Raw genomic sequence first — 142,679 nt, 5'->3', positions numbered from 1 at the left:
CGCAGCTGTCTGCCAGTCCTTGATAGGCTCTGAGCTAGAACCATGAAGCGATATGCTCCTGCCCAGTTCCCGGCCCAAGCAAACTATGAGAGATCAGTGTGTGTTGTTGCACAAGGCTGTGAAATCGGGGGATGGGGTGGGGGGTCACTTGTCATGCAGCAAGACATAACTAACCCAGAACTTCAAAATGCAAATGATACTAACAATGGCCGTTAGCATTACTGAGTGCTTGAGAAGTACCAGGCCTGGCTTAGCACTTCATATACGATATCTCATTTAACAGTAGAGCCAATGGTAATAATCACATCAATGAACACCAACCAAGTGGCAGAAACTGCCCTCAGAGCTTCACACGTGCCCCGTCCCAGGCTTGGCAGCAGCCCTACGAAGTAGTCAGTAGGATGAGGAGTATCATTCCCATTTTCTACTTCAAGAGAATGAGACGGGACGAGGTTGGGGAACGGGTCCAGCACACCTGGAGCCGAGCCTGGGAGCCGGCCTGGCTCTAAAGCCCGTGACCTCTCCCCATTCTTCCCAATGCTGTTTACGCTCTTCTGGGTGGCTCTCGGATCCCCCGTACAAGCAGGATCTTTCCCTGGTGACTGTGTCCTTTGCCCTGGATTCTCCACTGCCATGTGCACATCGTAAGTGCCCGACAAAGGCTTGCACATGTACGTAACCCTTAGCTCAGCACTCAGCCTTCAGCCGCTGGATTGGGGCACTAATCCCACGGAAATACGGTAAAGCTTTTCCAGAGCAAAGCCACCACCGCACGAGATGACATCGCGGCAGGAAGAAATGCACTTTTGTAGACAGACTCCTGCAGGAGTTGGACCTGTGGCCACCCACGCGTCTTCTTCCTCTCAGGCTTCTCTCCTGTCCATTCCAGGGTGCTTAGCTCCCACCAGGGGCCTGGGGGATGTTAGAAGTACCTTCATCAGTGAGACGAAGCGCTGGCGTCAATTTCGTTCGAAAGCACAATCACTCAGGTTCCACGCAAAAGTCAGCCCAAGTCAGCTCCTGTCTTTTGGTCTGGGGGTCCAGGCTGGGAGGGCCTGGGGAAAAAAGAAGGTGTGAAATCTGCGCAACTGAGCCCTTGTTGAAGACGGTCACCATACTGAGTGCCAGAGGGAGCCTGATTGAAGGGGTGTCCCGCAAACCTCCTCCAAGTGGGTCCTTTGTGTCACTTTTCTCCAACATTGACCTGCCTTTCAATAATTGTTTTAAAAATTCAATGTAAAGGATGGCCTGGGGGCTTAGTTGGCTAAGCATCCAACTCTTGATTTTGGCTCAAGTCATGGTCTCAGGTTCGTGAGATCAAGCCCCTCGTCAGGCTCTGAGCTCAGTGGAGGGAGTGTGCTTGGGATTCTCTCCCTCTCCTTCTGCCTTTCTCCCCCAATAAATAAATAAATCTCTAAAAAAAAAAACAAAACCCTCAAAAGTGGAGATGCAATGTGGGGGGTTTGGGGGGTAGGAAATAGTAAATGAAACAAGATGGGATCGGGAGGGAGACAAACCATAAGAGACTCTTAATTTCACGAAACAAACTGAGGGCTGCTGGGGGGTAGGGGGTTAGGGAGAGGGTGGTGGAGTTATGGACATTGGGGAAGGTATGTGCTATGGGGAGTGCTGTGAAGTGTGTAAACCTGGCGATTCAGAGATCTGTACCCCTGGGGCTAATAATACATTATAGGTTTATTAAAAAATAAAAAAATTATTTTAAAAAAACACAAAAAGCCCCCCAAAACACCTCATTTACGACACATTTGTTGAGGTCCTGCTAAGAGCCGAACCCCAGCCCATAAAGATTCATATGACATATGCCCCTGCTTCTGAGGGTCACGTCTAGCAAGGAAGACTGATTAAAAGCGGAATGTATTATCAGACCACATTAAAGGTCTGGACAGGGGAGAAGGAGGGCCGTTGCTGGTCTCCTGTTTTCAAATAGGAACATCATGGTCATGGTCACTCGAATGTCATCTCTGTGGCCTGCTTGGCCTCTTGCCTTTGGAAGCAGGATGCCTGGCTCCATGAGGAGAGTTGCTTTTACATCCTGTTCCAAGATCTTCTTGTCTTTCCTGGAAAGACAGAAGGAGAAGAAAGCCCAGGCTCTTGTCCTGACCTGCTACTCTCCATGGAGCTGTGAGTGGCCCCTGGGAAGCAGTCTGTAGAACCCAAGCTATGTCAGGCCCGTGGACACCCCTTGCCACCCCGAACCCTCCACAGACTCCTGTTCCCTCAGCTGGCCGGAATTGACTGACTCTGTATGCCTGGCCTCAGAAGCCTGTGGGTGTTAGGTCTGGGCTGGGAGCTGGGGATTTGAATGTACTTAGGATATGTCCTGGGGTGGGCGGTTCGGGACTCAGGTTTATAAATTACCCCATGGTGCAGAATCTGAGGTCACTAGAGCCAGCTGTGAGCACAATTTTAACTCCCTAGGGAGGCACTCAGTAGTCTAGAAGGTTCTCAGGGAGCCTCCACATTCAGCTGTGCGTCCAATGCAGGCCTCACAGCAAGGACGTGCTGAAGTCCTTCTTAGGGTCAGCACCCCCACCTGCAAGAGCTCCCCAGGGCTGCCCTAACAAAGTAGCCGAACTGCAGCAACAGAAATGCATCATTTCGGTTGTGGACGCTCAAGTTCTAAATCAAGGTGTGGGCAGGGCTGCACTCTCTCCCACAGCTCTGGGGGAGAATCCCCTTTTGCTGCTCCTGCCTCTGGTGTCTGTCTGCATTTCTTGGCCCCCCTCAGATGAGGACACCGAGCATCGCAGATTAACCTGGCCTCATTTTAACTGGATCTCCCCTGTGGAGACCCTATTTCCAGATAAGGTCACATTCTGAAGTACTGGGTGTGAGGACTTAGGTATATCTTTTTGAGGGGGACACAACTCAATTCCTATCAGACCAGACCATTCTTGGCAAGGCCCGTAGCCAAGGGAGGAGACAGAGTCAGAGACAGAGACAGAGAGTACTAGAATAGAGCAAGGTCACGGAGGAGAGAGTAAGAAAAAGACTCAAGTGCAAACACAGCTGGACAGGGTGGCCTTGAACAGGAGAAATGACACCTTATGCTCTTGAGGAGGCGTTTGTGGCGGTGGGGAGGGCTCAAGGCTGCCAGGTGGTGGGGGAGGGGAGGGCTCAAGGCTGCCAGCTGCTTAGCCAAACTCATATGGGGTGGCCTGTGGAGAATGAGAGGTTTGGGGGTTTGCTCAAGCCTGAGAAGAGGGCCGATTTGTGGGAGACCTGCAGAGGGAGCTGCCAAGGTCAGTGAGGGGCTGACCCAAATCTGACAGTAGCCTGGCACTGTACAGGCCAGGTTTCGCCACTGGGGATTTCCTCAGTTTCTCTTCAGCAACTGCACATGGAATTGCCCTGCCTGGGGGCTGTGAGGGTCCACCTGCTGGGTGGCGGGGATGGGGGGTGCTCAAAGAAGCTGTGGAGAAGTTCGTTCATTCCAACGACCCGCAGTCCAGGCCCAATGTGGGCAGGGAGGACCCGGAGGCCTGGCCCCTGGCCGTGAGGGGCATCTGAGGGGGCACGAGGGAAACAGCTGGACGGGCTCGAAGCAGCTCGCACGGCGAGGAGTGGAAACCCAGGTTTTGAAGGAGGCCTATTTCTGGGTGAAGAAAGGTCCAGGGGGTGGCCTCGAGCATGGGTGTCTGACGTGAAGAGGCAGCAGAGATCCTTGGGAATTTATCAGATTGGGACATTGGATGGGTCACCTGGGGGTGGGGGATGGGCTCTGAAGTCACCCAACATGAAGACTGAACACCGGGGAGAAATCTGGAGACGGTATCTGGCAGAACGAGCCCCAGAGGAGGAGGGCTTGTGGCATCTGAGTGGGGGAGTGTGGGAGGAAGCAGGAAGCCACTGCTCTGGGCGTGAGGGAGGGGGCAGGGGAGACCGGAGGGAGGTGGTGCCCTCGGGCTGGCTGCGGAGTTCCCCAGGCAGGCTGAGTTCTGCAGGGAGAGGAACTGAGGGAGGAGGACAGAGGGGTTTGTTCTGGAAGGGGGGCTCCTGGAGCATGGCCGAGATGGGGAGGGAGGTGGGTGGTGGACCAGGGTGGGAGGCAGGGGCAGGATGAGGGGTGTGAGGAGCTTTGTTGGAGCCCCTCGCTATGCCCCTGGGGACGTCTGCGGTCTGGAGGGGTTGTGGTGTTCCCGCTCCGGCTCCCAGAGCAGCCAGGGTGACAAGCGGGCACCGCACCAGGGTCACAAGCGGGCACCGCACCAGGGCCAAAGAAGAGGAAGGAAACGCGACTCTGCTGGGGGTGCAGGGAGCTGTTCCCAAAGCGGGGCTTTGCGACTGCGGCAACGGCACAGGATGTGGAGGAGAGGATTCAGGTAGAGGGAGAGGCCAGAGCCAAATGCAGGTTCATCGTGTGCCCAGGAGAAAGCAAGTCACCTGAACTGACCATAGAACACGGTCTTGGGGAGCATCCTTGGAATGCCAGGACGAGGGCTCTGGTCCTTATGTGCGAGGCAACTGGGAGTCACAGAAGGTTTTGGAAGAAGGGATGCTAGCACGCTAGCCATCCTTGAGGAAGATAAATTCTCAGGCTTTGAATTAAAAAAAAAAATTTAAAAAAAAGTTTGTCTGTAGAGCAGCCTTGGCTTTGAACCTAGCAGAGCTGCCTGGCCACGGAAGAGAGACAGGGGATGCAGAAGGACAGAGCTACTGTTTCCAAGGCAGGGGTGACGACTCGTGTTACTGGGGAAGGAGAAAGCCAGCAAGGAGGTAGAAAAGCAGAGGATGGGGAGGGGTGTAGAGAAGCTGAGTTTAGACCTGTGGGAGCAGGGAGAAATCAGATGGCGGGGAGTGGGATTTGGAACAGCCTGTCTAAATTCAGAAAGGGAAAACTTTGGATGTCAAAATCCTCACAGGTGTCCCCGCTTTCATTTCCTTTGCTTATCCAAGATCAGTCATCTTCCTGCGCCCTTCTAGAAGGAGGCTTCCCTGGGAAAGCCAGAGGCAGAAGGCAGCTGGGCGGAACTCTGGAAAGCCCCTTGCTTTGGAAAGTCACGGTAGGACAGACACACTGTCTGGGTCTCCCCCATCTGTTCCTCCCCATCTGTTGTCTTCTAGAAGCAGAAGGAAGGGCTGAAGGTCCAGAAGACTGAGTCTGTGCCTGTCATGGGAACACTAGGGACACTGAAACCCCAGAGGCAGGGAGATGTTGGTAACCTGTGTCCCCTAGGGTCATCAAGCTGGTGTTCACCTGGGCCGAAGCAGCCCAGGGCAGCCTGTGGAGGGTTCCCTCTAGAACCATCCTGCCTGGGGGGGAATATCTCAGCTCTGCTACTTACTGTTCAAGGCTACCTGACTGAGCTAGTTATTCAAAGTATCTTTGACTTAGTTTTCTCACCTGTAAAATGGGGATCATAACTGTAGCTTTCTCACAGGGCCACAGTGGAGGAAGAAAACTTCAGGCAGCGAGAAGAAACCTTTCCTACCGTTGAGCTGCTGCACGTCTCTTGTGTCTTCACTCCACAGACATTTATACCAAGCTTACAGGGGGATTTGCAATGTAGTAGGAGTTATGTACTGGGATGCCTGGGAGGGTCAGTTGGTTAAGCGTCTGCCTTCGGCGTGGGTCATGATCTCAGGGTCCTGGGATCGAGCCCCACATTGGGCTCCCTGCTCAGCGGGAAGCCTGCTTCTCCCTCTCCCACTCACCCTGCTTGTGTTCCCTCTCTCACTGTGTCAAATAAATAAATAAAATCTTAAAAAAGAAGAAGACAACGAAGAAGAAGAAGAAGAAGCAACAGCAGCAAGCCCTGTCCCCAGGGGGGTTGACAGTCCAGTTAGGAAGACAGACAGACAGAGACAGACAGCATGGAGGGAAGCACATAATTACTGACTGTACTGTAGTATGGGTCAGAATTTTCTTCCCTCCAAAAGCCGAATAATATGGGGCTGTGTGCGTAGATCACATTTTATTCATCTGTTCATCCCTGGACGGACACATGGGCTTCCTCCACCTCTGGGCTATTGTGACCAAAGCTGCTATGAATGTGGGTATAAAAATCCTATCTTTTCCTTGAATGAGTAAAAAAAAAAAAATTGCATTTAATGAAAATGGACCCAGAAGAGGCACAATGGAAGGATCTACCCCAGTCTTGGGGGGAGGAGTCAGGGGAGATTTTTGCCTGAGGAAGTCACATATTGGCTAGAACCTCAAAGATGAGAAGCTGGCCAGGTAAGTGAGGAAGAATGTTGGCTCCATGTGACAGCCCTGTGGCAGAGAGAGGCTTGGGTTTTCCAGCAATGGAAAGGGGTCCAGTGTGGCAGGGGCATAAAGACGAGAGAGAGGGACATGGAATGGGTCTCAGGGTCATGTAGCAGTCATTACAAATAGGCTGTGTCCTAAGAGCTACGGTGCCCAACTGATGCCCTCAAAGTAGAAAGGTGAAATGCCCAACATTAAAAATAATTTCTCTGGTCACCATGAGCAGAAAGAATTGGAAGCTAGAAGTAGGTGTGGGAGCAGGAATGAATGGGACCCAATTAGGCCCCATTGTCGTTGCCCAAGTAAGAGATGCTGGTAACTTGGAGTTAGCTGGTGGCAGGGGAAATGGTAGAAGTTGATGTTAAAAGAAACACCAAGGAGACAGTCAACATAACTTGATTGATCAGATCTCGAGAGTAAGGGACCAAGCGCTATCTGGTGGACCCCCAGCTTGGAGGATGAGCAAGTGGGTGGGCGTTTGTCGTATTTGCTGAGACAGGGAGCAGTCAAGGAGGCTCAGGTTTGAGATGCATGGGGATTATTCACTTACTTTGGGACATCACAAAACTGAGGTTTCCAAATAACATGGTGGTGGGGGGGTGGTTAAGGTAAAATCAACATAGGGCATGTGTCTCTCAGAAGAGAGGGCTTGTGTGACATTAGCTATGGCTGGACAGGCAGACTGGATCATGTTGAAGGTAACAACAGAAGCCAGAGTTCACTGAACCATCAGGACATGAGACCTGTTACCGTGGTCTTCATTTATAGTTGGTGACAATGAAACACAGGCTATGAAATTTGCCTTGGCTCAAACAATTTGTATAGGATAAGCCTGGGAGCCTAAACCCAGATAGTCAGGCCATAGCATCTGCCTGATTTGTTCTGTGACCTGGGAGTGTAGGACGGTGGGTGTGCCTGGCCCAAATTTTTCCTTTTATGAATGAAAAAAATCAAGAATTAAGTCACTTGCCGCAGGGCCAACCCAGCTAACTCTTGCAGCCTTGGGACCAGAATCCACGTTTCCTGCCTCCTGGTACGTCCCTTTTCATTTCAAGACATGCTCACCTCTTTTCCCATATTAGACAGTATTAAATGTTTAAAAAATTTGCTTTTTTCTCTTTCTAAACTTTCGGTAGTGAGTGTGCCTATTGAGAGCGGGGAAAAAAAGAGATGCGTAAAAGCGAGGACACTGATATTATTTCGCAGAACCCTGCTAAACCTGTCTCTGGTTTAAGGGAGACACACTGTGGTGTTTCATGGGGAGGAGGTTCAGAAGATGAGACAGTATTGTCATATTTGCCTTTGACAATTTCGAGCAAGTGTGTCCGGGAAATTTTCTCCCTGGACCCACTGTGGGAACTCCACTCCTTAAGAGTGGAGTTTTTGGATCAAATCATATGTTTTTCCTATGGAAGGGAGACTTTCCTAGTTCTAGGATGGCAGACTGGGAATGACTCGGAGGTCTCACTAGGTCCGGTTATTCTGAAGTCCCTTAAGCTCCATCCACATCCCTCTTTCCTTCCTGTCTCTCTTCCTCACCCATCTCACCTGGAGGTGACGGAGGTGCTGGGAGGAGAGAGGAGGTCCAGGCTTGCAGAATGAGACGTCCTTCTACTTTCACGCTAAGCTGACCCATTCAGATGGACAGAAGGACTCCGATCAATGGTCTTAGAAGGACGCCAAGATGTTTATCAAAGTCAAATACATTTCACCGCCCTGTTCTCCCTCTAGCAGGTATCATGCACTAAAAGGAGACAATGTGGGTTTGATTTCGATAGTTACTTATCTTGACGGATGTTCAGAGAGCTCATTTTTTCCTTTCTCCCCCGCCTGGTGCTGTTCATCAAGCCGCCCCCCACTCATTCTTTCACAGATAATTTATTTATACCCCAAGTTACTTCAAAAAAGTGGTTGTGGTTGACCAAAAGAAAAAAAGCCCACACAAGAAAACCAATAGGATATGAACTCAAATGGGAAAACAGAATGGAGAAAAAAATGAAACGTTAATTCCTGTTGCTTAGAGAGATTCCTGTTGCTAATGCCGGACTGGGAGGGTGCTGCTGGGCAGGATGTGAAAGGAAACAGGATACACATCTCTCTCGATCAGGGAAAAGGAAACATTGTGGGTGTTTGTTTGTTTGTTTGTTAGGGAAGACTAAATTTTCGTTGGTACGACACTTTGAAAGAAATCTCTCCTAGGGTAACATAGTAGGCAAACAGAATGGACAATATATTGACAATAGTTTTTGGATCAAATCACAATTTTTTCAAAAAGAAATTCATGTGGCTAGTTCTTATGATGACTTCTTTTTTTAAAGATTTTATTTATTTATTTGACAGACAGAGATCACAAGTAGGCAGAAAGAGGAGGAAGCAGGCCCCCTGCAGAGCAGAGAGCCTGATGTGGGACTCCATCCCAGGACCCTGAGATCGTGACCTGAGCTGAAGGCAGAGGCTTAACCCATTGAGTCACCCAGGTACCCCCAGTCACTCTGATTTTTAATAGGATGCATTTTGGGTGAACCTTACGACATGCAACTAGACATTCGACCTCTGTGCCTACACTGATAATTAAGGGGGAATAGGGGACCCAGTCATTCAGACATGAAGCCACTTAAGTTATTCGATCTCTTTATTTATACCCCATCTCTTTTCACAATTAAGTCAGTGCAGCGTACAGAAGATGCATAATATGGGACGCCTGGGTGGCTCAGTTGGTTAAGCAGCTGCCTTCGGCTCAGGTCATGATCCCAGCGTCCTGGGATCGAGTCCCACATCGGGCTCCTTGCTCCGCAGGGAGCCTGCTTCTCCCTCTGACTCTGCCTGCCACTCTGTTTACCTATGCTCGCTCTCGCTCGCTCTCTCTCTGACAAATAAATAAATAAAATCTTTAAAAAAAAAAAAAAAAGAAGATGCATAATATAAAATGGTGAATTATAAATTTAAAATCGGGACAAGGAAAACAAAGTAAATATGGAGTCAAGACCAGGGTGGGTATAGGGTGAGGTTGGCCAGAAGGAAGATAGGATGGCAATAAAGTCCTATTGTTACAGCTTGACTGCGTATTTGCTCAAGGCTTCCTGGAGGAGAAAAAGCAAAGTTCACTTCTTCCCCGCTCCGGTCCACAAAGGTCTGGCTGAAGCACAACCGTAGCACATCTCTATCACTCTCGTAATCCGTAGCCATCACCTCCACCCAGAACTTAGGATGATATCATTTGCTCTTTGTGACCCAACAATAGCCACCCAAGTCCTCCACTTCCAAGTTCTAGGAGCTCTGGGGGTTTTTCTCTGCATTGCACTGGGCTGTTTCTGTTCTCAGATCTACCCCAGGCTCCCACTGCCTGCTTCAAGTTTGTCTCCTTCGTAACTTCAGCTCAACTATAGCTTTACCTCTTCTTCATGGTCCTGACTCCTCCCGGGGGCATCTCTTCAGATCTGGCCACATCTCCTAGTCTGCTCGCTGGCTCATGGGGCTCTGTCCAAGAGCGCTAATCTGGTTCCCAAGGTCATCCTTTTATATGCGGTCATGGTCTAGTTTGCTGGCCAGTCGACGGACTGGTGGCCTGGGTCGGGTACTGTCTCAGATCACTTAACCATGATGGGTCAAGTAACATGGTCCAAAATACCAGCCGGAGAGGGGTGGATGGGGGACCCGCGGGGATATGGAATGAGCCATGGGTGAAAGCGTTTTCCCTGCAATGAGATGCAAGTGTGGCAGATGATCCTTCTTCTATTCATCTGGGACTGTGACTATTCATCTGGGACAGTGACTGAATATAAGCCTGGGAACACTGGTCACCCTCCTGGCTCTGTTACATCAGTTTACAATCTGTCTTTATGAAAAAAAATCTCTTCTTCTGAGTGGCTAACATCATTCTCTTTGGAAGGATGTTAAAGGCCCTGCATTGAACAAGCCTCTTATTTTTTGTTCTTTTTAAGATTTATTTACTTATTTGAGGGGGGGTGAGCTGGGACCCCGACACAGGGTTTGATCTCAAGACCCTGAGATCACGACGCTGAGACCACCACCAGAGCTGAAACCAAGAATCTACTACCTGACCATCTTTGTCACCCAGGCACCCCAGTAATCCTTTAAAATACACTAGGCATATAGATTTCTGAATGTGTTTCACGATAGTCCCTTCCTTGCATTTTAAAAAAAATGTCATATTGATTTAGAGTCTGTGGAACAAGTCTTTTTGGACTCTTCCTTCTCAGATGGATCAACTGGAAGGAAACCCATTAGAAATGCCGGGTCTCAGCCTCACACTGACTTGCTGAATAAGATTCTGTATTTCAACAAGATACCCAGGGGACATTACCCTCTGAGAAGCATTTTGTAGAGCAAGCTTGGGGAAGCAATGAGGACTTTGACCAGGAACTGAGGCTTGGAGAGGTGATGTGTCTTACCTGCGGTCGCCTGATGGGTCAGGAATAGATTTGTGCTGAGAATCCAGTTCTTGGGTCCTGGTCCTATTCTCTCTCTCTGATGCCCCCTAATATCTCCCACAGCTAGGAAATGAGGGGGCTTGATTAGATTAGTGTTAGAGTAGTAAATTAACACACAATTAGGGTGATCATGTAATTTATCACCCAAACATGGTCACTTTGAGACCACAAGTGGAACTATTTCAGGAGAAGAGATGCCAAGTGACACAGGTGGTCATTCTACAGATGTAAAGATTCTTCTAGTTTGCAGTTCTGATCTGCTAACTAAACTAAACATCATAAATATCCATAAACTGGATGATCTTAAAGTTCTAACTTTTAAATAAAACCCAGTTCTCAAGTAAACACACACACACACACACACACACACACACACACACACAATCTCACTATAATAGATAAATCATAGATAAATCATGATCTAACCTAATCAAGAAAAAAAAGGGAGCCCAAATCAACAAAATAGAGTGGAGAAACATTGAAAAGGATTCTGTAATTACTTCGCTAAAACCCATTCCAATAAATTTGAAAACCTGGATGAAATGAGTGCTTTCCTGGCTGTCTGTTGTGCACCCATGCAGTGGCCTCGCTGGGGCTGAGAGCTATAGCTCATGGCTTTTTGTTAAGTCATTTCCCTGTGAGTCAACCGGACTTCAGAATTTGGTTTCTGAAACCGTTTAATTCAGAACTAAGATATCTGGATAGCGGTGGAGGAACTTGGTTCTTCCACCAGGATGGGAATGAGATTATCTGCAGAGATGGTCTCTGATTGTGGCTTTTATGGCAAATGCCTGCCTGTCCTCTGTGACAGCAGCTTCATGGGCCACTCTCCTGCTTCCGGGCTCTAGAAATGAAACATAGACATGTTGTCCTTGACCCTGAGAATCCTGAGTCTTGGACCTGGGAGGTCTCATCTTGTCAGAAATTGGTTAGTTCTAGCCCCTCCCTTTACAGATGAAGAAAGTGACAAGGGAAAGGAAGTAACTGCCAAGTTGAGCCTAATTTCAAGTTTTGTGTTTACTATTACACTCTGTAATATTGTTAATATTAATAATAGTAACAAGTGATGTCTACTCATTTGTTTACTCCTTCATCTCCCTTTAATAGCTGTATGAGGCAGCCAGTCTTACACCGTCCCCATTTTGCAGAAACTGAAACACAGAGGGGTTAAGTGTTTTACCCAGAGACACACAGCCAGAGTAGAGACTAGAGCCCAAGTGATCGGATTCCAGAGTCTGTATATACCCTTACCTCCATTTTCTACAACAAGAGTTCTCACACTATACTGAGATGACCTATATCTCTGACTATGTATACAAGGGAGCCACTAGGTATGGTAATTTTAAAAAATATTTATTTATTTATTTGAGAGGGAGATAGAGAGAGATAATGAGTGAAGAAAGGTCAGTGGGAGAAGCAGACTCCCTGCCAAGCAGGGACCCCGATGCAAGACTCAATCCTGGGACCCCAGGATCATGACCTGAGCTGAAGGCAGTTACTTAACCAACTGAGCCACCCAGGTGCCCCAGGCATGGTAATTTTTACGAAAGTGTCCCAAGAGACAGGAGAGAAACTATGGTTTAACTGATACTCACCACCTGTCAGTCACTATTCTAAGTGCTTTTACATGCGTCAGCTCAGTTATCTTAAAACCCAGTGCCCCCTCCCCCACAAAAGAAACACAAAGAGGAGGATGCCCTAGCCTCACTGATCAGATGGAGAAAACGAAGCCCCCCCAAATTTCCATAACTTGCTTGAGATGCTACAGCTGGGGGAAATCCAGGGTTCATGGCCAGCCGACCGGCAGGTGAGCATCACACTTCATTGCCAATTAACTCGGCTCTTCCGTCTGACCTCAAAGCCCTTGACAGACAGGTGTCACTTCTCACGGCTCAGTCGCTTTTCTCCGATTAGATAAGGAACTGATGCTCAGAAAGATGAAGCAACTTGCTAAGGGCCACGCAGTGACTCGGTGGCAGCCTAGCCAGGGATCCAGACTCTGCGGTATACTGTCTTCACTTCCCCACGTTTCTGGGACGCGTTCCAAGGCTCGCTCTCTGCGACAGAGGCTCCCACTCGCGGCGCCCCGAACACGCGGGTGTCACCACCCGAAGCTCCGCGGGGTCCCTCCCGGACCAGACACCGCCCCCTGGCGGCAGGTGGGCGCCAGCGCAGGGTATGCTAATGAGGCCGCGGCGCGGCGCGCTGATTGGCTGGCGCAGATTCCAGCGGCTTTCCCGGGGCGGGGGCCAAGGCGGAGTAAAGGGGTGCCGCGGGCAGCAGCCGCCCCCGCCCCCCGTCCACCTGGACGCTAGTGCCAGTGCCCGGCACGCGGGCGCCTTGGCCGGGGGCTTCTCCTGCGCTCCGCTCGGCTTCTGATGGTGCCTTCATCCAGGGTCCAGCATGACGATCCGACACCAAGGCCAACAGTACAGGCCGAGGATGGCATTTCTGCAGAAGGTGAGCGCTGTCCGGTGCCCTGGGCCCCGGGAGGTGCGCGGGGGTCCCAACTCTGGGAAGTGTCCGCGGAGATGCTGGCGAGGCGCGGGGCGTGTGGCCGGAGTGGAGGGCATCCCTGTGGTCTTCAAACTGGCGTGTGTTGTAATAACATTATCTGTTCAGGTTTGCAAGCTGCCCGCTGGTCTTGAAGAGTCAGCCGTGCTTGGGCGGAAAGTCAGAGGGTGAAGAGCTTCCCATGAGCCCAGGCCGGACTGTTCCGAGGGTGTTCTACGCCCTTTCCCCCAGCGGTTCCCACCAACTCCGGTGATCCACAGGCTGGTCTGCACGTGAATGCCCGCTGTGTTGCCTTCCTTCCCCTGGCTCCCTTCCCCAGCTACCTACCGCTGCTTCCTGAGATCAGCCCTCTCACCAACCCTATGAGATCCCATTATTTCCCCCAATTTTACAGGTAAGAGAAGAGGTTTTTGAGGACCAGGACTGGAAAAACTGGTGCAATTTGGTCAAACTGGTCTCACTAGGACAGCAAAAACTTGAAGTGTGCTGCTGGCAGAAGGGAAGCCGCAGGGGGTGGGGGTGGCATGTCCCAGAGCAGAGGCAGGAGCGAGTCTGGTGTTGGAGGCAGGTTGCTTGCTATTGCTGAATTTATTATACCAGGGGAGTGTGAAGCTGGACAGGGAGGCCACAACGGATCATAGCCATCTCCTGTGCCTTTCAGAGGCGGCCTGATTTCCCCCAGAAGAAGCTACTGAGGAATTTGGAGCAGGTGAGTGATGGGGTCAGATTCAAGCTCAAAATCAAGGTCAAAAGACCAGCCTGATGTGAAGGAGAGGAAAGATGGCATGTCTTCTTTTCCCGGAGCTTACAGAGTTCACCCAAGTCCTCCTGTGTTCACCACAACTCTAGCTGCCTAGAAAGTGACAGGCTTATCCAGGACGGGGAGAAAGGTTACTGGTCAGAGGTTGTTTCTTTCTCCTCGGACTGCCGTGTCCCCATCTCAGGCCCAGTGCACCTATCGGGTAGACAGGCCCGCCAGCCCCTGCTGCTGCCCACTTCTGATTTCTGTTGCAGGATGTGGGGACTGGCACCCCAGCAGGGAGGGCTAATGGGCTTGCTTAAGATGTGGCAGAAAGAGGGGTGCCTGGGTGGCTCAGTTAGTTAAGCTGCTGACTCTTGGTTTCAGCTCAGGTCATGATCTCAGGGTCGTGAGAGCGAGTTCTGCATTGGGCTCTGTGCTGGGTGTGGAGCCTGCTGAAGATTCTCCCTCTCCCTCTGCCCCTCTCCACCTCTGTCTCTGTCTCTCTCTCTCAAAAAAAAAAAAAAAAAAAAAAAAAGGAAAAAGAAAGATGTGGCAGAAAGAAAGAGGTAGAAATTCTACAGTCCAGGAATTTTGCCTGGGGGCAGTGAGCCAATGACACACAGTGGACAGAAGAGTGTGGCTAGGCAGGCTGGTGTGGCCCCCGACACCCACAGGGCTCTGTTCTGATTCCAGCCTATCTCCTGTGTCCTGGCAGCTCTGGCCAGCTAGGGGTGAGGTGGACAAAATGTTCCTCCAGGCCTCTAAAGTGTTTTTCTGTTCAACTTAGGGAGGCTTTTGGGCCTGGGCAAGGACTACAAGGAGTAGGGATCTTAAGAAGGCTTGGATGGATTTAGACATGCTTGGGGAGGGGCATCTGGGTGGCTCAGTTGGTTGGGCTTTTGGCTTGAGTCATGATCCGGGAGTCCTGGGATCAAGCCGGGCTTTGGGCTCCCTGCTCAGCTGGGGGGGCCTGCTTCTCCCTTTTTATCTGCCAGCCTCTCTCCTTTGTTTGTGTGCTTCCTCTCTCTCTCTCTCTGTCAAATAAGTGAATTTTAAAAAAATCTAGAATTGCTTGGAAAGCAAAAATATATATATGCCTCCACATAGCACATGTACACGGAGGATCTCCTGTGTTTCAGACATCGTTAGATGCTGGGATGGCAGAGACATTTGAGACCTGATCCCTGCCTGCAAGTGGCTTCTAGTCTAGTAGGGGGAGACGGCCACATACGCCAATCCCGTGGCTCATCACAGGTGCCACGACAGACACTTGGAGGTAGAGGAAGTGCCTATGCGGGCACATTCTGTATCCTGGGTGCAGTATTGTGAAAGGATTCTGGAAGGTTCTGTGGTGGTTTAGCTGGCTTTCGAAGGGTGCAAGGGTGTTCTTGAGGCAGACGGGGTGTCAGAAGAGGGGCGGGACACGGGAGCAGGAGGACTCGCATTTAGCTGGGGATCTGTTGTGTGTCTGTTGTTGACTGGAGTCAGATGGTGTTGGCCATCCAGCAGTTCTCTTTCCAGAGGGAGGTTCTGCAATACTTGGGAAAGGTTCTCAGTGGTTGTTGAGAATGTAACAGAAGTGAGGACTTTTGGGGGCTGGACACAGCTAGCAAGGCATGTGGGACTCGAGCCTGCAGACTGTGCTTGGTGGCAGTGGACAGGACGGGACGGGACAGGACAGGAGCCCTGCTGGAGAAGAGAGTAGGGTGGTTGGTACCCTGTTACGTCTTTGCACAACAAAGGATATGATTAGGTTGGTCGCCAGGAAGCCCTCTCTGGTTTTTAGGAACACTTTGCTCTCTGACACCTTATGGAGAGTGACTGCCACTTCACATGAGGGGAAACCGTGACCGTGGGTGGACGGGCTCTAGACACTCTTGCTTCCGATGGGCTTGTAGTGACCGTCTGGATTCTCAGAGGTGCCTGATGTCCTACCTCAGCCAGCGGGACTCTGCGAAGGGCAACGCTAGGCTCGTTGTGGGGTCAGAGAAGCCAAGGACGACCGCTTTCTTGCAGCTTTTATTTGTGGCCTCAGGAGTTAGTCGTGGAGAAGTCAGGACTCTACGGAGCCAGGAAGCTGTGGTCTGGACAGCAGTGTGTGTGTGTGTATGTGCGTGTGCACTTTCTTTTATTGGTGGATAAGGAGATGGCCAAGATCACCTCTCTGAGACGTTGGGAGTTGGTCCCACACTGTACATGTTAGATTTATGATGACTCTTTTTTAAGGAACCACTTAAGTGAATTTACATTGGAAAAGGTCAGAGGAAAATTATTCTGGACCCAAATGGAAAGATTCTTGTCTTAGACAGCTTACAGTGCTCGAACAAAATACCACAGCCTGGCTAGCTTATAAACAACAGAAATTTATTTCTCCCAGTTCAGGAGGCTGGAAGTCTGAGACGCCAGCGTGGTCGGGTCTGGTGAGAACCCTCTTCCCAGCCCCATACTGCGTGCGGTGTCCTCACATGGTGGAAAGGGCCAGAGAGCTCACTGGGGTCTCTTCGATTCTCAGGGCGCTAATCTCATTGACGAAGACTTTACAGAAATAATACTAATGAATCACCGAGATAGTAATTAGTAAAAGCTGATGGTAAAAGACAGTTTGCAAAACAGGAGCACTCAGACCAAAGCATGGAATGAGGCTCAGGGACATATTGTCCAAAAACAACTTAGAACGCGTGAAGGCAGTGAGTCAATTTTTTATAGGGATTGGTTTTAATATTAGAATTTTCCTAAATGATAAGGAAATCGGCCGTGCTTACCTCACATCAACCACGGGCAACAGTTCACATTTGCTTATAATTCCAGAGGTGTAAGCAAGAAACGACCCAGGTCAAGTTAGCCTTGCAAAATAAGCTAAATCAATCTTTGTACAACTACACTGGCTTTTGGTTGTTGTTTTTTTCTTTCCTGCTTAGGGAATTTTCAAGGCTGTTCTTCATTCGTTTTGGATTTTAAGTTTCCACTTGTGACTATTAGGGTCACACAAATATTCAGACCATAGCAACTCCGGAAAGATATATGTGGGACACACACACTCCCTTCTCCCTGGCGAAACCTCCCTTCATACACAGTGGGACCTCCTTGCTGGCAAGAAATCTGCCTCTTTTTTCCTGGGTGTTTTAAAATAGTTCTTATTGATCTTTGGAGGTTAGTTTCAAATTTTTCATAGACTGATTTTTTTTTTTTTAAACACAAAGGGAAAGAAAGGAACCTGCTGGATATTTTTTTCAGAGAAGTCTCAATTTCTAAGTGGCCCCATGAGTAAAAGCTCCTCCGTCTGCTGCCTAGGATCCCCCACCACAACCCTCCACCCTGACCCTCTACCAAGAAGATGGCCATTTCATCCAGTGAAATGTAGTATTTTTGGTAAAAGTTATTTATAACCTGAGAAGTTATGAGTAAAGGAGGAAGTATTCAGCCGTGTCATTAGAAACTAACTCTAGCTTGACAGAGTGTGTATGTGTGTGTGTGTGTGTGTGTGTGTCTGTATGTGTTGGGGAAGAAGGCACCTCTGGCTGCTGCCACAAGGAGGGGACCCCCACAGCCGGTGGCTCCCCCAGCCCCCCGATGTCCAGGAGATGCAGCCTCCTCCCAGCCCCTCTGCTCCCTTGCTGCTGCGGGCCCCTGGCTGGTCTAGTGGCCAAGTTGCTGTCACGGTTCCGGAGCCATCTGCGAGCCTGTAAAGTGTCACTGCAGATGAAGTGTGCAGTCTGCTTTGCACGAGGAGCCCTGGGTGCCACGTGGGCCCCCACGGGCTGGCAGCGTGGTGGGCACTGCGTCTGGAATGGTTTCAATGGACAATGCACCTGATTCTAGCCCCTTTCTAAGGATGGTGGTTCAGCAGCAAATACTGGTTTAGCAGTAGAAGGAAAGAGGAATCCCAGCCCCTGCCCCCCATGTTGACTTCTGAGTAGGGGTGGCAGGTAGACTTTCTCCAGTTCAGGCTCTCCTGCTCAACTCTTCTTTCTAATGTAGCGGGTCTGTGTATACCTCCTTCCTCTCTACCTGGCCGCATCACGGGCTTCCTTCCAAGGCCACTTCCTCCAGGAAGCATTCCCTGACCATCCTGATCATCTTCGCTCCCTTTGAGGTCCACATGAGGCACACTTTCTTCCGTGCTTTGTGTTGACCTCTGGCTGTCCTGCTACCCCAGCTCCCGGAAGACAAAGATTATGTTGTATCTTTTTAGCAATCATGGAATTGGATTCATAAGAAGAATTCAATTACATTTCTCTCTCTGGATAAGGTTGTCCGGCTATGTTTTTCTTCGGTAGCTTTACTGACTGGTCTCTGAAGGGCAGATTGTGACAATAACTTCTGTCACCGGCACCCCCCACCCCCAGCTGTCACTATTTCTGTGTTGCCTTAGAGAGTATCTGTTTCATAGTCAATGTTTTCATTTGCTCTTCACAGCTACCCTTTTAAATAGATGGGACAGGAATTACATTTTTCCCCCTCAGTGGATAAAATTGCAGAGATTCAGAGAGGTTCAATGATGGGCGCAGAGTCACACAGCTGAACCTGAATGCTTCCCTGATACAGAGAAGACCAGTGGTCCCACTGGAACCTCGGGTACATTCAGGCACTGAGAGGCACTCGGGTACATTCCGGAGAGGGCTTTGTAAACTCAGGGCTCGTACAGTGTTGCACAGAGTTGGGATGAATAGCAGAAAAATCACTGTGGCAGAGGAGCACCTCGGTGGCTCAGTTGGGGAAGCGTGTGCCTGGGGTCCTGGGATTGAGCCCCGTGTTGGGCTCCCTGCTTGGGGGTGGGGGTGGGGGGGTCTACTTCTCTCTGCTGTTGCTCAGGCTCTCTTGCTCTCTCAAATGAGTAAACACGTTAAAAATATAAAAGCTACTGCAGGATTGAAAGAGTTCAATCAAGAGGGAGCCATGGTTGGCAGGGGTCCTCCAGATGAAGATGTGGCAGGCCAGACCTGGCGGCTATGGGAATGGTGAGGAAAGACCTTCGGTCTCACTGTGGTTATCTGCACCAACCCGGATACTTCCTGCGTCCCTCCCTCTGCTTGGGCTGTGCTTGCACCCTGGGATGCCCTCTCCCCTCCCTCCCTGGAGCTGGAGGCCGAGGCTGGAGGTCCGACATCTCCTGGATGCTTCTGGGCGTCTGTTCCGGCAGACCAGCACCCACCCAAAGTCTTGCTTTTCCCAAACAGGCTGCTGTGTTTGGGTTTCCTAGCTTGGACCCAGATACCTCCATTTGCCTGGCAGGGAGGCTGGAAAGCCTCGGATCCTATTCTCTTTCCCTCACCAAGTTGTTCCCGGTGTCCAAGGACAAGGGATCACACCTGCAGGTGCTTCCGACCTGCACCCTGTCTTGTCCCTGCTGCAACAGCCCAGACCGCGGCTTGCACCAGTTCTTGAGGCCCCTGCCGCTGCACGTCCCCTTTCTCGTTACCGTCTACAAACCAAGGCAGACGATGATGCTCCTTCCTGAGAGCCCCCAGTGGCCCGGGGCTGCGGGCTGAATCGAGTCCCCCCCGCCCCCACAACCACAGAGTCCCGTGTTCAAGTTCTCACCACCAGGACCTCAGAATGTGACTATATTCGGATGTTATCTTAGTCTGCTCTGGCAGCCAAAATAAAATCCCACCGACTGGGGGAGCTTCCACAGCAAAAATGTCCTGTCTCCCTGTCCTGGAGGCCAGAGAGCAAGGTGCTGGCAAGGTGGGTTTTATTCTGACAACTCTGTTTTTGGCTTGTAGGCAGCGACCTCCTGGCTGGGTCCGCAGGAGACCCCAGAGAGAGTTGGGGCGGGGGGCGGGGGCCCTCAGGTCTCTTCTTACAAGCACGAATCCTATCTGAGCATGGCCCCATCTTTCTGACCTCATTTAACCTTAATGACTTCCGGAAAGGCCCCATCTCTAAATACAGTCTTCCTGGTGGTTGAGAGCTTCACCGTCCAAATGGGGAGGGGGAGGGTCACAAACATTGAGTTCCTGGCAGACAGAACCTTCAAAGAGGTGATTAAGTTCAAATGAGGCCAGTAGGGTAGGGTCTCATCCAGTGTGACTGGTGTTCCTATAAGAGGAGATTAAGACAGAGAGACACACGGGACACTAGGCGGAGGGATGGCCACCTGCCAGCCAAGGAGAGAGGCTTGGAAGAAACCCACTTTGCTGACACCCTGATCTCAGACTTCCCAGCCTCCACCCCCAGGAGAAAAAGAGTTTCTGTTGTTTAAGCCACCCAGCCCATGCCCGTTGATGGTAATTTGCTCTAGGGCAGGGACCGATACACGTATGAAATGACATTGGCGGTCTTCTGGGTCCTGCATCCCTCTGTTTCTCCCCCACGCACACCATGCCTTTCGGTGCTCTCAGGCCTTTGCACACATCTGCTCCCCCGGTCTGGGATGCCCCCTTTCCCTGGGGCGAGGCAAGGCGTTCTCACCCTGTGCTCTCCCGTTAGAACCAGGGGGCCACAAGCAGACGGGATGTGTGTGGCTCCCGGGCTGAAAGCAGTGAAATGTAGGTGTGTACACCCCTCAGTGTTGTCTCTGTCCCTGCATCAGGATCAGGAAAGCGACTGCTGGAAGGCAGGACCAGCGGTGGCGGCAGCCTGGATCTCAGAGTCAGGACCCTGACAGAATGCCCCGGACCATGGCCCACTGGATTTTGCATTTGCGTAAGAGAAATCGATTTTTGTTGTGTTAAGTTTTTGATTCCACAGTGCGGTCCAGTCTGTCCTAATACAGCCTTATCTTCTGCCCAAATCTTCACCTTCTAAGTCTCCATTTAAATGCTACCTTTTTTTTTTTTTTAAGATTTTATTATCTGAGAGAGAGAGAGCAAGCCCAAGTGACAGGAGAGGTGGGAGGAGGGGCAGAGGGAGACGCAGACTCCACGGTGAGCTAAGCAGGGAGCCCGACCTCAGACTTGATCCCCAAACCCCAGGATCATGACCTGAGCCGAAGGCAGACACTTAACCGGCTGAGCTCCCCGGGAGTTCTGCTGCCTCTTTCTTTAAAATCTTTCCAGGGCACCTGGGTAGCTCAGTCAGTTGAGCGTCTGCCTTAGGCTTGGGTCATGGTCCCAGGGTCCTGGGATTGAGACCCGTGTCGGGCTCCCTGCTTGGTGGGGAGCCTGCTTCTCCCTTTCCCACTCCCCTCTGCTTGTGTTCCTTTCTCGCTATGTCTATCTCTGTCAAATAAATAAATAAAATCTTTAAAAAAAAAAACAACTTTCCAGAATCAACCCACGCCCATTCAGAACTAATCACTTTCCTTTGTACTTTGATGGTATTGGGTACCTTATGTCTGTCTGACAGCGCTTAGCATCCTGGCTGGTTTACGTGCCTGTAGATTTAGAGACATGGAATGATTAAGAGGATGAATATTGGAACGAGACTGATTGGGTTCACATCTCACATTTCAGCCCTGCCGTTTATCTGCACTGGGACCTTTGGTGAGGACCTCGGTTCCTCTCTGTCCATCTGGTACCCACCGGAGTACTTACTACAGCGATAAGTCACTCAGTAGTACCTGCTTGTCAGCCTCCATCTGTTTTGTCTTGCAGACTGAAGAATCAGTAAAAGACGCAGAGCCAGAGATGGGGAGCAATGTGTCAAGCCATGGGGTGCCGTGATTAGAGAATCAAGGGCCCTTGTAACATGACAAGTGGTATAGTCGATGGCACAGGCAAGGGCCAGCAGAGACTACAGCTCCCTACAAATTAATCCAAACTGGAGGGACAAAACTCAGGGGGAGGGAGGAAGACGAGATGAATTCAGTGTCACTTTTTTGAAATCACTTTCCCCAAAGTCATCCTTTTATGTGTGTATCGAGAGATGTGCCTACCTTGGAGATATTTTGAGGTTGGTTCCTGACCACTGTAATAAGGCAAACATGGCAATAAGGCGAGTCAAGTGAATTTTTTGGTTTCCCGGTGTCTGTAAAAGTTATGTTTGCCCTATACTGTGTTCTAGTAAATGTGCAAGAGCGTTATGCTTGCATATACAATGTATGTATCTTTAATTAAAAATACTTTATTTTAAAAAGACTTTATGGCTAAAACATGCTAACTTCATCTGAGTTTCCAGTGAGTGGTAATCACTGATCACAGATCCACTCTAACAAATGTAATAATAATGTAAAAGTTTGAGGGGAGACTGCGTGGCTGTCGATTAAGTGGCTGCCTTCAGCTTGGGTCGTGATTCCAGGGTCCTGGGGTCGAACCCCATGTCGGGCTCCCTGCTCAGTGGGGGAGTCTGCTTCTCTCTCTCCTTTTCCTTCTGTGCTCTCTCTTTCAAATAAGTAAATAAAATCTTAGAAAAAAAAGAAAAAGTCTGAAATTTTGTGGGAATTACAGAATGTGACCCAGAGACATGAAGTGACCAAATGCTGCTGGGAAAACAGAGCCAAAAGATTTGCTTGACTCAGGGTTGCCACCAACCTTCAATTTGTGAAAAAGACAGGATCTGTGATGTGAATAAAATGCAGCACAACAAAACAAGGCGTCTCTGAAGTTTAATGAATTTTTTTCTACTGTGATGATTACCTTGATTGATTTTTAGAATATTGAATCATCCTTGCAACCCTAGTTGGATGCTTGATTTTTTCTATCTACTTTATCTATTTACTTTTAAAGATTTAATTTATTTGAGAGAGAGAGAGAGAGAGAGCGAGCGCACACTTGCACGCATGCACGAGGTAGGGGGAGGGGCAGAGGGAGAAGCAGGCTCCCCACTGAGCAGGGAACCTGACATGGGGCTCCATCCCAGGACCCTGAGATCACGACCTGAGTTGAAGTCAGATGCTCCATGGACTGAGCCACCCAGACACCCCTGGATGCTTGATTTTATTTACTAATATTTTATTGAAGTTTTGCATCTGTATTCAAGAATGGGGCTTTTGTTTTTTGTTTTCTTTCCTGATACCAATCAGTTTTTCAACACCGACTGGGTGTCTCACAGTTCAGTTCAGTTCTGACACTACCTGGGGTTGGCATCAGACTCCACAGGTTTACGATCTCAGTCCTACAAGACTATCCCCATGTTAGATGCCCGTCCAAGTCCCAGGTCACCAGTACTTCCGATGACTGGCTATCAATCCACAGCATCCCCAAGCACATGGTTGGATAACTCACTAGACCAACTCCTAGAACTCACAAATCGTTTTACTTACTATTAGCAGTTGATTATAATGGATACGATTTAGGAACAAGCAAACGGCAGAGATGCACAGGGCAAAGTACAGGAGGGTGGTGGGATGTTTGGAACTTCCAAGCACTCTCAGGGTGAGCCACTGAACCTAGATGTGTTCACCAACCCTGAAACTCCCTGAGCCCATCATTTTGAGGTTTTTAGGGAGGTTTCATTATATAGGCATGATTGATTACATCACTAGACATTAGTGATGGACTCCAGCCCCTCTTCTCCCTCTAGAAGTCAGGGGATGGGGCTGAAACTTCCAACCTTCTAGTCAAGCCTTGGTCTTTCTGGAGATCAGCCCTGAGGGCTTCCAGCCACCAGCCATCTCTTCAGCATCCAAAAGACACTCTTAACACTGCTGAGATGCCAAGGGTTTAGGAGCTGTGTGCAAGATTTGCAACAAGACCAAATCTTCACTCATTTCCAAGGACAGTAAGCTGTAGGGCAAGCTCTGAGGGAGTCAGATTGAAGAGACCAAGATTTTCAGTCCAGCCTGGTAGAGACCATCTTAGGATCCCGTCTACCGCTGCTGGGACTACGCAGCTGGCTTGGTGGTCCCAGCCCTCTGTGCCCGCCTTCTCCAACTCTCCACATGCTCAAACCTCTTGCATTTTACCCATTATCCTGAATCTCCCCAAGAGCTTCTAAAACAATGGCAGTTCCTTCTGCACTTGGTAGGTGCTGTTCCCACTGGAGTCTGGCATCCTCTTGCAGAATAACAGGAACTACTGTGGTGTGAGCAGCTCTGGTACCTGCTCTTCTGTGTGAATGTCTGGACTCAGTTCACGACACAGCTCTTGGAGCAGCCCAAAATCTCATGGGTTGTTGACATCACTTGGTATGATAATTTTCTTTATTTTTTTAAAAAATATTTTATTTATTTATTTGACACAGAGAGAGAGCTCACAAGTAGGCAGAGAGGCAGGCAGAGAGAGAGGAGGAAGCAGGTTCACTGCGGAGCAGAGAACCCGATGCAGGGCTCGATCCCAGGACCCTGGGATCATGACCAGAGCCGAAGGCAGAGGCTTTAACCCACTGAGCCACCCAGGTGCCCCTGTATGAGAATTTCCTAAAGCACTTACGTAAGATCTCTTGCCTGGCCTGGTGCTATTTTCCTGGCTGCATTTCTGCCCCCAGTAGTCTTCTTTTTCTACCCTCCTCTTGTGTAGGTGGAGCATGGGACCTTAAGTTCTTCAAACCCTTAATTATTAATTTGTCGCAGATAGGTGCTGTTGAGCTCAAACCCCAAGAGCTAGCTCTTCAAATTCCTGGAAATTCCTCTTTCAGGCCACTCTTCAAGTATACTAAATTAAGACCTAATGTAGATAAATGACAGCTGCTGTTGGGAGCATATGTAAAATATACACAAAGTCGGTCACTACTGGAATTTATAATTAGAAGTGGAGAAAATACCTAAGAGCTATCTAGATAATTATAGCTCTAATATCTCAATAAGGGACAAATTTTGACTATGTACCCAATGGAATTGAAGGGTCCTATTTGATTAGAAAATTATCTGCAGTTAGTCTTAACATCAAGTACAGTGTCATAGAGGAATGAAGATTATTAAATACACGAATACAGGTTTTGGTTCTTGGATGGGTTAAATGGGTGTTGGAGGAAGTCATCAAGTGGACGTCGGTCACCAGTTGACCCTTAGGCTGGACCTGGGCAATTGGAGGCTCCTCACCCCTCCCATCCTTGAAGTTTATATTCTGTCTGCTGCTCCCATGGTGAGAGTCATTTTCAAGGACATAGCTTTGAGAGAGCAATTTGTGTTGAGTTCATGTGGACAGTACACAGGACTGAACCCCATTAAGGCTCCTAAATAAACTTTTAACATTCTGGTGGGTGAATGAGATTTACTCATCTTATAGTCACCCAAGACAAGCCTTGCATATTAGACCCATTACCTACTAATCTGGGGTTGGCCTTTTACTTTGGTCTCTCCTTGTGCTCTGTGCATGGCGAACAGTTCCAGATTTCACCGAGAGCTCCTAAGGTTTTGAACCAACAAGAGGGCCAATAAGTACTTCAATTTCAGAAAGAGATCAAATATATAGAATGAAATCAATCATCAATGGAAAGGACAAAGAGACTATCTACACAGACCCCAAATCCAAACTTGGTGAGCTGGGAGCAACTTCAGGGAGGCACAGCTGGATAGAGGCTGTAAACAGAAAAGCTTAAACCAAGTGAAATGCATTGTACTCTAGCTTGAGAAAGAATATGGGGAGAGGATTTCTGAAAGGGATGTTCAAAAAGCAAGTTTTTATTTTGCCTCTAGCACCACAGGAGAGAGTGCCTTTTAGTCGTGAACATAAATATCCAGCCAAGCTGACAGGTGTATCTGTAGAGTGAAGACACCAGATGCTATTAAATTTGGATATCATTCTCCTTGTTGATTTGTCTTCAATACAACATACGGTACTGTAACAATCGGGTCTCCCATGTAGACCTTCCTTCAAGAAGGAACACACTGTTCGCAAATAAAATTATCCAGATGACTGAAGATTGTATTTTTCACTAGAAAGGAATTAACTCCCACTCTAGGTTTATACATCAATCTCTTTTGAGTTTGGTTAGTATTAGCGTGTCTTCTGGAGCCTTCTTACCTCTGTGCAAAGTAATAAAACTAGGTTTCTGGCACTACACAATGGAACAAGGACTGTCCAACCTATTCTCACCCTCATCTTTAGGCGGGTCTTGCTCCAAACCGCAGATTTAGTAACATACTAAGAAGTTACTTCAAAGCTCTCCCTGACAGAGGTTTGTGCCAAACATGAAACTACCTCATTAAGAGCTTCTGTTGTTACTTCAGTAACTAAGCAATCCTGAGCAAAGTTCAAGACGATACTTGTATGGCATTTTATTCTATGTGAGGGCAAGTTTGCAGTGAATGTCACTGAATGTCATAGGTACAACTCACTTACATGGTTTTTTAGCTACATTCTATTTAAAGTAGGTCCTTCTAGGACATTCTATTTAAAGTAGGTCCTTCTAGGAGTCCATGAATAGATTTCCTTGGTTTGTCATCAAGAAGGCTTAACTGTAGAATTTTCGCTGGGAACAATTCATGTTTTTTTCTCCCCAGATTATTATTTCCATTGTTTTAAATTATATTTTGATAGTATTTGCTCAATAATATTGAGATACTATCTACTGTCCACGACATGTAGGAGAGGCAAGGAGGGTTTCCTTCCTATTCCAAAGGTTACATGGGTTGTAGTACTTTGTTAATTATGGACCATTCTCTCAAGCAACTGTCTTTACTGAAATCCAGATGATTTTCAAAAAAAGTCCATCTGAAATGGCTTTTGAGAAGTGAGAGTGACTTCTGAGCTGGTCAGCACCCAGGTGAATGGTTTCTCTGTCAGTATTTCCCAAAATTTGTTCTGGGAAAAACCGCACTGGAGAGACATTAATAGGGTGTTACTCAAAAGTTTCTGTGGTCAGATGCTTGAGAAACACCACGCTAAACAAAGTTAGACAAGTTCCATTACTACAGGGCTTCTCAGAACAATTCTGTGTTCTCTCATTAACCGTGCCAAGAGGGCACAGTTCAGATCCCAAGCTTCTTCATCCATTATGCCGAACCCATGATGTGAAGTATTCCACGATCTAGTAAAACAAGTTTCACCAAAGAACCCAGGCCACCGTACAATCACCCACAGCAGGAGAGATGGCAGACATCATCTTCACTTATTACTTATCTTCAATTATTACTTTTTATCCTCACTTTAAAATGGAGGACAGGGGCGCCTGGGTGGCTCAGCGGGTTCAAGGCTCTGCCTTCCGCTCAGGTCATGGTCTCAGGGTCCCAGGATCAGATCCCACATCAAGCTCTCTGCTCAGCGGGGAGTCTGCTTCCCCCTCTCTCTGCCTACTTGTGATCTCTGTCTGTTAAATTAAAAAAAAAAAAAGAAAGAAAGAAAGAAAGAAAAAAGCCTCTGCCTTGGCTCAGGTCATGATCCCAGGGTCCTGGGATGGAGCCCCGCATCTGGCCCTCTGCTCAGCGGGGAGCCTGCTTCCTCCTCTCTGCTTGCTTCTCTGCCTACTTGTCATCTCTGTCAAATAAATAAATAAAATATTTTAAAAATAAAAAAGAATACACTTCACTTAAAAAAATAATAAAATAATAAAATAAATAAATAAATAAATAAAATCAAGGACAATCGAGTTCCAATATTCAGGCAGTCGGCCTGTCCGAAGAAGAGAAAGAACCAGGCCTGCATCCCGCAAACAAGCTGCAATGGAGAGTGTCCCATTTCCCCTCGGGAAATAGATCTTTTTTTATTTCAAACCTGCACCCTCCTCTCCCACAGGGAGGGTGTCCCCACCTCCTTCCAAACTGCCCTCTGGGGGCTCCTTTGCTCCCGGCCCCCCCCCCCCTTCTTCCTGGGCCACAGTTCATCATGATTCCACCCGACTCCGTTTCCCTTTTCAGGCCACAATGAAATACTAAGGCCCTTATTTCAGTTTTAGTTATTGGACTGTTTTAAATGGACGAGGAGGCCGTTCTCTCTGGTACGCGGGAACGCGCCCTAAACGGCGTTTTGTTTTGTTTTGTTTTGTTTTTTTCAGCTGGGGTGTCGCCATCACTTTCTACAAGCCAGACGGCCCCGAGAAGTCATCGAAAGGAAACAAGTCCACGGGTCTGGGTATCCGAGGGGCCGAACGCGAGGCATCACTTCGGGGACAAAGGGGCCGACCCCACGGCTTCAGGGGTGGCCCCTCCGGGAAGCCCTTCTCCCCGCCCTCCCACCCTGCGGCGTCTTGGTCCCTCGGAGCTGGCGGCCTGCGGGGACCCCGGACCCGCCTTCTGGGACCCGCGCCCAGTTCTCCCGCCTCCCATAGTCCGGAGCCTGAGGCAGGAACTTAGGACGAACCCCCCATCCCCGCCTCCAACCCGTCCCACAGCAGGGCTGGGGCGGAGCCGGAAGAGGCCCTCGACGGAAGTCCGCCTTTCGAGCGTCGCGTTTCCTCTCTAGGACTTTGGAGGGCTCCTGACCTCTATGGTCTGGACGCCGGCGGCTGTACGGCGGGAAAGAAAGGGGGCGCCGGCCCGCGGGGTAGAGCAGAGATCTGTGTCTTTGGGACACCCTACTGGCCTTTTTCACGTGTGCATCTGGCAGCATTACTGGAAGACAGATGAGAATTGCCATCTTCATGATTTAGAAAAATGGAGATTTTTCACAATGGGGCACCCTGGAATGTCGCAACAGTTTTCTAGCTTTTAAAAAACAAACAAACAAACAAACAAAAAACAGTACTTGCTATCTCCCTATTAATCATCTATCTATCTATCTAATCTATCTCTATCTTAGTTATATTTTTAGTTTTATTTATTGAGTTAGGTAGTTATATTTTTAAAGGTAAGCTCCATGCCCAGGGTGGGGCTTGAACTCAGAACCCAGAGATCGAGAGTGGCATGTTCTACTGACTGAGCCAGCTAGGCGCCCCTCTCACTGTTTTTTGTTTTTTTTTTTTTTAATTTTTAAATTTTTATTAGCAGCGGTGCACATACCTTTTTTACTGGCATGAGGTCTAACTTTAAAACAGTAACAGGGGTGAAGGGACCCTGAATAAGTACCTTTGAACTTGAACCCCAGGTGGGGGCTGGACCTGCTGCTCCTTTCTTTTCAAAGACCCAGTCCTTTTGTCCACTAACACTGCAGGGATAAGTGGGCACACCTGTCCTTCCCCTGGTCTCCAGGGCCCCAAGTGGCCCTTCTGTTGGTTAAAAGCTTCGTGTTAACCAACATATATAATCTTCTTACTTGGATTTTCTGCCCTAAAAGGAGAAAGGGAAGACAATGCAAATATAAATACAGAATCTAGTAAAATTAGAGTTGTCTGGGTTTATTCATTTTTTCAATAATTTTATTTATTTAACTGAGAGAGAATGCGAGAGAGAGAGAGAGAGAGAGAGAGAGCATGCATGAGCATGGGAGCAGGGGGAAAGGAGGAAAGCAGACTCCCCGCTGAGCCTGGAGCCCAAGGCGGGGCTTGATCCTAGGACATCTGATCAGGACACCCCGGGGAAGGCAGAAGCCTAACCGATTGAGCCACCCAGGTACCCCAGCATTGTCTAGGTTTAAGCCCAATAGCATCTGACAAAGATAAGGGTGTGGTAAAAATAAGTTCATTCTGGGCAAACAGGATGAAAAGAGCCAATCCTGTTGAAAAACTACTTAACATTCTATATCAAGAGTCATTTAATGTGTTTTAGGTTCTGATCATTGAGATCCCATCTGTGGAAAATTCATCCCAAGCAGATAATCCAGGAGAAAAGAAGAGGAGTAGTCCTGAAGTGATTCTGCAGTAGACAGCTGTTGATTTTGGTTGCCGAAGAATCAGCCTTTTGTTGTTATTGTTGTTGTTGTTTTCTGATTCTAACGCCATGATTTTTCTGAACCTCAATCTACTTCCGGGGTGGGCACGTGACCCAGGTTTGGCCAATCAGGATATCCTAGCATGGCCAGGTAGATGATGAGGCACAGTCAGAAAACCTGACTGCCAGGTTCCCAGCTCTGGTTTTGCTGCTTAGTAGGATCACGGATTTCAGCTTGTTATTTATCTTCTGTGAGTCTCATTTTCTCATTTGTTGAATGGGGATATGAAGGCTAGAGGTCGGCTTCATAGGGTTGTGGTGGGGACTGATGTGGTGTAGTGATGCTTGTTAGGTACCGCTGTTACCACTGTCTACCCTCAAGCATGCTCTTACCACCCTTCCTTTTTTTCACTTTTCCTTCTGCCTCCCGTATATTGCAATATCATCCACTGCATGGTGCCAGAATTATATTTTATACCTTTCTTTCCCACTGGAAATCTCCTGAAGGCAGGACTGTGTCTTACTCAGTGCTTAAGGAGTACCCACCCCAGAAACAGTGCTCAAAAAAGGCTTAGTTGGACAAAACTGAGTATTCTCCAACACAGAGCAGAGAAAGGAGGAACAGCTAATGAAAATGTAATAAATGCTAGATGATAAAAAGGAAGTAGAGAAAAATCACATGATGTCACAAAAATTTTCTTACAAAACATGGTCTGATTCCTGGGGATTATAGATTCCATTTTTTCTTGGTCACGGACTTGTTCTCATAGAATGGGCAGTTGAGTTTCAGCAACAGAGTGGTACCTAAGGCGGACTTGGTGAATTATTACTTCCTTTCCCTAATTTTGAACGTGTCTCTTGCCTTGGAGATTGTTGGGAGAAATGGCTGTTGCCTTTGGAGGGATCAAATCTGCCCTCAGGATATCAGATACTGCCCGGCAAACCCAATGCTCATATGCAAAATTCACACAGATAATGCAAAGTGGACAGGGAGCCTAAGGGAGGAAGGCTTCATTAGGGGGACAGAGCGGGTAAATCAGGCCAGCCAGGAAACCTTTCTCACAGGTGATTCCCTAAACCTCTGACTGTGACACTGAGTGAGTCATAACAACATCCATTTCTCTGCCATATGGCCTTGGAGTCATGCCCATCTGAGACTCAAAAATTCTTAGAGTTGGAAGAGATGGACTGGGTTATATAGTTTACCACTGAGTGTGGTGTAGTTCTCATCTTCACCATGGCACTCCAATGACACCCAGTTTCCTGGGCCAAGAGATAACCTATATAGTTTATAGGACGGTTCTAGTTGCTAGGGAGTTTTCCCACTGAGTCCTAATGTTGTTGAAAACTGACCTCTGTATTCTGGAGCTGAAATATAACACGAAGACAGAGTTTTGGGGTAAAAGGGAACGAAAGTTTTATTGCTTTGCCAGGCAAAAGAGAATGTAGCAGGCTAATGCCTTCCAAACTGCAGACCCAGCAGGGTTAAAAGACCGAGTGGGTTATTATTGGAATATACAGGATCTGGGCAGTTTGGATTGGAATCTGGTCCATGCTGCCAGCCGGATTGGTCACATCTTCAAGGTGGTCTCATCACCAGCAGGGGCACTGGTCAGGGAAGTCTCGTTACTAAGTATATATTGAGGTCAGTGGGATGTCAATATCGACACTGATTTCGGAATAAAGGATTCTACCAAAAAACAAGTGAAGGGGAGCAGGAGGCTTTAAGAATGAGGAAGAGAAAACATTGTTCAGTTTAAAGTCAAGCCTTACTGAAACATCACTGTGCCCATCTTTTTCTTTTCTTTTTAAGATTTATTTATTTATTTGACAGAGAGAGAGAGAGAGAGAGATCACAAGTAGGCAGAGAGGCAGGCAGAGGGAGAGAGAGAGGAAGAAGCAGGCTCCCCGCCGCGCAGAGAGCCCAATGAGGGACTCGATCCCAGGACCCTGAGATCATGATCTGAGCAGAAGGCAGCGGCTTAACCCACTGAGCCACCCAGGCACCCCACTGTGCCCATCTTAACTTCCATCCATCTCTATGTTCCTATAGTGGCTGCACTAATTGCTTTTCATGTAACCATGTCCCAATTCAGGTTTTGCTAATCCTTTGCAATCTTTTGGTGCTGCACCACGAACTAACAGAGAAGTCCCATCCAGTATCTCTGTGGTCACCGATGTCACATTAATAGGAGTATTTATTCCACAGCAATGGGCAATGCCGCAAATCAGATGGACCTGTCAAAAAACCAAACCCAAACCCAAACCCAGAAACCGCTATTTTCAAGCCAGCGGCTGCCCTTATCCCTGGTGAAACTCACTAATGCGGAGGGGATGTAAGATATGCAGCAAGTAGCTGCAAACCCAAAGTTGTGAGCGGAAAACGCGAGGCACAGACTCCATGTGGAAGGAGCAGGGTGGGGTGGGGTGGCGGGAGAAGCATCCCCTTGGGCGGTGGGGGGACGACTTGATCTGGATTCTGACTGAGGGCAGCAGAGAGCATCTCACTTGTCAAATACAGGCAGCAGGGGATTATCAGCAGAACACTCAGCAAGAGAAAAGGCATAATGGTGAAAACACATAATGGAAAAAAAAATTCCTCCATGGGCTGGAGAAAAAGAACATTTCAGGTCTGGTTAGAAAAGGCCGCTTGTGTTGATGAGCAGGGAAACCGTGCCCGAAAAATCACATTGATTTTTGAACGAATGAACGAATGAACTTTATTAGGGAGGAGAATGGGGGGTACTATCTCTTTTGGAAAGGGAAGGACAGCCTAATAATAACAATAGCTAGGGACAATTAATTCTCTGGGTTTGCACTTTTAAGAATTGAGGTGTAATTCACAGACCATAAGTGTGCCCCTTCTAGAGTGTATAGTTCAACCTGTTTAGTATATTCATAAGATCATTCCCAGAATTACCCGCTGTCTCATTTCAGATCATTTTCATCACCCAAGAAGAAGCCCCATACTCACTAGAAGCCAGTCTCTGGGATTCCTTCTTGTCCTAAGGGTTTGTACTCTTTAATTTTTTATAAAGATTTTATTTATTCATTTGAGACAGAGAGAGAGAGAGAACATGAGCAGAGGGAGAGGGAGAAGCAGGCTCCTCACTGAGCCAGGAGCTGATGCAGGATTCCATCCCAGGACCCTGGGATCAGGACCTGAGCTGAAGGCAGATGCTTAACCATCTGAGCCACCCAGGTGCTCCAGGATAGTTTGCACTTTTTACAAAACACCAAATCTGGTGTCTGTAAGGTGGCCTGAGGCTTGAACCCAGAGGGACTGACTACCAAAGATAAACAGAGAAAGGAAAAGCAAAACTGGCTTTTCCAAGGTTCAGGTGATGTATCTGAACATCCCTCTTTCTCCAACGAGCGAAAAGGAGAAAAAAGAAAGAAGAGAGAGAAAGCATTATTAGATCTGGACATGGGAGCAAAGAGGAAGGAGCAGAGGTGAAGTAGGTCTTCAAATGCAACTTCTGAAGAAAATGACTTATTGGAGTGCCTGGGTGGCTCAGTGGGTTAAGCCTCTGCCTTCAGTTTGGGTCATGATCTCTGGGTCCTGGGATCGAGCCCCACGTTGGGCTCGTTGCTCAGCGGGGAGCCTGCTTCCTTCTCTCTGCCTGCCTCTCTGCCTACTTGTGATCTCTGTCTGTCAAAATAAAATAAAATAAGATCTTTTATAAAAAGGACTTATAGATGTTAGAAGATAGTCTAGCAGGGGCTAATGTTTTTATTTTATTTGCATTTCCTTTATGGGCTGTCTTGCTATAGCCCTTCAGACATTGCCTTTCCTGGGGAAACCAAGAGAAAAGCAGAAGGGGCTGAGATTTTGAAAAATCGCCTGTTTTGGAAAGCCTTAAGAAAGACATTTGCTCTCTGCTGCCCTCTCTGGTCTCTTCACGAAAGGCAGGGATGGCTGCTGGCAGCAGGGAGAGGGGCTGGGGACCCGGGCAGTGGTGCCTGAGCCACCCACACAGGCAGGGGGAGAGTCCGAGGGTCAGCAGAGGACCCCAGGCTGCGTGCACTTGGTTTCAGCATCCTTGAAGGATGGGCATGGCAGGTCTGACATCAGAAGGGGACTTCAGTGAGACTCAGACTCCGGGGGTGAACCGAGTGATACATTTTCCTGGGGTCTCTTCTCCTAAAGTGGGTCTTTCTCACCTCCCAACCCCCACTCCTCTTGCTCACGTGTGGCAGGAATGGTTGGCATATGTACATGGTAGCACTGAGCCCTTTTAAAAATTTATTATTTTTTAATTTAAGTTCAATTTTGTGAACATCTAGTGTATTATTCATTTCAGAGGGAGAATTTAGTGATTCATCAGCAGCATAGAACACTCCGTCTCATTCCATCACACGCGCTCCTTAATGTCCATCACCCGGTTACCCCATCCTCCCTCCCCCCCACCTCCAGCAACCCTCAGTTTATTTCCTAGAGTTAAAAGTCTCTTAGGGGGACGCCTGGGTGGCTCAGTGGGTTAAGCCTCTGCCTTCAGCTCAGGTCAGGATCTCAGTGTCCTGGGATCGAGCCCCACATCTTTCGGGCTTTCTGCTCAGCAGGGAGCCTGCTTCCCCACCTCTGCCCCCGCCTGCCTCTCTGACTACTTGTGATCTCTCTCTCTCTGTGTCAAATAAGTAATATCTTTACAAAAAAAAAAAAAAAAGTCTCTTATGGTGTACCTCCCTCTCTGTTTTTACCTCATTTTATTTTTCCTTTCCTTCCCCTAAGGTCATCTATTTTGTTTCTTAAATTCCACATATGAGTGAAATCATTTGGGGACTCAGCACTTTGGAATGTCTGTTCCACGGAATCCCATTTTTTGGGGTGGCTGGTTGAAGTTCAGAGGGGGCGTCGCAGGGAGCACTAGTTCCCATTCTGCCAGCCTTGGGGCCGATGGAGTTTTTCATTCTACTTTCAATATTAAAATCATATGATTTTAAAATAGGAGAGGACTTCTAGATTCATCAAATTTGATATTTCCTTATTACTAATAAGAAACTAGTGAATTGGAGAGATTAGTGAACTAGAGACTTGATTAGAGATTAGGCAGCTTGATCCAACTAATTCATAGTGACAGAAAAAGGACGGGTGGTTGCCTAGGGACAGGAGGGGGAGGCATCACAAAGGACACTTCTGGGGGTTATGAACATGTTCCTTCCCTTGATCACGGATGTGGTATATCAAAACTTATAAAATTGTACACTTCTAATATGGTGCTTTTTGGTGCATGTCAATTACACTTCAATAAAGCGATCTAAAAAAAGTCACACATCCTGTGAGAAACAGAGCAGGGCCCAGAACACACATCTTGTGCCTTGAGGCCTTCATACCTCCCCTCAGCCCCAACGCTATCTTGAAAACCAAAGCCCACGTCAAGTTGTGAAAAATGCCTTTTCTCTTAATGTCATTTTAAAAAACCCCACAGTTCCAAATTTTCTATAGATATAAATATGAAATAATAACACCCTTCACCAGAAGGTAGCAGACGTCATTCATTAGAGGAAATTCCAGTGGGAGCAGCAGGTCCATAGACAGACAGCAGGGTACCCCACAGAGTGGGGGGACAGTGGGGACACAGCAAGGCATGGTTTTATTCCATTTACCTGTTCATGTCTGGTGCTTCCTTGTGAAAGGTATGCTCTCTGAATACAGCCAGACAACGCAATTCAGGATTTAAAAAAAAGATAGAGGAGGGAGTTTTCATAAGATTGTGCTGTGTGGGGCGCCTGGGTGGCTCAGTGGGTTAAAGCCTCTGCCTTCAGCTCAGGTCATGATCCCAGGGTCCTGGGATGGAGCCCTGAATCGGGTTCTTTGCTCGGCAGGGAGCCTGTTTCCCTTCCTCTCTCTCTGCCTGCCTCTCTTTCTACTTGTGATCTCTGTCAAAAAAACAAACAAACAAACAAATAAATAAATAAATAAGACACCCCCCCCCCAAAACCCTGTGCTTTGTGATGTACTGTACTTTTGATGACCCCCTAATGGGCCAAGATAATTTCTGAGCAATCTTTGCATGAGGAGGAGGCAGGGAACCTTCCACAAAGGTTCTAAGTCTTTTTTTCTTTCATACCCCCAGATCGAACAGCCAGGGTCACCAGGTGTGGCCAGCTTCCGGAGGTCTAAAATAGCTTCTTTGTAGAGAAGGTGAAAGTTTGGTGAGAAAGGGAGTGTGGGTCTCACCCACATGTCACTTTATTACTCAACCAGAGCTGACCCGTGGGCGCACAGAGAGATTCTGTCCGGTGGCCTGGTATGCTCACTATTGGGAGGAGACCCTCCTCTGGTTTCCCTCCAAAATACGTTTTCATGAGCTATTGCCTCTCTAGCAGGTGCTAGGAAGAAACATTCATGCATGGAAGGCGTGTGTTTTGTTTTTTTTTTCCCTCTAAATGATTCGGTAGGATTGCATATGTAATATACACTTGTAACAAATTCAAACAAGACACAATTATATAAAATGCAAACAAGGGGCAGAGAAGAGCAGTGGCCCGGGAAGTCAAATGAGTTCGTCGTGATTTCTGTCTGAGTCAGGGAGACATCTGTGCAGGTAGGGGAGGTGCTGTTACTGTTCAAAGTGCTTGGGGACACAAGATGAACTCGGAGAACGATCCTCTGAGCTTCTGAGTTATCAAAGACATTTAACACGTCACGTTGCTTCTTCATGGTGTACCTACCCTGTGTCCCTCCTACCTCTTGAATCCTCTGCCCTCCCCTGTGTGCTCCAGGAGCCTGACCCTAACAGGTGCCTGACCCTTACAGGTGCCTCACCCAGATTCCAGTGCCCCCTTGGCTCCTGGTCACAACTAAGCAATGGGAGGCCCCAGGAGGAGAGCAGGTCAGCGTGTTTATTCCCCTGGCATCCTATCTAGCCATGGCTGTGTCTCTCCAACATGACAGCCCTGTAAGGCAGCTCCTCCACCCAGGCTCTGCCCACCGCCCCCCCACCAAGCCCTTATATCTGGATAATAGCAGTGGCTTCCATTATTAGTTGATCTCTGGGTGCCTTGACTTCTTTTAGGGTTTCCCTTAACCCTGTGTCCCCTCAAAGGAGACCCTTCGGGAAGTCTCTGCCTGGAAGTGGTCTGCTACATCCATCATGCAGGAATGAGCTGTTGAAGATTCTGTCTCTCTTCCCAGTCTGGGACCTGCGAGCGTGGCTTTCTAAAGCCTGACTTCCTCAGCACTGAGCGAGGTGAGCTGAACTGAGCTGTTGAGCTGGTCAGGGACATTTTACTGGGAGGTGACCTTAGACCTGGGTTTTAAAGGACACTGCCATATGGTTGACCACGTCATTGTGCCTGGATGAAGTTTATCTTACAGGGGACAAGGTTCAGGCCCATGTCAATGACATGGAATTCTAGCCAGGGCAACATGACCCGTTTAGGGTCTGAATGACACCAAGAAGGAAGTCTTTGATGACAATAGAGACGATGATGATGGAATGCTCACCCACCTGAGTCATGGGAGGATTTCAGCTTTGTACCATGTCCCTCTACCGTGTTGGAAGATAATCCTTACTTTTGGGAGTCAATCTTTTTCTGGAGGTATGGTTTATAGACTGTCATGCTCCAATTCTAAGAGTACAGTTGGATGAGTTTCGACAACCTTACTGTGTTACCACCATACTTATTAAGATATAGAACATTTCTGTCACTTCAGAAAGTTCCTTTACACCCCTCTCCATTTAACCCTTGACCCAAAGTCAACCGTTGTCTGGTTCCTGCCCGTGTCCCTCTAATCTATCTCCCAAGACATTGTGTCCAAAGCATTCCTTGCCACCCCCCTCAAACGATGCTAATTTTTGCCTCTGCGCCTTTCTTTTGCTGTTGTCTGATGGACCTGTGGCGATCCTTTTTTCCTTTAGGACTCCTCTTCCAGGACGTCTCCCTGATTTTTTCTTCCACTCATGGATAAGGTACTCTTCTACAAAGTTCTGTGTTCTATTGATGGGATCTCCATGATATATACATTCAGTTTATAACACAGTTTTGTTCAAGTATTCTTCTCCTCCATGGAGCTGTGAGCTCCTCAAGACAGGAACTGGGTCATATTCTGCCCTAGCACAATGCGTGGCATGCAATAGTCTGTTGTTTAAATGAGTAGGTGAATTAAATCAGTTCTATTTTTCAGGACGCTGTCACTAAAGTCTTGACACTACATTATGCTTTAAGCCCCTTCGGTCGCAAGAAACAAAGACTCAAGGATCCTTGGGAGGATTTGTGGAGATGGCACGTGCTCTTGGAAAGGCAGGGAGCCAGGTGAGCTCTGGGGACTTCTTGGTCGGCCTCACAGCCCCTTCTCTGCATTCAGCCTATTTAGTTTCTTTGCTTCTTTTTCCAATGGGCTTCCTCGGCTCAACTTTCATTTCTGTTTTCCTTGTAACGTCACCTTGCACTTGGCCTCAACTTCCTCTGGTTGTGTCTTTACCTCTGTCTGGCTCAAGCTGACATTTGTGAAGGTAATAATCTAGCAAGCTCCTTTAAGCTTTTCAGATCCATAGCATGGCCACAGCCTGAACAGGGAGTGGCTGGCGGTTCTCGTCCTCAGCATCCCTGGTCCAGTGAGCTACGGGAGGGTGAGTCCCACTAAAGTAAGGTTGCTTGGTGAGCAGGGTCTGATAGAAGTGAAGGAGAGGACACCGGCACACATTACGGGGTTTCGGCTATCGGATTACTGAGCAAGAGCTCATGTGTTTTTCCTGTTTTTGTTCCTGAAAAATTTAAGTTTTCTCCTCCTTGATTGTGGGAAAGCCACTTTTCTCCTTTCTGTTTTGGGTTTATAGAATCAAGGAACGTTGAAGGTGGAAGGAAACTCATAGTTCCTCTGCTCCAGCATATCCCAGTGTGTGTTCTGTGCAAGTCCAAGCCCCAAAGACACTCCATTAAAAAAAAAAAGTCCTATTTGGATACGGATATTGGTTTGTAGTTCACACTAGGAACATAGTTCCCAGTGGTCTGGTTTGCCTTGTAAGATCTCTGGTCTTCTGCATGAATGGACACCTGTTGGGTCCTGGATTTTCTAAAGCAAAAGGAAGTTGTGGACCCCTCTCAGAGGGGACCAGCCATGAAGTCCTTGAAATTGTTTGCAACCTTGAGTCAGTGTTGTGTTCCTTCCTTTCCTTCCCCCCTTCCCCTCTTTCTTCAACCAACACCTCACCAAGCCACTTACAATTTGCTTCCGTAAACACTGCTAAACATTTGTTGAGGACCAAGCACTGTGTTACACATTTCCCCCATTATATGATATAGCAGCCCGTCCGTTGGATAGGACCATCCCGTGTTTCATTTTTACCTTTCAGGTAAGGAAACCGAGGCTTAGAATTTAAGAAACTTGCCCAAGGTTGTCCAGCTAGCTAGTGGCAGAGCTAGGATGGGAAAGGCCATTTCCCCCCCACGCTCATTAGTAAGGCCTCTTTGTCTCATTTCTGCATATAACTCACTTCTGGCCCAGGTGAAAAGGCTGCTCTTTGCGACAGATCCTCCCACTCTCCCGGCCAGACCCACGCGGATCTCACCTGAGGCTCCGCGGGGTCTCGCTGGGACCAGACACCGCCCCCTGGCGGCAGGTGGGCGCCAGCGCAGGGTATGCTAATGAGCCCGCGGCGCGGCGCGCTGATTGGCTGGCGCGGATTCCAGCGGCTTTCCCGGGGCGGGGGCCAAGGCAGAGTAAAGGGGCGCCGCCGGCAGCAGCCGCCCCCGCCCCGCGCTCCCGGCCGCCCTCCTCCCCCCCGACGCCAGGGCGTGTGCGGGGCACGCGGGCGCCTTGGCCGGGGGCTTCCTCTCCTGCGCTCCGCTCGGCTTCTGGTGGTGCCTTCATCCAGGGTCCAGGATGACGATCCGACACCAAGGCCAACAGTACAGGCCGAGGATGGCATTTCTGCAGAAGGTGAGCGCGGTCCGGTGCCATGGGCCCTGGGAGGTGCGCGGGGTCCCAACTCTGGGAAGTGTCCGCGGAGATGCTGGCGAGGCGCGGGGCTTGTGGCCGGAGTGGAGGGCATCCCTGTGGTCCGTCGGTGCTGCTTGGTGTTATTAAATGACTTAGTTGCCGTGTGTGTGTGTGTGTGTGTGTGTGTGTGTGTCTGTGTTAAAGACTGTAATGATTAGGTTTCCACGTAACCTGTTTGTAGCGGAGAATCTGAAGCCAGGGGCGATGGTCCACTGGAAGCTGGAAAACAACCTGTTACTCTAGAGAGGAAGGTGCCACAAGGCAGTTCAGCCAAGGCTGTGTCAGATTACAGACAGAATCCTGATATTATCATAAGGTTCCCAGATGTTGCATTGACATTTTTGCTATTTTTCTTATCCCCAGTTGCAGTATTTTTAAGTCGGAGTGTGTGTGGTGTGTACACACGGACCACAAAAATGGTGCGATTTGTAGGATAAAGGGACATCCCGCTCCCAGAGCCCCTAGAGTCCTCATTCAAGTGTGTGTATTTGTGTATCTCGGGTCTGTCTGTGTTGGCAGCAGAAGTCAGAGCCTTTCCCTTCCATTGCAAAGGTTTTCTCAGACCAAGTGGCCAGGCACAGGGTATCTAGCCCGTGGACACTTGGGATGTGGCATGTACCTTGTGGGGTGATGTGTTGGGTTCCGACTGGCTCTTTTTTTTGTTCTGGGCTTTTGAGGTAACCAGCGTCAGAGGAGATGGACAAAGGATTAGGCCCCAGGTCACTTGCCCAGCCTTCACCCCATCTGCAGCCATTTCTTACAGTGCGGTGTCCCCTTTCCGGCTTATCTTGTTGAGTAGAATTAGCTGAATGCTTTGTGACAATTAAGAGCCCTGTCTTGAGTCCTTGAAGCTCAGCAGACTGGTGTAGTTGGGGACCAAGTGTCCTGATTTGACCAGGACTTTCAGTGCTAACACCTAGACAGCCCCAGGCACGATGGAGATAGTTGGTTTCACGTGGACCACCTACTTCTAGAAGCTCGTGAACATTCCAGGTGGCTGAGGTGTGAGGGTCATTCAGGAAAAGAATCCTTAGAGCCTGTATTGCAAACTTCTTCCTAAAAGCAGAAAAAACCCCTTAAGGCTGATAGCTGAAAGCCATAAATCATCTTCTAGGATCCCCCGGGACTGCCTTTGTCTCCCAGACAGGGCAGCTCTGGCGTGGAGGCTCAGAGAGCAACGGTCTGGAGACATTCTGTTTTCTGAACCTTGACACTCTTTTCCATCATGACTGTTATCTGGTAGATTTTCCTCTCTTTGCTGGGTTTTCTGGCTGGTGTCTTGGTTTCCAGCCTCTCTCCGCAGCCCCCAGCCTGCCTATCTCCACAGTATGCCTCATAAACACATTGGTTTTTCTTTCTTAAGCTAACGGTGATCTCCTCAGCCTAAAACCCTCCGCTGGCTTCCCATGGTCCCAGGATCAAGTACAACCCACTCAGCCCAGGCATTCGGGATCCTGCTTTGACCTGTCTCTCTTTCCCTCCCACCGACCTGCCCTACCCTCCAGGGAAACAAAATCAAGCAGCCACAGTCCTCAAGGTCCTCCCTATCTTTCTAGGAACTCTGCGCCCTTTCGTACCTCAGGCTCCTCTCCTGGGAAAGCTCATTCCTCCTTCTCACCTGCCAACTTCCCCCTCCTCCGCTGTGAAGGCTGGTTCTGGTTCTCCCCTGTCCCTGGAGCCGAGCCGCTTCCTTCGCTGCCCACAGACTCTGCCCACACCCCCAGGACTGCTCTTTCCCTTTGCCTTGTGGGGAGGGACCTGCCTGTCTGTGCACTCTCAGGTCCCCAGTCAGGTCCCAGAGCTCCCCAGAGCCAGTCTCAAGAGCCCTGCCAGGGGGGGTCCTGCACGCGGAGCCCGCTGACCTAGATGCCTGGGCTTCTGGAGAAGGATCCAGACCAAAGGAACGTGAACATGGGTGCAGTGTCATTGGCCACTCACTCAAGGAATATTCGACGAAATACTCAGTGAATGTTTATAAAGTGGGGGCGGGCACGCATGACTATCCCAGTCGGTCCACAAAGACGGACATGATCATCACCATTGACAGAGAAGGAAACTGAAGGTCCGAAAGGGGACTTGCCCCAATCACGTAGCCACTAAGGGGTGGAACGGGGAAAAACAGGACTGACCGTCATCTGTCGCCAAAGGCAATGCTATGCTATGAGCTTGGGTGGCTGTGGGAAGGCCTGACTTGGAAGCTTGGGGGCCGTGCAGCTGAGAGCAAAGGATAAGTGGGTGTTATCCGCAGAGAGAAAGAAGGATGTTCCAGGCAGAGGAAATGGCATGTGCTCCGTGTGTGGGGGACACGCGGTGGGCCGCTCCCTGTGGCTGCTGTATGTGTGGCCTCCTGTTCCAGGGCTGGCCTGTCCCCTCTGTGATGACCAGATCACCATCCCCGCCAGTACCAGTCACTGCTGTCCTTGAGAAGCACCGTGGCATGGACTCTCATGGTGCCACATGGAGAAGCCTTCTGTTGGATGCTGTGCTTTCTGGTGCCGCTTCTGGCGTCTGCTTTGGCTTGGGAAGAGAGTGCAGAAACAGAACGATTAGGAGGTGTGGGCCGAACAGGGCATCTTTTGCTTGTGTCCCTCTTTCATTCACCATGATACATAACTGTGCCCTTATCTGCCTGGGGTGAGGGAATCAGGACGGGTGTCACAAGGGGGGCTTGCAACTGAGTTGAGGTACAAGAAATTCGTTTTCTTTGCCAGGAGGATGGGAAGGTGAGTGGCTGTTGGGGCAGATACACAACAGACATGTCGAACCCCACGCTGGTGTGGGAGAGCTATCCGGGGCTGGGAGAGTGGGTGATTGTTGGGTGCTAAGGCTGCTAGTTCAGAAGGGCCCAGACCTGGGGGCTTTGGATGTCGTGCTGAGGAGTTGGAGCCTTTCTGTGTTCAGTGAGAAGCCTTTGGATATTTTAAAATGAGTCGGTTTCTGTGCTAGAGGGATGATTCTGGTTCGAGGGTCTGAGTGCTTCTCTGCACTGGCTGCTCTTACAACACATTGACACCGAGTCCCCATCCTTTGAGTTTCTGATTTACTTACGAGGTATTTAACTTATTAAGTGCTGTAGAGTCCAAGTATTGGTGATTAAAAAAAAAAAAAAAAAAGCTTCCAGGGGATTTGACTGTACAGCCGAGCTGAAGGATCCTGGGGCCGTTTGCCAACACCTGGAGACATTTCGGGTTGTCATACCTGGAGATGAGGGTGCAGCTGGTATCCACTGGGGAAAGGCAGGGGTCCTGCTAGCTGTCCCTCAATGCACAGGGCAGCTGGTCCCCCAATGAAGAATGGTCTGGACCCAGATGTCAGTAGTGCTGCCGTGGGGGACCCTGGGTACACGGGGCTGGCGTCGTGCCAGTAGAAAGGCATGTGGCAGGAAGGCAGAGCCTGATGGTCCAGAGGGGAGGGAGGAAGGTCCCATGAGGCAGGATTTAGTGGGCAGGTAAGACACACCTCAGAAGCAAAAGCAGAGTCAGCGGACGTTGGCTGCTGTTGTCGGGGGCCATCTAGAATGCTTCCTGGGCCTCTGACCAAGTGGGAAGGGCAGGCCTTGGGGAAAGACCCCTGAGTACCAGTGAGGGTATGCAGCTCACCAGGGTGTGTGAGATGGCGGGGTGAGGTGGCGGGGGCGTCACCTGGCCTCTGTGTGGCCGGGTGGGTTAACGGGGACACCTTCCTGTCTGTTAGCAAAACAGCCTGGTGGTTCTGGGCCACTCTGCCCCTCTTTGTACAAAGAAGGCCTGATTAGTTTCATCCCCCTGGGAACCTTCTCCGGCTTGAAGGAAAATTCCAGCCCCAGAGATCTTGCACAGTGACTGACAGCTCCTTAATGTGAGGAGCGGCGTGGGCGTGGACGGTGGGATGTTGGGGCGTCAAAGCCACCGTGTCTGCTCCTCTGGGATGTCGGGGTTCCCTGGCATGCCCTGCAGTCACACCGCAGCACGTTGGCTTCTGAGAGCAGAAATGTGGGGCCCGCACCCCCCATCCTCGCCGCTGTCCCCCAACACGGGGTCCCAGGCGGCCCGGCGCGGCCTGGCTGTGCGGCGTGTGTTTGTGCCTGGAACGAGGTTTGGCTGAATCTGGTCGGGAGTGGGCCTTGACATTTGATGGTGGGGAAGGCCGGCCTCGGCCTCAGCTCCCGGGGACGCCCACGGGACACCAGGGGGAGGTGTGAGAGTTGGCAGCCTTTTGGAGTGGAAAGGCCAGGGCTTCTCGCTGGCTCTCTGGAGAACTTGGAAATGGTTGGGATTCTCTCCTCTCTGCGATGGGTGAGGGGTTTTTCTCTTGGGGTGGATGATAGGACGTGGTCTACTCTTTTTTTGATGGGCGCCGCCATGACAAAGTACCATGGGCTCTGTGGCTTAAACAACAGAAAGTGATTTCCTCACAGCTCTGGAGCCTAGAAATCCGAGACCAGGGGTCGGTAGGGCTGGTTTCCTCAGAGGCCTCTCTCCTTGGCTCCCGACGGCTGCCTTTTCCTTGTGTCCTCACATGGCCTTGCCTGTGTCCTACTCTCCTGTTCTCAGGAGGACACAGTCATATTAGATCGGGGCCCACCTCATGACCTCATTTTACTTAAATGGCCAGTTAGAGACCCTCTCCCCAAATACACTCACGCTCTGAGGTACTGGGGGTTAAGTCTTCAGCATACACATTTGGGGGTGGGGGACACAGTTCAGCCCATACCAGAGTCTCTCAGTATCTCCTGGTGTGACCGGGGAGGCCCCTCAGAGGAATTTATGTGAGGAAAGTTCTAAGGAAAATTGATCGGAACCGCACCAGGCTGAACGCCCTCGAAATGTTCCCGAGGGTCATGTGATGCTCTCTCCTCCCACCGGCCCTTCTTTTCTGTGAACGGTGACACACCTGCTGGAGAGAAATGTGACTCCCCTCATTGTGTTTTTAAAATAACTCTCATTATTCCTCCCCTGAAGATGATTTTCAAACTCTTTATAACTAGATTTTTTTCCCCCCTTAACATGAAGAGAAGGGATCCAATCCGCTGACTTTCTCTTGAAGGAACTCCGATTTCTCACTCTTAAGGCAATTTCTTTTTCTTCTCCAATATCGGGGCCCCCTGTTTCTAGGAAACATGGCTGTTTCATCCAAAAATTTCTTGAACAAATAGGGAATTTCATCTAGCAGCAAAGGGGGAGGGGGAAGGAGAGACCTAAGCCCGCACCTTAGAAAATCAGGCATTTCTTGGAGTAGCCTGTACATCTGCAGAAGGAGTGACCCTCACCACCTGTGGCCCCTCGGTCCTCCGTGTCCGGGAGAAGTGCTGGGCTTGCCCCTTTGCTCCCCCCCTCACTGCTGCAGTCTCTAGGCTGACGCAGTGGCCAAGATGCTGCCAGGCCCTGACCTTGCAGAAGGCCAAGAAGGGCAGCTCTGAATGGAGCCGAAAGGGATAGTTTCTGTTCCGGAACAATCTGTGAGCCAAGAATGCGTCTGGGCAGGTGCAACAGGCCCTCAGCCTTGCTCCCCTGCGTGACCCCTTTCCTCCAGTGCAGCTGGGTCAGTCTTTGTCTATCATTCTCTTTAAAATTGTATTTTATTGAGTTAAGAACACTTACTCTGAGTATCTACCCTCTTAAATTTTGGAGTGCACAAACCATACGGCAGAACTGGTCTCTCCAGCGGCTTTACCTTGCTTAGCTGAAACCTGATGCTTGTTGGTTGGCCACGCCCCATTTCCCTTCCCCCAACCCCTGGCACCACCTTCCCACTCTTGGATTCTGTGAATTTAGAGACCCCACATAAGTGGGATCCTGCAGATTGTCTGTGACTGGCTTGTCACACTTGGCAAGCTAATATCTCTTCGAGATCCCAATTTCAAGTCTTTTCAGTACACACCCAGGAGTGGGATTGCCGGTCATTCTGTTTTTAATTTTTGGAGGAACCTTCGTACCATTTTCCATAGCAGCTGCACCGTCTGGCTTTCCCACCAACAATGCACAAGGGTTCCAAGTTCAAGCTCTTCACTTTTCTGCATAGAGAAGCCTGGGCCGTCTCAGACCATCGCTCCCTTGGAGTACAGCTCCATCCTCACCCTGTGGGAAGATCCCATCCACCCTCTAGACACAGTTTTTGGAGATCTTCTCAGCCATCCTTGTCATCTCTTGAGTCATTTGGGGTTAGCACTTTCCCCTTTATTTGGTGCCTAATTCAGCCCGCCCTCGCGGTCTACTGAGTCGTCTGTGCGTAGCACTGTACTAAGTGCTCTACACGCTTAATCTTGGATAATCTCCGCGACATCCCTCTGATGATAGAGGTACTATTGTCATCTCTGTTTTACAGAGAAACGAGTCTTAGTGACATTTAGGAATTTACCTAACTTCTACATTGAGCAGGGATTTGAACTGGGCTTTTTCTGCACCCAGATCTCTAGCATTTATCTTAGTTAACTTTTTATTTTCATACAAACATCTTCCCAGTCCTCTGTGGACTTGGAGTATGTCTTCTGCCTTGTTGTACTACACCCTCCCTCTACAAAATGCAGTGTACTTAAGGATGCTCAGTAAGTAGGTGTTTAATATTTGAACAGTGAGGAGAGCAGATTTTTATTCACACAGGCCTCTAAACACAGCCCCGCATGCAAAGTTCCAAAGATGCATTAATTATACAAAAGCTACTAATATGAATGATTCTAAGCCTAACTACTAACACGAATCTCTCCTGATAAAGTATGTATCTTTTTTTATTATAAAAGATTTTACTGGAGAGAGAGAGTAGGGTGTGGGGAGAAAGGCCGATGGAGAGGGAGAAGCAGACTCCCTGTGGAGCGGGGAACCCAACAACTGGGCTCGATTCCTGGACCCCAGGAGCATGACCCAAGCTGAAGGCAGATGCTTAACTGACTGAGCCACCCAGGTGCCCTGATGAAGTCTGTATCTTTATGAGTCTATAACATATCTGTCCCTGTAAAGCATTTTTACACAAATGCTTAATGAGATTCTAAGAAATTACCAAAGTATGTCAATTACCTGGGCACAGACTATCACCGTCCCCAGTAGAGAAAGGACGTTCGGAGAGGTTCAGTGAAATCCCACCGTGGGCTGAGAAAGGAAGCCCCATGGAGCTGTGAGATTTGTTTTCTCTGTGGGTTTCTTTTCTTTGTACCACAGCCACGGAGCAACGTCCAAAAGGACTGGTAATTGTAAAGTGTTGCATAGAGCAAGGGGGTGTTATTTTATTTAAAAGCCGGAGAATAATGGTTAGGAAATTGAGGGGAAGTGGGTGAATCACTGACCTGTTTCAGTTCGGGTAGCAGCCGGAACGTGGACGGGTCGGGCTGGACGTGCGGCCCTGCACTGGATCTGGCCAGCTGTAGGCAGGAGAGGGTTTCCGAGAGGGACGAGAAACGTTTCCCTCCTATTTGGCCATTTGTGTTCTGTTTCTGCTCCTGCTGTCCCCGGAACCTGGAATGCTCTGGCCCACCATTTCCCCCCCTTTCTGGTGCCCGATTCCTATTCTTTTTTTTTTTTTTTTTTTTTAAGATTTTTACATGTATTTATTTGACAGACAGAGACCACAAGTAGGCAGAGAGGCAGGCAGAGAGAGGGAAGCAGGCTCCCTGCTGAGCAGAGAGCCCGATGCGGGGCTCGATCCCAGGACCCTGGGATCATGACTTGAGCCAAAGGCAGAGGCTTTCACCCACTGAAGCACCCAGGTGCCCCCCCCCCCCAATTCATTCTTTTAAGATTCATTCCAGGAGTCACCACTCCTGACCCTCTCCTGGCGCTGTTGTGTTCTCATGATACCCTGAACTCACCTTCGTCACTGGACCTCCCATGTTGTCCCATAATATCCTAGCACCAGTAAGCTCCTTGGGCTCGGGGACCACATCACCTTATCTTTGGTTTTCCAGAGTAACTGCCTGGTTGTTGAATGACTGACTAACCATGGCAAGCGCACAGCAGGCAGGGAGATGCGTGGTTTCTTCAGGAGTGAGGGGTCCCCTGGGGGAACCGGAAGCTGGAAACCTCGGATATGTGAGGCTTTGTCAGTGCCCGTGATAAACGTTGACAAGAGACACACCTGGGTTGTCTTTTTTTTTTTTTTTTTTTCAACTGTGCCCACTCATCCAGCTTGTTTGAAAATACCCTTCAGTTGATTTTACTTCCCTTTGATTTTTTTTTTCAAGCGGAAAACTATTTTTTATTAATAAAATTCAAAAAAATAAAGAGCATGAGGGCCATCCTTGTGGCTGTCATCCCGCAGTCTCTTTCCCTTGAGAGAGAGACTTCTGGCTCTCTTGGCTTCTCCTCTCTCTCCGAGGCTCATGACTAAGTCGTATCTCTGACCCTTATCTCTTTCACACTTGGGATGTTCATTTCCCGTCGCCTGCCAGATGCCGTGGCGAGCTTGGCCAGCATTCCAAAGCAGAATCCTTTGCTTTCAGAAGGTGCTCCTTCTTTGGCACATCTGCCTTTTCTATTCTGGGAACCGGCAGCTCTGATCATGGGAGTGAGAAACTTTGCCACCCTCACTGAACAAGTCAGTCATTTATAAGTACAGTTCACTCGAGTTAACTAGGGCTCTGAAGCGGCACCTTCCTCTCGCCCCTGCCATTGCCTTCATTTGCATATTAACTCACGCACCAGCTGCTTATGAAGTACCAGCTCTGTGGCCCTGGCAGTGTCCAGCACCGTGCCCGTGCATGGGATAATGGCATCGGACCGTGATAGACAGACGACCTGCCCTTGAAGAGCTTACTGTCTAGGAAAAAGGAGACACATAATGTAATGTAAACACTACATATAAAGACACATAAGACCCATCAAGCAATGTAATCCAGAGGCAGATAATTTCCTATGTTAGAGGGTGAGTACTCTTGAAAAAGCAGATCGGGGATCAGGAATGCCACGAGTGGAGTTCTAGGTTGTTAAGTAGATGGTCAGGGCTGGCCTCCTGAGCATGTTAGCAGAAGAAGGTGGTGAGCGAGTTAGTTACATAGGGAAGGGCAGTCCAGGCCCAGGGAATTGTCAGAGTAAAGGCCCTGGAGCAGGAGGCTGGGCATGGTCAGGGAGCAGCAAGGTGGCCAGGGTGGCCAGATCGGAGGGAGCCAGGTGGGTGGTGGTAGGAAGAGAGTCAGGGAGGAAGGGGTCCCAACCATGTAGACCAGTTGGGGAACTTGGCCATTGCCTCGGAGTGGAATGGCTGCTGCAGGGTTTTGAGCAGAGGAATGACATCTTCTAAAATAATTGAAAGAGTCTTTCTGGCTGCTCTCCTGAGAAGGGGGAGAAGTGGCAAGGGGGGGAGACAGACCCACCATTGCTTGCTGGGACCGTTGCAGTATCTTCAAATGGACCTCCCCTCTTTTATTCTTCTTGGCAAACTTCCTCATACCTCAGCGTCTTTTCTGTCATGGGCCACTTTTCCCAAGCCTGGGCTGAATCACGCCACTGCCCAACGGTCACTGCGGGAGCCAGATGCCTGCTCCGGGAATGGCATCCGAGGCCTGTTGTGATCTGGCCCCGAGCTGCTTTTCTTGCTTCGTCGTCCGTCCCTCTCTCGCCCTGGGCACTTGCTCCCGTGTCTTCTCACTTTCTGTCCAGCAAAATCCTCGTTTCCCGTGTCTCCCCTTTTCCTCTGAGCTTGTGCAGAATCTCCAAATTGGAGCACACTTCTCCAAGCTCCCACTTCCGGTTGGGGGTTTGTGTCTGTGAGCCTCACGCCGAACCTGGTTGTGTTGCGATCTCTCAGGGTCCACCCGGGTCACAAGCTCCTGATGGTAAGCTCCCTGCATTCCTCTCAGCATCTCTTGCTCCCTCCGCAGTGCAGAAAGGGGCCTTGCCTGGCTTTTGGAGCAGCTCTGATGAGCTAAAGTTTTCGGTTCCGTTTTGCAGATCGAAGCCCTGGTGAAGGACATGCAGAACCCGGAGACGGGGGTCAGGATGCAGAACCAGAAGGTTCTGGTTACCAGTGTCCCTCACGCCATGACAGGTAATGTATCTGTCCACACGCAGGAGCTGACGATCTATATAGCCCAAGGTCCAAGTGCGGCCCACGGCCAGTGCTTGCGCATAAAGCTTTATTGGAGCACATTCACATCCCTAAATTTTCTAAAAAATATTTTATTTATTTATTTTTGAGAGAGAGCATGAAAGTGAGCATAAGCAGGGGAGAGGGGCAGAGCGGAGGGACAAGCAGGCTCCCTGTTCAGCAGGGAGCCCAATGCGGGCTCGAGCCCAGGACCCTGGGGGTCATGACCTGAGCTGAAGACAGATGCTTAACTGACTGAGTGACCAAGGTGCCCCATGTCCCTCTTTACATATTGTCTTTGGCTGTTTTTATGCTACAGTGACAGAGTTAAGTACTTGTACAGAGACTGAATTATGGCCCACAAAACTGAGAATATTTACAGCCTTTTACAGAGGAAATTTGCTGATCCCTGGACCACAGACTCCTTCTGAGGAAGGGTTCAAAAAGGGAAGGAGAAAAGGAATCCATAGATCACTTTGTGACGCCATCCCTCCCAGGAGGTCATTTAAAAAGCTTTTGCTGTCACTTTCTGTTTGCCCTGTTTTCATGAAATCAGGTAGTATTAAAAAAAAAAAAAACACTCTTTGGCAGAAAAAAATGTGGTCTTTGTGTCTTTGCTCTACCCTTTCCTGATTCTTTTTGACACCCTTCATAACCACGCCACGGGGACGGCGCCAGTGTCTCTTTCCTCTGGATGTGGGATAAAGGAGCGTCATTTGAGGCTATCGGCAGAAGGGACTGACCGCAGAATAAGAATGACTTTGGACAAATGTGTTGCATGTGTTTGATGACTTTGGTTTTTCAGTAGAGAGTATGTTTCCTACTGAGACCTATTGTCTGCAGAAACAGCTTCTCAAAGCACGAGCTGGGGACTCGCCACCCTGCCCCACTCTTGGTGAACCCTCTCTCTCCCCCTCACCACAGCCTGACTGCCTTTCGCTCAAGGTGCTCTGGTCTTGGCAGAGGCAAGCTGGCTAACTGTATTCCCCTGTTTCCCTTTCTGTCAGCTTGGAAGAAGGCGTGTCTCCACCTTTTTTCCCTCAGGTGTAAGCAACAGAAAACCATCCTGGCTGTTGGGAGCAAAACAGCGGTTGATGGGAACGGGACAGAATAGCTCAGAGAAGGAAAGGAAACTCTGACCAGCTGCCCTGGGGAAAGGCTAGGAACCTGAGTCACACAGGTGCCCAAAGAGTGGGGATTGACGGGCAGACTTCTCAGGGTGGCTCTGCGTTCCCCCGACATTTAAGATGTACCTGAGGCGTCCCTGTCCCCACCCCTCTCCACTTCTGGTTGTCATTACTTCCAGCCTGAATTCTCCATGGGATCGGAAAGCCCTCAGGGGGAGATATGTTGTCCTGCTCACCTGGGTGACTCCCTTGCTCAGCCTAGCTGTTAGGGTGGCGGTTTAATAGAAGGTTCTTGAATGCGTGAGTGTGTGCTGGTCTAGCACCATGCGAGGAGTACTGGCCTTGGAGTCAGTTACCCTGGGGTTGACTCCTTCGGGCGCCTCTTTCAAGCTGTGTAGCCCTTGTCTTAATCATCTCATTTTAAAAGCAGGAATAGTAATCCCTGGGGAAGAGAATGATTGTGGGAATTCTGTGGGATGGTACTGAGCACGTGGTCAGCAGGCATGGAAGCTTGACCTGTGGTGAGAGCTGGTGACTTCCTACACTGTGTCACTTAACGCTCACGATCAAGTTCAGGGTTGATGGGACCATCTGCTTTTTTGCAGACAGAGTTTCAGCCACGGGTATCCCTCTCACTAAACTAGCACATGGCTGAGCTTGGATGTGACCCCAGCAATGTGACCCCAGTGTCCATCCTTGACCCACTGTCTGTGCATAAGCTACTTTTTCTCCTTGCACATAGGGCGCATTTGGCTCCTGGGTTCGGATGAGGCTGCCCACCCGCCATGTTTTCTCTTGTTCCTCCTGTGGGTGAATTTCAGGTGCCTTCGCAACAGGGCTCAGGTTGAAGGCTTGGACCCTGCGTCAGCACTGGTACAAGCAAATTGGGTAATCAGCTCCCAGCTCCTCGGATGGCAGGTGACCCAGGACTTCTGGGGAGGAAGGTAGCTGACGTGGGAGCCTGCCGCACTGTTACACAGAAGACCACGTGATGAGAAGCTGGTGGCCCTGTAATCTTATTTGGTCTATTTTAGGAAGCAGTCAAGTGGATGAGAAAACCCTCAGCTCCTTGGTGGAGAGCACAGATCCATCTGCTGCCTGCCTGGGTCTCTCTGTCTCTCGGTCTGTGTACCTCTGAGCAGCGTTCAAAAAGACCCCGGGGAGAAAGTCTAAGACCCCCAGTCCTAGCTAGGAGTTGATGTAGGATTTTAGATGAAGAATTTTGCTTTAGAACAGCCAACCAGGGTTAAATAAAACTAAGAGCGACAGATGAGAACCCACTGGAAGCAGTAACGGTGGGCATGTGGGCATAGACAGAGGTCATGTTTGGACACTTGTGCCCCAGGACATGGCGGGGGGAGGTAAGAATTGTGGGTTGTCCATCTTTAGCCATGCCCTGGGCAGGTAATTAAACCCAGAGGGTGTATGAGTGGGTTGTAAGGGCTTTCCCCGGAGGGGCCTGGAAGAAATGCCTCTTTACTACCGCTGAGGAAGGAAGTATTTGAAACAGTCGAGCCACAAGGACACAGGCTGTGGCATGTCAGACCCAGATCCTTCCTCTCTGTATGTTCAGTGGGCCAGTTCCCATGCAATCAGGGCCAAGCTTGGCCTTTGTAAAGCAGGCTGAAATTGCTGGAAAATGTGGTCATTGGTGTCTGCAAGATGGCGTCTGAATGGGGGTGCATTGTTCCGAGGGCGTCTTGTCTTTCCTCGGGGCTGCTGTTGCCCTCCTCTTCCAAGGAGCCTGTTCTGCTTACGGGGCTGCAGGGCCCAGGGTGAGACAGAAGCATAAAGTTTCCTTGGGGTCCAGCGGCAGTTCTGGATTGTTGGTGGAGCTTGGCTTGCTTGGGTCCTTAGATAAATCTGAATCCTTGATGGACGTTGGGAAAGGTATGTGCTGTGCTGAGTGCTGTGAAGTGTGTAAACCTGGCGATTCACAGACCTGTACCCCTGGGGCTAATAATACATTATATGTTAATAAAAAAAAAATTAAAAACAAAAAAATCGGAATCCTTGGGGGACGGGGTGAGGGGTGCTCGTTCTCTCCTGACCTCTCCTGGTCTTATCCCTGTCTGCCCCTTCTCCTTTTTCTCCCACATCAGTCTTTACTCTGCATTGTCCCCAGGCCAGCCCGTAAGACTTGTAGAACCCAAGACTACAAGTGGAGTCCACACCCCCTTGTCTGAAGTTATAAATCAGCCCACAGAGTGTTACCAAATACGTCCCATTCTCCTGCTTTGATCAGAGTACCTTTACAATGATCTGAGAGACCAGGTCTAAATTTAGAATTTTTGGACTCTTTGGGAGTCTGCCTATGGAATTTGGGAGCCTGGGCAAACCATCCCCTCACCCTTAGCTCGTTCCCACTTTCCCTCCCATCTTTTGCTCCGATTTACCTTCACGTGGCCAGGCTCCACCTGGGTCCCCACAGACAGCATGCCCTGGGTCCGGTTTTTTCCCAGTGTTAAGATGTGGGCTGTTTGCTTCCTATCTGATGACAGTTAGTCCATGCACAAATTGCTGTAAAGTAAGAAAATAAGTACTACCAGAGAGGTAAATGTCGCAGGTGTATGGGAGACGTTCAACAGGAAATCTGGCTGGAGTCAGATCCTGGATGACCCTGAATCATGGGCTGCAGGATTTGGAGTCAACGTCGTGGGAGGGGTCGGGGAGGGGAGCCCCTGAAAGTTTGGAGCAGAAGAGGGACGAGATCCCAGCTGAGCCCAGTGGAGACCAGTCAGGCAACAGCATGGAGGAGGGAGTGGAGGTCGATGATTTGCTTGGAAGCTCTGACAGTGGCCAAATACTTCTGGCTTGCAGGAAGTGACGTTCTTCAATGGATAGCCCAGCGGCTTTGGATCTCCAATCTGGGTGAGTGATTGTCCAGCACCCCGGCAACAAGGAAGCTATGTGTGCCCAAAGAATCCATGGAGGGTAGAGACTAAAGGGAGGCTTAACCTTTGTCTCTGAGGAATTGACATCAGAAGACAAGGCATTTACATGCAAAACAGCCCAAATCAAAAGTGAAGGCGTGATTAATAGGGGGAAAATAATTGTTTCGTACAAAATATTGAGCGCACATGAATAATGGATAATTGGGGAAGCATCAGCCAAGACAGAATTCTTGGAGGGGGTGATGCCCACAGACAGCTGGTTTTGAAAGAAGGGGTGCTTGTGAATTGTGGAGGGGAGCCCCGAGCAGTGGCGTAGAAATGGAATAAATGAGACAGGGAGTGGGAATGAGAACTTGGGAGAAATGGCTTCAGCTAGGTGTGGAGAGCCGCGGAGGGATAGGGATCTAGTAGGCATGTCTACAGATTCCAGGCTTTTTAAAAAAGATTTATTTATTTGAGGGAAAGAGAGAGAGAGAAAGAAAGAGCTTGTGCAGGGAGAGGCCAGATGGAGAGGGAGAATCCCAAGCAGTTTCAGTGCTGAGCCTGACTCAGGCTCGATCCCAGGACCCCCAGATCACAACCTGAGCCAAAAGAAAGATTCGGATGCTTAGCCAATGGAGCCATCCAGGCACCCCTGAAAATTCCAAGTTTTATCTGGGAGACAAGTAATAGGAAGCCATGGGGGAGTTTTGAGCATAGCAGTATGCATTATAACCCTGATGCAAATCCAGAAGCAAAACTTTTCCAAGCATAGTGGAGGTTGTTGGGAATTAAAGTAAGATGTGGAAGAGTGGGATCTGGACCCGGGATGCAAGCAGGATTGAGCTTGGGGTAGAAGTTGACAATAAACATGGCCTTCTCTTTCCTTTCCTCTTTGAGTGAGGAACTTTTGGTCGGTCAGAGACATTCTCTCCCTGCTGCTGGGGACTTCTCCAGACCCAGAGGCCCAAGCAAGCTTCTCTAACATCTGCAGGGAACCACCTGTGGTACCCATTAACATTTGGGTTCATTGGTTCTCCCTGGACCTGGGAGTTGTCATTCTTAGGCATCGGGTTGTGGAATCTTACTATTACCATGCTCCCCAGCTTGGCCATAGCCAAGTTCAGGAACTGCTGCCCTCACTTCTTGGATGAAGTGCTGTTAGCATGGGGGCACCTCTCCTGGAGTGTGGGTTGCTTTGTGGAGTCGGGAAATGAGCTGTTTCTGCTTTCGGTGTCCGCTGTTGACTTCCATGTCTTACTGTTTCTTCTCAGAGGCACAGAACTTGGGCAACTTTATTGTCAAGTATGGCTACATTTACCCCCTGCAAGATCCCAGGAATCTCGTTCTCAAGCCTGACAACAGCCTCTACCGATTTCAGGTAGGTCTTGGCCTTGACCTTGGTGTTCATATGGGATTAATCTTATCTGAGAAGGTAATTATGTGGCTTCATATCCTCCCCAGAGCAGAACTTTCAGTACTTTAGAAATGGTGGGGGAGGGGTCTAAGGTAGTTACCTCTTGAGCCACAGGTCTGGGGGCCCAGGAGGACAGTCACAGCCCAGTGTTTAAGCATGATTTCCTGGTTTCTTTTGTAGACGCCGTATTTCTGGCCCACCCAGCAGTGGCCGGCTGAAGATACAGACTATGGTAACACCCCCCACCTTGCTTTTGGTAGTGCTTAACACACTGCTTATTTACTTGCCACATTTTGGTGACATTTGTCTTGCTGTCGTCATGAACTTTATGTCAGTTCACATCTGTTTTGGGAGTGTTCCCAGAGAAGGGAGCCAGGGTCTGCTGAGACCTCCTCCCACCAAGCCAAGCACAGCAGCCTCACGCATGGAAAGGCTGCAGAGGCAGTTTTAAAACATGATGATGATGGAAAATACCTTTGCTTTTTTCCCCAGCCATCTATCTAGCCAAGCGAAATATAAAGAAGAAAGGGATTTTAGAAGAATATGAAAAGGTACAGAGATGCTTTCAAGTGCAAGTTATTATAATTGGAATAAAGTCTTGAGCTGTTTTATTTCTGCTTCTCCCTTTGCTACATCATATGTACCTCATCATCCATCCCTCCATCCATTATCTAGCCATCTGTCCATCCATCCATGCATCCATCCGTGAATCCATCCATCCATCCATCCATCCAACCATCCATCCATCCATGCATGCATCCATCCAACCATCCATCCAACCATCCATCCATCCATTCAACCATCCATCCATCCATCCATCCAACCATCCATCCATCCATCCATCCATCCATCCATCCATGCATCCATCCATCCAACCATCCATCCATCCATCCATCCATACAACCATCCATCCATCCATCTATCCAACCATCCAACCATCCATCCGTGCATCCATCCATCCATCCACGATCTACCCAACCATCCATCCACCACCCATCCACCCTTCATCCGTCATCTGTCCATCCATCCACTATCTATCTATCCACCATCCATCCATCCACTTTTTACCCAACCATCATCCACCATCCACCCATCCATCCATCTACCCTTCATCCATCATCCTTCCATCCACCAACCAACCATCCATCCATCCATCCATCCATGCATGCATGCATCCATCCAACCATCCATCCAACTATCCATCCATCCATTCAACCATCCAACCATCCATCCATCCATCCAACCATCCATCTACCCATCCATCCATCCATCCATCCATCCATCCATCCATCCAACCATCCATCCAACCATCCATCCATCCATCCATGCATCCATCCATCCATCCAACCATCCATCCATCATCCATCCATACAACCATCCATCCATCCATCTATCCAACCATCCAACCATCCATCCATCCTTCCATCCATCCATCCGTGCATCCATCCATCCATCCACGATCTACCCAACCATCCATCCACCACCCATCCACCCTTCATCCGTCATCTGTCCATCCATCCACTATCTATCTATCCACCATCCATCCATCCACTTTTTACCCAACCATCATCCACCATCCACCCATCCATCCATCCACCCTTCATCCATCATCCTTCCATCCACCAACCATCCATCCATCCATCCATCCATCCATCCATCATGCATCCACCATTCATCCATCCGTTTAGAAGTAAATTCCTCCCCCTTCAAACTTCAGTTTCTCCTGCTGTGATTTAAGCTCTTGCCTCAGTGGCTACTGGACACACAATAGCTATTATCTACTTTTTGCTGTTCTACAACAATGAGACAATTAATATGCTTGATAATAGATATTATGTGATGAACAGATTTGAACTAGAGTTTGTGATGGGAAAACAATACTGTAGTTTTGTTTTAGGCCAGATGAGTCAGATTTCTCAAAGAACACACCCTCACCCTCAAAAGGCTAGACTTCCAGGCAGACAGCAACAATCTTGCTGTGTTTTTATTCTTTACAAACATATTTTTGGAAAAGCCAGCATCAAGCCAATGTTACGACTTGTCTTTGTGCATCTTTGTGATGCTCTGTCATTGAATATTGAGTTTCTGCATTTTCTCCCACTCTCTCCTCCTCTTCCTAATCATATTTGGGATATTGTTATTTTTTTAAAAAAATCAAAGCCAGGTTGTGGCTTTTGTTGTAAAGGTTTTTTGAGAATTTGGTGCTACCCTTTGAATGAATGTCTTTGCAAAGCTGGGATGAGAGATCATGTGGTTGAGGCTAGGTAGCTGCAGGGCCAGAGGCATGCCCTCATTGACTTAGAGCTTTCTGCCTTCTGCACACCGGTATGTCACGGGGCTTAGTGTTCTTTTTGTTTTCCATTTCTAGGAAAATTACAATTTCTTGAACAAAAAAATTAACTACAAATGGGACTTTGTCATTATGCAGGCCAAAGAGCAGTACAGGTAAGTGGAAGAAAACGTTTGTCCACTGGCTGTCCTTCCTTCCTCCCTTCTTTCTTTGTTTCTTTTTATTAAAACAAACCTTTCTTGGGCACTTACGTGTCCGGCAGTGGGCTGGGCCTGGGGAATATAAAGGCACAGTCTGGGGTCAGGTGGATGGGCAAATAGGCTGTGGCACTACACAGAGGTGAGGGCCTCGCACAGGAGTGTCCAAAAGGAGCTTCAGGAAGGATATTGAACCTGGAAGCTGCATAGATGTTTTCCAAGAATGGTGGTGGTGGAGGGAGAGGAAGGTGAGGTGTGAGGAGGATCTTCTAAGCAGACAGAACCAGAGTCTGGAGTCAGAAGATCACCTGCTTGATGCAGTTGAATAGTGTAGCTAAAGCAGAGAGCAGGGAGCCTGGGACTGAAGGAGTGAGACCCGAGATGTCAACCGGAGCAGGTCGTTAGCGGGTTTTGTGCTAAGGGCCCTGAGGAGCCATAAAAAGCTTAAGTGGGTTCGTGTGGAAGAACCACCCACTGCTGCTCTCATTTGCCTGCTGTCCACTTCAGAACTAGAGCCAGAAGTCCCTGGACGGCTCTGCCTTGTCTCTGAGAGCCATGTGTACATGTTGGAGAGAATGAATCAGTCAGAACGAGGTCAGACTGTTGTAACAAACAGCCCCGAGGTCCTGGGAGCACGAAACCACGGGTTCATTTCTTGCTTGCGTTACATGTCCACTAGGGTTAGCGGGGGCCCCGACGTGCCTTGTGCCCACTCCAGAAGCCATGCTGAAGGAACAGCACCATCCAGGCTTTGCCTTTTGTTGGAACAGAGGGAAACAAAGCCTGTGCCGGTCACAAGTGATGCATGTCACTTCTGTTCACAATGCATTAGCCAGAGCAGCTCCTCATATGATTGTGACAAACTTCAAAGGTATTTGGGTAGGGATGTATGATCCTACTGTGTGCCTGTCACATAGGGGAGTGAGAATACCAGGAGACCGATACCAGATAGTACCAAAATGGGTAAGTCTGGAGGGCCCAGCCAGTCACTCTGGCAGGTCCAGTTTCTGGAGGGTCTGCCTTTGCTGGTGCATAGTTAGGCTGGACAGCAGGCTATCATCAAGTGACCTTAGGATCAGAGTATTAGGGATTGTGAGGGCTCTCTAGAAAATAAGATATATATGTATGTATGTATATCGAGAGATTTATGATAAGGCATTGGCTCACACAATTTCACAGGCTGAGAAGTCACAAGACCTGCATTTGGCAGGCTGGGGACCCAGGAGTCAATGTTTTAGTTGAGTCCGAAGGCAGGAAGACTGATGTCCCAGCTCAAGGCCATCGGGCAGGAGGAGTTCCTTGTCATTTAGGGAAGCAACATCCCCTTTGTTCCACTCAGGTCTTCAACTTAAAATACTTTTGTCTGAAAACACCCTCCGGAATACACCCAGAATAATATTTGGCCAAATATCTAGGCGCCCCATGACGCAGTCAAGTTGACCAATAAAATTAGCCATCACAAGAAGTGAGCACTGTTATGCAGGAGAGCCAGTTTGGGAAACACAAAATTTCTAATTGCAGATGGTTTTATTGCCTCCAAGGGGAAATATCTGCTCTGAGCCTTGAGATTCAGGTAAAGGAGCATTACTCAGAGATCTGGCTTGGGCCTTTCACCATTGACATGTTTCTGCCCGGCTATGTCAGAGACAGAGCAGCTGCGGGGAATGCTCTAACTTCCCATCACTTGTATTTGTTCATAAGGCTTCATTTGGCGAGCTCTGCTTATGGTCTCCAGTTTGGAGTTTCTGCTGTGTTCCACACTGAAATGGAACCTCCTCATCCTCCTCCGGCACTCTACTCTTAGCAGGAAGGATAGCCCAGTAATCCCCAGGACCGCAGATTCTGACATAGACTTTTCAGGACACGCTAGCTGCCTGTGCAGTTCAGGGCTATTTTCAGTGGCTTTCACATGCCCCACCACTTGGGCTTTGGCCTCAGCCTAGATAAAGCTCCACGCTGCACATGTCATAGGACATCCTCCCCTCCATCCCTTCCAGATACCTTGGGATGAGAAATTTATAAAAGGTTCTCACCTTCTGAGATACTGGCTTTTCCCCACTGATTCCATTGCTTGACTCAAAGGCTGCCTCCGATTTCAGATTTTGTGTCTTCAGTGGCTAATTTTGTGTGTCAACTTGTCTAGGCCACAGCGCCTAGATAAGTGGCTCACTACCAGTCCAAGATGACATTGTAAAGTTATTTTTTAAAAATTTTTGATATTTAAGGAATCTCTATGCCCAGTGTGGGGCTCAAACTCACAACCCCGAGATCAAATCTCATGCTCCACAGACTGATCTAGCCAGGTGCCCTGTAAAGGTATTTTTTAGATGAGATTAACATTTAAGTCAGTAGTCTTTGAGTAAAATAGATTACTTCCATTGTGTGGGTGGGCCTTGTATAATCAGTTGAAGGCCTTAAGAATAAAGACAGGTTTTCTGAGGCAGGAGTTCTGCTTCTAGGTTGCCTTTGGACTCAGATTGCAACATGTCCTGCAGAATATGGACTTGCCAGCCACCTCAATTGTGTGTTATTCCTTAAAATAAATAAATTGTGCCTCTGTCTATCTATCTATCTATCTAATCTCCTACTGTTTCTATTTCTCTGCAGAGCCCTGATTAATACAAACAGAGGGTCTTAGCACAAAGCTGGGTTGGCTCATGAAGCCAGCCGTTTGTCATCCTAAGCCTCTCCACACACACCTCTTTTCTGAACCCCAGACTCCCTATCTAGCTACTTAACATTGCATGTTGATGTCACATCTCTAACTCACTTGTTCGTATTTGAATGTTTCTCTCCCCCCTACCCCAAACCTCTACCTCTAGTGTTACCCACACCCGTGCAAGGGACCCCATTTTCCTCCCACCCCCAAAACCCCCATGCCCAGTATCTAGTCATCCGGTCCTGTGGGCCACCCCTGGCAAAATTCCTTCCACCCTACCTGCCCTCTTCCATCAGCCCGCACCTCCCTGCCCCGGGACAACCACACACCAAGTGCCGTAAACAACAGACATTTCTTTTCTCATGGTTTGGGAGGTTGCGAAGTCCCAGCTCAAGGTTATGGCAGGGCTTAGTTTCCGGCGAGGACTCTTTCTGGCTTTCAGATGGCCGCCTTCTTGTGTCCTCAAAGCAGGACAGGGAGAGAGAGGGAGTGTCTCCTGTTATACCCATCACAGAAGCAATGCCAGGAGGGACCATTGTTGTCAGTTAGCCACTCGCTCTATGGCCAAGTCCCTCTGCCGTGGTAGAGACTGCACGGTGCCTCAGGCCATCTGTGTCCTACCCTCCTGAGGCTGCAGGGTCATTAACCTGGTGGAAGATGCAGTTAGGCTGGCAAAGGGAAGTGGGAATGACAGTGTTCATATTTAATTTCCAGAGGAGGTTAGCACAACAGCCCGTCCGTGAGCGGGCACATAAATCTGCCGTCCCTGTCTCGGGGAGGGCACATGCGTCATCCCACGTTGCCCTGGCAAACAAGCATCCGCGTGTGAGTGCAGGTCGCCGTGGAAATGGTGCTGAATGAGACCCACGGCGCGATTGTTCATGTGGCCTGGGCTTCCGTGGGAGGGAAGCGCGGCATTGTTTCCTCTCCGTCGTGGGCAAAGGGGGAGACAGAGATAAGCGGAAAAATAAATAGCCTTTTATGATCAGTGAGGTCTGGAAAAACCCTGAGACGGAGCAGAAGGGACAGGCAGGGAGGCACACGGACCCCTCCGCCCTCCTCTCCCAGGCCCAGAATTTTCCCTGGCACGGAGCGCAGGCATGGCCAGACGTTGACGACGCTGTTTATCACCGCAGGGAAACGTGAAGCCAGGGGTGTCAGATGTCAGCCCAGAATGTCACCCACACCCGCTGCAGGGGTGCAGGTGGTGGGGGTCCGATGCTGGGGCCAGTCACGCTGGGGTGGCCACACGGCGGAGGCTGCAGGCGGGTTCGAGTCCCACTCTGCTCCTTGCTGACAGCGTCACCCTCCGCGGGAAACATTCAGGCTGTCTCTGCTTCCGGCCCTGGAGCCTCTAAGTCTGGGGGACGAGGTCCCTGGGGGGATTAAGTGAGTTCGTGCTCGTGTGATACTTGCATTTGCCGTGATTATGATTCTGGCAAACACAGATTACTTGGACAGGCGGGGAGAATGGTCTGGGGCATCAGGAATGGGGTACATCACTGAGCAAAAACATGAAGTCTGACTGGCCTTTACGTGGCTTTTGGCTTTTCAGGACCGGAAAAGGAAAGGACTAAGGCAGACAGGTATGCATTGGATTGCCAGGAGAAGGCGTATTGGCTGGTCCACCGATGCCCCGTGAGTATCGGCCTTCCTGGCCTCAGCGGCCTCCCTCAGCTCACACCTCCCCCACCCCCACCCCTGTACTCATCACCCCTTTGGCCGGTCCATTTCCCACGGGGGCTGCCACGGAATCAGCACGAGTGCGTCTCTTGGTGTTGGGTCAGCGTCTGAGCACCTCTCGGTGGAAGAGGACAGAGACTGCCTGCGTGGAGTGAGCTCACGGCTCCTCGGGTGGTGTTGGGTCTAAGCAAAGTGACCTCTGGGAGGAAGCCAAATGAGCTTGTCCTTTAGGAAGGCTGGATTTTTTTTTTTTTTTTTTTTTTTTTTTTTTTGGCCGTGACACCTTGGAAAAAGAATACAAGAAGAAAAAACTAGAACCCAGGCTCCCCGTAAGATGCGGTACAGAACTGGAAGTCTGCACAGCCCAAGCCAGGCACTGTGTCTCTTGCTTCCTCTCCTTTTCCTTTTGCAGCTTCGTCCCCAGCAGCTGCGGTGGGAGGAGGCGAGAAGGAACAAGTGTGTGCAGAGCCTCATGCCTTAGAGCACATTGCGTGTCTGGCTCAGGGACTTTAGGGGCCCAGAGACACAGGCTGGGCATAAGTAATGTAGCTTGTTATGCCTCGTTACCGGGAATGGTCACCCACTGGGGTTAACCCTGCTGCCTCAGTTTCCACCTGGGGCAGACGTGGGTACTGCCGACGGGTCACTGGAGGTGGGAGATGTTAGAGAGATTCTGGAACATGAAGAGGTCAAAGCGAGTGTTCTTCCTCTTCGTCCTTTAGTTTCCCTGCTTCTCAGCTGACCACATTCTCAGGACCAGAAAGTGACCTGGGCTGGTCACTGTGCCAAAGCTTTTGGATCTTGGACGTTAGAACTCATCAGATTTTGGCCATTTTGCTTGTTTTCTTTCTAAACTTAAAGCAGATAACATGTACGGTGTTCCATCTGTGGGGGTGTTGGTTTCCATGCCTCACTGCTGAGATTAAGGTCCTGGGGTTGATCCCCAAGAAGCTCGTTTGGTTTTGCTTTGTTCCAGGACTCCTCTAGACAAATCAGTTAGCTGATGCCTGACATGGGTCCGGAGCTGGGTGAAGGAGTCCACGGCTGGGATGAGAGGTTTCTAGAGAAACAGCCAAGCACACGTTCCCCCCCTCTCCCCACCGCCTCATTGTAGCTCAGGAGTGAGATCTTTGTAGGACAAGGACACTGGCATTGTTCAGCCTGCCTTCTGTCATCTGTTCCTGAAGGGGGAGCCTGGGCGGGGATAAGGGCACAATGAGTGGGGAAGCCACTCATTGGGCAAGACACCCTGGTGCCCGTGGCACTCATGATGGGGAGGGGACCCTGCTCCTTGCAGGGTGGAGACTGGCTTCGCGTTACTTGCAGAGACCCCATGGTGGGGAAATGCCGATGTGACTGCGTCCCTGGCAAAGTGGCATAGACTGCTGGTGCCCAGAACCTGCCCTGGGTCTCTCTCCTCCCCTCTGTCCCTGAAACCAGGAGACCCATAGGGGACGAAGTGCAAAACAGATGATCTGAGTTTCCCCCACTTCTCCGGGGACAAGCTCTTGGTCCCTGTACCAGGCAGATGGCTGAGAGGTTCTTCACAGTACGATGCTGAACTCCCTGAAATTTGACCATGTGACTCTCTGATTACTGCTTCCGCCATCACCTGCCCCGCCTCCACTCCCCCCTTCTCCCCCACTGCTGCCACTTCCTCTGCCTCCATCATCATCATCACCACCATCACGGCAGACCTGAACTGCACACATCACTGTGTGCTGGGCACTGTGCTGGGCTTCACTCCGCGTCTGTTCTCTTCATTTCATCTTCACAGCCCCGGGTAGAAGGTGCTTCTATTCATCCCATTCTGCAGATGGGAAAGCTGAGGCTCAGGGATGTTGCTAGAGTTGCACAGCTAGCAAGGGCCAGACTGCAGAGCACTCTCTCCTGGCCCCTGTGCTCTTCTGCCTCCCCCCACAATGGCTTGGGATGTCTTAGGGCATCAAAGTCCTTGGTCATCAGACCATCGCATGAGTCCCTGCTGCCTTAACAAGACACCAGGGTTCAAAGGTAGCCAGTCCCTCTTTGAGAGCGCCGGGGAGCCGAGTTCTCAATGAGGTTCTGATGTCCCTGGAACCGTCGCAAAACCCCACGGACACAAAACTGTTTTTTCACGTCCAATCTCTGGAAGTGCTGTTTCCTGGGTCCAGACTGCATGGACGGTCCAAGATGGGGCTGGGCTGCCTGTGGGTTCTGCTCTCCCAACTTCCCTTAATCACCGGCAGCCTCTGGGCGGGGTGCTCTGTTTGAAGGGCATCCTGCTGGAAGTCTGTCTCAGCCTAGAAACTGAGCAGTCTCCCTGACAAACCCGCGAAGCCCGGGAGCTTAGGGGCTGTCAGACCATCTCCAGGAGACCCAAACAGACTGTCAGTTTGGTGGGAAGAGAGCCAGCCAGGCAGACTAACTTTTGGCTCCATGAAGCGTGCAGCAGCCGGTCTGTGTACCGTCTGTAACCGACTGTCGTAGCACAGGACGCGGCTTGTCGTCCCGCAGCGGCTCCCCCGTTCCCTTGTCTGTTCCTTGATCTGTGAAACCTTCACGGGCTCTGACTCTGTGCCGGCCAAGTTTGGTGCTGAGCATAAAATACCCGCTAAAAATCATCGCGCACTGGCTGTGTGTCCGTGGTAAGCTCTCGTTGTGGACGATCCTGTTCACCTGATGGTGATGCTGGTGAGTCGGGAGTCTCGCCACCCCCAGCATTCAGATGGGGCGACCAAGGCTCAGAGAAGGCCAGGAGGTTGCACAGCCCTGGGGTGTGAATCTACTTCTGTCTGATGGGCTGCTGCTCTAGGAGGGGACGCCCACGTGAGTGTGGTGTCAGATGCTGTATCAGGACATGATCGTGGGCAGAGGCCAGGCCCAGATGTGGGTGGTGGTGGCTGAGGGATGTGACCCAACCCCCATCCTGAGCCCAGATGCTGCCTGGGACTCAGCATCCAGGTCCTGTGGGGACAGGGTCTAGAAGGGGAGAATAGCGAAGGAAAACGATGTTCCTCTCTCGTTTTTTACCCAAGTGAAAGAGAGTGCAGATCTGGACGGGAGGCAGACAGTTAATTGTGTAAGTCAGCAGAGAGAGAAGGGTTCCCTTAGAGACGTCATCTGGGGGCCTTTGGTGCATCTTTGCGGCACTGTCGGTGACTTCTGAGTCTCAGAAGTGAAGTGGACCCGAAGTCACAGAAGTCACAGTGGACCCGAGGATACGGTCCACTCACATAGGGACTGTGGATATGTGAAGACCATGGTCCAGGGACAGTGGCGCTGTGTGCTCTAAACCACAGGGTCTCTTGTCTGAATATCATCTAAGTGGCCTTCCTGTCTACCACCAACACCGACACTCACCAGAGAAGAAGGTTCTGCCTTCCGTTTCCGGTTGAGGTCGAGCTAAATGTCCCACAACAGAGAAACAGCAGAATAGATTTAAATAAATAAATAGATACATTTAAATCTTTAAACATGAGAAGATATCCATATGAGGGAGCATTAGGAAGCTATTAAAAATTTGTATTTTCCAAGGCCATTCATTGACCTAGAAAAATGGCCCAACCTATAACGTGATGTCATAAGTTATGATGACAGAATCAGACATATTCTGTCTGATTCAAAGGAAGAAAGAAAGTCGACATCTAGTCTGTGGGTGTCCACCCTGTACCAGGTGGGGGTATTTGAAGGATGAGCCAGGACAGACAGTGGCCTGTGCCCTCGAGGAGCTGACAGCCTGGTGGAGAGACAGATAGACGCGAGTGCGCAGGCAAATGGTGTATGGAAAGACAGGACAGCTGGAAAGAGGCAGGGGCCCTGCGTCAGCTCAGGGTCTGGGCGCAGCTCCCCAGGGAAGTGCTGTTCCAGCCAAAACCCATCTCCCCACCGCTGCCCCAGCTCTGCCTCTTTCCCCTGCTTTGTTTTGTTGGTACAGCTATTTGGTCTTTTATATTTGTGTTCCGTCCCATGCACCAGAATCGGCTGAGCTGATACATTAGGGAAAAGAGTGATGATGGAGAACAGAGCAGGAGAAGGGGCAGGAGGGCTTGGGAGGAGTGCCACCAACAGTGTCCTTCAGCTCCCGGAGGGTGCTGCTCTGGAATGCTGATTCTGGGGATGTCGCCTCCTCATGGAGCAGTCGTGGGGGCGGTACAGAGGTTCTTTCCTAACCTAAATGATGGTGCATTTAGCAAATTGTCTCTTCGGCTTATGCCCGGGGGTGTTCCCGGGGCGTCACACCCTGGCGCTCACCGAGGGAGGGTTGGCCGTCTGTGGGCTGTCTGCGTGTGGCACTGGGGCTGGGTAGGTCTTCGTGTCTCCTTATCCGCTAGCAGCCCACCGCAGGGATTGCCCTGGTTTCCTGTGCACTGGCAGGCAGCTCTGGGTCACCTGAGTGTCGATCACCCTCACCAGGCAGAAACTACATCAGCAGTGGTCGTGGGGAGCAAAGACTTGATGCTACCTCATGAATGGATGGATGGATGGAGGGTGGGGAAGGGAAGGAGCCAGCCAGCCTGGGAGTCTTCCAAACCAGCAGGAGGCACAAAGGCAGCTGCCTGGGCAGTTCTGAAGTCAGGGCAACTGGGGAGGGGACCATGGCTCTGGAGAGTGACTGACACCTCGGAGATGCACAAGGGCAGGGACACGGATGCAGGAGACAGGGCAGTGGGTGCACCTGTGAGTGCCGGGGCAGCCAGAGTGATAGCGGAACATGGGTCAAGTTCAAAGGAAAGATTTGGAGAACTAACTCAAGACTTGGGCAGACAACTGCTCCGAAGCTGCTGAGGTTGTGAGGGCCAGGAGCGCAGGCTGTGTGTGTGTGTGTGTGTGTGTGTGTGTGTGTGTCTTCAGTTATCCCAGGGGGATTTCTTTGTACCAGATGGAAAGGACAGTTCCTAGAACTCACTTTAGGGAAAGGCACAGATTCTGATGACCCTCCTTTCGCCCCGTCCCGAAACCCCCTCCCCCTTTGCTAGGTTCCATCCGTGGAAGACTGGCTTGGACTTCTGTATTGTCCCTTGTAGCACTTGTCACAACTGTGATTTATCATTTGTGTGATAAATTGCCAAGTGCCTTGCCCACGAGACCAGAAGTGCCTTGAGATGCCAGCTGGAAATGTCTGGAAGTGTCACATTCCCCACAGGCTCCCAGGCTGAGCACGATGTCAGCTAAGGGAAGTGCCTGATAACTATTAGTTGGTGGAGGTCCACCTCTGTGACAGCGGGGGTAGGAGGGTGGGGTGGGGTGGGGAGGTGGGGGGTGGGGGGTGGGTGAGGACAGCCACGCCCTTAACCCTGTCTTTCTCCCCACCGATTTTCCACTCTGTTCTTTCTTCTCTTTCTTGCCTCTGCTCTGTACCCAATATGTGCCCCCCATGGTAGCCTGCTGAGCTGAGTTGGCCGATTTAGCAAGTAAAAGACAGGATGCCCAGCTAAGTTTGAATTTCAGATAAACGGCAAATGATTCATGTCACGTTATTTTGATGGTTATGGTATGTTTATATCAAAAGCATATGGAATATATTTTTACATAAATCATGTATCAAAATTATCTGTCATTTGTCTGAACATCCAGCCTAACTGGGCATCCTGTATTTCCCTCGGCAACCATCCCTCTGGACCGAACATGTGGGTGAGCTTGAATCTGATGGGGGGAAAGCTCAGCGGCCTTCTACCTCAGTATAGTGGGCCTGGTTGGTCCCATGTGCTGGGAACTTGATGGTGGCCTGAAAAAAAACTAACAGAAAAGAACATAGAAGACCCAACTTTCTGGCCAAGGAATTGGGAGAAGCCAAGCAAGACTGGCTGCAGATTTGGTTTCCTGATCGAGGAGGGGACTGGTAATGACCGAGGGTCCCCCTCTTTGGGCCAGGCCTTTACAAACACCATCTTAAAATGAATACAAGCCCTTGCTCAGTAATTGCTACCCTCTGCTGAGAGCTTTGCACATCATCTTGTTAAATCCTCGGCAAGAACTTGACGGGTAGGAAGGAACATCTCCATTTCTCAGGAGAGGTACCAAGTGTAGAGAGAAGTAGTTTCCAAAGCCTTCCTCACCGCTAGGAAGTGGCAGATTGAGGGCTGAAACCCAAAGGTGCTGACTGAAACCCAGATTCTCCAAAGCACTGCCTTCTAAGTTGGGGGGTGGGGAAGGAGCACTGCTAGAGGAGTCACAGTCCCATGTACTAATTTCAGTGAACTCTTGAGTTTAAGATTTATGCATTCTTCTTTCCTTCCTTCCTTCTGTTCATCTATCCATCTACCCATCCGCCCACCCACCCATTTCATTCATCCGTCCTTCTATCCTTCCTTCTAACCACCAACCTGTCCATCCTTTCCTTCCATTCAGCCATCCGTCCATCCATCCATCCATCTATCCATCCGTCTGTCCATCCATCCATCCATCTATCCATCCATTCATCCATCCATCCGTCCATCCATCCATCCATCCATCTATCCGTCCGTCTATCCATCCATCCATCCATCTATCCGTCCATTCATCCATCCATCCGTCCATCCATCCATCCATCCATCTATCCGTCCGTCTATCCATCTATCTACCCATCCGTTCTCCCAGCACCCTACACACTTACCCACCCACACATTCATCCTACTGTGTTGGGTTCTGGGGTTGCCGTGGGGGTGGAACAGCCCCATGAAGCTTCCCAGCTCCCCCAGAGGGTCTTACAACAGCTGTGGTCCCCCATGGGCTAAGCCACAAGCCCTTCTCATCTCAGTCTCATTATTGGCCGTTTGACCAAGACCCAAAGTTAATCGAAAACTGGAGATTCTTCCAGGGGTGGTTCTTACACTCTTTTTATTCCATTCAGCCGGGAATGAACAACGTGCTGGACTATGGCCTGGACCGAGTGACCAATCCGAATGAGGTTCAGGTAAACCAGGTAGGTCTCGGCTGCATACTTTGGGTAGGGCCTGGGTCGGTCGAGTTCTTAGGCTGGGAAGGTGTCCACACGACTATTGTCTATTTGTCTCTATTGGGACAATGATGTAGCCCTTTTGGGAACTGCCAAAAAGATATCTTGTGGTGCCCGTGCCAGGGAGGGGGCAGGCTGTGACCAGGGTCTTGCGTGATGAGAGACGAGAGAAAGTGGAGTACAGGTCAGAGCAAATGGGACGTAGGTGGTTGGGTTTCAGATTTCTTCTGAGGCAGATCTCCCTTAGAAAACTTGATGAAAATTATGTACCCATTTCCTCCAAAGATGCCCAGACAGATGTTTTACCCACAATTCCAGCCAGTTCCCTGACCTCCTAGAGACTGTAGGTCCCAGGCTCAAAACCCTTGAATCAACTTTGGGTTTAAACTTTAATCCACATGACCCAGAATGTCACACTTTTCTTTTGCATCTCAGTAGGGCAAGACCTTTGCAAAGATTCTCTTATGCTTTTAGTTTTAGAGGGACCCTTTTCCCAAATGGGCCACCACTTATGATGGGTGGCCATATTCCCCAAGACAGTGTTTTATTTAAAGAAATGCAGTGCATGAGCTATGGAAACGGGGGGCATTGAGGGTAAAGCTTCTCAACCATGGCACTGTTATTTGGGGCCAGATAATTCCTTGGGGGGGGGGATTTCCTGCATGTCCTACAGGATGTTTGGCAGCACCTCTGGACTCTGCCCACTGGGCACCAGTAACTCCATGCCTTTCCCCGCCAGCCTCCCATTCCTGACAATCACAGATGTCCCAGACGTTGTCCACTGTGCCTGGGGAATACGAGGGCCCTGAATGAGAACCGTGGAGCCTAAAACCCACTTGAACTAGTCTTACATGGTTCTGTGGCTTTCTGTCTAATGTTGTCCATGGGCAGCAAGGGGTCAAGGACATTTCAGCCTCGTGTGTCACCTCTAAGCTTTGGCAGTGCCTAACAGTTTGAGTGGAAGATGGGAAGAATATGCCAGAAAGGAGGAAGAAGGCAGTCTGCTGGGACCTGGAACTCAAGGGTCCAGTGCATGAGACAGAGGCGTGGGTTTAGGGATGGAGTTCATGTGGCGAGGGGACATCGAGTCCCCGGAGAATGTCCCTTGCCCACAACTCAAAGTGACCCTGCCTTTAATACATGTATGGGGCTGTCAGCCTTCATCCCATTTTCCACATTTACCTCATCAGATGAAGGATAATTGCTGAGGCTTGTAGGCTTGGTTGCTATGGAAACAAAAGCATCAAGGAAAATACTGAACCGGGGACGAAGATCTGCTTTTTTTTTTTTTTTTTTTTTAAAGTGGATAACTGGCAGTTCTGGAAACCTCTGTGGTGTGGAGGGAGGGGAGGATACAGGTAGAAAATCACATCACTCTACTCTGACCCCAGCCCACTGGGATTTGGCTTACCGTGTGTGTGTGTGTGTGTGTGTGTGTGTGTGTGTGTGTGTGTACACATGTGTCTGTGGTGCAGGGGGCCTTACCCTCCAGCTCTGGCAGGACAGCCAAGGAGCTGAGGTGCTCTCTCCTCCATGCTATTTGGGGAGTAGCTCCCAAGAAGCCTGGCCAGACCCCTTCTCACTGGAAGCATCTTTAGGCTCACGGGCAGTCAGGCTGGGAGAAGAGCTTACCTTCTGGCCTTCTGGCACTTTCTACCCACTCCTTGCCAGATGCCGGCGATACTGTCACCCCGAGTCAGAGCACCAGACAGTGTGTGAGGCTGGGGGCTGTCCCTCCCGCAGCCATGTTTGGCCCGGGGGAGCGTACCCTTTATTTACCTTTCCTTTCTCTTTCTCTCTCTCACCAGCTCTCTTTCTCCTGTCTGCACTTGGGCTGCTCTGGAATATTCCGAAGAATAAAGCACCGTAATTCTCATGCGAGCGGGGCCTGTGCTGCCCACCAACCCCAGTGTGTGTCAGGCCAGCCACTGGGGGGACGGAGGCTGGTGCCATGTTTTGATGTGTTGGCAGCGTCCCCACCGACTGATTAAGTGTCCTCCGTTCTCCCCGGTTTGTCTGCTCTGAGGGGGAGAGGGTCGAGAGAACGTGAGGTGTCTCCGTGAGGCCCTTAGGCATGCAGAGGTTCCGGATTTTTGTCTCATTCCAGAGAAGGGCTCTCATTCCTGGTTTGAAGAGAGGCCATTTCTGAGAATTAGTAAATTCTTGAAAAGCCTGCCTGTTTTCCTAAATGGAGGCAAATAACACAAAAGAAGTGAACACCAGCAAGGGTAAGAATGAGGCTGTTCGGTTGTTGGTGTCTGGGGTTCCCGGTGACCCATCTCGGCAGGCTGGTGGCTCCTGGTTTGGTGTGGCCACTGAGCCCTGGGAGGAGCTGCCTGTGGTCCCAGGGCCACACCCAGAGAGTGTGTCCTCTCTCAGTTCCCATGACTTGGGGCACACACAGCCCCATAGCCCCATCTTCCATCTTCCTTTTACTTCACTGAGGAGACAAAATGGCGGCCGGGCACTAGCCTGGCCATGGGTGGTGGTATGCCCGGGGCTGGCCCTTCCTCTCTTGACCCAGATAGGGTGACCATAGTCATTTTCTGATGAGGCCCACTGTGGTGTGCTGAAGAAAGCTTTGACCTCACCGTGAGTCCCAGCTCAGCCACTCCCTGGACATGTGATCTTGGACAAGCTCTTGAGTTATTCAAAGCCTTAAGTTTCCTTATCCACAAAATGGGCATAACAGTAGCTCCTTCCTCAGAGGATTACATGAGATCATTTATGCAAAGTCTGTAATGGTGTCCAACATGTGGAGGTACTCCATGGACAGTAGCTGTCATTATCCCAACAGTCGCCATGCTGTGAGGTCATTTCTGGGATGGTGCAGGAGAGGGTCCTGGACTTTTCTAAAGGACAGAGAGGGAATGGGATTGGGGAGGGGAGGGCTGGCTTAGGAAAGAGAACGGACTTCCATATTGGGTCCAGGTCAAATTCCTGGTTCTGTCACTTATTGGCTCCATGACTTCCCAGGCCTCTGGCTTTTGCTCTTTTCTGATCCCACGATCCACCCCCCTCACCCCAACCACACCTTTCCAGTGTGCCCCCAGGGTCACTATCATGGGGGGAAGACCTGGGCACTGGGCCACAGTTCCACACTCAGTAGGGCTCTGCTCTTGGGTTCATTTCGCCTGGCACCACCTTAACATTCTTACTGCTTTCTTTGGACGAGGGGGTCCTGCAGGTGCATTTTGCACCAGGCCCTACAAATTACAGTCTGTCCTGCCTCCACCCAGATCAGGAAGCTCATGGCAGGACAGACAACCTCAGGTGATCACAACCTCAAATTCTTGAGTCTTTGGGCAGGGAGATGCGTCCCATCTCTTGTCTGCTTTGCATTAACCCCATCAGTCCCTGGACCTCCTGGTTTCTGACTTTTGACCCCCTCTCTGCTCTCAATGCCTACATCCCCCCATTCCTCATGGTCGTTTCTATCTTGCGTCTCACTCTGTGACTACCCCAACCCCTTGCCTCTGTTTCCCCATATATTCCTGCCTGGCTGCCAGGTCTCAGGGTCCTTGCTTGTCCCTCCTCCTCGCTTCCACATCCCTGTCTGCGGTGACCCCAGGGTCTCCCAGGACATGGCCCCACTGACCCCTCCACGTGTCATGGTTGTCTGCAGCCCGCCCCCGGGGTTGGGAGGCCAACAAGCCCCCCACACAGCTGTGTAAACAGGCTCTAGAGGCGTCCCTATTTGGGTAACTCCACAAGGGGAAAAGAATAAGTTAGAATTCCAGGAATGCGTAGAATTTGACGGTTCCTTAGGCAGAGTATCTTCCCGTAGCAAAGTGTGTCCCTTGGATGAGGAATAAAGCCGTGACTCCCTCCAGGAGGGCCACCTGTCAAGAAGGCAGGGAGCCTGTGCATGAATTACAGGGAGGAAAAAGATGTTCATTTCTTACATTGTCACGAAGCGGTTGTCTTTGAATTGCTTAGAAATCGGCGCACATGTGCGTGTGTGTGTGCATTTTTAAATAACTCTACTTTATGTCTTTTTTATGGCCTTTGGTTAAGTAATAATAACGTGGGCAGGTTTACGAGATTTAACAAATAAAAATACTGGATTCTCAGTTGAATTTGATTATCAGATAAATGACGAATAACTTCTTTAGTGTACGTATGTCCCCAAAATTGCAGGGGCGTCCTGGGTTTTGTCTTGGAGTTGGGAGTCCACACTGCATTGTGCCTACTCTTGGCAGCAGTGCATGAACCTTACGCCACGGCTGCTGTCTGTTGAGCCTCTGCTCTGTGCCTGTCCCCTCTGTGTGTTATCTCATTTAACGCCCTCCCCCCTTTTCTGATCCCCTTTACAAATGAGGAAAGAGGCTTTGACAGCTAAATAACTCATCCAAAGTTGTGGAGCCAATAAGTGACAGAACCAGGAATTTGACCTGGGCCCCATCTGGGAGTCTGTTCTCTTTCCTAAGCTGTCCCTCCCCTCCCCAATCCCATTCCTTCTCTGTCTTTTAGAAAAGTCCGGGACCCTCTCCTGCACCATCCCTATGTCCACATACCCCTTAACAGGACAGAGATGCCCTGTATGTCCGTCTAGAGAAATCTGAACCCAAGGAAAGCTATTTTTACAGCTAGAAAGCAGTAAAATCCATATGGGAAATCCAAGGTAGAGGTAGGGAAGACTTGGGTTCCACAGAAGCCACTGCCGTCCGGCTCCTAGAGGGTGGCTGGTAATCTTAGGAACCCCAAAACAGTCAGCAAACCGCACCACCAAAGCAGAAGCCCTTGTGGGGTAATACAATCAAATAAAGTGAATGAAAATATTCAACATTTTAACACACTGAAGACTGAGATCATGGTCCCAGACACATATTAGGTTGAAAGCCAGGCCAGGCAAAGGGGAGATGACAGAGTGCACGTGATTGTGATTGACTTGCAGGGACAGCTTGCCTCGGGGCCCAGAGAAGGTCAGGCGGACTGAGAATCTGGCTCATTTTGTCTCTGTTGGTCCACTCAGGAGCCCTGAGCCTGTAGGAGGTTTGATTTGGGCTCCTGGGCACTTGGCAGGAGGGTGTTCGTGCTCTCTGGCTGCTGAACCCAGGTCTAGTATGATTGTGATCATCACCATTGTTAGTGTTTTCTCTTCCTTAGCCTTATTGAGAGGTCAACATATAATGTGTATAAATTTAAGGTGCACAGGATCATGAGAGCTATGTGTATATTGTAAAATAATAAGGTTAGCCCACGCCTCCACGCCTTTGCAGAAAAAAGATTTGTGTGTGTGTGCTGTTGACATTTAAGATCTACTCTCCTTAACAACTTCCAAGTACCGCAACAGTGTTGTTCATTAAAGTCACCATGCTGTGTGTCTGATCCCCAGATCTCATTTCTCTTATAGCTGGGAGTTTGTTTTTCTGTCATTAGTGTTGACTAAGGAGTGTTTCTTGTCTTTCTGCCACATCCTGTGATTCGGGCTTTGGCTCTCTTTTTGCTTTAATTTTAAATGGCATGGCTGGACTGAGTCAGTCCTCGGTGCAGCACCCATGGCTTTAAGGCAAAGAAGGAACTGGTGAAGAGAGTAGGCTCTGTTCTGAGGCTTGTGGGTCACTCCTCAGCTTTGCAAACAGAAAATCTAGGTTTGAATCCTGCCTCAACCAGTTACTGACAAGGAGGTAGGGAGAAAGTTGCCTGTAACATTTCAGGGGCTCGGTATCCCCAGCTGGAAATCAGAATAAAGAAAACGGCCCTCCCCTCAACTTTGTAAAGGGTCAGAGAGATGGCCATTGCTTTGCACTCATTGCTGAGTGGTTACTATTTTAGGCACAGGTCCAGCATCCCCTTTGAACAGAAGGTGTAGACCAGTAGGTAGGTTTCTTAATCCACTCGAGCACACTCTAACAAGAAAGCCTGATTGCTTTAGATTTGAATGCAAAGTTACTCTGGTCCCAGGGTCCTTTCCTTCCTGAAATGTGAGTCTTCTCAAATAGTGCCTTATGTTAAGAGACAATAGAGACAGAAAATCAGTGTCATTGCCAAAATAGGGATCATCCGGGGAATGTCTTCAACTGTTGAGATGGAAAAGTATTCTGTTATTAGACTACCCCTCCGTTTTTCTAGGCTTCCAAGCACATGGCAGTCATCATTTATCTGAGTTTTTTTGAGCGTCTGCTGTGCATCCGAAATTAAGCTAGGGGCAGGCGTGGTCACCCTGCTCTTAATGGAGCCCGGTGGGTGATACATGTATGACATAGAATGACACAGACAAATATTTAATTACAGTTGTGGGTAAGTGTTATGAAGGAAGAAAGTCAGGGCGTGTGTGAGCCCAAGACAGGGAGACCTACCATTAATTTTCTGAGATAATTATCCCTACTCCCCCCACCCAGGAAAAAGGATTTCCTATGAAAAGCAATTACATAAAAGCAATCCAGTGAAGCAAAGTGAACCCCCACCTGAGTTAGAAAAGAGAGATATGTATGGAAAAGAGAGCTCAAACTCTCCTCCACTCCCTGTCAATGGGCTGATGGGCCAGTACTACAGGCTAAGGGAAATAGTGTCCTCCTTGAGCTCCTGATTCCCTTCCCAGTGGAGATCTGGTTGTATTATTAAGCTGCTTGGAGGCTGATGGCCAGGAACGCAGATGATCGATTTCAAGTATGAGAGTCAGCACCAAGCAGCCAAATCTAGAGAAACCGAGACTGGAATCACCAACTGTGCCCCAATTCTGGGAGCTACACGGAGCGGAAAAGTGATGCTAAGGAAGCCTGTCAGGTTATAGAGAATTTTAGTAGGAGACAGATATGAATGGTTTCTAGGAGCTTCTAAGAACCTATACGTGGAGTCTCCTTTGAGAGCCAGCTTTTCTCTGCTATATTGTAGAAAATCCAGAGATTTTCTGGAAGGTGCCCTGCCACTCACCCCAGGCATGAACCTGCTTCGGCTGCTTCAACATGAGGATAGGACCCACCTGATATGTGGATATCGCATGGATTTACGTGGATACAGCTCTCCTCTGGGACTTAGCTTCTGGTGGACGCTGGTCTCAGTTTTTTAAATAGCGTGCTTTATGCTTGGCAACATGGCTTTTTCCACCCCCACCCCAATTTGCATTGGTCAAATTGTTATGAATACTCAAGGAATGGATCTCACCACTCATTCAGAGCTCTCTCCTGGGAGGAAAGAAACAAAAAATCTAGCTGCCTGCTTGTCTCCCCATCTGTGTGTCTCATTCCATTCAGGATGGCTCTGGAGGCACTCTTGTAGATCGGGACCAATCCAAGACACAGTCTTGAATTCATCTTGGCTTTTGGGGGAACAGTGTACAGTTATAGTAGTAAATCGCACGCCTCCCCTCATCCGAGCCTTAGTGAATTAATGCTCCAGTGGTAGGGGTCATGGGGAAATCCTGTCTTTTAAGTAAGAAAAGGTGAAAAACTGTTTTGTTTTTTTTTTCATGGGCAAAGATTTTCATTTCTCAAATGGGTATTTGAACTGCAGTGACTTAATGGCATCTGTTTAATGGTTTTTTGCTTCTTTGTTTTTACAGAAACAAACAATCACTGCTGTCAGGAAAGAGGTAATTAGTTTCTCGGTCCCAGGGAAGTTTGATTTTTCAGTCCTCCAACAAATTACATGTATTTTGGCTTTGCGCTCTGCCCTCAGTAATGAAATGAAAAGCCATGTGTCATGTTCAATTATTTCTAAATTAATGGACCACACAGAATGACAAAGCATCTTTTGTAAGATCTAAATGGATTGGTGCTGAAGCTCAGGATATGAAACACCATCAGAAGGCCCAGACCTGAGGGACATGGACTGGCTGTCCCCGCGGCTGCGTCCCCACCCCGGCCCCGGCTCCTACAATGACAGGGCCGTTCAGAATCTCTCTGAATAGGCACACTACCTATTGTGGCAGATCTCGTGTCCAGGGCCCCAGGCAGAGCCCCGGAAGGCACTGGCTCTTGAGGTTAGCTCTGCTTTGTGAACCAGAGGCCCCTGAGGGAAAAGCCAAGCATCTGTCCCCCTGGTTTTGGTGGAATGCTCCTTATGACCTTTCGTATTTCCGGTTGGTGCCTTTTCCCGGACTGACACATGATGGGCTATGGAGGCCCCTCATTTGGAGTTTGGGGTCCCCTGTCTACCGTGGACCTATGCTCTGTTCGTACCATGGTGGGTGGCTTGAGGGGATGGGGTGGCAGGGAGGTGACTTCCGGTTCTGGAGGCCACGTGCAAGGGCCAGTGTTGGCGACACTCGAGGGCAGGGAAGTTGGGCATCCTCTAACCACTCTATCTCTTCCAGATCATGTATTACCAACAGGCCTTAATGAGGTCCACCGTGAAGTCTTCAGTGTCCCTTGGAGGGTATGTCCCTAATTTGTTGGTCTTGCTGAGCTTGGAACAAGAGGTAGACAAGAGAAGAACTTTCTGTTTTCAGGCAAACTTGAGCAGTCATGGGCTGGCACAAGCTCCTCAGGAACTCTGAGGGACGAAACCAGTCTTTCAAGGGTTCAATTCCTTGCTCCTCGGTCGGCATGTGTCCAGGTGTCATCTTGGGTTGGGAAAATCGGGGATGGGTGAGGTTTTATATAAGCCTCGTTTCTCTTGGAAACCACTGCTGTGTGGATGGAGATGTTGGGAAGAATTGGAAGTTCATAGACCGGGCCCTGTGGGGGTCCACACCTGCCTGTGTTCCTATCAGTACCCACTCAAATTTATTAGAGATCTGTAGGCTACGTTTACTGGTTCAGTGTACTATTGAATGTCCAATGTTAATCTTTGATTTAAAATCCTGTTACGATAAATTGGAAATTCACATTTGACTTCTTGAACATTGAGGGTACCTCAAGCTAATCCCCCATAATGACATTACTGGGGAGACACAAAAGGATTTAGTGCCTCCCCTAATGTAAGCAGTTATTTTTTAAAAATGTGGAATTCATTTTAGGACCACCTTGTTAGCTCTAAGCTTTTCCTGCACACACGAAAATGAGCTTGGCTTGTTTCTGGAGGGTCACAGCCTGACTGATCATTTATTGTGACTGAGACTTGAGTCATGGTGCCGATCAAGATGGAAGATGTTGTATTTTGCCCAGTGCCTTTCTTCCGGTAGGGCTAAGGGGTAGGCTCCTATAAACATCTTCAGATACCTTTTTTACATCTTTCCAAATCCCTCATTTGCAAACATACCACCCAACTGAGAAAATGTGCCCTGACCTCCCCCACATTTTTCAACCACTTCTGTCTGCACCTGCTGAGCTCTGTTGGTCATAGAGGAGAGTGTGACCGTATACTCAGTGGACACTCAGCTTTAGGTTATAATGATAATCATTGCTGTATGATAAAGTAAAAACCATCGATCGTGATGTCCCAGAAACCCAATTTAATGAAACCAACCAGAAAGCTCATTGAAGGAGACTCAAAGGCTATCGGATACTCCTTACACCCACTTTCCAATTTTTATCTGTTTTAGTACTTCATTACCAGAATTCAGCATCATTTGTGGTTGGACCCGTGGACCAGTTTTCCTTTCTCTTCCTTTCAGTTGCTCCCCTGTAAAGGTCTTGCTGAGAAAGAAGAGGGTCTTGGGCGAAATGAAGCCAAGGGGCTTGAGTTTTGCACAGACCTAGAAACCTAATGCTCTGGGACATCTCTGGGGCATGGGTTCTGTTCTAACAAAATCTCTTGGCTGTGGGCGGATGTCATAGCAGGTGTCTCACGGGTATACAGTGGATACAGGGCCCACCAAAGGGGTAAAGGCACAGCAGGTTTTCCAGACTGCCCGCACACTGGGAAATGTGCTACCTGGGAAGGTCTAACTCATGAAGAAGGCATTAGCTCTTGCTGATGTTTGTGAATGTGTGAACACACCTCAGTGAGACCACAGGCTCTGAAGGATGAATCTAAGTTCCCAAATTTGGGCGATCTCCTGACAAAGGGTAGAACGTGACAACAGAATCTCAGAAGACCTCGCGCTTCTAAGATGGCGCCATGCAAATGGAGTTGGCTTTGAATTTGGAAGACTCCTGATCCCATATAAAAAGAGGGCTTATTTTAATGGACCCTGATCCAATATATAAGGAGGGCTTATTTTAATGGAATAGGTACAGTAGAGAAATTGCAAAGGGATTGGCTTGGGAAGACATGTCCCAAGTAGAAGAGGGACAGGTCCTGTCAAACACCTGCCAATCCTGAGGGCTATTCGAGCCTTTTTCTAAGAAGGCAGTAATAAGTATGTAACTAAATCGATCAGGAGAAAAGAAGACAGGCCGGTCAATCAACCTGAGTATTGATTTCGTCTCTTGGGTGTTGAACTTCAAGGAAATCATTTTCCATTTGCTTTTCAGGATCGTCAAATACAGTGAGCAGTTTCTGTCCAATGACGCCATCATGTCAGGCTGCCTCCCCAGCAATCCTTGGATAACAGATGACACCCAGTTCTGGGACTTAAATGCCAAATTGTATGTATTGGATATATTGGTGTTTTTTTAAAAAATGGCTTTTTGAGTTATAATTCACATGTCGTTCAACTCACCCAGTTCAAGTGTGCAATTCCGTGGTTTCTACTATATTCCTGGGGTTGTGCAACCATTACCACAGTTAATTTTAAAAACATTTCACCTAAATAAGAACCCCTCCCCTACCCCAAACCCCTCCAGTCCTAGGCAAACCCAAAACTACTTCCTGTCTCTGTGCCTTTGCCGACCTTGGACATTTTGTATAAATAGATTCATATACTGTGTGGCCTTTGCGATTAGCTTTTTTCCACCAAGCATAATGCTCTCAGGGCTCATCTGTGTGGGGCACTGGTTTAGTACTCCATCCTTATTTATGGCTGAGTGATAGTCACTGTAAGGAGATAGGCTTTTTTTTTTTTTTAATCCATTCATCAGTTGATGGACATGCGGGTTGTGTCTTTTAGCTGTCATGAATAATGCTGCTGTGAACATTCGTGTCCAGCTTTCTATGTGGACATATGTGTCCATTTCTCTTGGGTGTGTACCTGATAGTGGAAATTCTGGGTTAGATGGTAACTTTATAATAACAATATATTACTTCTGAAAAGAAGAAAGAAATGTTTATGGCTTTCCTTTTCTTTTTTTTTTTTTTAGATTATTTATTTATTTATTTGACAGAGAGAGACACACAGAGAGAGGGAACACAAGCAGGGGGAGTGGGAGAGGGAGAAGCAGGCTTCTCGATGAGCAGGGAGCCTGATGCGGGGCTCCATCCCAAGACCCTGGGATCATGACCTGAGCCGAAGGCAGACGCTCCACCGACTGACCCACCCAGGCACCCCTTTGACTTTGCATTTTTTTATCTCTAACTAGAGAAAAAATAAGTGCCTGGAGGGCAGGACTCCACGCCTGCCTTGTTGACTGTACCACTCACTCCTTTGCTCCGTTTGTGAATTCTAAACCGTTATGGCTCCCGAGAAAGGCAGAAATGCAGAAGCGTAGAGCGTAAGCCAGTGAAGGAAGAAGAGAAGCACAGTCACATCTGAGGGAAAGATGGAGGAGCAGGGGAGGAAGGAAGGGGCCAGTAGGAGCAGAGAAGGCAGGTGGGGTGATGGGAAAGATCGAGAGCATCAGGTGCGTACCACCGTTCAGGTCACCACCAAGGTCATTGCCATGAAGGCATGAGGAACATGCAGGTCGCGAAGATCCAGCCAAGTCAAGAGGCCTACGTTCCCCATAGCTTGGGGAACCCTTCCACCCATTCCTCTTGGCTTGTTCTGGGCCGCCGGTGGGTTAAGGAGGGCTCTCATCTAGAGTTTGGGGTCACCTCTCTACTAGTGTCCCCTACGGAGCCAAGGACTTGAGAACCACCTTCTAGAGAGGCTTCCCTCCCGCCCTGGGGGCTCTAGTTTTGAGGGTGGTTTTCTGGAGCCTACGCCAGCCTCCCAGCGTGTCAGGGCAGAGGAGTGACCCAAATCTTCTTGTGCAGAATTCGGCTCTCGGTGGAGGAGAAGGCAGAGCCGCCTGGCTGGGAAAAGTGTTGTCCCGGGAGGGCTTGGGATGGAGACGTGGAGAGCTGCCCAGTTTTAAATGAAAGGGAGAATATGGTGTTGAAGGGTGAGGCAGAGATTTGCTGGGGAGAAGAACGGGGGTGATGTTCTGTGTAGGAACCGTCTGTCAGGGGTGCTACGGGCTGAAGCCAAGTGCCCCCCTGAAAACAGGACGCCTTGTTCTGGATGCCTGAGACCTTAAAGCTGTGTTAAAACCACCTGGGAGCCTTAAAAGCAAAAACCAAACAAATATCAATGTCCAGCCCTCACCCCCAGAGCCTCTTAACTGGCCCGGGCTGCCTTCTGGTCCACAGCCGTGGTTTTCCAAAGTTCCCATTGACCTTAACGAACAGCTGGGATTCCTAACACCGGTTGGCGGCAGCGGTGCCGGGGGTGGTCCCTGGACCAGTAGCGGCAGCATCACGGGAGCTTGCTAGAAATGCAAATCCCTGGGCCCCACCGACCCCGGTGAACCTGAAACTCCAGAGATAGCGCCCGGCAGTCTGTGCTTTTATGATAAATCTCCCAGGCGATTCTGACTCGTGCTGAAGCTTGCACACCACGGTTTGTCTTTGTTTGGTTGTTGGGTCTGCTTCTCGGGTGAACCTTGGTCTTCTCAGCGGGAACAGGGGGAGGACAGCGGGCAGCTCACAACGTTCTCACCTGGGGATGTGCGTGTAGAGCGCGGGGCCTTCCAGGAGGCGGCCCTCTGTGAATGGTGGCTCTTAACGTTAGGACAGCGTTGTTACTGTTTTCACGCTGCCGTCGGAGAAAGCATGAGCCTGCTTGGCTGATTTGGAGGTCGTGAATGGCAGCCGGTCACGGTTCTAGCGGCTACCTCGGTGGGACGGGTGGTGTCGAAGACTTGGAAACCTTTGTTTCCAAGGTGCTGTGTTAGGCTCTGGAGGGTTTCCTAAGGAATAGGAGAAAAGCCAAGGCTTCCTCATTTTCTGGAATGTTAGACCTCAGCCAGCTGTGCTCCAGTGTCCTCGCTGGGAGCAGCGAGACCTTCCCAAACATGGAAGTGCTATGGGACTTGCATCTAGGCGGGGGCTCTGGGGGAGGGTGCACTGGTGACAGAAGGGTCTGCCTGGGGCTTGGGGCCTGCAGGCAGGTATGGGAAGAATCATCGACTCCTTCCAGATGCCCCTGTGCTTTGTGTGAAGGGGCGTGGGGTGGGGAGGCAGTAGCCACAACACCCATCACCGGGGCCGTTCTGGAATCTTCTGGTCTGGTGTGGCAGCCTGATTGACCCGCTGCTGGCCAGTCTCCATGGGCCTCAGAGGGGACATCTGTGTTCCTTTTTCCTGAAGAAGGGAGCCTTCCTGAATGTGAGGCTGTCGCTGTGGGCATCCTTCTTCCCTCTGGGTACCAGCTTCCCCCATGAGCCCCAGGGGGCTCCTGTGAGGCTGCATGTTCCTAGCGTCTGGTTACTTGGATTGTGGTTTGTGTGGGGGCTGAGGGGGGAGGGTCGGGCTGAGCCCTGGGCCGTGGGACTCGTGAGCTTGGTGGGGGCCCTGCCTCACTCCGAGCGCCTGGTACACTTACAAACCATCATCCTTGCAGGGTGGAGATCCCAACCAAGATGCGAGTGGAAAGATGGGCTTTCAACTTCAGTGAGCTGATCCGGGACCCCAAGGGCCGGCAGAGCTTCCAGTACTTTCTCAAGAAAGAATTCAGTGGTGGGTCTTTTGATGTTTTAATACCGTTTTTTTTTTACTTTTAGGAACACGCCTGTCGCGTCTGGCGTAGGGTTTTGAGGATTTCTCAGTCGGTGTCTTCCCAGCTCTGCTGCTGTGCGCCCTTCTTGGACGTGTCCTTTCCATCCGGTCCAAGGGGCCCCCCTAGCCGAGGGGCAGGGGATGGACTCTGCTGACGAAGTCCACGCAGCGCGCCTCCCAAATGCAAGGGCCCCGTCCCCTCTTGTTGTTCCCACCTCCTTAGGCTGATTCTGGGGTCACCGGTCCAAGAGTCCCCGCGTCCCCTGCCGCTAAGCGCGGCTCGTGGGGGGGACCCTGGCCCGAGGGGAAGCGGAAAAGCGAGCTTTCCCTTTTTGTCTGGCGGCCTGGTTTCCTTCAGCCCCCTGCTTCTCTGCCCAGGCTGTGCGTTCGATTCACCTGGGGGAATCTTAAAAACACACCTGCCGATCCCTTCTCCAGATGCTCCTTTTACATTGGTTTGGGTTAGGATACCCGCAGGTCTGAGAACTCCCCAGGTGATTCTCCCACGTGGCTGTGATTGAGAACCACGGTCTCAGCCCCCAATCTGCTGCCCATGCACAGGGGCTGGTCTCCGGGGTGAGGGGATGGGCGGGGCCCCGTTTTATACTCCGTCTCGGGGTGTCTCAGCATGGTAAGGAGGCACCCGTAGCTTCTTAAATACACTACCTGAGAACCACCTGGGAACGTCAGGACCCTTTGCTGGAAGGTGTGTTTTTATGGGGTTCGTTCACTTGCTTACTGACTCCCCAGCCTGCTGGGTATCTTCCTATTTAACCTCCGTTCTCAGCTGCTTGCTCCCAAGACCCATTTGTCTGTAGGGGCTGTGCCTGGAACTAATCCCAGGGGACGTGCCATTAGCCTGTTTGACTGCCTGATGCAGTGCATTACATCATAATACGGATTCCTGACAATCCTTCTCTCTAATCGAGCCTAATTGCCATGATAGGATAAAACCCAGAATAGACGATGGGAAAGGGAAGCGCTTTTAGCTGGGGCCCCGGCCCCCACCCCCCGCCCGCCCAAAGCCACTCCAGAGGAAGGGGATAGGGTGCCATCTAGCGGCAAAACGACAAAGTGCACCTGGGCTTGTTCCCGCCCCCCACGATCAACCCCGTACTTGATTAACAGTGAGAATCCTTTGAAAAGAAATCCCTGTGTTATTAAAATACTATTTCTGGCGATCTCTGCGAGAGATTCCCGAGGCCTCAGAGGTAAGCAGGGAGGATGAATCATGAGTTTTCTCTTTAAATGACATTAAAAAAAAAACCGAGATCGACTTCTCATACCATAAACACATGTACCATGTAATTCACATGCCGTAATCCTTGCAAAGGTTACAGTTCCGGGGTTTTTCGTATGTTCACAAAGCTGCACAACCGTCCTCACTATATAATTGCAGAACATTTTTACCACCTCACAAAGAAACCGCTTACCCATTCAAAGTCATTCCCTCTTCCACACTCTTCCTCTGCCTGCCCCTCCCCCTGCTTCCCCCTCCCCCACCTGGGTGACCATTAATACTGTATTGTCTGTCTTCATGGATATGCCCGTTCTGGACATTTCATATACATGGAAACATGCGATTTGTGGCTTTTTGCCTTCTTTCACACAACATAGTGTTTCCAGGGTTCATCCCTCTTAAGAGTATTTCCTTCCTTTTTATGACCAAATAATATCCCGAGGTACGGGTAGACCACATTTCGTTGATCCATTCATCCTTCGGTGGCCCTCTGGGTTTAGACGTTTTGGCTATCGTGACTAGCGCTGCTTTGCACATTCACGCACACCTTTTCGGGTGCTTGTTTACTTTTTTATGGCAATAATAATTCATCACATAAAATGTATCATTTTAACCGTTTTCAAACGCGTGGTTCGGTCGCGGTCGGTGCACTGACGTTGTTGTGCTCCGATCACTGCCGTCCATCTCCAGAACGTTTTCTCTTCGCTGAAGGAAACTCTGTCCCCGTGAAGCACTAACTCCCCCATTCCCTCTCCTCCCTCCCCCACCAGCTCCCAGCGACCACCAATCTCCTTTCTGTCTCCATGAATTTCTCTATGTTTGATACCTTATAGAAGGGGGATCATATCATATATCACCTATCTTTTTGTCCTTTTGGATCGGCTTATTTCACTTAGCGTAATGCCTTCAAGGTTCATCTATACTGTAGCCTGCTTTGGAATTTTATTCCTGTTTAAGGCGAAATCGTACGGCCCTGTATGTCTATGCTGCGTTCATCCATTCATCGGCTGATGGACATTTTTGCTTCCACCTTTGGCTGCTGTGAATAGCTGCTCATTTCATTTTAACCTTAAGCAACGGTTTGTCTTTTGCCTGGATAAGGCAGTCTACGCGGCACTCGATGTGAGACTGATTGGGCGTCATTTAAAAGCATCGCTGCCTTGTCTCCTCATGCCTGTGACCAAAGTCCTAAGAACACCCCGAAGCTCATGTTGAAGAGGAAGGACCTCTGTACAGTTGTGGGACAGACGTCCACTAATTGAGAATTGTGCTGCTTTTTCCATTCCGACGCACCTGGGAGCTTTCTGGCAAATGCTGTGAAAAGTGTGGGGGGGAGCCCCACAGCATGCCCTGATTTACATGCAGACACATGCATGTGCATGTGCAACACACACACGCACACAGTACATAATTGCACACACACACACACGCTCACACGCAGTGAGATGTACCCCAATCTCCTGGGATGATCATACCCCAGTGCTCACACCCGCTGTGGGTGCCTGGAGAGCTTTAAGTTGAAAGGAAAGGAGGGCTCAGGAGGAGACTGGCTTGCCTCCTGGGCCCTGAGGAGCTGAGTCTCTGTGGCTCAGGTGACCCTCTGGGAAGTCCTTCCCTGAGGTCCTTTCTCTGAGGACCTCTGGCTGGACTCTGCCCTGCGGGGGGCTGCCAGGTGGGGTGGTCTGCGCCCACAAAGTGGGCAGCCGTCCCGTGCAGTCGCTGAACGTGGGCACAGTGAACAGTGGCCTTTATGAAGAAAGCCTCTTGGGACTTGTTCATGAGCCGGTCCCAGGCTTACTTGTCCAAGCAGGCTTTGCTCCAGTCAAACTCCGGGGCAGGGAAGGCTGGGGCGGTCCAAGGGGGCTGCTGTGAGCTCCGACCCGTGCATCGCCCGGGACAGGCCAGTGGGCACGGTCGCCGCGTACGGCTGCGCACGTGGTGCACTGCAGTCTGGTTCACTGCAGAGACCACACGTGGGGCGGTTGCAGGTTAACAATGTTCTCCAGGGCCCTGGAAGCAAGACCTGGCTCCTTCTCTTGGACGCTGTCCTGTCCAGCCTCACAGCCTGCTCTGGCCTGTTTTGCAGACGGGAGAGGCTCCCTGGGCCGCGGGGACTGACGTGGCCTCCGCTGACCCAGCTCTCTTCTTCCCTCTCTCCTCTCCCGCCGTGTTTCCCGCCTGCCTTTCGTCTGCGTGACCCCTCCTCCCCTCGCAGGGGAGAATCTGGGATTCTGGGAAGCCTGTGAAGATCTGAAGTACGGAGATCAGTCCAAGGTCAAGGAGAAAGCAGAGGAGATTTACAAGTGAGGACCCATCGGACGGTTGGGAGAGCCTCCCGTGGGCCACCCCTGCTGTGCTGGAGGTTGAGAGGGAGTTGGGGGGGACCAATCCACCTGCCATGCTGTCCGTAGATACCTCCCCACTAAGGCTGGGGGCTCCTCGGAAGAAAGTCTGGGAGGCGCGTGAGGTCACTGCCCTCTCCAAGGGGGCTGTGCTCGGGAGTTCAAGGCAGCTGCCCCGAGTTACCATGTGATGTTTGTTTTTGATTCACCCCCCCCTTCCATGTCCCTAGAGGGGTGTGCATGCGTGCATGTTTGAGAGTGAGGAGAGGGACAACAGGTGGCGTAGGACACCCCCCACCCCCGTCCCCAGCCATCTAGGGAAGTGAAGACCATAATGGGAGGGAGCCTCCCCAAGTCTCTGTGCCCAGAGCACCGGCTTGGGCTACAAATGTGGGGTCCTCTCTTATGTTGCGTGGAATGGCTGTAGACCCCACAGCTCCGTGTAGCAGTGAGTCTGTTCTGCTCCGGGCCTGCTTCTCCCCAGAATTGTCCTCCATGTTACCCAGGAACCTGAGGCTTCAGTTCAGAAGGCCCCGCCTGCTGCTTATGGCCCCAGTGGGGAGGATGAAGTGGGGGGAGACCCCCACACTGCCGGGTGCCCGGCTGTTGAGATGCGTGCCCTGTGCCCTCTTTCCTCCCAAGCTGAGCCGGGTAGGCCTGATCTTGCTGTGGGGGCCTCCCTGCCAGCCCTTCGCTCTGCACCGGTCTGAGTGGACACCAGCCTGGGGCCCCGAGGGCCCAGCACCTTCGGTTCACACCCACACATGTAACTGTGGTTCTCAAAGGCTGAGCGCTGAGCTGGGCCAGGCAGGGGCCCTCGGCAGCTCCCAGACCGTGACATTGAGCTCCGGGCAGCAGGCCAGAGGGCCCTTCGCCTCCGAGCACTTGCCCCTTTGGACCTCTGGTGTCTGTCTGTCCTTCCGACCGACTCAGAAGGGACCACTGTCCCTTCCGGGAAGGCACCGATAACACCGAAGGGAGGAGCTGAGGTTTCGCATCTCATACTTGGAGGCTCTTGGCCTTTCTTAGGAATGTTCCCACCTCCGCCCGTGGGGTGCCGGTGGGACTGTCCTTCCAGGAAGGTCCTGTGACAGCCACGCTCACAACAGCGGTTCCTGACGGCCTCGCTCACCATGACACACACACACACACACACACACACACACACACACGGCTCCTAACTCTAGAATTCCGCTAGAAAAACCCTTACGGCCTCCTCCTTTCTATCAGCTTCTCCCCAGGCTTCCCCATGACGTCATCGTCATCCGAATTCCAAAATTTTAATGTGCAGCTTTGGAGGGTGGGAAAGCACTCCCGGATTTCTAACCCTGAACAAGTCAGAATGGGAAACGTTGGAGAGCCGTGCAGCTGAGTTTGGGTTCTCATTGGGGCCATCGGCAAGGGCACCTTGGCCACCCAGCCTCTGGGTGCTGGGACTGTGCGCTGCCTCCTAACTTAGCTTGTGAGGTTCAGCTCTAAATACCTCTGGAGCGCCCGGCTGGCTCAGCAGAGCACGCCACTCTTGGTCTGGGGTCAACGAGTTCCAGCCCCATGTTGGGCGCAGAGATTACTTAAAAAAAAAATTCTGAATTCATTTAGGTTGAACCAAGGGAGAGCAGAGGGCCTGGAACACCTGCTTGGAACAGCCTGGTTCCCCGTGGGCCCCAAATCCTCGTCAATAAGGCAAAAGGTGTTAAGTTGGAAACTGGGTTCTTTATTCTAATGGCTGGTGTTGGGCTGCTTTCATTGCCAGTGACCCGCTTCCTTCAGGGGACCTGAGTCACGGCCCTCCCTCCCGCCCAGGCAGCCGTGAACTTTTCATTCGCCAACTTGGTCGAGCTTCCAATTCACATCTTCCTCCCTGCTCCAGGCTCTTCTTGGCCCCAGGGGCGAGACGGTGGATAAACATAGATGGCAAAACCATGGACATCACCGTCAAGGGGCTGAGACATCCTCACCGCTATGTGTTAGATGCGGCGCAGACTCACATCTACATGCTCATGAAGAAGGTAGGTGGGCTCTGCGCGGACGGTCATGGGGGGGCCAGGCGGCCCCTCCCTTCTCGGGCACCTGGGAGAGTCTTTGGAGACGGGAACAGGGGGAGATACCGTGTGGCTTCTGCTTGGCTGGTGTTGGGGTGCAGGATGGTCAATAGCCTTGTTCCCCCCGTTCATTGGTCCGGAACCTTGCTGGGCTTCCAGTCTTGGCATCTGGGGGATGGCGGGGTACCACAGGCAGATGCTGTGTGTGTCCTTATGGGCTGTCACTCTGCGACAGTGGTCTGGGCACCCATGCCATGGGTGGTGAGGACGTTGCTGGAATAGGTCTTATTTACTGAGGACTTGGGAGCAGCAGTCACGGTGCAAAGCATGGGGCTTTGTATCGGGGACCACCCACGAGGCAGGACTTGCTTCTCCAGAGTCTAGTTTGTCCAGGGTCTCCTTGGAGGTGGAGTCCGGAGTCAAACTGTGTCCACTTGCCTCCCAAGGCTGACCTTAGTCTCTACCAGGGGATAGTGGCCGTTTTGGTGGCTCCGGCCCGAAGCACGCATCATGGGTTGGGGGGCCGTTTAGTATGGGAAAGAGACAAATTCAATGTGAGGATGATAGAATCCAGTGGGAATTCAGGTAGCCTTTCTGAGTTATTAATAAAAGTGAACATGGTGGGAAGTTTTAGGAAACTGTTAAAAAAAAGGCGGGGGGAAGTTTGAGACAAGAGTCAGTCACTTTCTTTCTTAAGAAATTAGAATTTGGGGCTCAGCATTGGCCTAAGAGAGGTTGTTCAGTTGGGTTCTTTTTTTTTAAATTTTATTTAATTTTATTTTTTAAAATATTTTATTTATTTGACAGAGATCACAAGTAGGCAGAGAGGCAGGCAGAGAGGCAGGCAGAGAGAGGGGGCGGGGTAGAAGGCCCCCTGCTGAGCAGAGAGCCTGATGTGGAGCTCGATCCCAGAACCCTGGGATCATGACCTGAGCTGAAGGCAGAGGCTTTAACCCACTGAGCCACCCAGGCACCCCTCCAGTTGGGTTCTTAATTGGTGTCATAATAAGACTTTGTTCGGGGCCCCTGGGTGGCTCAGTAGGTTGGGCAGCCAACTCTTGATTTTGGCTCAGGTCATGACGTCAGGGTTGTGGGATCGAGCCCCACTCTGTGCTCAGGGGGAGTCTGTTTGAGATTCTCTCTCTCCTCCTTCTGGCCCTCCCCACCGATTTCCTTTTCTCTCTCTCTCTAACTCCCTGTCAGATAAATAAATACATCTTAAAACAAAGAAGACTTTTTACAGTTGCTTTAACTTCACAGTACTATAGTTATTCCTCGTATAATAGAGGATCTCTAGAAATTTTCATTATGTGATGACTGTTGAATGGCAAATTTTTATTAGCATCCCTTAATTATATTTTATTTAGTCTTTGATGTATATTTTGTTATAAAGAAACACTTTTACTTTGCTTCTAAGATACGTAATAGTTTAGAATTTTCACCAAACCACATTGCCTTCTCCACTTGATTTCCATCAGTGGGGTTTCTCCGTTTGCCTTGTGAGGAGATTCACAGGAAGGTACCCTTACTAATGGTCTTCCTTTGGGTTATTTTCACATACATTTTGATTCTTAAAAATGTGGTTTTATACAGCCTCTCACAGAGACACGCAGGGAAGCCGGAAACTGGGCAGAACAAAATGGGAGTCGTGGGTGACTCGAGATTGGTGTATATGCTTCGCGGACTGTGTGTCGCTAGAGGTTGTGTCTTATGCTAGAGGTTGTGTCTTATGCCAATAAACTCATTAGAGGTTGTGTCTTATGCCAATAAACTCATTATGGACCCAATGATCCATAATGTCCACTCCCAGACTGTCATGGTTCTTGTAATGTTTAGCCACCACTCAGTCTTTAGAATGGGACCCTTTCGATAAACTTAAAAAACTCTCAGTGCTGCGGATGTTGCTCCCTATTGGTTAGAATGAGAGTTTTGAGTTGACTTGGAGGTGACAAGCATTCATGAAGCCACTTCTTGGAGCCTGCCCAGCGTCCAAGGAAAGAGCCACACAAGAGAAACCTGACTCTTGGTGTTTTGTTTTTTTTTTTTTAAATTCTCTTGCTTTCATACCCCAATTCAGGGCAGAAAAGGATGTTTGTCGGCTTTGAGGTGGGTTCCAAGCTCATGGCAGCTCATTTTTTTTGTGGGGGGGAGGGAGGTACTGGAGGGGAGTCGTGGGGTACAGATGTGCTGTCATCTCATGCTGGCCTCACGGAAGACCCTTCCCCACCAAGGCTGATTTTCATGTGAGGGATTAGAGACCACAGAGCAGCCGAAGTACAAAAGCATCCACAGAAGGCTTGTGAAGACTCAGATGGTCCTATCCCAGGAATTCCTGATTTCGGAGGACTGGGTGGGCCTGAAGACGTGTGCTTCTGGCAATTTGCCAGTGAACCTGACGCTGCCGGTCTGGGGACCGCACTGGAGAACCACTGATTTAGACCCACCGCCGAATGCCTTTCACACAAGGACGCAGATTCCCTGAACTTTGCCATCTTGGTGCCCAGGGAGGACTTGAAAACAGCAAACTTGGTCTGTTGATTTGACACGTCTCCTCTCTTAATCACCGTTTCTCTCTTTTCCCCCCTAGGATTCTTACGCCCGCTATTTAAAATCTCCAATCTATAAGGAAATGCTGGCCAAAGCTATTGAACCGCAGGGAACCACCAAGAGAAGGCAAGTGGAGACAGCAGCAATTTGCCAGTTGCCTGCTGTTTTGTTGACAGGGAAGGGAGGGTCTTCTTTTCAGCCAAATGGCCATGATGGAAATAATTTGCTTGAAGAAAATACCAGGGACCGGGAAGGATTTCTTAGGGGTAGGATGGCCTTGTTGGCTTCAAGGTAGCCTTGCAAGATTTCCATAGTAATTCCCGCCAGTAAAGTTGTGTGTCCCTGACGTGGGTTGGAAAAAGTGAAGATTATCGCACTGATCATTACCCTACCGCAAAGGGAAGCATCTCGTTGGTTTGTTGATTGCTACAGTTCTCCACCTTGGAACTGATTTGTGGGAAGTAGCTTAGCCACATCCTTGTGTTCTTGGGAAGTCCTAAGACCTTAGCATAGCAGACTCCACCTGCCAGGAAAAAATGGCCAGGCTCCTGGGGGAGATGAGCACTGACATTGCAAGCATCCGTGTTGACCGCCTTTTGGCAAGCTCCACCCGCCCCCCAACTGGTTCGTGCTCACCTTCCTCATTGGAGATGTGGATCATCTCATCGGACCGAACCTGTGGGCAAAGGAGAAATGTTCTGAGGGCCAGATGGAACTCTTTTCTGGGGGGAAAAAGAAAACTCTGTGGGGACTGAGGATTCCAAAGAGGAACCAGATGACAGCTTGAACAAAGACATGGGACTTTGGGGGAGGTTTTCCCGGCGCCAGCGCGTGGCCTGTCCCCCCCCGCCCCCCCGTGGTTAGTAAACGTTCCCCTGTTTGCCGGCTCAGCCCACGCTGGGCTCTTTTCCAGTGTCGCCGGTCAATTCAAAAGAGGGGTGGTTGGACCGGAGCCTTTATTAAAGGAGCTTTTAAAAAAAAAAAAACAACCAAAAAAACCCAACTTGGTTTCATTCTTGAGGATAATGGCCCTGTTATAAAAAGGAGAGAAAGGAGGTCTCTGTGGTGCCATTCTTCTAGTTTTACCAGGGAAGAGGGGGCGTTTAGCATCCCTGGGGGCTTGAAAAGGTCTCCTTTAAGCCACAAGAAAGGGGGGGGGGGTAATCGCTCTAGAAGTTCTGCCAGGAAGTAGAGGGAAAAGAAGGAGAGTCTCCTTTTCTCTCTCCAGATATTTTACCAGTTGGGGCAGACCCGAGGAATCAGCTGGCTCTTTTCTGGAGCGCGCAGGGTGCCTGGGGTGCTGGGGATGGCGGGTGGCCCCAGCCGCACCTCGTGGCTTTGAGGTGGGGAACTGTGGTCTGAGAATGTCCCTGTGAGTGAGAAGACACGGGCGGATGTTCTCGTACCAAGGGGAGCTCAGCCCGTAAAAGTGGGGATTGTGGTCGGTGCCTTTGTCTCAAGGCTCGAGGGTGTCAGGCAATATACGAGCCTTAATTTCTCTAGAAGAAGTTAAATTGATCTCTAGGCTCTCCCTTGGCAGGGCTGGTGGGAGACCCAGGTTCCGTCCTGATTTACTAGTAGGGGAGTCCTTGCGTTCTTCCCTAGGGTAGATCCAAGAATTCTCTGGGCTTTTGTGAACCGGAGCTTTGGGGACGTCCTAGGTTTTAAATCCACCGTTGCTGCTGAAAGGCCTGTTTTGGGGACATGTGGGTGGCTCAGCTGCTCCCCGTTTCCTGCCTCACTCAGATACCTGGAGGTTTGTCCTGTGCCCAAGGCCGTGGTGGACAGGGTTGGGTCCCAAGAACCCATGGGTGACTTCGGTCAAGGTTCTGACTGACTCACCCCATGTTTGCACCCGGCACCACCAGCCCCGCCCCCCCAGCCCTCTCCAGGCCTCTCCCCTTTCTCTGCGGCCCCACCTCGTCCTCTAGGACAGTCCAGCACTCTTTGGCTTTTGAAAACAAATGCTCCAGCTCCCCCCTGAGGCCAGAACCCTCGGGCTTCCAACGTCAAACTCCCCTTGCCCCCTTCGTTTAGGAAGAGCCCACAGGAGGTTAAGCTGGCACATTGATTTCCAAACATTCTAGAAGGTATGTGATCGCCACCGTAGGCAGTCCTCCTTGGGCCCAGCCAGAAACCCAATGGCAGCTGGTACTCACCGGCTCCTCCTCCCAAGGGGGAGAAAGAGCTAAGGTTGAACAGGCTCCTGAGGTCCCCCCCACCTTGGGGCTCACCGGGAACATGGGGGAACAAGCCCAGATTCTGGTCCTGCGGCTCCGTCTCCCACTAGGGGCGGCCGCGTCCCTGCTGGGCCAGCTGGGTGGCTTTCCCCCAACCGCAGCCCCGTCCTGCCTTCCAGCTCCGGCCTCCCTTTCATGCGGCGCCACCTGCGCTCCAGCCCGAGCCCCGTGATCCTGAGGCAGCTGGAAGAAGAAGCCAAGGCTCGAGAAGCGGCCAACACGGTGGACATCACCCAGGTCATGAGCAAACTGGACCGCAGGAGCCAACTCAAAAAAGAGCCGCCTCCGAAATAAACCCGCGGCTGCTGGGGGCGGGGGTGGGGGGCAAGCAAAGAGGGCCGGGGTCGGTCGCAGTCTAGAGGATGCCATTCCGCGCTAGTGGGGCACCGGGATGGCCAGGGTCACCCCAGAGTCCCCTGAACTCCTTCCCGGGGAGGCCTTCCCTGCACCGCGGCGACTAGAGCTCGTCCTTCCGCTCCGGCTCACCAAGGGACAGGGTCGGCAGGGGTGCGGGGAGGTCGCCTGACTCAGTTGCGGTGTGACTGCCTGTCTCCCTGGGGAGGCTTCCTGTAGCAGGAGCATAGAGAAAACAGGCTGCTCCGTGTCCCACATTTGCTTTGGAGAATGAACCAGAAGGCCCCCCAGGCATCTTTCTGTCAGGTACATCCGTTTCAAACAGCTTCATGAAGCTCCTTACCCCACTTCCCCCGTCGAGGCTCCGCTTCTGAAGCAGGCTGAGATCCCTCCAAGGCGCTTGCCGCAGGGTCCCCTAGAGAGGCACGTCCCCTGGACATGTTGCATCTTCGCAGAGAGGCCCTGCTGAGACAGGGCTGGCGAGCTTGCTCTCGGAAACAGTTACGGAGGGACCTTCCCTTTTGTCTCCCCCCACCCCGAGACCTGCTAGGGGAATCCGTAGCTGTAGGGATGAAGGACTGCGGCCAGAAGCCTCCAGAACAGTCAAGGGAAAATGGCCTTCTGCTGAGCATCCTTTGGGTAAAGGAAGGGCGCTGGTGTCTTCTTCGTGGGAAGAGAGAGAGGGTAGCTGGATATATGGATATTTTCAAGACAAGTTAGGGTCAAAGAGGATACTCCCCCGGATCTTTTTCTAGATGTTGGTGCTTCCCTCCTGTGTAGCTGTAGCCTGGGTCAGCCCTGTGGTCGGGGTGGCGGGGGCGGGCAGTTCCAGCTCCACACTGGGAGGACTACAAGGTAATCCTTGGAGCCAGCCTTACCTCATACACCTGTGTAGGAACTCGAAGGGGTTAGAACAAGTCAGCCAGAAAGGCACAAACACTGCCCAGCCACAAGACTCGCCCATTTGACACTTTTTCCGATTAGCCACTATGTACCAGGGACTGGTGAGGACAATGGACGTGGTCTTCCAACTCCCGGAGCTCACAGACTAGGACCGACGAACCACAGTGACGCCGACCGTTATCAGTACCTTTGCTGACAGCTGCAGAGCTGGGGCGCCATGTGATAATCAGCGTTCACTGCTCATGGGTTTAGGGTCATCTGTGTGGCTCTGCTGATCTTGGAGCTCACTCCCCCGCCTGGGGGCTTGGTCTGTGGGAGCCTGAGCTGGGATGAGTGGAATGATTCTTCTCCGCTTCGCATGTCTCCTGTCCTCCAGCAGCCTGGCCTCGCACAGTCTGTGGCGATGACGGAATTGTAAGGGAGTCAGTGGCAACGCCAGTCTTTTTTTTTTTTTTTTTTTTAAGATTTTATTTATTTATTTGACAGAGATCACAAGTAGGCAGAGAGGCAGGCAGAGAGAGAGGAGGAAGCAGGCTCCCCGCTGAGCAGAGAGCCCAATGCGGGGCTCGATCCCAGGACCCTGGGATCATGACCTGAGCCGAAGGCAGAGGCTTAACCCAGTGAGCCACCCAGGTGCCCCGGAAACACCAGAGTCTTGAGGTGTAGACTTGGAACCAGTGTGTGGTCTTCTACCTCATGTTCTTGGCCAGATCCAGTTACAAAGCCAGGTTAGAATCAAGGGCTGAGGAAAAAGACTCTATCTCTTTAGTGAGAGAAATTTTAAAGTCTTGTTGCAAAAGACGTGGAGAGAGGAAGGGATGAGCAATCGGAGCCATCGTTGCCGTCGACAGCCCCAAGATGCGGTAAGATCTGTACCAGGTGTTAGAAAGGAAGTGGAAACGGCGCCATGACAGAGAAGAGGAAGGAGTTGCGTCTACTGGAGGCTTCTCTGAGTGACAGAAAAGAGGATGGGGAAAGGTGGGCCGTACAAAGCATGTGGGGAGGCAGGGAGAGCTTTCCAGACAGAGGGGACCACAGCCGTAGGAAGGGCCCATTGAGGGGAAGCAGCTTCGAATGATGGCAGCGCCAGGCAAATGGAGCCTCATGGGCGCGGGAGAAATGGTTCAGCTTGAGCTTGGAGAGGTGGGCAAGGCCAGGTCGTCAGGGACTTTTTAGGTCATTGTAAGGAGTTTGTGGCTCTTGGTTTTGTGTTGGCAAAAGGATCCCATGACTCCCTCCGTTTTCTGTAGTTGTAGTCTAGCTTATACTCTGGAAGGGCCACCAGAGGTATGTGTTGGTCATCTCTCTTTTGAAAAATGTCGGAGTCCTCCAGCTCAGGGAGAGTACCCCAAGCAGAAATTTCTGGTAATGGCCATTGTGTATTGACTGACATGAGGTGGGGCCATGTCTTATCACTTGGAGCCTAATGCCTGAGGCCTGGCGGGGTCTGCAGAAGCATGTCTCCCATGAATGAGAGGAGGGAGGTTGGTAGGAAGGAAGGAAAAGGGCCTTGGACTTGGAGACGGCCTCTCGGTCTCTGGTTCTAGCACTAGCCGTGTGGCCTTGAACAAGTCACTTACTGTCTCTGCTTCCTGATTCATGAAGGGAGGGCTTGGGACCAGATGCTTGTTTCTTGAAACAGACTTTGTGAATTCCAGGAACATACCCAGCCTGGGGCCTCCATTTTACATGAAGATTTGGAATGGGATGAAACAAGTAATTTTCCATTTTTTTGCATTAAAATAATCATGAATAGATTATGAACTAGAATGCAACATGGACATGAATTTTTTAAGATAAGAATTGAGGCATCAAAGACATTTCTTGCTTGGCTGTGGCAGGTTCAGGCTTTGCCCTCAGACTCTTGGGAGAGGACGTTTACCTGGCTCTCCTGCTGTTTGTCCTGCTTTCCCAGGGAAGCTTGAGAAACATGAAACAATGAATATGTACTCGCTACCCCTTCCGGTTACCCCCCATGAGCCAAGATCACATGCCTGACACAGTGGTGATGAGGATGGCGGGGTGTCAAGTGCATTGTGAATTCTTCCCGTTACCAACTGGGTTGTGTTCATCTTTGACTCAACCATCCCCCCACCCACTCCCTGCACAGAACATGTCTGCCTGACAGCCAACCACCAGGGGCTCTGTATCAGGCACCTGGGAGGGATACCACACATATCAGTGGAAACTTTCTCAATGTCTGTCACCCAAGGATCCCACCATCTGATGAGAGGCACAGACAGGCATGTAGCTAAAGTTGGTTATCATGCTTATGGGATAAAGGCATGAATAAGCACTGTGACACTCCCCATCTGAAGGAAGGCAGGAGATAAAGGGCTTCGCTCCTGGAGAGCAACTGCTCCATCCCACGAGGGTTTCTTAAACACCCGCTCTAGGTAAGGACCAGTGAAGGGTGTTACGGCAAATACAAAAATTAAGGCGAGGTTCTCCGCCCTTGAGGGGCTGACAAGAGTGTGTGGATGCAAATGGCTGCCATGTGAAATAGAAGGGGGACCGAGGCTGGGGTGGCATACAACACCCCAGGGGCATGCAGAGGTAGGAGAGGGTCATCTGGCCTAAGGACTGAAAAGGGCTCCACCGGGAAGTTCTCACGTTTGCTAGTCAAGGAGCCCCAGGTTCTGACCCAGTTTTAGGGCTTCCTAAGAGTGTCTGCTGTTGGGTCCCAGCAGGTGGCAGCTGTCCCTGCTGGCATTGTTTCTGTGAGACAGATGTAACGTAGCCCCATGAAGTCTGTTTGAATCTAGATAGCTTTGAAAGTAGGACTTGTTTGGACACTATTACTGATGTATTTAAGTGATTATGATGGTCTCTGTTATCTGTGTACTCAGGTGTCATCTTAATTCCTTAATGGTGTATTTTAAATAGCTTGAGTTTCTCTACCCATGGTGGTGTATATCTTACGCTAGACTATAAACTATGGGGTAAAGTACCAGGATTTCCTTTGTAGAATTTCATGCTCAAACTTACTTTTTAGAGCAAGGACTGTTCTTGTGAGGGTTGGGGTAATATAAGGGCTAGGGACAATAGGTAGATATATCGGATAATGGCTGGCATATAGTAAGTGCTCAATAAATGCTGGCTGCTGTTACCAGTGTCACAGTTATCCCTGTCACTGTCATCCTCATCCTCACTGTCCTCCTCTTTACAACACTGTCATCATCATCACTATCATCACCACCACTGTTATCACCACCATAAGCATCATCACCACCCCTCTACCCGGGTCATCACCACCATTGTCACCATCACCATCACCACCACCGTCACCACTATCACCATCATCACTGCCACCATCACCACCATCATCATCACCACCATCACCATCACCATTGTCACCATCACCACCATCACCGTCACCACTGTCACCATCACCATCATCACTACCACCATCACCACCACCATAACCATCATCATCATCTCGGCCACCATCACCACCATCACCATTACCGTCACCACAATCATCACCGCCATCACTATCACCACTATCACCATCACCACCATCTAGTAGCATCTGGTCTCAGGGTAAGCTTGGGCTTTCTCGCATCTGTCAGTGCACTACCATACAGTGCTTCATTATTCTTTATTATTTAGGGCATTTCCTGAGATGTGTTTACAGTTTTGTTTCCCCGAACCTTCGTGCTTCTCTACTCTCTCAGAGTCTTGCAGTGTGGCCCTCCCTGCTCTCCAGCGGCCATTAGGATATATTTGAAGGGAGAAGAGTGGGCACTGATGTCATGTCCTCTGTCTATGAAGGGCTGACTAGCAACAGTGCAGTGACTTGTCCATCTTTTGGTCCCAATCTTCACCACTATGGTAAGGGGACGGTCTTGGGCTGGACTGTGCCAGAAGAAGTGGTAGGTAGGAGGTAAAATGTGTTCACCCTTGTGGATTTTTCTCCATGGAGCCCACTTTGCTTATTGGCTTTTGGAGGCAGTGGGGGAAGGGAGAGCAAGGAGGGACTGGAGGGGGCGCCATGTACACTGCATGTTGAACCCGAATGTGGCTCACGGGACGTGGGCCTCCAGGTGGCTCTGAGGTCTCCTGCAAATTCTCAGCTGGTTTCTAGGCAAAAAACGAATCTCATCTATTTGCACCGCCTGCTTTGCCTTCCATTGAAAAGCCTGTGATTGTGTTCTCGTGTCAATGTACCCACTCCATTTCATGCTCCTCTCCCCCTTCTGTTGGCTCCCTGCATAATAAAACAGCAGCACAAGATGAAACAAAGCGAGCTCTCAGAGCTTCACTGTGTCTCTGCGTGTCACATTTCTTTGCTACGTGCCTTGCATGCTGCTGCTTCGCTACCTGGCACCCGCAGTGGGTGTGGCATGGGCTGGAGGGGCGGGGCTAGCTCTCTGTGGGAGGGGCCAGAGTCCTGGGGGGCGATGGGCTAAAAATGGGGTCCAGGACCAACGGGGCTATGGCCATCTGCCCAGAAGAAAGGACCTTCTTGGGCCAGGTAAGTCAAGCAGGACGTGGCTACATCCTCACCTGTCCTGTCATTCATCCTGGAAAAGAAAGTGCTGAGGGAGGTGTGGGTGGAGGAGGAGGGCACAGAATTGGCGGAAGGAGGCAAATGGGACGGCGCATCCTGTCATAAGCTGTACGACCTTGGTCCGGCTGTCACCTCCACAAGCCTCAGTTTTCTCATCTGTCAAGTGGGGCTGATAGTGAGTTCATCACAGAATCTGAGCAAGTGGCATTCAAGGTAATGTACGGGAGGTGGGATGTCCTCAGTTTATTGAAGGAGGAGAGTTTGGTGCCACTCTATCTCTCTTGCCAAAGCCCGTTTCCCCCACTTTGGTGTTGCAGCCCACTCTGCAGGACCCCAGGTCCTATCTGAGCCCCACACGCAAGGGGATGGCATGTGGATCGGTAGACAGAGCAAGGGTTCTGGGGTTACACACTCCTGGGGTCGAATTTTCATTTAGTTGCCCTGTTAATTGTCCATTGCTGTGTAGCAAAGTCACATGAGCACCGCCGTGTATAGGCTCACGGTTGGCCAAGTGAGGTGGGCTGGGTCCTCTGCTCATGGTCTCACACCCACCATCACACCAGGCTCCCGTGTTCCTGTCGGGGGCCTCTTGGGTAGAGCCTGTTCCAAGTTCATTAAGATGGTTGGTGAGATTTCAGTGTCTCATTATAGGATTGAAGGACCCAGTTTGGGGGTGGGTTTTTTGTTTTTGTTTTTGTTTTTGTTTTTGTTTTTGCTGTTAGCTGATGGCTGTACTCAGCTCCTAGAAGCTGCCCCAACCCCTCTCCGGGTTTCCCCCTTCGGTCTTCGAGGCCAATAACAGAGAACTTCTCCTTCATTGAATTCCTGTTGTGCTTCCAACCTCTCTGATGTCTGTCTCTGGCCCCTAGACTCAGATCTGAAGTTCATGTGATGAAGTCAGCCTCGCTCAGATGATCCTTTATTGACGTCACCTGTCACAGCATGTGGCCTGGCCAGGGTGTGGGGCTGTCATGTGACGTTTACAGCTCACACCCACCCTGGCAGACAGGGCCAGAACGTAGGGACCATGTAGCAGTCCACCTGCCACCGTCCCCGGCGGCTGTGGGAGCCTCGGGAGGGCGATGAACCCTTCTGGGCCTCAAACATCTGTTCTCTAAAATGGGGGAGTGACATACGTAGATTACCTCGCACATAGTAGATGCTTGATAAGTCATAGGGTCATACTCCTTTCCCCTAACTCTTGTCTCCTGAACCCTTCATTAGAGCAGGCTTTCCCCTTTGTTGTTAATTCTTTTTTTCACAAAATATTTTACTTATTTACTTACTTTAGAGAGAGAGCAGGTGAGAGAGCATGTGAATAGGGGGAGGGGCAGAGGGAGAGGGAGAAGCAGGCTTCCCGCAGTGCAGAGAGCCCAGTGCGGGACTCGATCCCAGGACCCTGAGATCACAACCTGAGCTGAAACCAGGAGTTGGACGTTCTTGTCTGCAGACTGTGTCCCAAGTGGAGACCCTTGTCCCCGTAGAAGGACAGTGTTGGAAGCACAGTGCAGGGCTCCTCAAACCCACTGGGCATGATAACAAAAGCGTGACCTCGGGTGTCTGGTAGATGCTTTCCCTCAGTGACACCCACGGAGAGTCTCCTTCGGTGGATCTGGCTGGGGCTGGGACCTGCGCTTGCAGCAGACCCCCGGGGTGATCCTGAGGTGGGCTGATAAGCAGCCCCCCCCCCTTGGGAGGTGCAGCTCGCTGTGAACTACACCGTGAACTCCACAGCCCACAAGCCTGGTTTCCAAGCCCGCTCCACTGTCCCCAGTGGCCTGTCCTTGGGGCTTGCTTTTCGAAGCATTAGTTTTCTTATCTGTAAAATGGGCGTAATGAGAGTTGGGCATCTCACCGAGTGTCCCCGGAAGTAAGTGCAAATGAACCATGGAAATGGCTCAGCCCAGAACCTCGTATTTGCCAGTTCTCACTGCATATGAACAATGCCGTTTACAATGACTCTGTCTGCCCAGGGACCCCAGGTCTGGGCCTTGGCTCTGGTTTGTTACCTGTGGGTGCTGGAGCATAGGAACAGAATCAGCGACCCCCAGCTGCTGTTTCAGGATGGAATGGAGCTGGGGCTTCGGGGAGCTGGTGGGGGAGAACGGAGCCCCTGTGGGAAAGCCTTCTGTGGCCTCCTGGCCCTTCCTTTCCTCCAAAAGCTGTCCTTGGCTGTGCCTGCCCTTTCTTCTTCAGGTTGGGATCTGCTCACTCAGATGACCTGGCAATCAGGCCACATCCCAAGGAAGCCAGCAGCCTCCAGCTCAGCGCCCGGAGCTGCCCTCTTGTGGCCCCAAGGCAGTGCCCTGGCCCCTTGGGCAGGCGGGCTTCTCTACACTGGGTGTCTGGGTGACCATGCCGGTTTCCAAGAGTGTTCGCTGTTCACTGAAATCAGGGGCCGTGTCGGCCCAACTGTCCCAGAAGGTCCCTCTTCCCCATCAGGACCGCATACCCTCTAGCTGGGCTTCAGTGTGGTGTAAGGCCACAGCTGGCTTTCAGGAGGGGGCCTGGCCAACTGGGCCGATGGGCCCTTGGAGGCCCATCTGTGGAGGAAAGGGGACAGCAGACAGCCTCCCTGAAAATCCCATTTCTACCTTTTCAGCTCAAAGCTCCCTTGGGTGTCTTTGCCGGAAGCTGCCTGGTCTGGCCCTCCTGTCCCCTTGCTCCTTGACTCCAGGGCCGCGGGAGCCCAGGGAAGTTGAGAGTCTCCCCGTCCCCTCTGACATGTCCAGGCTCCACCTCGGCCTTTATTTCTGGCCGCCCTACAGTGTTGCGGGAGGCACGGGCTGTGCCGGGGCTGGGCCCTCCCCAAAGGACGGCCAGAGGGACATGGGCCGGGGCTCAGGACCAGGAGGGTGGTCTCAGGCCTGGCAGAGTCAGCAGGGCACACGGGGGCCTTCTGGTCTCACCGCCATGCTCTGGTGCCCATGTCTAGATGCCTCCATATCCTCAGGCTGGGTACCAGGATAGAGGCAGGATGGCCCGGCGTGTGCTGGATACTAAACATCGTTCTCTGGGGGACGGGAGTTGAGGGGCGATTGGAAATCCCAGCCTGGGCCGACCCCAGCACCCCAGGTGCAGAGGAAGACCAGCACGGGATGTGACTGCCCGGCTCTAGGCCGGTGCTCGGGAAGGGCAGGCCCCTTGGCAGGAGCCCTGTGTGGGGCTGTGCCAATGTCCCAGGTGGCTTTGGGCGCCCTTCCCAGCTCCCCAGTGAGCAGACAGAGCAGGCTGTGCTCAGGGCACCCAGGGGCTAAGTTCGCCGAGGGCCCCGTCCATCAGCCAACACGACTCACTCTGAGCTCTCTGTCTCCTTCCCTGCAGCCGGGCCCGCACACCGCTCCCAGCCCTCACCTGGCCGTGTACACCGGGACCTGCGTGCCCCCCTCTCCTTCCAGTCCCTTCTCCCCGTGCTGCCGCTCCCCCAGGAGGCCCTTCCCCTCACCCAGCCGCTTCATCAGGAGGCCCAGCAGCGCCATCTGCCCCTCACCCATTAGGGTGGCCTTGGAGAGCTCTGAGCAGAAGGGCGAGGCCAGCGGATCCAGTGCCTGCCCGGGGCCCTCCGACACCGACATGAGGGAGGCCTGCGCCGCCGAGAACCCCTGGCCCCGGCCCCAGCCCAAGGCCCCGCCCAAGGCCCGCGTGGCTCTGTCCTTCAGCAGGCTTCTGAGACGGGGCTGTCTAGCCTCCCCCGTCTTTGCCAGGCTCTCTCCCAAGTGCCCCCCTGTGTCCCACGGGAAGGTGCAGCCCCTGGGGGATGTGGGCCAGCAGCTGCCACGGCTGAAATCCAGGAGAGTAGCGAAGTAAGCACCAGAAGGGATCACGCTGCGTGTGTGTGCGTGTGTGAGTGTGCAGACATGTCTCTATGCATGCATGTGTGCACGTCTGTGACGGTGCGCGCACGCACATTTGTGTGTGAGCACGCACATTTGCACACACCTGTATGTGTGCACGTTTGCACATTTGTGTGAGCGTGCACGGGTGCACATATGCCTGCGTGTCTACGTGCACACTTGCCTGTGTGTAAGCGTCCACAGATCTCTTTGTGTATGCGTGCACGTTTCCACAGTTGCCTGTGTGAGCACGTGTGTGTGTGCACATCTGTCGGTGGACACGTGAGTGTGCATGTATGTCTGTGGCGGGTGCTGGGGCGCTGGGGCTTGACCATGGTCTGGAACTGGGGGCTGGTGGGTTGAGTAACGAGGCTGCTAGGCTAGCAGACGTGAGAGTGGGCTGTTTGCCCGCTGGACAGTTTCCAGAAACTTAGCGTTGTCTTCCCTGCTTCCTGGGAAAGAAAAGGAACAGGTGTCTTTCCTTTCCATCTTGTTCCCCCTTCCGGGCCGCCCACACCCTGCCCCACCACTTGAACGTTAATCCATCGAACCCATCGCACCTTTAAAGGGCAGGACGGGTCAGTGGCGGCTGTGGGAACCACAGGGGGTGGGGACTTGGGTCCCCTCCCTGTCTGAGGTGCCCTCGCCTCGCCACCCCCGCCCCTGCATCCCCTGGCAGGTTCCCAGAGGGGCAGGCAGGGATCCCTGCTTCCGCGGTCGTTTCTGTGAAAACCGCTGTGCCCAGTCTCTTCTGAGAGGTGACCCCTCTCGACTCCATTTCCAAGATCTTCTGATCTCCGAGAACCCCACGTGTGCTAAGGCACCTTTTGGGGTGCAGAACTCTCTGAGGGGGTGCCCGATAGCTCCCGGACCAGTGGCAGAAAGGAAAGTTACAGACCAAGCAAAACTGAGAATCAGCCCCCACCTTTATTTGGTTTTGGGGAGACGGTCAGGGGTATCCCTGCATCAAGAAACCTGCACCTGTGTTTGGCCTCGCCTGGCGTGGGAAAGGAAAGCTCCCCGCAGAGGTCTCGGTTGTGTCCCCGACCTCTGCCTCCAAGTGTACGTGGGGGATCGCAGGGGGCAGAGGTGGTTGCCTCTCGGCTGCCTCCGTCAGTCCGGGCAGGTGGGAGGGGGTGAGGATCGAGGGTGAGCCCGTCTATCGATTCTTCCCAACTAACCCTGCTTGGGGAATGTTCTAGCTTTGTGGCCACTGCCACGCCACACACACAGACTTGGGGCTTTTAAGAGGCTCTTTGCTCAGGTGTCACCACCAGTCTAGCTAGACTGAGGATTCTGTGCAGGAATGCCCTCCTGGGACCTCCTGAACTCCCCCAAACCACAAGAATTCAAGGCCCTCAAAAAAGAAGCTAAAGCATCTTTTGACTCAGCCTTAATTCAGCAGGAAAATAGGAGTCCCTTGCCTCCGCCAGTAAAGGAGATCCCTTGAGCCATTTGCTGCACCCCAAGCTTTTGGCAAATACACCTGCGTGTCACCCTTCTCCAGGGATGTGAGGGAAGCGAGGACTTGGTGTCCTTCCTGTCCCTATGCATTTGCTTTCTTTTTGTGCCTGAAGCTTTTTCCAGATCAAAGTGGACGTGCCTGCGCGGAGCGGAGCCTGCCTGATGGACCCGGAGGACGGCGGGACAGGAGACTCGGGTGACCAGGCCATAGAGAAGGAGGTCATCTGCCCCTGGGAGAGCCTGGCCCAGGGGAAAGCCAGCTGAGCCAGGGGTCCCGGACCAAGAAGACGCTCCCGGCAGACCCCGCCAGATGGGACCATGGGCACGCTTGCCCTCGAACCGAAGTGCATTGCGATCACATTTGGGGGCCGGAGAGACAAGATGGGTGGGGTTACGGGGACGTGTGCGCTGTCTGGGATCCCGATGGCCAATTCCTACCCTTCTTTCTGACCTTCCCTCCCTTGGGCAGAAGAAAGGACTTTACTTGCTGCCTTAAAACCGATAAAAGGTTAACTTGTAAGGGTCTCTTGGATGGGAGTGTTAGTGTGTGTCTGGTTATTAGTTAGTTAGGAGCTACTACTTATGAGTTAATGTGTTAAACTCATTTCTGCTTTGGTTTTAGGGACAAAGGGACATTCACTGTCAAGAACTCCTTCCCTGTCTGCATGGGTTTGCGCTTGACACTCTTATATCAGCAGAGCTCCCTAGAGTGGGACACCATTCAGGAAAGGGGGTGCTGGGGAAAGGCATCTTTCTAGAATGCCTGGTGTGTTGTTTCAGATCCACCAAGAAGTAGAGACGAGATGGGATTAGATGGGGATGGACTGGGGGAAACACCTGTGACGCATGAGGAACGGAAGCCGCAGAAGGGGGTGAGGACCTTCAGAGCATGTGCGGGGCTGGCCTCTGGGGGAGCAGGCAGGGAGAGTCTCAGATGGCAATGCAGCTCCCAGAAAGTCTTAGTCACGCTGCTGGGGTGTCCCTGAGGCAAAGTCACCATTGGAGGTGTCCTCTGTCTGGCAGGAATGGTTCTGCCTTAAGACTTCCACATGCAAGGTCGCTGGCTGGTGACACCTTGGGGGAAGCCTGGCCCTGGCAAGGACACACGGGTGGCCATCTGTCCATATGCTCCCTGCGGCAGAAGATCTGAGCACGCATGTTCCTATCCGATGCATGCAATCTGGTAGGCACCCTGGAGGTGGTGCCCCACCCTTTTCTCCCGGTTGTTTACTCAAGAAGTATTAATTGAGTCCCTCCACTGTGCCAGGCACCATGCTAGGTCCTGGGCATGCAGCTGTGGGTAAGACTCCTTGCCTCCTGGAATTCGTCTAGAGCGGTGGTTCCCAACCAGGGACAGCGTTGCCTCTAGCGGACACTGAGGAGGGTCTCGAGACGTTTTTGGGTGCAAGGAATGCTACTGGCATCCAGGGGTAGAGGGCAGGAATGCAGCTGAGATTCCACAGAGCACCGGTGAGTGTCCTACCCCGTCACTAGAGAAGGTGATCTTGCCCAGCACATGAAGTGGCCTTGCTGAGAGCTGCTAGAACAGAGGTTACAGGTTACGTCCGCTGCTGCTGGCTCCGTGCTTCTTGTCTCTGGTTTCTGCTCAAAGCCCTGATATGTTACCTGAAGGGGTCCTGCTGGATTCTGAGTGGATTAAACAGTGGGTTGAGGTTAAGGGCTACACGATAAAACAAAACAAAACAAAACAAACAAAATCAAAACCAGAAAACCTTTCTTAAAAGTTGCACGGAAAGTTGTCACAGGAAAAAAAAAAAATCAAGTGTGTTGCCAACCCGCTCGTTGTGCCCCTCCCCTTAGTCCTTGGCTTCATCAGATCTCGATCAGTAGACGAGAGCCCCTCACTTACTTTGAACGTTGGACACTTACCTTATGAGCCCACGCGCCCTGGGGCTACTGAGTCACCCGTCCTGATACGGAGCCTGAATGGTGACGAGGTGCACGGCTCACACCTGGGCTTGCCGACCATGCTGGGAAACACAGATGATTTCGTACGGAGGGAGCATCTCGTTTTACATTCTATGGAATCCACTCTTGGAGGCTCAAGAGTCACTCATTCAGGGGTCAGGAAACTTCGTCCAGAGAATACAGAGACTGGGCTGGATCTTTCTTGGAAGGCGAGTAGGTTGATCATTTGGTGTCTTTATTTGCAAAGCTGGTCCAACACGAGATCACAGGCAGAGCAATCCAGATCTTTCATCTACCAGCGGCCAGCATGCCCAGACTCGCACCCTACAGCTATGGGGCTCCGCTCCTAAGCCCCCAGGGACCTAAAGAGGAACCAAGCCCACCCGAATCTTCAGCATCAAATACTGAAGGCTGTAGCATTTGCTGGTCGGATTAGGTGAGGTCCAGACTCAAGGGCAGTAACCAAGAGACCCAGAAGGAAGGAAGGAAGAGATTCGAACATGAAGGAGTTTTTGACTCTGTGACTTCATTGCCCAAAGCGGGGAGGCAGACAATGGTGAGTGGATTCCAGGGAAGAGAAGAGATCTAAGGGCTCCATCCATCCCCTAGTCACTGGCACGATCATTCTCCACCTTGTCTGGATGTTAGAATCTGCTGGAACCTTGAAAGATCTCGATGCTTAGGCCACGCCCAGTCCAATCAAGTCAGGGTCTCTGGAGGTGGAGCCCTGGCATGGGGATTTTTGAAGACACTTTCCCAGATGATTCCCATGTCCAGACAAGCTCGAGAACCACCAGCCTGGGGTAGTGATTGAAGCTGGTTCCCCACCCCCACGTCCATGTTCACGCTCAGAGAGACAGCAGGAAAGGAGAACGTAGAGGGGCCTTGAGTTCACGACCTAGAATAGCAGCTGCCATTTCCACTGGGCATCCGTTGGTCTGTGCTTGTTCACATGGCCACACCTAGCCAAAAGGATGCTGGGAAATGTAGCCTCCGGTTAGGTTAGGCCAAATCTTTGTTCAATATCTACAAAACGCAGCCCCGCTCTCTTCATGGCTGGGCGGCTCTGCCTTCATCCAGATGAAAACCAAACACCAGGGGAGGGGCGAGAAGCACAGCCGATTCTCTCATGGGGTTCCCTTACTGCTCAGAGGCAAGCCAGGGAAGTCAGATCCACGGGTCACCGGTAGAGGCAGGACTACAGGATACTCGAGTCCTGCCCGGCCCCTTCCCAGCGTGGGACAGCTCCTTGATTCCTTGACCTGCGAGCTGGGGGCTGCTCACTGGACCGTCTCCATAGGGTTATTTGAAGTCACACAAAATGCAAGGATACCTATGAAACCTTTTGCCTGTTCAGAACTTTATAGGGTGCAAGAAGGAACAACTTTATCCACCAGCCCTCCCCACCCTCCTCTCCCTGTAAACCTACGCTGTTGAGTGAGTTTGGTTTTCCAGCCCTGGATGAAAGCTCTGGCACGTCCCATAACTTTCCTGGTCGCTTTTGGTTAATAAATCCTCTAAGCGCCGTCAGTGACAATGTAGCGCTGTCCGTGTGCCATTCAGACGTCAGCGTCATGAGCGAAACTCAGAACTTCATCCAAAGGTAAAGCTCCTCCAGCTTGAGCTGAGCCAGACTGGGGAAGGGAGTCTGCTTCTTCTCTCTTTCCTGTGTCGCTCCGCTTTCCTTCTTCCCCACTCACTCACCATGTAGCCTGTGGCTCCTGGAGGGGTGGGCTGGTGAGCCAGAAAGTTCTGAGTTGGCGGTCCCAAAAGCATCATCGGTCATGACGGTTGCTGGGATCCCCCTGCGGGGTCTTCCGTAGCTGGGGTTTTCCTGGATTCTTGGGATCTTCTGGTCTCAGCCTCCTTGGTCAGAAGGGACCACGAGTCTCCTCCAGCTGGCTGCGTGAGAAATTCATCCCCTGGTCCACATCTCGGCTGGGATCACACCCCTGGATGCTGGGGCAAGAGTCAAATGTCTACGCACCAGCTTCCTGCTGTCCAGATCCTTCAGACTCTGGCATCCTTGCCCCGGCCCAGCAGCCCTGCCCTATTTCTCCCCTCTCTGCTGCATGGCTCTACCTGAGCTCCGCTTTCTTCTGGTTCCCTCCCTCTCACTCTGCACAAGTAAGTCCTCTGAGTGACTCGTAAAACTCCTTTCTTAGCTTAATAGAGAGGCAAGCACCCTCATCCCAGCGAAAGGGTTTGCGAGAATGACTTTGAACCACCCCCTGTGCTAGTCATGCCCACGTGTTTGGATCTGGTTGGCCAGTGCTTGGCACCTACTGTTTTCTTCTAGGCCTCTGTGGCCACAGCAGAAATGGAGACAGAATAACTCCTATTTTAACATTCTGTTATGTTTGTCCCAGTGTCACGAGGGCACTCATTTTCTTTCTCTTGAAAAGCTATGAGCAGAGCAATATCTTTGCTAAGTGCTAAGGTGGTTGTGCCTTTGCCTTCTGGGAAGGGGACTCTTGATGGCTTATTTGAAGCTGTGAATTCATTGAAACTGAGAGGAGACAGTGCTGCCCCTTGTTTTTTTGCCAGGAAAGAAAAGAAGAAATATTTAAGGAGACTGTGCCAGCCAAATACTGCAGGGTCCCTGGGTGTGGAGAAGGTGAGCAGGGGAGGTGGAGGGGACAAGGGGTCTCCACTCCTGCCAGCCTCAGAGGCCCAGCCCCGCGGCTCTGGGCATCGGCTCCTCACACTTCACCAGAAGAGGGAGTCCGCAGCTCACAGATCCCCAAAGAGAGGAGGCTAGGATTTCTCCGTAGGAATTCAGAGCCCAGCTCTGGAGGCTTGGAGGGGACTTAGAGAGAGGAGCAGATTGGTAGGGGGGGCTGGGGGGCAGTGAGAGGGGCCGGGCCTCCCCTCTGAGTTCTGTTTTCCTGTCCCCATGCCAAAGCCCCTGGAACTGGTGGAGGCGGGGACTTTGCCAGAGAAGCTTCTTGCTCATTGTTCTTGGCTGTGCCCCCACCTCTATCCCGTACCAGACAAGGTTCTCCTGGCTGCTGTGCTCTGGTGGGGACGAGGGGCTGTTGCTCTCTTCCTACTGGACTTGGGTGAGGGTTGTGATTCTGCAGAAAAGTCCCACAGAAAGAGCCTCTCTCGTCCGCACACAGATCGGTGATAGAATTCTACTTTTCGAGGGCTTCCTCTGCGCAAATCTCTAGGACTGGGAGCTGACAGGGCCTCATTCAGGGTCCACTTCCAGGCCCCAGTGATCTGTCAGGCCCTCTGTTAAGCAGGGGAGGCTGGAGGCCTGGGACAGCCAGAGGGGCTGGAGCATGGAGGTATTTAGGGCAAATACACGGTATCCGAAAACAAGCTTTTCAATCTCTCTGCTGACGGGAGTGAACTGTGTGTGGCCCTATGACAGGGGACCGAGGGAGGAACAGGTTCATTTGCTTCTCACCCAGTCGAACAAGGGTAGTCTAAGGTCCCTGTGAGTAGGAGGGGCGTAGTAGGGATTAGCCGTTGGGGTATCAGCATCCATTCATGTCCAAGGAGGGGTGGAGTCCTGCCACGTGCACAGAGGTGTGTGTGTTCACACGGGGGGATCACGTGTGTATACCGTGGGCCGTGGTGCGTGGACGATCTGTGTGGGGCACACAGGGCATGCCGTGAGTTGGGGGCTGGCGCCGGCTGCAGACACCACACTGCGCACACCCAGCACCACAGTCACTTGGCAGTGAACTTGGAGACCAAGGCACACATGGAGAGCACCTAGGAATGTTCTTGAGAAGCTGGATGTTTATGGAGAACGCCTCTGTCTCTTTGACCCAAACATTCAGGGAGAGGTGGACACAGTGTGTTAGACGAGAGGGCTGGGGTGCAGTGAGGTTCAATGGACAGGGTCAAGGCCAAGCTCCAGACTGGTCCCAGCACGTGTACAGTGGATCTCTTCTTGGAGCCTTCAGAAAGAAATCCCTCTCCTTTGTTCATCTGCCAGCCAGCTTTGGTAACCCCTGTTCCTCCTTCTCCGCCCAGAGGAAGCCACCAAGCTCTCCTGTCCCGAAGCTCTCTAAGGGAGTTCGGGATCTGGATGGCCCCGGCTCAAGGTGACATTTAAAGACTCGTCCCGTGAGTTCCTGCTTGAATTCAATCCTCACTACAGCACCACTGGGGGACAGTACCACTGCCCTCATTTGAAGATGAGATTTCCCACTTACAGCTGGTAGGATCACTACCATGGATGCCTAGTGCACTGGATTTTCTGCGTGTGTGCATTATATTTAAATTTTGGAATTAAAAATATGCCTAGAATTAACTCATGTCTACATTTTGCCCTAATTACTTGTGATGTTTTTAAAAAATCACGGCATCTGTCAGCACTTTTTTTCAGTAAATATCTCAGTCATCAAATATTTTAGACCTTGCAAGTTATAGTTGATTTCTGCCACATATTCTTCTTTTAGAAAAATAAAATAAAATCAAATCTTGGAACACCTGGATGGCTCAGTTGGTCGAGTGTCTGACTTTTTTTTGATCTCAACTCAGGTCTCGATTTCAGTGTCTTGAGTTCAGGCCCTGTATTGGGCTCCATACTGGGCATGGATCCTACTTAAAAAAAAAAAAAAAGTAAAACCTTCCTATACCTGACAAGGACTTAATATCCAGAATATATGAAGAACTACTACAACTCAACCACAGAAATGCCTACAACCCAATGAAAAAATGAGTGAAGGATTTGCATAAGTATTTCTCCAAAGAAGATATGCAAATATACACTGAAGATATGAAAAGATGTTTTAATATCACAATTCTGTATGTGAATGCAAATTAAGACCACAGTGATTTACTACTTCATAATCAGTTAGGGTAGCTACTATCAGATAATCCCCAAACCACAAGTGCTGGCAAGGCATGGAGAAGCTGGAGCCCTTGTGTGCTGCTGGGGAGCATAAAATAGCACAGCCACTGGGCGCCTGGGTGGCTCAGTGGGTTAAGCATCTACCTTCAGCTCAGGTCATGATCTCAAGGTCATGGGATCGAGCCCCACATCAGGCTCCCTGCTCAGCGGGGAGTCTGCTTCTCCCTCTCCCTTGCTTGTGCACATGCTCTCGCTTGCTCTCTGTGCCAAATAAATTTAAAAAATCTTTTTTAAAAAAGGGTACAGCCACCATGGAAAACAGTATGGTGGTTCCACAAAAAGTTAAAACCAGAATCACCCTATGATCCAGCAAGAAAAAAAAGACCATATGATTCCACTTACATGAGGTCCCCAGAGGAGTCAGAGTCACAAAAATGGAAAGTAGAACAGAGGTTTGCCAGCGTCTGGGGGAGGAGGGAATGGGAAGTTATTGCTTCCTCACCTCCCATTATTAAACAATCATTGTTTAACAGAGCTTCAGTTTGGGAAGCTGAGAAAGCCACGGAGATGGGCGGTGGTAACAGGTGCCTAACAATGTGGATGTACTTCCCGCCTCCGAACGGTACACTTACGAATGGTTAAAGCGGTAATGTTTATGTCATGTGTATTTTACCACAATAAAAAAAATATAAACAGTGTTCCTACCACGAGGGCCATAGGAAAACGGGCTGCTGACGAGATTTAGCTCAAGGGTCAAAGCTTGCCAACCTTTGTTCTATCTTGTGAGTTTTATTATGGTTTTTTGAAAAATGAGTCATTGTGATTGTTACCATTGTGTTTTGCAGTCAGTGCTTACTTAGCTTCAGCTCTACGTGTACTGAGCTCTTCGCTCACCTCTGCCCCTAGTACCCTACTTTTTCCTTTCAAGTCCTGTTTTCTTTGTACTGAGGTGCATCTTGAGTGATTCTTTCATTGATGGCTTGGAGAAGCAAACTGAATTTTCTGCTTGGAAATGTGCCCTATTCTTATCTTTCTCATTACCATTAAAGGGTAGGTTGCCTGAATAAAAAAGGATAGGCTGAGGGGTACATGGCTGGCTCAGTCAGTGGATCACGTGATTCTTGGTCTCCGGGTTGTGAGTTCAAGCCCCATACTGGGCATAGAACTTATTTAAAAAAAAAAAAAAAAAAAAGAATGAGTGGTTAAGAGTAATATATCCCCTCTGCCCTTCAGAAATTATGTCATCATCTGTTGCCCGGTCTTGCTGCTGATGAGACATCCAATTGCTGTCATTTTATAGATTTTCTTTTCTACTTTGTTTCTGAGCATTGGTCTTTGTCTTGAGTGTTTGTAGTTCTCCTTCAGCACATCTAGGAATGGCTGTGCTTGTGGGTATCCCGCTCTGGTGGTTCTTCCTTGGTCTGAGGACTCAGGTCTGGTTTTCAATATCAAAATTCTCACCCATTGTCTGTTCGAATGTTTCTCCTTCCTCCCCATTCTCTCTGTTTCTCTTTTGGCAGCTCCTATTATATGTTTGTTATACCTGGACAGAAGTCCCTCCCTTTTTCTGAGTCCCTTTTCCTGGCCTGAGCAGCCCTTCTGGTATCCCGGCTTGAAGAAGCAGCCTTAGGTCAAGTCATCTAAGTCTCTGGGTCCCCAGCAGCCCCTACTGCTCTCCTTCAGGGCCTTTGTCATTTCTATATTCATTCAATATGTTTACCACATTTTATAACAGAGGGGAGTCCACATTAGCTCAGCTTTCCTCTTGCTGGGATTAGAAGCCCACCCAGGGCCTTTCTTTTTACCACAACACAGCCACACAGCCATCTCTCTCTCTCTCTCTCTCTCTCCTATTATTATATACATATATTCCATATATGTGTGTGTATGTGTGTGTATATTTCCCTCTTCCTTGTAGCACCATTTTAACAGGGACCTCTGGTTCAAGGAAATGCATCTCCAAACTTAGGATGGTAGGCCCCAAACATGCTGTGGAAATAATTTAGGGGCATAGAGATTTACAGTCAGTGAATGTCTTATGAGGTTGACTCTGGTTGTGACTCTGCCATGAGATGCTTCTTCACTTTCCGTCATAAACACACAAATGAGTCTATATTATCTGCCTTCAACATTCCATCCATCCATCCATCCGTCCATCCATCCGTCCATCCATCCGTCAATCCATCCATCCAACTGATGGGATCCATTCAGACAGCTGATGTCGTACGAAGCTCAACTTAGAAAACATCTAAACAAACAGCAGACGCAGAGAAAAAAATATCTAAACCTCTTTCTTCCTGACTTAAACAATGCTTCTCAAAAATATGCTCTCCATAAATCCCCTCTCCGGGAGGTTTACAGTTAGAGCAGAGATGGACCTCTTGTACCTGAATGAGAAATTACATAACAAAACCTCACCAAAATTTTCTATGCCTTTCATTCTTTTTGCTGGTTTTTCCCTGCTTGTTTCTCATTTCCCACCATTTGCTTTTCCTTGAAATGCTAGCCTCTCTTCCTATTAGGATGATATATAAACCCTTAACTTTTAGCTCTTCGAGGAGACATTTCCTTTTTTCTTTTTTTTAAGATTTATTTATTTATTTTAAGAGACAGAGAGAGAGAACACATGAGCCATGTGTTGAGGGGAGGGGCAGAGAGTGAGAGAGAAGGAGAGAAGCAGACTCCCCACTGAGTGCAGAGCCCAACGCAGGGCCCGACCTCACCATCATCCTGAGATCATGACCTGAGCAGAAGTCAAGAGTTGGCCACTTAACCAACTGAGCCACCCAGGTGCCCCAGGAGCCATTTCTTTGTGTGCTCTCATGCATATTAATAAACTTTGTTTTTTCTCTGTTAATCTGAGGCTTAATCTCTGTTAATCTTTTAGTCTTTCTCTTGTCAGTTAATTTTCAGGACCCCCTCAATCCCTGAACAGAAGTTGGTAGAGGGAAAAACTTTTTCTTCTAACATTTCTATCCATCCTTCCTTCCATCCATCTATCCATCCATCCATCCAACTATCCATCCAAGTTTCACCAAGTGCCTACTAGATACTTTATATGCTCTCATGACTGAAGTTAAGTCTTGTTCTCAAGGATTCATAGTTGAGTTGGAAAGCATCCTTTTAAGTTAAGAGTTAGAGTACACTGCATTGGCAGGGGTATAAGAGCATGACAGCTAGCAGCACACTGCCTGGTGTGTACTGCTCTCGTCTGCTGCAGGAAAGATCCAGGTCCCACTCTCTCCTAGCTGAGTGACCTAAGCATTTTATTAAAGCCCTCCAAACCTCAGTTCTCTCACATAAAATTTAAATCAGGGTAATACCTGCCTTGTACAAGGGCGTGAAGATTATGAGCTAATTTGTGTAAAAAGCTCAGATCAGTGCTTGATGAATATTTGCTATTTTTATATACGAGGTGGTACTGAAGCAAAAAAGAACCTCTAGAAAGTCTTGTTGGCTCCAGAATGTGGCTCTGTGTATATGTTGGGCTAGTGTGTGGAAAGTTTTAGTTCCCGTGAGGAACATGTAGTAGGAAAGGCCAGGAATATACAAAAATAATCTCAGAACACTCACCTTCAATTAAATGCAACAGAACATGGTGAGGAGACATCCACCTCAGTAAGAAGCCGACATAAAATATCTTCTGGGATCCAGCTCCTGGAGACCCAAGGAGCAAGGAAGGAGCAGAATGTATTTCAGCCAGCAGAGAAACATGGCTATGCACCCCAAGAGGACGATGAGCTTTGTACCTAGTTGGGTCCAAGAACCCGACCCACATGAGTAACTTCCATTGTGTGTGTTACTTAGACATCAGAACAACCTAGATCGCTGAGTTCTCTGCTTTCCTATAGACCCCCCACTCTGGTCCTTCCCTGGGCCAGTCCTCAATGCTTTCTCATTCTCCTTTGGCTTCAAGGCAAGGAGATTTTGAAACATTGTAGTAACGTGGCACTCATGGGATTTTGGGCCAAGCCTCTAGATTACTGGAGGGCATGCCTCTGTCACTATGTCACAGTTGTCATTGAATTTTATTTATATGGCTCATTTCTCTCACCCTAATAAATGTCAACAATAGGAACTCTAAAAGGCAGGAGTCATAGCCACAGCCTGATCTTTGTCCAGAACCCAAGGCAGTGTCTAACTCAGTTTGGAGAGCGGGGTGTTGAAGATATTGGATCATCTATTAAGATAAACATCTCCTGATTATTCAACAAATGCCCACGTATATCTCAATTTGTAAATTAAGGCTAATATTGTGAATCAGTGACCTTTATACTACTTTTTTTTTTTACATCTCTAGTATTTTTGTTGAAATAGGATGAAAAGTCAATGACTTCATGGGAGTTACTGGCCTGAGATTTTTAGTGTCTTTCTTTTTTCCCCCCAAAAAATATCTCTACTGGTAACTTTACTGAAATATTAGTCATACTGGATTAGGATGGGCCCTGAATCCAATGACCGGAATCCTTCTAATAAGAGGAGGTGACGCACGGGGACACATGCTGCCGTGTGAAGACAGGCACAGATGGGACCGGTGTGGCTGTAAGCTGGGGATTGCTGAGAGTTTCTGGGGCCATCAGAAGCTGGAAGGGGCACGGAAGGAGCCACCCCTAGATCCTTCAGAGGGGGCTCGACCCTGCCAACACCTTGGACTTCTGGCTCCCTGAAGTGGGAGAGAATATTTTCCTGTTCTTTTAAGCCACCCAGTTTGGGGTCCTTTGTTATAGGAGCTCTGGGAAGCTAATACATTATGCTTACAACATGCCTTGATTATTCTATAAGTGAATATTAAGTTGTTTCCAATTTTTCATGACAACAGTGTTGTCATGAACACCATGTGTATTCCTGGGACAAAAGTGAACAAGAGGCAATCGCTGGGTTAAAAAGTGTGCTTATGTCACAGACCAATCCACCATGCCAGATTGCTGTTTTAGAAGTCTATATGCATTTAGATTTCTACCAACATGAATGTACGAGGGCAATCGTTTCCTGAGAGAGCTGATATTGGCACTGTGATCCTGTCTATGCTGGTGTTTACTCGGTCGGCCGTGAGACCACAGGGAGTCAAACACATTCTTCTAGAGCCCAGTGCTCGAAGCTGAGAATGTCAGGGGCTGCTGTCTCCCTGGGAAGACGGGACAGTAGGGACAACCACAGCCTCCCTGCCTGTCCTCTGGGACATCCCAGCCTTGCCAGGGCTTTGGCTGTCTGTTTGGTACCCCCGTTATGGATTCGTGTCTGGTATGCAGTTTTATGGGACGTGAGGGAATCTTTGTGATGACCTCAGTTGCAATACATTTTGTGTCGTTTCAGTCTGTGATTATCTTCCTGAGAGATGGTGACGTCTTCAGGATTGGGTAGCACTTCAGTTATCTTTGTGTGGATGCAAAAGGCAGAGAGGAGCATGGGTTCTTGGAAGGGAGAGAAGCAAGGAGTTGTCTATATAGAGCTTCCGTGTTAGGCTTGAGTCCTTGAGGCTGCTGGTGCCCCCCATGGCTTCCCCAGCAGTGTACTCTATTTCTGGAGACATAAATGTGACCACCCCCTTCTCTCCCCATATCATGTGTCAGATGTCTGCTACTGGCTGAGACTGTCCTGACGCTACCCCCCACCCCAATGACTCAGGTCCCTCAGGTGCATTCTGGACCCTCATTGTGGGGAGTCTGGTCCTGGAGAGGCTGGCTCCAGGCTTGGGGAACTAGAAGAGCAGGTTCTGCAGATGACTGCTTAAAATTCACGTTGCCATAGCAGCATGGCGTTAGGCCACGGGTGATCCGGCTGCACAGAGCTTTGATCTCAGGGAAGGCAGAGTTTCTTTTTTGCTCTTAAGCTGTTCTGAGGGGACACTGCCTTGGGGTCAAACTTTGGCTTTGCTCCTGGGCCTGGGGATTGTCCCAGAAGCAGAAAGCTGGGGACAGGAAGACAGAGAACAAGGCTCTCAGAAGTCTGCTAAGCTTTGAGACTGAGATTCTGGTCTGGGGGGAGTTGGCTCAAAACCCTCAGGGCAAGAGATCTCTGGTCTGAAGAGAGAGCAGTTGGATGGGTCTGTACTGAAGGGATGCACATGCCCTCCTTGACTTGAGAGGAAAGCACAAACATGATGATGTGCGTGTGTTTTTCATAGCAGAGCGGAGGAAGAGGTAGATGTGGCCTGGCTCAGGGAGTCTCAGCAACATCGACATTTTAAGGATTCGTTCAACACCTGTTAGGAGGACTTACTGTGTGGTTGTCACTGGGGGATACAAGGATGGTCACATGGCTTCCGCGCTCAAGAACTTTTCAAGCTATGAGGACACTAAGACATGCATTAAAAGAGTACAAAGCAGGATGTGGTCAATGGCTTAGAGAATACAGAGATTCAAAGTGGGGAGAATCATGCCACTGGTGCCATCAGGGTTTTCATAGGTGAGTTTAGGTTGAACCTTACATGACAAGGAGAGGAAAAGGAAAGCACTCCTGTTGGAGGGGACCATGAGGACAATGGTGTGGCAAGGGGAGGGAGGGCGGATGTGCTTGAGAACAGTGAGGATTCCATTTTATTAAAGGGACATGGGAAAGAATGTTTTAAACTTAGGTTGGTCCCAGGGCTGAGTTCAGGAGACACTTTAGTTGATAGGCAATGGGGAGCCATGAGGAGCTTTTGAGCCTGCGGATGGCTGACTAGAGCTACGTTTTTCAACAATCAGTCTGGGGGCAGGGATCAAATGGGCTGACAAGTAAATGTTTCAGATCTCCCCAGGCCTGTGGCAGGAAGGGGACAGCACTCTAGTGACAGCAATGAGGCTGGAGAGAACAGTCCAAGGAGTTGAACAGACCTGGAGTGTGACTTTGTGGAAAGAACAGGGTGAAGTCGGGCTGACATATGGAACCCAGGACACTAGAGAGTGGAGTGGCCATGGGAAGGGACTAGGAAATCCGGCAGGAAGATAAGCTCATGACATTTGAAAATGTCGAATGTGTTCCCGGGATAGGAGACAGGGAGGGAGAGGTCAATTTTGTGGACTCCCTTATGGGCATAGTGAAAAATACAGGAGGCCTGGGCGTAGATGGGGGTGTTGAGGGACAGAGTAGAGGGAGAGAAGACAAAAGATATGAAAGCAGAACCTGGAGGAGTGGGGGTGAGGATGGCAAGAGGCAGGGTTTCCTGGCGGCACTGAGAACCCACTGGTGGCTGGGGAACCTCACTGTCCACCAAGGGTGCCCAGGACAGTTGGGAGTGGTATGGCCGCTGCATGTCAGAGTTCCATAGGCAGGCAGATGCCTCAGCCCCGCTACTAACTTACATGTCCAAACATGTCCTTCAGTCCGTTCTCCCTGTAGGCCAACTCTACATATTTGACCTCACAAAGTCACATTTTTGGTGACTTTCAACCCCTTCTCTTTTTTTCCAAGACACAGTTATAACTTTCTGGTGACATCACTCCTATATAATATGTAGGAAAACATGCTTTATCCTTGAAAAGCTTTTTCTTGTACATTTCTCCCCACTTCCGCCACCCTTCACATGTGATGACGGACATACAAGTGATAATATTTTTTTCCTTCCCTCGTACATATTTATGATCATTTATGTTCCATCTGTATCTCAGTGGTTCCTTAACCACACCACTAAAGACTTTTTTATACCCCATTCCACCCACATTTACCAGATCTAGAAGGAGTTTAGACAGAGCGTTTCTTTAGCATTTTCCCATTTTATTAATTAAAATTAATTTTTAATTAAAAATTATGTAGCTCCCAATGAGCCCTTCTGATCCTTAGCTCTTCTGATATTTTCAGGTTGCTGCAAGGATTCTTGCACTGCTGGAAATTGGTGTGAGAGGTGGAAGGACCAGGGATAAAGCTAGAGGGGTAAGCCAGATCATGAATGCATTCTAATTTTGAGAGCTTTCTATGAATACAGTGGAAAGTCATCAAAAGATTTCAAATCAGGAAGGATAGGGTACAATTTGCATGTTCGAAATTTCTCTCTAACAGTGATGCGGGGGGAAAATGGATGAACTGAACCAAGGAAGTGGCAATGAGGATGGAGAAAAACAGAGTTGAGAGATATGTAGGTAGTAGAATCAACAGAACTTGGGGGACCATTGGGATACAGGAAAGTGAGGGTCAAGGATAAGAAGACAGTGTTTAGTGGAATTGAATTCAGGTTGGGAATGTGGCAAAGTAAGGTCACATGGATTTCAAAAGAAGCAGTCTACACAGAGGCACAACATCTATGCTAGAAGGAATATATGTGTTCAGGGACATTTATTAGCCAGTGTATAAATTCATTCATTCAAATATCAATGCCATAAACATTGATCAGACATTAGATATATAGGAAACTGTCCCTTCCCTTGAGAAACTGAATGTCTCCTTAGGAAGACAGACGTATAAATAAATGTCATTATAATCTATCCTAGTACCAAGATATACAAAGTTCATTTTTGTATACTTCCCTCAAGTTCAATTTGTTGCACATATAACACTTTCTCATAAATTTTGCTAAGTATTTCTGCTGTCCCTACACTCATACCATGATATTTTACTCATTATAATAGTTTTATACCATCTTAATCATTCTATCCTTTTAATAAAAAAAAGATTTATTTATTTATTTTAGTAAGAGAGAGATAGAGAGCGAGAGAGAGCACAAGCTGAGGGAGGGGCAGAGGGAGAGAGAGAATCTCAAGCAGACTTCCTGCTGAGTGCCGAGCCCAATGCGGGGCTCAATCTCAGGACCCTGAGATCACTACCTGAGCTGAAATCAAGAGTCAACCACTTAACTGACTAAGCCACCCAGGTATCTCTAATATTTTTGCTAATAATGCAATAAGAGTTGAGACTGGAGTTGGAAAAGGAGAAGAAAATTATTATTTGTAAATAATACAATTGTAACTACAGAAAACTCAAAAGAATCACCTAAAATTACTTAAATCAATTAAGAATTTAGTAAGAGGATTTAAGACAATAATTCAAAATTCAGTGATTATCTGATTTACTAGTGTGGTAGATTTACTATTTGTATAAAAATTTTCTTTCCTTCCCCATTCTTGCAATGACTTCCCTCCCTGTGAACCATGTGATTTGCTTTGACCAATGGGGGTGGGAGAGAAAATGACAATGTACCAACTACTGGCTGAGGTCCTAAGAAGCACAACAAGTTTCCAACAAGATCTCTTGGACCTTCTGCCCTCCAGTCTGAGAAGATCACATCCCAGATGAACCCAGCTCTTTCAGAGAGTGTCCAGGAATAAGGACCAGAACCCAAGCAAAACCTGGAGCCCAGTCATGTCCACTAATTCTAGACAAGATCAGACAAACTGCAGCCATAAGGTGTGAAATACATGTTTGCAGGGCAAGTATCTGAAACACAATATGCACTACAGCACCCCAAGCCCTCTAAGTTATCAAACACAGAGAATGGTTAAGTGAATCATGGTACTTCAATGTTGCAGCCATTAAAATTACTGTTATGGATGGCATTTAATGATGTATGGAAATGCTTATACTATGATAAAGAAAATAGCAGAATATAAAACTGGCTATACAATATGCTTTTAGCAATAGAAAAATGCAATTAAAAGCTAAATTGTGTGTGAGGTAGTTGTTTTGATGGCTTATCTGAAAAACAGGCATATTTTCCCCTTTAGAACAGTGGTTGCAAATTGTCAGTCATGGGTTGAATTTGGTCTACAATCATATCTGGCACAGTGTTTTAAAAACAAAATTCATCTTCAATATTTTAAAATTGAGCTATTTTAACATGTAAATTCTGGTTTCCATGTCTTTCTTGAAAATGCCAGTTCCTCTTGAAGATCTGGAATCAATGTTCTCCCATGGTCACTCCCAATGAGAGCAGAGCAGCGGCTCTCTCAGCTAGGAAGTGTGTCTTCCCATGATTTTTTTCTTACGTGGTACCTCATTTACATTACCCACTTTGCCCCTGTAGGTGTTTGCTTGTGCAATCTCTCATTACACACTGAATTTAATCCTTAGATTTTGTCAGAGCATCAAAAGCTATTTCCCTCAACCACACCACTTGGGCTCCTTGCCATCAACTTATGGAATTCATTACTATCATCTTTGCAAGAAGCCATTGAGGATGTGGTTCTCTACAATCCACAGGAAAAAATGTTCTATGCACTTAATGCCAGAAAATACTTCTTTTTCTCCCTGGTCATGATTTTGTTTTTAAAGCTCATAGATGCCATGAGTCATAAGACCAGTCATGGCTCTGAGAGTGCTGGCTTCTGGGAAGATCAGAGCCAAATCTTTCATAAAGCACAACGTGTCCAAATTATATGATATACATTGTATGTATTGAAAAAGAATGGAAGAAGATGCAGTAAAGCATCAATAGCAATGTTGTAGGTGGGTTTCCTAAAAGCAGACCCTGAGATGAGGACCCCCGTGCAAGTGATTTATTATGGAAGGGCTTCTAGTAAAACTAGTCAAGCAGTGGGGAAAGCAGACAGGGAAGGGCAGAAGCCAAGTAAGGATGGATTTCAGAAGAATGGAGAGTAACTTCAGTATCTTTCCCAGGGGAATTCTGAAATGTAAGCCACGCATCACAGGATTTCATGTTTCTTTCTGTATAATCTTCCAGGCACTTCCAACTTTCTGTACGTTTGGTCAAAGTCCACCAATTTAAATGTTAATTTCATCCAAAAAAAATCTTCACAGAAACATGGAGATTAACTTACCAAATATCTAGGCATCATGGCCCAGGTGAGTTGACAGATTAAACTAACCATCACACTAGGACAAGTTCTCGTTTCTGACTTGGTGGTTGACTGGTTGTGTGCTGTTTTCTAGCCAGCACTTTTTGCTTGTATTTATCTTCCAGTCAGATCATTAGCACTGTAAGGGCCCTATTCCCGAAAGCACCAAGCATGGTGACTGCCATTCGTGATAAGAAATACATTTTCCATGACAGAGCAGACACTGTTGATGCTCTATCTAGATTCCCTTGGTCTATTCCAAGGTCATCACAGACAGTTCCTCTGCATTCTGACAGCTGCTCTGTCTCTCAGCCAGAAGGTGTCCTCTGGCCAAGAGGACATACTTGGTCTATGTGTGGGGCATCCTAGAAGTGCTAGGGAGATAATGCCCAGGTGAGACCCTAACCAATGGAAGATAGATGTTTGTGGACAAATGCTCCAGCTTCCATACCTCCAGGAGGACAGCTCTGAGGCATTTCCACAGGTTCCCTTAAAGGGTCCCCAGAGGGTTGAGCTGCAGTGGCTTGTAGTGGTAGCTCAGTCATTAATGCATGTTTCACTGGCTTTCCACCTTTCCTGTCTCATTTACTTCACTATCTCACAGTATTTTCTGGAATCATTCTCCCCACCCCCAAATAAACTACTTATCTCAAAGCCTTGTCTTAAGCTCTCTTTGGACACAACGAGGTGGTGATGATACATTGTGATCTGGTATGCTCATCTCTGAAACAGAAGTTTCAAGAAACAATACTTAGTCCAATCTATCGAATGACTCTGATATTTTCTTTTCTTTTCTCTTCTGCTGGACACGATCCACTGAAGTGACTTGATGACCCACTCATGGGTCTCGGCCTGCGGTCTGAAAACCACCATCCCAGATGGTGGGCATGTGAACACCTGGGTCTTGGTAATAAGGGCAATTTGATAGTCAGACTCTTCCTTGGGGGCACAGTGAGCAGCTGACATCAGCTTGGGGGGGACTTCTTACAGCCCGGGGATGTCTCCTTTTCATCAGATCTCAAACCAATGCTTCTGTCAAGGGTTGCATCACTGGCCTCTGCGGACCATCCTGGCACACATCCAAACAGAAACAATGTCCCCCTTTTCTCTAAATTGTCCTTTGGGTCACCTCAGGGAAGACCAGAGCTGGGAGTGAGGGTGGGGAGAGCAATGAGGAAGGAGGAGGAGGAGGGGTTGGATGTGGATTTTCAAAGGTCAGCTTGAGTATGGTTCGTGAACACTTGGAGATTTATTCCAAGGCCCTTTCCTGACTGGAAAAACAACAATAAAGGAAAAAAAGAAAAAAAAAAAAAACCCAAGCCCACAAGTGGGGTGGAAGTTGAAGAACACTTTAATTCATAAGGAAAAGGGCTTGAATAATTGATGCAGCCGCCATGCCAAAGATAATCTCAGCCCTCTCTCTATCTCACAAAGACATTTAGCATTGATTGAGATCAAAGTACCTAGAACCCCCGCTGCTAGGCTGAAAGGCAAAACTCACAGCGGCCTTTCTCCGCTCTGATAATGTCGTCTTTATGTAGTTAATAAACTGCACACTTCAGTCAAACTATATCATTACAGAAGACTTAGGGAGCTAATAATTTAAAAGCAAAGAATTGCCTCTGTTCTTCACTTTGAACTAAACAACATTCTGTTGAATGAGGAGGACATCAAAGTCTTGTCACTATTACCAGTGTGGATTGAGCAGAAGGCCGCACAGAGTGGGTACTTCAGTCATCAAGAAAAAGAGAGAGAGAGAGAGAGAGAGAGAGAGAGAAAGAAAGAGAAAGATGAAAGATATTGGCTTTATCAACCCAAAGGCAGTACCAGGTGTTTTATTATTATTTTTTCTAGTTTGCGAGCATCAGGTGGTTTGCTTATCAATGAGTGTCCTTGTTAAATGGATGTACATGACCTGGGGCAGACTCTTTTCCTGTTTCACCTTGGCCCTGCTCTGAACTTTGTCTCGGCTACCTTCGTGTTCACCGTCAGCCTCCGTAATATCCTTATCGTCACTTTCTGGTACCTCCAGTGCTGGCTTCTGTGGTCCACCTTTGTGACGGGAGGGGAAGCCCGTTTCCCTCTCTTGCTGGCTTGTAGGTCCTCAAATGGCTTGCTGGCCCCCACTCTGCCTCCAGGACCCCACAGGCTGGCTGGGGGCGGGGGTGGCAGACATCCTGTGCACATGTATTTGGGGAGATGCAGCCATTTGGAATAGAGGCTTTCTGGGACTGAGAATCCCATCCCACCAGCCCACATCCACATCCTACCTGGCTCTGTTGGAGATAGTTTTTTTTTTTTTTAATATATTTATTTATTTGACAGAGGGAGGGATTACAATTAGGCAGAGAGGCAGACAGAGAGAGGGGGGAAAGCAGGCTCCCCGCTGGGCAGGGAGCCCGATATGGGGCTCGATCCCAGGACCCTGAGATCATGACCTGATCTGAAGGCAGAGGCTTAAACCACTGAGCCAACCAGGTGCCCTTGGAGGTAGTTTTAAAGAGCGACATTCCATGTAGAACCTAAGACCTCCCCCCGAACACCTCCATATGCACTATTGAAAGAGTCTCTTAAGACAGATTCGACATAAGGGCTACTCTTGTAGGTGATGTATTTGTGGAAGGAGGTTCTTGGAGAAGGACCTTTGAGGAATAAAGAGACAGGATAGAGGAAGAAGCCCAACAAAGACGTAGCTCAGATGAACTCAGGTCTTAGCTTGTCCCTTGGGGCACTAAGGAGCTTGAATGACTCCACAGGTTGTCCCACCTTGAGGCGAGGGGCTGGCCTTTGTACCCTGTATCCATCAGCCATTGGCTGATGGGGGCAGCCCAACATTCTAGGTTCTTCCCGGGAATGTGGTTCCCGTTGGCGAAGGGCAATCCCTCAGGTAACGGTGCAGCAGTGAGTCCTTTGCTGTCAAGGTGGACCACAGCAGGGAGGCAGGTGCAGCAGCCCTGCAAAGAGGCCCTGGGCAGGGTATACGGAGGGTAAGTCATGTTCACGATCAGAAGGCTTTAGAAGATGTACATATCATTTGATCCAGCAGTTTAGTGTTTTGGTTTGACTCCCGAGGAAAATACAGATTTCTAAGAACCGGTGCTACTTACACCATCACCTTCACCATCCTTGAACATGAGCTCACTGAGCGCCCTATGTATACTATCTCCTTCAAGTCTTTCAATGATTCCGTGAGCTATTGCCCGTGATTTCACATCAGGATGCCGGGGCTGGGAGAGGTTTTTACCCTTGCCTGCTCAGAGGGGCGTGCCCCTGGGATGTTCACTGTAATATTACTTAGAGTACTAAGGATTTGGAAATAACGTACTTCTCCAACCCTGGGAGCGGGAAGGTGAATCATTACACCCCCATACTGTGGCATAGTATGCAGCCAATCAAAATGCCATAGAGATGCAGGGACGGGTCCCTAATGCGTTGTTAAGCGGAAGAGCTAGGTCATAAAACAGCATCATACTGGCATGTGCATGTGTGAGTGCACACGTGTGTGTGTGTGCGTGTGTGTGTGTGTGTGTGTGTGTGTGTACAGTACTTTTGAAACATTAAGGGATACTTTTGTATCCGAATTTCCTTTTACCCTTTGCTGAACCTCCTCCCTACCCACTCTCCTTGGCCTTGAAGTTCAGCTCTTTGGTGCTTGCTGCCTCGGGGAAGGGATATGAATAGAAATCCGCAGAAAAGGAAAGTCAACAGGGGTTTCAGCCACAGAAGTCAGGGCGGATAACCCCCCCTGCCATCCCCCCCTCCCCCGGGTCCTGTTCCACCCCAGGAAAGATCCTCTGGGGTGGACAGGGGTGGGGAGTAGGGCTGGGGCATGAGGGGGAAAAGGGAGGGGCTATGTTGGGGCCGGAGGAAAACTGCTGAGAGCTTCGACGCTAGGGAGTCCCTGAGAAAACAGTCCAGAGCCTTGTCTATCACTTGGCTGGGATGCTGGAAGCTGCCCAGAGGTCAAAGGCTCCAAGAACCAAGGGGACCTGATGCCCAATCCTGAGAGGATTTTGGCCCCCTAAGAGGGAACACTGTGGGTAGAGGGTCCGGTGATGAGACCTCAGTTCACCTTCTGCGACACGACACACTCTGGCTTGTCCCCGTGCTCCAGGGGACCCAGAGGCAGAGGCCCTGGACCTGTGGGGCCTGCAGAAGGAAGTGAGGGGCTCCAGGCAGCAAAGCATCTAGACGGATGCCCAGATCCATGGACCAGACCCCGCTGCCCCTGCCTCCTTCGGCTCAGTGTCCTTCTCACCCCCTCCACCCGCCATGGCAATTTAGAGAAAACCCCAGGGAAAGGAGAGGGGCTGACCTAGCGAGATTGTGTTCCCGCTTGCACAGCAGTGTGGGCTCATAACAGAAATCAAGTCGAGCTAGAGGAAATAAAGATTTATTTCTTGCCCACCTGAAGCTCACAAAGGCACAGGAAAGGATTCGAGGAGCATACCTCAAAATTATGTTTTGGTGGTTATTGCGGAGTGATTTCTGCTTTTTCTTGGTGCTTTCCTGTGGGGTGTGTGTGTGTGTGTGTGTGTGTGTGTGTTTCCCAACAGAACATTCGTTCGTTTTGAAATTGGAGGGGGTGGAGAAGAGATTGCAGATCCTTCCATGACAACAATAGCTCACATTTACTAAGGATGGAAGCTTAACATGCTGGGCTTTCAGCATATTTTCCCTTTTTAAGGAAGCCTTTAGTATTTTGTTTTATTTTTTATTGAGGTCAGACTCACATACAACCTTCCATGAGTTTCAGGTTTACAACACAACGATTCGACATCTGTACAGAGTGAGAAATGGTCACCGCGACAAGTGGGCTGGCTGCCTACATTATCCTGTTCATTCCCCACCCCTGCCCTCCAGGGTAGGTACCGTGGTGAGCACATTTCACAGATGAGAAGTTGGAGGCTCTAAGAAGTTAAGCAACTGACCTCACATGGCAGAAAAGTGCTAACAGTGCGGGTCTTTCTGGCTCTGAGTCTTGTGCTGTTTCCACCATGCCCCGTTGTCTATCAGGGGAACTTTTTCTGCTAAACACAAAATTAGCCAAAGCATCTGGGATGGGTTTAGGGATTCCAAGGGAGCACAGGTGCTGAGCAGAGCCGGCCTTGCCAATAAACAGAAGAGTCCATACAAAGGGCTGGCCAGCATGGGGCCCGAGGACACAGCTGTCCGTACAGTGTGAAAGGAAAACTTGCCATGATGAATTATATTGATGTAACAATGAAAGAATCGTTTTTGAAAGAATTGAACTGTTATTAAAACACAAAGGCACATGAATCGCATCAACATTGATCTGCTCAGTGTAATTTCTGAACTAGGCAGTATTTTTTTAAGGTACATTCTCATTGAAGTTTGACATAAATAGAGAAGCTCACACAGAGACCCGGTCGGTATACAGCTTGATGAATTTTCTCAAAGCAAGCCTGCCCATGTGGCCAGCAACCAGATCAAGAAACAAGCATTTCGAGAACCCCAGAATTTCCCCCCTTGTGCCCTCTGCCAGCTACTTCTCCCCTCCATAAACAACTACCCTGATATCTAACACCCGAGATTAGTTTTGCCCGTAGCTTTAATTTTCTGAACGTCATATAAATGGGTCATACAATATATTTACAAGATTTATCTCTGGAGTCTATGTAAAGTTTATTCATGCTTATTGACATACAGTTTTCCACAGTCCATATTAATTTTGAGGGACTATATTGAATGTATGTGAATAGAAACAGTAGAATTCACCCATGTGTCTTTTCAGGGAGCCATCCTGAGTAGCCAGGGGTGGCTAAGAAGTTACTCATAAGGGAGGTAGAAAGGGTTTGTAGGGAAACAGGACCATATGGGGACGCCAAAGGGAATTTGATCTTCATTTGGGCAATATTTACTGAGTTCCTTCAAAGTCTCCGGCTCCGGGTGTGGGGCTGTGAACACGGGGAGAAATAAATATCATTCTTTTCTTTGGAAAACTCAGTCCTGCTGGAAGACAGTTGTGTATATAACTAGCAGTTACAGTATGCGATAACAGACAAAGAAACCATCCCTGCTGTTCACCTATGCAACAAATATTTTCTTTTTTTAAAAAATTTTTAATTAATTATTTATTTATTTATTTGACAGACAGAGATCACAAGTAGGCAAAGAGGCAGGCAGAGACAGAGGAGGAAGCAGGCTCCCCGCCGAGCGAGAGCCCGATGTGGGGCTCAATCCCGGGACCCTGGGATCATGTCCTCATCTGAAGGCAGAGGCTTTAACCCACTGAGCCACCCAGGTGCCCCGCAACAACTATTTTCTGTTACGCCTTTGTTTATAGAGCCCTGAGGTTTTTTGCACGTGACCACGTTCCTGGGACAGGTGGGTCCCTCCCAGGCCCAAGGGATAAACCAGGACTGGACCAAGACAAGTGTAATTCCCACTTCTGGCGGTGGAGGGGGCGGTGTAGGGGTGAGCAAGGGACTAGATCTGGCCAATGAGATCTCGCCTCCTTCCTGACTCGAGAATGGTTGTGTACAGACGCGGCAGGTGGAGAGGAGGCAGCTATACTGGGACAAGACAAAGGGTGAAAAGCCAAATGCTAAAAGAGCCAGATTCCCGGAGAGCCTTGTTGAACTGCTGTGCCAAGCCCAGAACAGCCACCGCCCCGGACTTCCTGTGAGGGAGATAATCAGAGCCCTTCAGCCCCTGTCAGGACTCTGTAGCTGGGAGCTGAGCTCATCCCAGGCGATCCATGTGTGTGGACGGCTGCCTGAGCAGGAGGGAGAGAGGAGGGCATTGACTGTGGAATGTACCATGGACATTCCACATGTACCATGGGGGGAACAAATTTCTGAGGTGTGTTATGGAGCATAAATAAGTGTGTTGGAGAAGGAGAGGGGACAGGAGAGAAGTAATCCCACTCAGAGGAAAGGGTCTGAGTAGGACCATGAGAGCCTTGGAGTGACAGCTTAGAGATCTAGTAAAACCCGAGCCCAGGAGGCACTGGGGAGAGATCAGAACCTAGAAATTCAGACTGGGGTGAGGTTGGGTCAGGGCCTTATGTGAAATTTTATCTTGAGGGGAACTCATTGCCCAAGCCTACTTTCATTTTGGCAGAGCCTCTGGGTTTCTTTAAGCTCTGATTTTAATATTGACCAAGTTTAAGATTAATTAAGAACCTTTAAGCGGGACGTTTGTTATAAATGGCAAGTTTGTGTCCCGAGTTAACATACTTCCAGAAAGGCAGGTTATAGGTACCCAAACAGTTTAACTCTGTGGGTAGCCCCTGAGTCAGAAACCATGACCTGCTTCTAGAGAATCTTCTGGACAGAAAGCTCTATGTGCCTTGTGTGATTTACATTTGCAATATGGCATGATGGGACACATATTTGCATATTTGCAATGTGAAATGCCTTTTCTGGAGTCGCATAGCTAATTAGAAGTATAGACTGGATGACTTGCACATCTTCTGGTTTCTCTGCACAGAGTGACATCTCATTTATCAAAATCCCAAGCAGGTGGAAGAGGCACCACGAGTGGAAGGTACATCATTAACTCAAGGCTTCCAGCCTCCATTCCTGTTAGGTTGGTCTATCCATTATGTATTTCTGTGCAACAAACTATGGCACAACTCAGTGTCCTAAAACAACAGAATCATCTATTTTGCTCCTGAACCTGAAATTTGGACAGCACTTGGAAGGAATAGCCCACTCCTCTTCTATGTGGCCTCAGCTGGAGTAACTCAACTGGGTGGGGGGGGTTGCGGCTGAAGGATGCCCTTTAGAGATGGCTCCCCCAAAGGGCTGGTAAAGTGGTGCTGGCTGTTGTTCAGATACTCAGCCTCAGCCAGATCCGTGGGCCTCAGTGCCTGTCCATATGGGTCTCTCCGTGGGCTGCTTGCGCTTCCTCATAGTATGGCGGTAACGTTCTAAGCCTGAGCATTCCAAAAGAAAAAGGCAGAAGCGCAGGACATTTTTGGACTTAGCCTTGGAGGTTACGTAGAGTCGCTTCTGACATACTCTATTGGACAGGCAGCCATCAGGCCACCCAGGCCCAAGGGGGAGGGGGAGTATCAAGATTCCAAAAGAGCATATGGGAAAGAAGACATTATTGCCGCCATTGTTAGAAAGTGCCATCTGCCAGGATCCCTTACCATGGGCTCCAGAATTGCTTCGCAAGACCATAAACTTTATCTTTTATGAGGATAAATGTGTCCTAGGGAAAGGTGGAGAAAAATATACTGTAGCCTGGTACACGAAAGCTATTTTGTGTTCTTCACATCCCTTTCTCTCCGCGGGACACAGAGCCCTCCTTGTCCATTTTGCCCCTTCTCAGTCAGCCAGCCCCGTAATCCTGTCCTGACCAATCAGAATATTTAGCCCATTTTTTTTTTTTTCTGGTCACAGTGATTGGGTCAGGAATAGTCACCTGGCCTGAGCCAGGCCTATGGGAATCAGCCATGGAGCCTCAGCCAGAGCTCCTGGAGAGTCATTGGCTCTAAGGACCAGGTAAGCTTAGAGCTACTTCCTGTGTAGCAGCTTTCCTAAGGTTCCGTGTGCAAGAGCCTGTCTTACCACAATGCAAAGCTGAGAGGTGAAGAACAAGAAAGATTTCTGATCATGTTGTTTATGGACCTGGTGTTGACAGTGCACAATGGCATATCTACCTTTGGAGTTTTTTCTTTTAAAGATTTTGTTTCTTTGAGATAGTGAGTGAGCATGCACAGGAGTTGGGGGAGGGGCAGAGGGAGAGGGAGAAGCAGATACCCCGCTCAGATCCCAGGACCCTGGGATCATGACCTGAGACGAAGGCAGATGCTTAACTGACTGAGACAGCCAGGTGCCCCTGGAGTCTTTGTTTATACAACTGACCCTTGAACAACACAGATCTGAATTGTGTACGTCCACTTGTACATGGATGTTGGGTTTTTTTTCACAGTAAATGTATTTTCTCTTCCTTATGATTTTCTTAACATTTTCTTCTTCTAGCTTAATATATTGTAAGAATATAGTATGTAATACTTACAATAGATGAAATATACACTAATTGTTTACGTGGTCTGTAAGGCATCTGGTCAATAATGGGTTATCGTTAGTTAAGTTTTTGGAGAGTCGATGTTCATACTCAGATTTTCAACTGTGCAAGGGATTGGGAGCCCCTAACCCCCACCTTGCTCAAGGACCAACTGTGTACACCAATAAATTATCTTTGGGGAATAAGCCAGGTTGAGTCAAGTTTCTGGCATGTGCAGCCAACAGCGTTCTAATTAATGTTGTTAGCGTCCTACATAAATATTAACATGGAGAAATTGAATTAGAAGTGTGCAATATTCTCCTTGGAAAAAGAACTCAGAGTTCCAAGGACGTAAAATCACCATGTGAAATATGTCCTCCTCCAGAATGGACAAATCAGAGGCAAGGCTGGCCTCAAAGAAATGAACCTTTGGCTAAGGAAGTCTTGCATGGTGAAGAAAAGATGAGACACATTGGGTTAGTTCTTCTCTGTGTCTGACACCTGCTTCTGGTCCTTTTTATTACGTATTATTTACTACACATATTATTTTATTATGTATCAACCCTGGGCAGGATAGTAAATATTCATTAATCTAATAGAGTTGCCATCCATCCATTCATCTGTTTCTCCATCCCTCTCTACATTTACCCGTTAATTAAACACATATTGATAGAGTTGGAAGAACAAGGCTTTCTGAGAGGGCAGGCTGGAAGCATGAGGTCAAGGTCAAATTAACAAGACATTTCTATGCCTGGTGGCTGGGGCTCAGCCAGATGTGCTCTTTTTCATCAGATAAAAGCAAGAAAATCTAAGTTGGATACTTGCTCATATCCCTTTCGGTGCTATTACTTAATGATTTGACCCACTTTCAAATGGATGGTAACTCAGAACGTGATCTGGTCCACTTTTCTCATGCCTGGGATGGGCAAATCCAAACTTGGGGACCTTGAGGGATTTGTGCCCAAACCTGGGACACCATCACTCCATGGTGGCTGGTGCGCCAGGAGGGGACTGAACAGGCAGATTCTGGGGCAGCAGGGCCAGCAGAGAACCAAAAGCTGCTGGTGTGGTGAGGGGCACAGTGGGTGTGCCCTGCCCAGGCTCGGAAAGTGGGAAAAGAACTGGGAGCCACAGAGAAGCTGCCCCTGGGGGTTGCCCCCGACTGATTGAAGCACAGAGCCTGTCTGAGCGGTGGCCCCAGGAGCATGGGAAATGCTGCTCAGGGCGGGCTCACCGAGGGCGCCAGGCTGCTCGGCCCTGACTTTTCTCCTCCAAAACGGAAATTGCGGGCTTGTTGCTGCTTTGCTCCGGACCAGGGATTATGGAGCTTAAACTCGCTCCTTCAAGCCATGTTCAAGTTTTTGACTTAAAAGGGAAATGTTTCATTTTAGGCCAAATGCATCCCCCCTCTTTCCCCCTTCCTGGAAAGAGAACAAAGCAATTCAAATCAGAAAACAGAGGGAACTCCATGCGCACTGTCCACGGGGACCCGGCTCCCAACTGGATCCCACGGAATTTGATTGAAGTACAACGGAACCCCTCCGCGTTTGTTCAAATGTCATTTAAATAGAAACGTTTCAAATCTCTGCCAAGGAACGGCCCAGGGGGTGGCGTGGAACCGAGTCGGGCCCTCACTGCTCTGCGGGCTGCTGGGCCCGGAGACCACGGGGGCGGGACCCAGGCGAGGCTGACTCAGCCCTGCTCACAGTGGGGTGAGGGAAGCAGTGGGAAGAGAGATGGGGGCGGGGGGGGGCGCTGGGGGAGAAGAAAGGAGGAAAGAGGTTGGGGGGAAGTTGGGCTTTCTGGGCGGCTTTTACTGTACAGGTACACGGCATGAATGAGACACCGTATGCCTGCATTTGGGCATCTTTTTCCTTTTTATTTGTTTATTTTTGAAAGATGTAGACAAAGCCAAGGCCTGGAAGGATTCATCATCAAGAGAATGGGGGACCTTCAAGGTTTGGCTGGTCATCCCTTTAGTGTCAGGATGATCTCAATGTCCACGCACCATGCAGTGGCTGTTTTTAGCTTGCCACTTTGGAAAGAGTCTAACCCCTCTGGCTTGCCTGGGTTTTGTTATGTCAATTCGATAGGACCTGATTTTGTGGGGGCGGGGTCTTGAGTTTCCTTACCCAGTGTGGTAAAAGCAGCCAGTGAGGTCAGGGGTTTAATGCAGTTGGTGCGCAACCCTAGGAGTCTGCGGATAGAGCCACAGTGGACCCTGATGATGACCAACAGGAAGGAGTCTGGGTATCTTTTTGTCCCCTAAACTGAAATGGCTACCTTTTAATGTTTTGTATTTTCTAGATCTGGGTAAGATCTTGTGGCAGAAGAAATCTGCTACTCAGAGCACTGTTTGAGAACCATGGAAGCAGACATTTAGAAGGGCCCCTGGTTCTCATCTTCTATAAGATCAAAATTAGGAAAAGTGAGAGTGGGGTCATTCCTTCATTCCTGGGGACCCATTAGCGTGAGAAGAAATTCATTTACTCATCAGGACCTTCCTTCCCAAGACAGTAGACTCACCTGGCTTTTGGGAAGATACCACGTTGATACCAGGTTATATAAGGAACTCATTGAGCATGTGTGTCTCATGTCAAACCATTATGATATGATTATGTCTGATGCCTTTGTTTGTCCTTCAGCCTTTGCTCACGGAATGGCTTTTAAAGAGTGTTTTCCACATTTCTCAGGATGAGGACCCCTTTAAATATAAAAAAGTTGTTGCAGATCCCCACCTAGTAGTGGTTGGATTTTCCTTATGTGTAGACAGAAAATATATAATGAAAGAAATCCACTCTAAATTTAAAAATTCTTTTTAAAAAATATTTTATTTATTTATTTGACACACATAGAGAGAGAGAGATTGAGAGCACAAGTAGGCAGAGAGGCAAGCAGAGAGAGAGGGAGAAGCATTCTCCTCGTTGAGCAGAGAACCTGACTTGGGGTGTCGTCCCAGGACCGTAGGATCATGACCTAAGCCAAAGGCAGAGGCTTAACCAACTGAGCCACCCAGGTAACCCTAAATTTAATATTTTTAAATAATTCTTCAAAATAAGTTTTTATTTTATTGCTTCATCTACTTATGTTTGAAAAATCATGGCACATGTCTGTGGTAGACATTATTTATTCATTCTAGGAATAACGTATCAAGATGATTTGAGAATCTTCAGTTACATTAGTGTTCAAAGACTGGTAAACACACATACATAGAAACCTGCTGTTGTATATAGATGAGGCATGGCAACTATATAGAGTCTATGTCTCCAGGCTCCTATCCTGTGCATACTCACTCCATCATTCTGTTTCTTTTCCTGCTGAATCTGAAATTCAGCCTCAGAATCCTTCTCAACAGAGTACTCTAAGAAATCACTACCCATCCATGGGAGCTGGTGCATGAGATCACACAAACACTCGTTTCCTTCCTCCGAGATAGATTACAAGTTTTTAGAGGGTAAGGGGTCAGAGGATGCTTGCCTGCCATTGTTCTGGGCTTAAAGACAATCATGAAAGACTTCTAGAACTTGGAACGGATTCACATGGGCCTGGTTTAATCAGGCTGGTCAATGCCTTATGCGGAAGGATTTAGAAGACGCTGAGAAAGTACAGTATTGGTGATCCTATAAGACGAGCCTCCTCTGAGTCAGAATTATTAACCCAAAGTTGTACGAGAAGAGCACTCTAAGAGTCACTAAAGTGAGCTCCCCCGGTCTTACAGACCTTTGTTCTCTTATCTTAGAGAACCTCTTAAAGCAGCAGGATGTACTCAAAAGGATACATTTCCTTTCATCACTGTGTTCAGCCAAGAAGTAGCTCTGAGGAGTCCCTTTCAGTGAGGATCACCAGTGGAGATGGTGGTTCCTGCACTGGGAAAGGACCTGAGGTATGAAGGAGTTGCTCACTGTAACTCAGCCAAGCACAGAAACCACAGAACTTCAGAGCCAAAAGAGACCAAAGACTGATCTCTTTACAGATGAGAAAAATGATGCCCACACTGAGTGTCCACATATAATGAATTGTGGCATTAATTGATTAATAATAATCTAATTTGGCACAATGAGACTTCTGTAACTTCGGTTAAATTTCAGCGACTTTGGTTAAAAATCACAAAAGATACACCATTTAATTTCAAGATGGTATGCCAAACCCAAAAACCCAAATCAAATTCATTGTGTGTCTTGACAGTCTTGGTGATAGATTAGACTTGATGGAAATTAGTTCATTCCTTTGAAGGGACCATGAAATAATGGATAGGCCAATGTAAAATGCTCCTGCATTGGGGTGGCTTGGACAAAAACCCTGTGTTATTCAGCTGCTATCACAGAGTCATGGCCATATCAGTTTTCATTAGCCTATGTAAGACAATTAGTCTGTAGGACAGATATTGTCCTGTTCCTATTATCCATGTGCTAAGAAAATTCCCTTATCTGCCCTACCTTTTATTTCCCTCCCCTTTCAGGTAGTAAAGGTGATGGGATCAAAATCCCAGCTGGCCTTTTTGGAGGACTTGGTAAGCTAATCCTAAAATTCATATAGAAATGCATGGGAACCAAGGGTGCCCCAGGTGGCTCAGTCAGTTAAGCATCCAGCTCTTGATTTTGGCTCAGGTCATGACCTCAGGGTTCTAGGATCAAGCCCCACGTTGGGCTCCATGCTCAGCAAGGAGTCTGCTTGAGAATTCTCTCTCTCCCTCTCCCTCTGCCTTCCCCAACTCATGTTCATGTTCTCTCTCAAACAAACAAACAAATAAATATAAATCTTTAAAAAGAGAAAGAAAAGAAATGCGAGACCCAGAACAGTCAAAACAATCTTGAAAAAGAACAAAATTGGGGGACTCACTCTTGCTTTCAAAACATACTATGAAACAACAGTAATCAATCTTGTTATAAGGATAGACTATGGATCTATGGAATAGGATTAAAAATCCATAAATAAACCCATATATTTATGACCTATTGCTTTTGAACAAATGTGCTGAGACAAGTCAATGCAGGAAAGAATAGTCTTGTCAACAATGGTTCTGGGACAACTGTGAATCCACATGCAAAAGAATGAAGTTGGACCCCTACCTCACACCATATAGACAAATTACCCGAAAACAGCCAAAGACCTAAATATAAGAGCTAAAACTTTTAGAAGAAAGCATTAGTGAGAATCTTCATGACCTTGGATTAGGCAATAGTCTCTTAGATATGACACCACAGGCACAAGCAACTAAGGAAAAAAAAAAAGACAAATTGAACTTTTATCAAGTTTCAATGCTTCAGGGGTGACTGGGTGGCTCATTCAGTTAAGCATCTGACTCTTGGTTTCAGCTCAGGTCATGAGCTCAGGGTCCTGGGATGGAGCCCCACACTGGGCTCCATGTTCTGTGTGGAATCTGCTTGAGATTCTCTATCCCTCTCCCTCATGTTCTCTTTCTCTCTTTCAAATGAATAAATAATTCTTAAACAAACAAAAAAGATTAAGTGCTTCAAAGTATGCTATCAAAAAAGTGAAAAGACAACCCACAGAATGGGAGAAAATATTTACAAATCATGTATGTGATAAGGTCTAGTGTTCAGAGCTTTGCAACTCCAAAATAGAAAGGCAAATAACTCAATTCAAAAATGGACAAAAGATTTGAATAAGCATTTCACCAAAGAAGACAGATGAATGGCCGATAAGCACATAATGCTCAACATCATTAATCATCAGAGAAATACAAGTAAAAGCCACAATGACATATGACTTCGCACCCACTGGGACGGCTATCATCAAAAAGAAAGGCGATAGCGAATGTTGGTCAAGATGTGGAGAAACATTGCTGGTGGGCATGTAAAGCGGTATAGCCACTTTGGAAAACAGTTCAGTAGTTTCCTCAAAAAATCCAATATGGAATTACCATAAGACTCAGCAACTCACTCTTGGATAAACACCTAAGGGAACTGGAAAAAAAAATGTCTACACAAAAACTTGGTACAAGAATGTTCACCGCAAGATTAGTCATAATGGCCAAAAGGTGCAACCATCCCACATGCCCATCAACTGATGAAAAATATTCCCTTGTAGGGAATGAAATGAAACAAAGTACTGATATATGCTACGCATGGAGGAATTTTGAAAACATAACGCTGAGTGAAACAAGCCAGACACAGAGGCCGCATATTAGAAGATTCCATTTATGTGAATGTCCAAAATAGGCAAATCCATAGAGACAGAAAATAGATCAGTGGTTTTCAAAGGCTGAGAGTTAGGGATGAGGAGGGAGTGACGGCTAATGGGTACAAGATTTCTTCTAGAGGTGATGAAAACATTCTGGAATTATCTAGTGGTGAAGGTTGAAGAACGTTGGGAATACACCAAACCCCACAGAACTGTATATTTTTAATGGGTGAGTTTTATGGTATGTGAATTATATTTAAAAATGTCATGGGAATGAATTAGGGAAATGGATTAGGAGAGCAAAGGAGCCAGCAAGAGCTTGGCAGCATCAAGACTCACTTCTCTTGTCCACGCTAGCATTTTTCATACTCACCAAATGTGAGTGGGACATGCAAGAGGTCACGTGTTCATAGCGACAGCCGCCCGAACTAGGTGACTGGGACATGCATATTTTAGTCTTGTTTCTTGCATTGCTTCGCCATTTTTATCTGGCCCTTGGACACATCCTGATTTTCTCTTATGCATGTGGGTGGTTTGGCACAGAAGAAAGAACATGAGCCTCACAGCCAGAACCTTGGCTCTGCCCTTTGCTCACTGGAGGATCTCGGGCTGGTGTTTGGCCCCATCAACCTGAATTTTTCCCTCTACAACGTGGTTTGGTGGGAAGACTCACTGTCAAGTTCCAGGCACCTGGTCTGTATCTAGTCAATGTTAATGTTCATGCCTTGCTTCCTCTTCTCCTCCAGGGTAGTGAGAGCTCGGTGTTTATACAAGAGAGGACGGGTGCAGGGGAAGTTTGGGTGAACGGGAAAATTGCATCCTCACGAACCCTCACCCAGCCTCTAACAGGGAGAGAAATCTGTTCACAAACAAACCCATCAGGTCGAGATTTCCTATGAGGGCTACTTCCCCTGAGCTCTTCAAGAACTCAGCTGGACGGAAAGGCTCAGGGCTGGGTGAAATTCCCAAACCGGCAAACCACCCTAAACCAGAACTCTGATGAGTTTCTGGGAACCTGAGCCTGTGTCGCTGCTTCCTCTCCCCTCCCCTGGAAAAATTCAGATTGCTTGCCAGGTTCCCAGGTCCCTGCCCCTCTGCACCGGCTGCTGGGATATCACTGGGTTCCCCTTAGTGACATCCCTGTCGCTCCTCGTTTACAATCCCAGAGAGTCATCAGCAGAGGTGGAAACTGAGTCCGACGGTCCCTTCCAGAAGCCACTCTGACCTGCAAGCTGGTTTTCATTCTCCTTCTCTCTCAAGCTGTGAAGAGTATCTCTTTCTAACACTTGTCAAAAATTAAAGCGAGACCTGCTTTCAAACATTCTGTCTGTACTTGCCGGCCAGGAAGGCAAGTTTGTCTCTAAAGAATTTGCCTTTACAATCCCAAATATGCACCTGTGCTAAGACGAAAGACCGTCTCCTGGCTTTCAAGCTGGGTTTGGCGTGACCTCTAGGTTTTAATATTTTCAACAAAGTGTCATTTGACGATCCAGCGGCGTTCAGAAAGAGGAGAGTCAATGTCCCTTCATACACCTGCCGGCTGGATAGAGAGGCAGACGGGAAGCCTCTGCCTCTCTGCCCAGAGCCATCGACTTCATTTTATCATTTGCTTTCCCCTTTTATTTAATTTTAAAAATCTCCACAGCAACATCGCTGTTTTCCTTTTCCAATTACAGCTTCTGTTTTGGTGAGCAAGATCAATGCAAGCTTTCTTAAGAGGACCGTGGGGGGTGTGTGTTTCTGAACACAAAAGCATCCAGCCAGGCGGGGTTTGTCCCTCTCTTCACCCCTCCCATTCAACCCAGCACCCCAAGAAGCCTCTCCCCAGTGCCAACAGCGGGAACCTGATCACAGCCGAATCCTCTGGGTGTAGACGGTGTCGGAGGGCAGCGTCCCCCGAGTCCTGCAGGAACCCCGCACGCTGGGCTCTTCCAGGGTTCTCCCCAAAAGCCTGTTGCCCCTAAAGCCAGCTCTGAGTGGGGGGCTCTGGGCCAGCATGCAGACGGCGAGCTCTGTGCTCCTGTGACAGGGGCAGTCCCTCCAGAGCCCAGGAAGACGGTGTCTCATGCTTCAGAAATCCTGCTGATGGGTCCTGGTCTCCTGGTTCTTTAGCTCTGTTATTCCTCTCCCCTCCAAGCACGGAAGGCCCCCATGCTGACAAATATTTGGTGGCCACTCCATGACTCCGCCTGTAGATCAGTTTGTCCCAATAATCAGAGCTGCTCCGAGGCCACGCCACCTTGCCCTGTTTTGCTTAGAAGTCAGCTGAACAGCGGGGGTTCTTGTGACAGCTTCATTCAACACTCCAACAGGCCTGTGGGCGCGGGACGGGGCGGGTACGCACAGATGTTGGCCTCCGTGGGGCCCAAGCAGGGATCCGATAACCTCTCTCAGACCACCCTCACCACGAAGACCCCCCTTGGATTTGGGGGTGAGAGGTCAGTCTTTGGAGACACTTTTGGGGACAAGCTGGCTGCCCAGGGGCTCCCTCCCCCGCAAGACTGGCCGGGGCATGAGGACCTGAGCCCACACCAATAGCACGCCCGGAGGGGCTTTGTGCAAGACCTCACTGACTCACGTGGCCACCTGTCAGCGTTCCCTTTCACGCCCTAGGAAAGAGGCTCGCCTTGATGGTCCCAAAACCAGGAGGTCATAGAGCCATGGCCTGTCCGGAGGCCCTTGGGTTTCTGGGCCCACATATGTAACCACTGCACCACCTGTAACAACAGACGTGACCCCTTGGAGGCCCAGGAGACGTCCGGCCGTCAGCGCGTGCTCTCAGCTCATGCAAAAGTCTTTGCATGTTTCCCTCCGTGATCTCTTTTGCTTCTCCCTTGGAGATCTCAGACTGTGTGGTCGGGGGAAGATGCCAGGCCTGGCATTGGGGTTTCTCAGCCCCAAGGACCCCACCAGCTGGGGGTGCATCCTGCTCCTGCAAGCCTGTGGGCAGCCCCCCTCTCCTGAGATGCCCCTGGGCTTAGAAAGTCCTTCATTTGCACCCTGAATGCATGGGGCTCCCTGGACCCAAAAGGAATTTAATCAAATGAGTCCCTCAGAGCTCCTGGAAAACCTGGAGGGTATGTAGAGCTTCTGGAGAATTCCCCCCCCCCCCGACATGTCCCCCAGGGTAGGGGTGACTGAAGATGCCTGGAAATTCTTAGACGTGTAAGATTTGAACTAAAAAAAAAGAAAAAAAAGAAATTTCATGGAGAGTTGCATTCTACTTCATCACATTCTACTTGTCTTCCTTTTAAAAAACTGTAATATGATGCCTAGAACACAAACTTTATTGTTTTCACCATTTTTAAGTGTACAGTTCAGTGATGGCAGATGCATTCGCATTGTTGTGCAAGTTCTAGAACTTCTTCATCTTTCCAAACCGAATCTCTGTCCCCAGTGAACAGTAAGTCCCCACCCTCCCGGCCCCGGCCCCTGACAAGCAACATTTTAGGTTCTGTCTTCATGATTTTGGCTGCTCTAAGGAGCGCACGGAAGTGGGATCAGAGTATACGTTTGTGTCTTTGCTTCTGGCACCTTCACGTAGCATTGGGTCATTGAGGTTTACCTATGTTGTAGCCTGTGTCAAAATGTCCCTCTTTTTAAGGACTGAATAAGATTCCACTTGATAAATATAAATATATGAATAAAACATATATGTGTATTTATGTATACATACATCTAAAATACAAGAAACAAGTTCTTCACATTGTGGGGGGCCAGAGAGTAAATGTTTTAGACTTTATGGGCCACAGAGTCTCTGTTGCAATCATGAAGTTACAGGAGCTGTGTGGTGGTGGGATAGCCCAATATGAAGGAATAGAGGTGTCTGTGTTCCAATAAAACTTTATTTACACAAGTGGGCAGTGGGCTGCATTAGCCTGAGGCTAGTGGTTTGCAGACCCCTGGTCTGGGGGTCAATATGGTACATAAATTAAGAGCAGGGACTTTGGTGTCAGTGGGATGATTTAGTTCACACAAGAAACCACTTTCCTTCCCAGGGCTCACATGTTCAGCTGGGCCAAGACCCAACTGGTGTGCTCTGCCCAGAGCTCCCCTCAACACTGTTCTTTGCTTCCTGTGGCTGAGACGGCACCCTCTGGCCAAACCCCTTCTCCCCAGATGACTCTCTCAGATGACTTGGGTCCCTCCCAGTAATGCCACCCAAAGTTTGCCAAGTATGTTTGTGAATGACTGAATGACATTTGTGGATGAGAAGGTTATTTCCCAGCATGCCCCTTGTCCCTGTGCAGACCCTGATGGGAGATAGACACCAGGGGATTGGGTGTTGCAATTCCAGGTGCCAGGAGTACCAGAAGTCCAGCCCCGACACAAACAAGAGCTCTATGTCTCTCTGGCCCAGTAAAATCTTTGTAGTCACTTACAAAGGGTCTGTGTTCATTTTCCCTTCTTGGAAAGGATTTTACCTGGGCTACTCGTCACTTTCCCTGGGATCTGAGAGATGCTGTCTCTGAACCGAGAATGCCGAGGTGTTCTGATGTCTTCCAGCAATGTCTCAGGAGAGGAACATATGAGCCCGGGCACCAAGCAAACTGTACAACCTTGAAAACAAGATTTCCAAGTGGAGACTTTCCTTTCTGCCTTCTATAGAGCCTGAAGACATTTTTAAAAATAGCTTTATTAAGGCATATTTGACATATAATAAGCTGCACCTGAAATGTACAATTTGGTAAATTGTGACAAATGTATATGGCCATGAACCCATCACCATGACCAAGAGAGTGAACATATTTCTCTCCCCGTAGAGTTTTCTCATGTCCCTTGTTAGTCACTCCCTACCACTCCTGCCCTCGTCTTTCTCCCTAGGAACCAAGGATCTGCTTTCTATCCTAGATAAGTTGGCATTTTCTAGAGTTTGATATAAATGGATTTATAGGGTATGTACTCTTTCATTGGTTCACTTCTTCTACTAAATGTAATTATTTAAAGATCTGTCCTTGTCATTGAGTGATTAATGGTTCATTCTTTTTTATTGCAGACAGTGTTCTGCTGAATGCATATACCAAGGTTTCTTATTCATTCCCAGTTGATGGGAACTTGGGTTATTTCCAGTAAATTAGGTCAAGTTGGATGATAATGTCACCCAAGTCTACTATATCTTTGTTGATCTTCTGTCTACATGATTTATCGATAATTGAGAGAGGAGTGTTTGAATTTCAAATTACAAATGGAATTTGTCTATTTGTCAATTTGTAATTTTCTCTTTGCAGTTTTATTCAGTTTTGCCTTATGGATTTTGCAACTCTGTTGTTAGCAACATAAATGTTCATGATTGTTATGTCCTCGTGTTCACTGATCCTTTTATCATTATGAAATGAGCTCGTTTATGCTTGGCTGTAGCCTACAAGTCATCATTTGGTTACTTAAAACCTGATTTCACCAACTAAGACTGTGGGGACTGGGGTGAGTCCAGTGCGGGAGGCCAAGTCACACTCAAGCCTAGCCTGCTCTGATGGGCTGTGCGATGCCCCATCTCCAGTTTCTTTCCCATGTTTCTCCACTGGCCCCTCCCAGATTCAAGGAGGGGTAGAGTTAGGGCTGGGGGCCCAGGTCTTGGAATATCTTAGCTTATCACTCCGCAACGTGGTGACATATGAAGACCCAGGGGGTGACAAGGAGGTTGTGGTAATCTTGTCTAGACTCTAAATTTACTTCTAAGAGACAGTTTTGTTGGAACCAAGGCTTGGACTATTCAGTGTGCTCTCAGATGGTGCTAAAAGGATCTACTGTACAGGGCTAATGTCCTAGGTTTATAATTTCCAGACTAATTCCACCATAAACTTAATTGCCTTGTCTTTGGCTTTGAAGCCTTAAGACTCTTGTTGGCACAGGGCTCTCTTGTACACACACACACACCCAGAATCCTGGCAGGAGGTCATGATTGAATATCCAAGTGCCAGGGGTCCTTGACTCATTCTCCAAATGGTTACTTCTGCCTGGCCCAGGAGCTGGACTCTCCCTCTTCAGGAGGTGATGTCAGGAAGAAACCACTTTGCCAGCAACACGGCAGAGCATTCGGAAACAAATGCCCAGGAGTTGCTGCTTCCAAGCCCTGTCCTGAGTCCTATCCTGAGTACTAGGGATCCCAGCTCATCATCTCGTCTGCCGACAGCCAGCCCTCAGCAGTGTAGGAGCTCTGCTGACTCTTCCAGATGCTTTAGCTATGCTGTCTTTGATCTCATTTCATTCCCAGTACAGCCTCCAGAAGCTGGGTCATAGTGGACCCATTCGACACAGAAAGACACTGAGGCCTGGGTCAAAGTCATGGAGTTGTGTGAGGACACGAGGCTAGGAGGTGTAGAGCTAAAGCTAGGAGGTGTGATTCTAAACACACAAATCTGTCTTTTCGTTTCCTAGGGCCACCATAATAAGTTACCACAAACTAGG

The 142,679-nt window shown here is 49.4% G+C and overlaps 1 protein-coding gene and 1 long non-coding RNA gene across 2 annotated transcripts; both read left to right on the top strand.

The window, feature by feature from the left end:
- Positions 1-12,876: 12,876 nt before the first annotated feature.
- On the top strand, positions 12,877-14,338 carry LOC116578048. The gene is made up of 3 exons (XR_004280714.1): positions 12,877-13,140; positions 13,303-13,588; positions 13,856-14,338. It is a non-coding gene; the product is annotated as an uncharacterized LOC116578048 (long non-coding RNA).
- Positions 14,339-39,024: 24,686 nt separating this feature from the next.
- RGS9 (regulator of G protein signaling 9) lies at positions 39,025-110,052 on the top strand. Its single transcript, XM_032321856.1, has 21 exons — positions 39,025-39,327; positions 49,242-49,338; positions 53,325-53,375; positions 54,652-54,758; positions 54,975-55,026; positions 55,287-55,345; positions 57,163-57,239; positions 60,412-60,429; positions 61,512-61,578; positions 68,435-68,506; positions 76,044-76,073; positions 76,797-76,858; positions 78,841-78,954; positions 82,068-82,183; positions 85,678-85,765; positions 87,675-87,813; positions 90,434-90,519; positions 92,753-92,870; positions 101,728-102,206; positions 103,814-107,232; positions 108,177-110,052. The coding sequence occupies exons 1-20, from the start codon at positions 39,271-39,273 to the stop codon at positions 103,962-103,964; spliced, it is 2,040 nt and encodes a 679-aa protein (XP_032177747.1). The 5' UTR covers positions 39,025-39,270; the 3' UTR covers positions 103,965-107,232; positions 108,177-110,052.
- The last annotated feature ends 32,627 nt before the right edge of the window (positions 110,053-142,679 follow it).

This window comes from Mustela erminea, chromosome 18, assembly GCF_009829155.1.
Source record: "Mustela erminea isolate mMusErm1 chromosome 18, mMusErm1.Pri, whole genome shotgun sequence".
Taxonomy (NCBI): Eukaryota; Metazoa; Chordata; class Mammalia; order Carnivora; family Mustelidae; genus Mustela; species Mustela erminea.
The sequence above is the reverse complement of the archived record's forward strand: the minus strand, read 5'-3'. Positions and strand labels throughout refer to the sequence as shown.

What these genes read in the sequence shown, in the direction of transcription:
- RGS9 (XM_032321856.1), top strand. Translation starts at nt 39,271, where the DNA reads ATGACGATCCGACACCAAGGCCAACAGTACAGGCCGAGGATGGCATTT. An exon ending in GCTTTGGATCTCCAATCTGG is followed by an intron (nt 53,376 to 54,651) that starts GTGAGTGATTGT and finishes GTTTCTTCTCAG; the next exon opens with AGGCACAGAACTTGGGCAAC. An exon ending in TTTTAGAAGAATATGAAAAG is followed by an intron (nt 55,346 to 57,162) that starts GTACAGAGATGC and finishes TTCCATTTCTAG; the next exon opens with GAAAATTACAATTTCTTGAA.